Here is a 144,179-nt window from a genome sequence, read left to right as displayed (position 1 = left end):
CATATTACTGTTAATTCTGATAGTCTCCGGAGCAAAACCAACTCCACCATTTTGGGCCAAATTTGAAGCAAGTCTTATTAAATATTAAATACTGACCAAGAGATGGACTTTGATCAGGACCATTCTCTGGCATTTCCCAGCTGAATGGCCTGAGACAGTGTGCTACAAGGGTTTATAAAGACAAGCCTACAGGACACCCTACTTTCCCATGAGGCCTTGCTATTTTCCAATGACTACAACTCCCAGCATTCCAGGAAGTTACCTGGTCCTTGGGCAGATGGGGCTTACAGTTAATTTTGGGCGTTACATTACCACAAATGACTCTTCTCTAATTCTCCCATATGGTACAATTATAGTATTACAGATGCACCTTGACTTAAAAATATCATGCCCTATGATTTTGTTGTTAGTTTTGAGACAAGGTCTTACGGTGTAATACAGTTTGGTCTAGAACTTAGTGTGTAGTTTAATTGACCTCCGATTCACTATGTAACCCACGGCGTCTTCAAACTCTTGGCTCAGTCTCCTTGGTGCTAGGATGTGTACCACCACTCCTGGTAAGACGGGATTTTTTTGACAATGGTATAAAAGCCACACCTTTTCAATAGAAACAGTGCTGCAGATTTTGCATTCTGGGTTCTTTCCATGGCTAGGCAGTGAGAGCTGTGATAGTGTGCTGTGGCAGAGCTGTAAGAGGCAGGGAGCCAAGCCCGCAGCCAGCCACGCATCATGAGAGTAAACTGCTCTGCCACTCATGTGCTGGGGGTGGGATGGGGGGCGTTGATGTCCTCAACACTGGGTGTGTTAAGTGCATTCCACTTATGGAATATTGGTGGGTTTATCAGAATATAACCCCATTTTAAGTCGAGGGGCATCTGCATGTGGATTTGAGTATACTGTGCATAATTTTATTCCAAAATGATTAAAGAGAACCCTACAAAATATTTTTCATGAAAAGCGAGGTTTTATCAGGAAGGGTAAAAATCTGGGAGGGTCTAGATTCTCTACTGCTCCTGGTGGTTTGTTTTGTTTTTTTTTGTTTTTTTTTGTTTGTTTGTTTGTTTGTTTTCCTTTTCTGCCTCCACTCCCACTCCAGACAGCCTTCCCAGGCTGGGCTCAAAGTCTCTACGTAGCCCAGGATGACCTTGAACTTCTGAACTTCCTCCATCCACCTCCGAAGCTCTTGGATTACAGCTTGCATCACTATGCCTGCTTTGCAGTGGCGTTGGGGTCAAACTAGAGCTTCGTGCAAGCTAGGAAGCAATCTGGCTGCCTAGAAGTGTCTCCAGCCCGGCTTCTGATGCTTATCTCCCTCCAGCGAAGTACCCTAATAAGTGGTTTAAACAAGCCGGAGTTCTGTTTCTCTTTCTCATAAGTGAAATCCAAGGAAAAGTGATTGCAGCTGGCACGGCAGTTCCGGCAGTCACTGGGGACCCAGGCTCCTTCTATGCCTCTGTTCCCTTATCTTTAATGTCAAGCTTTCATTTTCAAGGCTGGGTCCAAGATGACACTGGCCCGCAGGTCGTCGCCATCACAGGCTGTGCAGGAAGCTAGGAATGGCAGGAGGGCAACGGGGTACCTTGCAGCTGTCTGTCCCTGGCTAAGGAGCTTACCCAGAAGCCCCAGCCAGCAGCTGCTGTTCATCCATTTGCCCCGCCTCCTGTTAAAAGAGGCTGGGAAAAGCCATCTTGCAGCTGAAGTGCATTGTTCTATGGGATGAAATCAGGAGTGATTAAAAGAGGAAGGAAGGACATTGGCATGGCATTTAGTGATCTCAATGACCTGCTCAGAGTGTCGATAATGGAGAAATGCCTTCCTCCCAGGACGGAGAGCTGATGACCTTTCAAAGAACAAAGCCTGTGCCATTCAAGAGACATCCCATCTAATTGTGGCCCCTCCACCCACTGTGTGCTGACCCGAGCCAAGTGACAGCCTCTGAGCTATCCTTTTCTTATCTGTACACGAAAGACAGAAATAGAACCTACTCTCTGGAGTCACCATGAACTTTAAAGAAGAGCCCTGCCAAAGCCCTGACTAGATTCACCTCCTCCTGCCCCATTACACACTTAACAATAAGCAGTGCTGGGCCCTCCCGTCAGGAAGCCCGGCGCACTGTTCCACACACAGTTCAGTGAGCAGAGGAAGCTAGTCTCAAGGAAAACACCCGCCTCACACCTGTCAGCTCTTGGCCCCCAACTCTGCGGGAAGGATGCGGAGACAGCTGGGTTTGGTTTTTCTGGGCTCTTTCTGCGATCCTTTCCGGCAGGGGCAGCCAGCGGCCAAACTCTTGAGCATAGTCTAGTCCCTTGCAGCATCTGCCTCCTGTAGATGAGTAAAGCTCTAAGGGAGGAATCTGTGAGCTTCTCATGCCCTTCCCGTCCGCACCACGTGCTTTTTAAGGGACATCTCTCCCTCAAGCACCATTTACATCCAGAGAAACCAGGGTTCCTGGGAAACATGGCTGTCGGGATCCCGGGCCAGGGCAGGACTGTCTATATACAAGATGAGTTTGAGATAGCTCACATCCAGAGAGCACAGAAAACCAGAGCTGATAAACGGGACATACTGGAAGCCCAGCTAGAAGGCCAACACTTCTGATGGCCAAAGACAAAGTGGCTTCTGCATCAAAAACAATAATGACCAGAATATATGGGAACATATGGTTTTCAGACACTTTGTTTTTAGCTTGCCTTGTGTGTAGTGTATGTATATCACTGTGTATACGGGGGTATACATGTAGCCAGAGGCCAGTGTCAGGTGTCTTCCTCCATTGCTTTCCACCTTATTATTTCTCTTTTTGTATTTATTATTTGTCTCTTACTTATTCACTTTACATTCCTCTCACAGCCCACCTCTCAGTTACTCCCTCTCACAAGCCTCCCCACCCCACCCCACCGCCTTCCCGTCCTTCTCCAAGCTGGGTATCACCTTACCCTGGCACATCAAGTCTCTATGAGACTAGGCACATCCTTTCCCACTGAGGCCAGACAAGGCAGCCCAGCTAGAAGAACATATCCCACGTACAGGCAGCAGCTTTTAGGGTATTCCCCACTCCAGTTGTTCAGGACCCACATGAAGACCAAGCTGTACATCTGCTACATATGTGCAGAGACTTAGGTCCAGCCATGTATGTTCTCTAGTTAGAGGTCCAGCCTCTGAGAGCCCCAAGACTGGGAAAGGATCTTCACCAGCCCTGCATCTGGCAGAGGACTAATACCCAAAATTTATAAAGAACTCCACCTTATTTTTTGAGGTAGGGTCTTTCACTAAACTCCCGGGGTTCACTGATTCGGCAGGATTGTCTGGCCAAAAGCCCAGGGGCCCCTGTCTGCCTCCCTCGCACAGAGATTACAGGTGCACAGAGATTACAGGTGCACAGAGATTACAGGTGCACAGAGATTACAGGTGCACAGAGATTACAGGTGCACAGAGATTACAGGTGCACAGAGATTACAGGTGCACAGAGATTACAGGTGCACAGAGATTACAGGTGCACAGAGATTACAGGTGCACAGAGATTACAGGTGCACAGAGATTACAGGTGCACAAGGATGAATCTGATTCTTTATGTGGGTGCTGAAGACTTGAACTTAGGTCCTCACGGTTGTTCAGGAAGCATTTTACTTACTGAGCTGTCTCCTCTGGCCTCCAGTGTTAACACACTGTAAAATGACAGTGAACACTTACTCTGGTTTTCTCATTTACTGTTGAAAAGGTAAACGAAAGAATCAAGTAGAAATATGTATTCTGACTTCACTGGGTAGACTATATCCCAAAGTAATCAAATAATTGATGGTTATTTTACCTTTATAGGATAATCATAGCTAATAAATGGTTGAATCAGAACTCCCTGGATCCCCACGTTTTGCAAGTCCCAAGGCCACCATGGATCTGAGCCACAGCCATTCATGATCTGAAGCAAGCTGAGGTCATGCAGTGATGGATAAATACAGATGATTGAAACCTTGAGCTTTAACAAGCCTTAACACTACCCTGGCGTCATGTGCTTCTAGGTGAGAGGTCACAGAAACTACCCAGCCACCTGGCAAACAGTACTTTAACCTGATGGAAACCAAGCCTTCCTGTCATCCCTCCACTTTTAGGTGTAAAAGAGCATATTAGGAAACGGTGTGGGGACACAGTCCTTCAGGTCCTGGGGGCTGGGGCATCTGCAGGTGAAATGGATTGGTTTCTTCAGTCTATAGATGGGGTGGGGCGAGATGTAGAACTGGGTGTGGATGCAGATTCAGATGATGTGGGAGGCACCAAAGACAGCTAAGAGCATGAGACCAAGGATTCTCATTTAGAAAAGCCAACAGCAGAAAGACACTTAAGAAGACAAAGCGGGAATTATGAACCTGGAAAAGACAGGTTTTAATAGCCATCACTGGGAGTACAATTGTGACATTTTCTAATGTTCTTAACTTTTAAATATTGAGTTAGCTAAGTTCTATTTTATTGAGACCCTCACATGAGTGGCACATCTGTACCACCATCCCCCACCCTGAAATCCTTTGTGTACCCTTTCCCTTCAAACTCCAAATTCCTGTTATCTTCTTTATTATGATGATATACAACCTACTGCATACATTTAGTGTTGCTCATATTCATGTGTCCAGGGCTGGCAGCTCGGGATTGGACAACACCTGCATGTGAGACACTCCTAGAGGGAACGGCTTCTGGCTCTACCAGCAGGCACCGGCCAACCCTCAGCCCTTTACCTAGAGGTGGGACCATGGAGAAGTTCCCCTGTTCACACTGGCAGGTCACCTGATGTTATTAAGCCAATCTCGATGTTTTTTTGTTTATTTTTTCTTAAGTTTTTGTTGGAAGTGCAGTGATATGATATATCTAGGTTCACTTTAAAATGCTCCAGCAGAAACAGCCCGTGAGAGGAGGCTGGAGGAAAAATGGAAGAGCATCCGGAAGTTAGGGGCACACCCTCCTGCCAGGGCTGTGGGAAGCTGCCTGTGTGTATGCCCTGTGCTCAGCCCCTCCAAGGCCTTCCTGGGCCTGACGGTCAAGGGTCATGGCCTGTCTGAGGAATACATTAGCCCTCCCACCTGACTAGAGGTTACAAAGCATAGAAGGAGGCTCAGGAAAATAATGGAAAAATGCTAGAAAAAGAGAGCTGATGAGTTAACCCCAAACTGGATTGCTGTAAAGCTCCACACCCAACTGACACATTGATCTCTCGGCCCCTGGTCTCTGAGGTTATTCATCAGGAAGCCCGACCTCTGGAAGTCCACTACCTCTCTGTCTTTTTTTTTTTTTTTTTCCCCGGTTCCAGCCAGGAGGGTCTTCCCTCTCCCAATATGATCAGTCCCAGAATCCCCTTTTCCTTGGCTGACTTGCATCAAACCGTACCTCTATGATCCAGGAATTGAAAGCTGTGAGGGGGCAGCTTGGTCAGTCCTCCATCCCTAGAGCTACACAGCTTCCCTTAAACCACAGCAGCTGAGTGGGGCAGGCAACAGCTCACTGTTGCTACCAAAGGGGAGGGACTTGATCCCTCTATCCCTTCACCATGACCTGTCCTCCACTTCCTCATCTGTAAATGAAGATGCCTACCTGAGGTCTCAGTGCGTTCTATCAAGTTCCTGTCACTCAAACCTGGGGTGAAGGAAGCTGATCCTGCATTCTCTCTGGTGAATTGCATCCCTTCCTTTTGTGTGGACACGGACCTCAGACTTCAGAGTCCCCTAGAGCCTGCATATGTGTGCGTTGTAATAGTATGGTACATCACCATCTTCTCCCCATCCTGGCCTCAGGTAGCCTTAGAACTGCCAATAATAATTGTAACAATAAAACTAGGAGGCTGATGTATTCTGCTACATGGAAACTGGGTAGGTCACCAAAAGGTGTTTATCGAATTCATCCAGTGGGCCTGGCAGTCCAAGTGTGCTCAGTCAAAACTCTTTAAAAAAAAAATTTTTTTTAAGCATGTAAAAAATACTTCAGTGCTGGAGAGATGGCTCAGCGGTTAAGAGCACTGACTGCTCTTTCAAAGGTCCTGAGTTCAATTCCCAGCAACCACAAGGTGACTCACAATCATCTGTAATCAGATATGATGCCCTCTTCTGGTGTGTCTGAAGCCAGTGACAGTGTACTCACATAACATAAGAGAAACAGAGCTTTACATTTTTTTCTATTACAATGGGACTGAGTTGAGTCAAGTAGTCTGGCATCTGGCTTCAGTTGTCTCCACTTTTGATATCACAGGGTACTTTTTGCATTATGCCTTTCTTTGAATCTACAGTGTCTACAAGAAGCCGTAAGTTTACCATTCGCCATCTAGAAATAATCTGGTGAATTAGATGGAGCATGGTAGGGTTTGGGAAGCAGACTTCCTGGTTTCAATCCTGAGTGGGTTAAGCATTCCTGTAAGCCAGTTTCTACATCTATGACCAGGTGGGGGTGGGAGAAGATTTGGCTATGGCATTTAAATGAAGAAATTGGATTTTTCCACAAATGGCCATTTCCCCTCCCTTTAGTATTCCATTGCTTCCAGGATACCATGTGCCTCCGAGGGCAGCAAGGCAGGGCTCCCTGTGGGAATTGAGCTATGTGACTCGCCCCCTTTGTACGTTTTGTTCACCATCTGTCCAGCGAGCCAAGGCCAGCTGCCACATGAGTTTAGCCTGCTCCACCTCTGCCAGCCTGGGGGCTGTGCAGGGAGGGCCTCCTTCAAAAACAATGTCCAGGATGCTCGGGCTTTGTATGTGCCTGTGGCCTTTCTCATTCAGAGCCAAGCCCAGATGGGCTCACATGGAAAAGGATGTAGGAGACAGAAGGACAGGGGTTGCCGCAGTGGCCTGGGCTTGCCCTCCCTTGCTGTTGAGCTCTGGTTGGCAATAGTTGCTCACAGGGTGGTTCTGACCATGTATGGGGACTGACCTGACAGAGTCGTGTGTGTGTGTGTGTGTGTGTGTGTATCCATGCTTCACATACATCTCATTCTGTCTCTTTCCAGCTTGTCTGTGTGTTCCCTGCTGGGCATCAATTATACATTATGATTAGGGGTATTCATTAAGGAAGTTCCTTGACTCTTACAGTAACAGGATTAGGCTTTCTATAGAGGGAGAACCTGTGGAATGGTGTGTGGTTATGTGCAGGGACAAGGAGGATGAGGGGAGGAAAAGAAATGGAAACAAATGAGGGAAAAGGCTGGTTTGAAATACTGCAAGCGGTGGTTTTCCATGTGTATTTATACGCATATATGACTTTGAACACTCAGGCTTTACTGTTTCAAGGCCAAATGAGTGATGAAAGACACAAAAATCATTAAGCAAATTTGCCTTCACCAAGAAAGAAATCAAATGAGCTCTTTGTAGAAGATTGCTGCAGACTTCATACATCTGATTGCCATTGACAGCCCTGTGAGGCAGACAACTTCATTCACAGCAAAACACAGGAAACAGGAACTCAGAGAAGGCCTGAGAATTGTCCACAGTCACACAGGTGGCAGGTGGCCGAGGATGACGCAGGCCCAGCTTTGTCTGGTTCCAGAGCCTCTGTTCCCCTCAGCAGGTACCAGACTCCTGACAGACGTGAAGCTGATGCTGGCATTGCTTGCTTGTGGATGGGCTGTGTGACCTAGTGTGGCAGGCATGGGCTTCAGTCTTCTTCCCTGGAAAGTGGGCCTTCCACTCATTCTTACAGTCAAGGTGATCTGAAGCCATAAGTGAGAGGTTTAGATATGGACAGTCACTGGTATCCCAATGTAAATGCTGGGGTGGCTGAGGGATCTCCTGGGTGGAGAAGGAAGGTGTGGGACAGCTCTGGCCGTGATGGCCTCAAGAAAAGAAAAACAGAACACAGTGAAGAGAGGAGGAAATTTAGGGTGAAGAGGTGAGAGAGGAATGTCTGGAACCCTGGAGACAGAGGTACACACACACACACACACACACACCCACAGACATGCACACAAACATATACACACACACATATACTTACACAAACATATACATGCACATACATATACACACAAACACACACATATACTTACACAAACATATACATGCACATACATATACACACAAACACACAGACACACATATACATATACATACACACAAACATATACATATATATATACACAAATATACATGCATACACATATATATGCACATACATATACACACAAACACATAGACACACACATATACATACACACAAACATATACATATGTATATATACACAAATAAAATAGACACATACACACATATACATGCATATACATATACACACAAACACATATACGTACACACACATATATACACACAAACATATATATATATACAAATATAATACACACATACACACAAACATATACATGCACATACATATACACACATATACATACATACACACAGACACAAACATATGCACATACACACAAATACATACACACATATGCACATATACACACATACATATACACAAACATACATACATACACACATACACATAAATATATACACATACACACAAATACATTCACACAAATATACACACACATGCGCACACACGCAGTCTGACTGTACTTACGAGTATCTCTAGTATAGTACTGAATAGGTATGCCAAGACTGAACTCTGCTCTTCCCATTCACTGGAGGGATCCTTCAGTCTCTCATCCGCGTTGTGAGTGGATTTAAAATATCTTAGAAGGTGTCACTTATCAGGTGGGGAATTTTGCTTTTGTTTACTTTTATTCTTGTTTATTTTTTGTGAGAAGTTTTAAAAAAATCATTAAGAGGGAAATAAATTTTATTAAATGTTTTTCCTTGATAATCAAGAGTTCTTTTTTAGTGTGTTGCTATTCTGAATTACATTGCTTGATTTCTGAACCTTGATGTTGACTCAATTTGCATTTCTGGCATAAATCATTTCTTGTTAGTTTTTCCCGAGACAGTGTCTCCCTATGTAGGCCAGGCTAGCTTCTAACTTAGCGATCCTCCTGCCTCTGCCTCCCAGGTGCAGAGATTAAAGGCATGAGCCGCTACGCCCAGCTCTTTGGCATAAATCTTACTTGGTCTTATTGTATTACCATTTTTTAAAATACACTTTAAAATTAAGTTTGCTAATTTAAAAGATTGTATTAATTTTAAATACACGAATGCTTTGCCTGCATGTGTGTGTGTGTGTGTGTGTGTGTGTGTGTGTGCCACGTGAGTGCTTGGTGCCCACAGAGGCTGGAAGAGGGTGTCCGGCCCCGGGAGCTGGAGTTACAGGTGTTTGGGTCCTCTTGTGGGTGCTGGGAACAAAACCCACATCCTCTGCAAGAGCAACAGGTGCGCACAACTGCTGAGCCATCCCTGTAGCCCCTAATTTGCTAATTTTAAAAAGGATATTTGCGTCTGTGTTCACAACAGTCAGTTTTTCTTTTCTTACGGCGTCTCCGGCTTTCCGAGTGAATTGGGAGGCCTGCCTGCCTGCCTTTTCTATTTTCCGGAGGAGTCTATGTAGACCAGGCGTTATTTTCTCCATAAAGGCTTAGTAGAAAACACAAGTGCAGCCATCTGGGACTGGAAAGTTTTTGTGGAAATATTTTTAACTCAGAATTTAAATTTTTTTCCAGACAGTTTCTCGGGATGTCTGCTTCCTACGGATGGAGTTGTGCACATTGGTATCTTTCAAGGCATTTTCCCATTTCTTCTGTATTATCAAATACACAAAGCTCTTCCTAAAGCTGTGCACAGGGTCGTGTGTTAACTTTCACCACTGCGACGATTACCTGAGAAGAACACTTGAGAGGAGGGAAGATTTATTTTGGCTCACAGTTTCAAAGCTTTCAGCCCCAGTTTCTGTCTCCATTATTTTTGGTCTGTGGGGATTGTGGGATCTTTCATCTCGGTAGAAGGCTAGGGTGGAGCAGAGTCTCATAGCAGCCAAACACAGACAGACAGATGGGCATGGGCAGGCGAGCAGTTGGGCAGGCAGGCAGGCCCAGAGCAAGATATGACCCCCAAGGCGGTGCCTCCAAAGCTGTTTCCTCCAGCTAGGCTCCACCTCCTCAAAGTTCCAGCACCTTCCTTAACAGCTCTACAAGTGGGGGCCAAGCTCTCAACATTGGAGTCTGTAGAAGTGTTGTGTAACTGTTTTCCCCAAAGTAAACATTCTCTCCCAGAGGGAGACTCCGGAGGTTCAGCCAGGTAACAAAACTTACAAGCCCCAGAAGCTAACGGAAGTTACAAGCTTCACAAGTTGCACGTTACAATTGCTGCAGAGGGAAGCTGGGTTCAGTTGTTCAGGGAGCACGAAGGATGCATCCTCTGACGGTCATCAGCCATGCTGGGTGGACCTTTCCGCATGCAGCTACCATTGACGTCACATCCTGTAAACAGCCCCTCACTGTTGTCCTGTATGGAAGCCAAGAAGCTCACGGGGTCACTATGCAAGATTGGACTGTTGCATGTTTCTGTCGTGGGTGCCTTATCGGGTTGATAGCCCTCCGTTCTTTCAGGAAAAAAAAAAAAATCACACACATTTCTTGTTCAGAACATAACAGTGAGATAAAAGGTTTTCTGTTATCATCCTGATAATGCTTATAAGTCTCGCTAATTAACATTTATTCTTTTGTTAATGAGAGTGAATTTTTCTTGATTAGTTTGGCCAGAATTTAAACAATCTTATTTTTCTTAAAAAAAAAAAAAAAGCTAGCATTTAATTAATTTACATTTTTTGTTGTTTCCATGTCCACTAATTTGTAGTATTCTATTTCTTATTTTTATTTTTGGCTTGCAGTTGAGTTGCCCTGGTATTTTAACCACTGAGTTATCTCTCCACCCACTATGTTACTTTTCTTATCATTCCATTTTAATTTTTTAAGAGACTGTCTCTTTAATTTGTTATTAAGAGCTTTGTTGCATAATTTCCAAATAGTACATGCCTGAGGCATCCTTCAGTTCGTGATTTCTAGTTTAATTCTCTCTCTCTCTCTCTCTCTCTCTCTCTCTCTCTCTCTCTCTCTCTCTCTCTCTCGATTTGACTTTGTCTCCTGTAGCTTCTTTTAAACAAGATTAGATTAGTCTCCTGACTCAGTGTATGACCTACTTTCACTTTCCATGTCCATTTAGGAAGAGTGTATATTCTGCTCTTCGAAGGTAGAGTTAAATGTCAATAGGTTGACCTGTGTGATTTTGATGTATTTAAATTTACTGTATTCTGTGTATATACTGTATTGTGTATTCTGTCTCGGTGAACATATTCCGTAGACTTGTAAAGGCGTGCGTTGGACCAGTGACATTGCTCTGTGGATAAAGACAGCTGCTGCTAAGCCCATGACCTAAATCCAATCCCCAGAGGGCACACGTGCACGTGTGCATCACAATAAATAAATAAATGTAAAAACATTAAAAAGAAAAAAAAAAAAACATGCATTCTGCAGGCTGTGCTATAGCTATCGCCAGATCAACATTGCTAATAGTGTGGATGAGATCTTGCTGTTTTTTTTTTTTCCTCAGAAGTTAAATTCCAGACTTGATGACATCATTTTTGTCCCAATCATTTTATAAGCTTCCTGGTTCTGACCCAGATCACCAATCCTCCTGGTTCTGCTCCCCCAGGACCATACATCATCAGGAACTCTTTCATAACATGCATTTTGATTTAAAAAAAAAATAAGAGGTGGTGCTGAAATCTTGGGGTGTGTCCTTAAAAATGTTGATACTTTCTCTTCATTTTGCTCCATAATTTTTAAATTCATGACACGAAGCACAGGCATATCGACTACTGAAATGCCTAACTGGTTACTTCCCCCTCTATAATCATTGTCACCCTTTTTATCTCTGCACTGTCTTTCATGTAGACACGCTGGTTTTGTGATACTTGTTTTTTGCCTGTTGTATTTTTAAAGTTTGTTTTTATTTTTATTTATATCTCTATGAAGGGCTTGCTCTTGAAAGCTAGGGAAGGATGTCAGATCTCCTGGATCTAGTGTCATGAGACAGCTGACATGGGTGCTGGGAACCAAACTTGGGCCCTGTGCAAGAACAGCCATTGCTCCTAACTGTCAAGCCGTCTTCTCCAGCCCCTTCCACTACTGCATCCTCCTTTGTCTCATGATTCTTGGTTAAATTATTGTGAGAATAATTCATAGATTTAATTCAAAGAGTGCTCATTGGCCTCTCCTCCATGGTCTCTGTTTCACCCCACAGAGACAACTGCTATTAAGGGTTTTCTGTGTATAATTGTAGAACTATTTCACAAACACTAGCACATAGAAAAAAAAGTGTATAGCTGCTTTTTTAAATAAAACAAAACTGTCCTGTGCAGGAAAAGGGATTGGGATTCCACATACAGTGTTTACTTTCATTTCTCGAATTTGATATATGTGCTGACTTCTACATCACCATGGTTAGAGAGACACCATGTTTCCTATGTGACACATAGCACTCCAATACAGGGATTGCCACGATCACCTTATCCCATTGATAACTAAGGGGTTATCAATGTATCTTTTATGTTTTGTTGTTGCAATCCACAGTGGGATGATGAACTCTCTCATAAAGATGTGTTTGAGCACATGTGTGAGTACACACATAGAATAAATTCATTTCAGTGGAGTTTGCTGGTGAGAAATGCCAACATTCACAACTTTGATGGGCATTGTCCAGTTATCCTCCAAGACATGCTTATGCATGCGTGGCCTTTTCACCAGTGACTCTTCAGGGGCAGTTTGTTATCAGGAGTCTGTGAGCATGCTCAGTCACTGAATAGTATTAGCTTTCCACTCAAACCCAGCATTTGAGATCAATAAATGTTTAATTAAGTGTCCCTACACTTTAATGTTATTAGTCATAGAAAAATTATTATATTAGGAAACAACTTGTGGGTTATATTTTGTTCATTGTGTAAGAATTCACAAGTATATATGACTGCTCAGCAGTAGTCCATCATAAATCAAGTAGACTATTATAAATTAAATAGCTTATAATAAATTAAATAGTCTATCATGAGAATTACTGATAGCCATTTCTAAGAGCGAAACTGGAAAAACTCCTTCAATATTTCAATATCAGCAAAAATTATACTTAATGCGAATGAATATATATTTTATATCATATAGAAACTCATTTCCAAAAGTAAGGAAGCCTGGGTCTCAGAAGGGCCTTAGGATAGCCTTAGGATACCAACCATGTAGGAAATGGTTGGAGTCCTTAGAGCATCATCATGGTATGTAGTCTCGAAAGTTTTAACCTATGCCCATTTTGTAGACTGTTGTGGGAAATATTTTTTTTAAAAAATGAACCCACCAACTCTCTGTGGGTCCAGACCATGCTTCCTCAAGGATCACAGGGCTCCCACTGGGCCATTTCCCCATGCACCCCTGGTTAGCTATCTCAATACTTAATTACCCAATAGAATCATTATATATGAGTACACTGTAAGCTGTCTTCAGACACATCAGAAGAGGGTGTCAGATCTCATTATGGATGGTTGAGTCACCATGTGGTTGCTGGGATTTGAACTCAGGACCTTTGGAAAAGCAGTCAGTGCTCTTAACCGCTGAGCCATCTCTCCAGCCCTGAATCAAGACTCTTAATGCTTAATTAGCCGATCAGATTTGTGTATCAATAATAACACAATTTAAAAGATACCAATACAATTATTTCAGAGCCAAATGATAATGATAAAACTTTAACACAATTATTCCAACCTTTTGATAACACCACATCAATCTCCGTTCTGGTTCTACCTCCTCCTGAGACTTCTTTCTCTGTCTTCTTAACTCCTCACTCCACCTCCTTTCTCCTGTCCAATCACAAGCCTCCCACTGCCCTAATGTGATGGACAGGGAAAATCCTGCAACAGTAGGCAAATGTTTTGCTTGCACTTCCGTGTTGCTGCCCGTGTTTCTCTATTGTGGGTGGTATTTGCTACTAGATGTTGATCATTTTATTGACTGATGAGATATTTTGATGTGATAAAGAGAACAGCCCTCCAGCATGTGAAGTTACAAGTCCAGTTTCTTTGTTTTCAGCCTCATAGAATTTCCCACACTTGCTGAGTTTAAATTAAAATTTCCTTCCTGGCATCCTAGAAGAAGTCAAGAACAAAACAGAAGTTTTTGGATGGTTCTAGCAAGGATGTGATGTAGTCTGATGTAAGCTTTAAATGTGGAGCCCACATCTAAGGAGGCAAGACGTGATTGTGGAGAGCATCACCGTGCCTGGTTCCCTTGGCCATACTTATCTGGATCTGCAATGGAGATGATAACAAAATGTCGCTTCACTAAAACATGCACGTATTAACTGCTGCTCTACAGTAAGAAAGGGCTGGCCTCTGTGTGTGTGTTTGTGTAGGTATAAAGTCTATTAGCGATCTATTTTATTACTTCTAAATTATACATATGTGGAGTGGAGGTTATGTGCACATGAGTGCAGTGGCTGCAGAGGTCAGAGACGTTGGATTCCCTGGAGCAGATGTTACAGGCATTTGTGAGCTACCTGACGTGGGTCTTGGGTACCAAAGTTGGTTCCTCTGTAAGAGCAGTACACTCCCTTAATCATTGAGCCATATCTCCACCCCCTACATATGAAGTCTTAATGAGCCCAGTTGGCTTCGATCCATCATTTCATATATTTCAGTGCTCTGTGTCTTCAGGGGTCCCCTTTGGCATATGCCATGCATGTTGCTAATATTTCGTGACAGCATTGATGCTCAGTGCTTATCTTGCATCTCCCTTGTCTCCATCCTCAGCCACTTCTGAAATCCCTGGTTCCTCAGAGTAGAGAAGAATGGCTTTTAGAAACCAGGGATTTTGCATTAGTGTGTTCTCATTACCACCAGGGCATCAATTGTTTGCAGCTGTTCTGCCAGACAAATCCAGAAATGCTGCTATCCATACTTCTACACCGCACTGTTGGGTTTGGCTGTGTTGTCTATTCACAGTTAGGTCTCTTTTGAACCTCAATGATAGCCACAATAGCCTTGTACTATTCCTTAAGTTGGTGTGGAAAGACCATGAAATGGATAGAAAAAAAGGTTTTAATGAGTGGGTCACGGATCTTCTAGGAACCACCCTTAAAGACTTCTTAGATGTTTTTATTCAGAAAGATTCACAATGGAAACTGGAATTAGGTTCGCTGATCAGTAGAAATGAATATATGAATACAAAGAACTTGATGCCCAGAGATAGCAAACCTGACAGCACTGGGAATCTCTGTAGTAAGCTATTCCTTATAGACTTTGCTTTGGCCAACGAGTACATAGACAACAAGACTAGACCATGTGTATGGTACAGAGAAGACGAATATCTCATGGCCACTGCTGGATATGCCAAAATCAGTGCACAGCCTGGTCCTGGGCAGAGTGGCTGAGACGACATAAAATCACTAGCCTGTGCTTTATTCAAACCAGCCTGTCTTGCTAAGAGCACGGTCAGGATGCAATGAAAGAGACAAACGGAGCAAAGAGTAGTGGAAAGATCCCTGATCCCGTTGAAGTTTTGTATAAAGGATTTCCCACAGAGGTCTCCATGTTTCAAACTATTATTTAGGATGGGCTGTGGTTCAAGGCAGCCTGGTTCTATGTATGTGATGCCGTTATTCCGCAGGCTTTACAGGATCCTGAGCCACTAAGGTGATCACACATTTGGTTAGAAAGAAAGGGAAAAAAAAAAGAAAGTACTGCAGGCAGCCTCTTCCCCCACCCACCCAACAGGGTCAGCAGGTGCAGATGCCCACAGGCAAGCAAAGTAACAAAACCAAGAGGACCACGCGTGCTTCCGAGCATGAATAGAGGAACCGAAGAAGCAGCGCAGAGGATCAGAGTGGCGTTTGTGGCCATCCAGATCTAGATATTTTAGTTCACATGTACACGTGCCTGTGGGTGCCAACAGCATTTAGGCGATGTGTGGAGTTTCTTTTTTTTTTTTTTTGCTTTTCGAGACAGGGTTTCTCTGTGTAGCCCTGGCTGTCCTGGAGCTCACTTTGTAGACCAGGCTGGCCTCGAACTCAGAAATCCGCCTGCCTCTCCCTCCCGAGTGCTGGGATTAAAGGCATGTGCCACCACGCCCGGCTATGGAGTTTCTTTTTAGTCTCAACTGCTCCGGGCAGCTCAGAGTCATAGATGCTAATTGTGAATACTAAGAGGGTGAAATACATCAGGGTTTTTACTGTAGTGTTTTCAAGTAGAAAAGTTCCTCTCCCTCTCCCTCTCCCTCTCCCTCTCCCTCTCCCTCTCCCTCTCCCTCTCCCTCTCCCTCTCCCTCTCCCTCTCCCTCTCCCTCTCCCTCTCCCTCTCCCTCTCCCTCTCCCTCTCCCTCTCTCCCTCCCTCTCCCTCCCTCTCCCTCTCCCTCTCCCTCTCCCTCTCCCTCTCCCTCTCCCTCTCCCTCTCCCTCTCTCTCTCTCCCTCCCTCTCTTCCACACACACACACACACACACACATATGTGAAGAAGCACACAGCATAGCTCTCCATTAAAAACAGTTCATAATGACTTGAGTTCTCATTTCAGAAGAGCGGAATGATCAGTCTTCAGCCACAGTGTTTGGTTGTGAGCACGATGTGCCTTCTTACCGTTTCTTTTCCTCCCTGGAGTTTGCAATTTGTTCGTGTAAAACATTCTTTAAATATTTGAGTTCTTGTCTGTAAGCCAGCAAGGTATGGAGGCTGCCAGTGGTCCCAGTATTCAAGAATATGACAGGCTCTGCTACTTCCCTGCAAGCAGATGTCCAAGATAGAGGCCCAAGAAAAGCAGAGTGGGAATTGGATATCCTGAGGATTCTGTGTTGACACTCTAGAATGTTCCTGGTATTTTTTAAAAGAGCATATTTGAAGCTGGGTATTGTAGGACACCTCTGTAATGCCAGCATTGGGGAGGCTGGGGTAAAAGGCTCACTACAAGTTTGAGGCTAGCCTGGGTTACATAGTGAGTTCCATGGCTGACTATGGCTATACACTGAAACCCTGTATCAAAAATATATGGGTATTTGGCCCAGAAGGTTATTTAATATCTTATAATTTAACATGTATTATGGATGGGTGGATGGATGGATGGATGGATGGATGGATGGATGGATGGATGGATGTTATTTACATAGATGCTATCACTATAAACATGTTTGAGGGTCCTATTAAAAATAAACATGCCAAGCTTTCTGAATAGCCAAATTCTGTTAGTATATGGGCAGGACATTCTCTCTACTTGGGACTTGAGAGAACTGAGAAGGCATTAAGTCAGGCTGGGATTCATCCATTCATGAAGGATCTTTATGTTGAGTCAGGAGGTTCGTATTTTATTCAATGGGAAGCCAATTAAGGAGGGTTTTTTTGCTTGTTTGGTTTTTGATCATGGCCATGATTAGGAACATTTTGACAGCACACAGCAGACTAGTCTCCTGTTAACGGCTGAGGCAGAAAAGCTGTGGAATTGCTTCTTGTGTTAGAAGAACTCCCAATAACAGAAATATCAACTGCAGCAGCAGCAGTAGGGCTCTGCTTCAGCCTTGCTGGGTGGTTCAGCGTTTCAGTGGAAGGGTCAGCCATGCTGGTCTCAGCACAATCAAACACACTGCAACTCCCAAAGCAGGGCCTCCCCCTAGCTACCAGGAACCCCACCCCATGCTCCAGCTGCATACTTCTGCAGGATGCTCCAGTATTTGCAGTCTCCCTTACTTTCCTTTGTCCTTATAATGCCTGTCACCCTCTCATTATTTCCTCTTACACTGTGGTGAGTGTCTAACTCTCCCTCCCACTGTCTAAAGTCTATAAAGATGAAAGCCATTGATGTCCCCTGGCATTGTCCTTAGTGCCATGAGAAGTTCTGAGCATGTGTGGAGGCAGCACAGCCATGGTTGACTTTGGCCAACACGATGAGGTTGCTAAATTAGCATCTCCACGTCTCCCGGGCTCATCTTCACAGCTGAGAAAGGTCTGTGACTTCAATCATACTGCGGCAAGGAAAAGTCTCACCCTGGAAGGAAACAGAATGAATACGGGGAGTTTTCCTCTCTCCAGTCTATCATGAGAGAAAAATCTTCCTTGGGAGGCCCCAGGAGAAACATTCTTCAACTGCATTGACCAATTTCACTAGTCATTTGTCTGCTCCTACATCCATCACTGGTGAAGGGAGATGTGGTCAGGGATGGCTGACACCATCTCCTGAGATTTAGGATATCACGACTGAACATTGTTCTACTAATATAAGAGATGAGGGAGGCTTTTTGATGGCTAGCCAGGAGTACTTGCCATGCTACACGAGACAGTTTTGGAGAACACTTGAGGAAGGAGGGGCAAAACAGGGAAAAGAGCCTTCCAAGGTGTAGGGACAATATATGGTCCAGGAGAGCCAACTTCAGAAAGGAAACTAGTGGGCTGGAGAGGTGGCTCAGTGGTTAAGAGCACCAACTGCTCTTCCAGAGGTCCTGAGTTCAATTCCCAGCAACCACATGGTGGCTCACAACCATCTGTAATGGGGTCTGGTGCCCTCTTCTGGTGTGTCTGATAGTAGCTACAGTGTATTCATATACATAAAATAAATAAATCTTTAAAAAATTTTTAAAAATGAAACTAGCTAAGTCCTTTCTGAATCTTGTAAACTCACAGGTTCCAGCGTCATAGATAATGTGTTTCATTTATTTATTTATTTTATGTATATGAGTACACTGTAGCTGTCTTCAGACACACCAGAAGAGGGCATCGGATCCCATTATAGATGGTTGTGAGCCACCATGTGGTTGCTGGGAATTGAACTCAGGACCTTTGGAAGAGCAGTCAGTGATCTTAACAGCTGAGCCAACTCTCCAGCCCAGATAATGTGTTTCAAATGTGTATCTTTGAGTTCTTGGAAGCACTAGATGTGTGGGCATAGATGGATTTTTCACTTCTCAGGGTCTCACATAAGCCACTGTGACTCCAGGAAAGACCATATGAACCTGTCTATGCTGTTGCTCAAACGATTAATACAAATTTATCAGTAACGAGTGGTTTTGACCAATACAGCATGTGTTTCTTTAACTGATACACATTCGCAGATCCCTTTAAGAGATGGCATTGTAACTACGTTTTGTTGTTGTTGTTGTTTTACCTTAGACCACCTTGTTTTGAGTTTTCTGCAAGAAAGAATGATAATGTGAAGGGCATAATTCAATGAAATAGACAAAATGTTTGAGTGCCTTACCAGTAATAGTGAGCAAAAAGAGATCACAAAGAGCAATAGATCAGGTAGAGTGATGTGGGTGACTCCTGGTATGCGGGTGGAACACATTCCCTGTTATTAATTCCTTGTGTTCTCAACGCAGGCCTTCCTCACTGATGGCATGACCTAACTTCTCGTCAAGGCAACGCTATCCAGGGTCTATCGGCTGCAGTCAAGCCTTTTAGAGTCAGCTATATCAGAACTGAAATCCAAATTCAGTTCCTTATTCTTCATGATGCACTTAAATGTAAGTAAGACACTCTGCCTCCCAAAGATAAAGCAAGCCTTCAAGGGCACTGTGGATGGTGAAAGCCAAGTCCACAGGCGCCATGACTGTGACTCCCTTCTCCCCGGGTGACTTGATGGATTTCCCAACCAAACCCTGTCTGCCCATGGTTTCTTCACCCCACGGTGACCTCAGTCTAATACCACATCAGCCAGCTGAGGATGACATCAGCAGAGAACAGGAGCCAAGAAGAGCTATACTTTTTTTTTTCCCCAATTTCATGCTCAGCATACTTTTTAGGACTTAAGGAACGTTGAACCACCTGCTTCTCTCGTCGTAAAGAAAAATTAATAAGTGTGTTTTAGATACCCACCCAGTTCGAAGTCTCCTTATTGGGTTCTGTTGAGTGATATTTTTTTAAAAAAAAAGGATAAGAATCTTTGGTTCTTGCTTTCCAAGAACTAAAAATGCCCTCGATCACAATGCCAAACCGACAGAACTGTGTTAAATTCCAGCTCTGCCATTTACTCTCCTGCGGCCTTAAACAACCACTTAGCATCTCTCTCCAAGCCTAGGCAGAAATAGGGCCACTGGTACCCCTGCCATCATGAATTTTAAATTGCTACTCATGTTAGAGACCTGGCACAGAGCAAGCACTTTGGAAAATCTGAGTCTCTTCATCATCAAGCCACACGGCAGTTAAATAATTTAACAGGAGACCTATTACAAGACAGCCTATAATTCGCTGCCAAATGAAACGCCATCCAAAACAAGGTTCTTAGAATTTAGTGTAGGGCAGAGCCATTCACGATGGAGGAAGTGGAGGGATTACGGTGTGACAAAGGATGTGCCTGACACTCTCCTGGGATGGGCTGATTTTCTCAGGTGCAGCACAAGAATGTTAGCCCCAAGCCCTTTCCGTATGCCCACGATACGGAGTAAGGCCTCAGGCACTCAGGTTGAAAATGTCACAGTGCATACTGAATAACATAGCTCTGTCTTCTCGCCATGCTCAGACCACAGACGCTGTCCTCCTCAAGCTGTGTTTCTATCAGGGTGGCCTTTTTAGCCCAACGCACAAGGGTATGTTTGCCCTGATACTCATAACGAAGAGCCACTATCTCCAAGAATGTGGAGGTAAGCTTACTTGTAGAGGCATCTGTCAACGGTGATCATTAGCTGTGGTAGATGATACTACTCGCCCAAGTCTCATCTCTGTTGTATGTACATTCCTTTTCTGCCAAGACTCTCTCTGGGTGGAGTACAGCAGATTCTCACAGATTTGCCTGACGACATGTAACCTACTCTGGGCAGTGACATATGAAAAGATGCAACAAATGCTACACCGGGGCAAAAACAGTAAGTGAGTGTTAAGGGCTTATTTGGCTTCACACCCTGTCTCGTACCATGGGAACAGTGTGTCTTGGACAATGCTTCAATCAGCTTGAATCCTAGAATGAGAAATCTTGGCACTCGGGGCAAACGATGTCGAGGTTTGCAGAGTTCGGCAGGCCACTTGGCTGGCAGATGCAGCAACTAGGACTGTTTGTTATGTAAGCCCTGTGTGGAAAGCCTTTTGGGGTACCGCTTAGCAGGAGTCTGACATTGGCCAAGGACAAGGAAATGGGCTTCAGGAAGGAATCTGACATTGGAAGTAAACTCAAGCAGGAATCTGACATTAGGGCATAATAAGGAAGTAAGTTTTGGCCAGAATCTAACTTTAGGCTCTAATAGAGAAGTAAGGTAAGGCAGGAATTTTAGTCTTAGGGTGGAACAGAAGAACTAGGCTTCAGGCAAGATTTTGGGCTTGGAAGAGGAAGTGGGCTCAAGTATTTCGGTCATTATGACAAGCCCTCTTAAACAACTGTCATGGAAGTAATCGCTTGCTGCTTTGTTAGTTCCTTATTGTACTGCTTGCCCAAAAATATTTACATGTAATTAAAATGGTATAAAAAGTGGATTGGAGGGTGGGTAGGGGAGCAGGGGGGAGTATAGGGAACTTTCAGGATAGCATTTGAAATGTAAATAACGAAAATATCTAATAAAAAAAAGACAAAAAAAGTGGATTGGAAAATAAAAATTTGCCTTCAGTCTCAGAATTGACTGGGGTCACACTACAATGTTGTCTAATTGTCTTTTTTCTTTTTAATCCTCACTCCTGCTCGGGAGAACCTGTTGACTGAGCAGGCTTGGTCAGCCCTGAGATGTGGAGGTTGTCTGTTACCACAGCAAATGTGGTCTAATAAATACATTGTCAACATTCAGCAAATGTTTGCCTGGTGTTGGGACTGTCCCAAGCTTTCCACGGATGTTCTGTTATTTGCTCTCTTTTCATTAGTCACGGGATCTGTGTTTTAGCTAGTCTTCTCCATGGTAATCAACTGAAAGTTACTCAGGCTATGTGGTGCAAAAGGAAGTCCAAAACAAAGGCTTTTGCCTCCAACCAAAATGGAATAGTAGAATCTGGATGTGTCCCCACTATGGGGGAAAAAAATTGGAAAGCCAGTAAAATACATGAAGCCATGGTCCTTGAACTATTAGACAGTTCGCTGTGAGACAGATCTCTGAGATGCAAGACAACCATGGTGACTCCTACGCTGACACAAGCTGCCGTGCAGAGAGCATCTTCCAGTCATGGAGGAAGCCAGATGAAGCTCAGCTATGTTCTTGACTTGAGAAGACAGAACAGAGAGCAAGAACCGCCAAAGCGGTTTTATTTGCAAAGGAGAATGCCGGGAAGGAAAAAGCCATTCAGATGCTCCTGGGGATTTACACGGGACTTTCAGGAGGATTCAGCCCAGTATAGACCAGCAGTACCAAAGGCCTGGAGAGTAACGACCAAAAACCTCAGAAGATCATTCTGGAATTCAAATAGGACTAAATACAGAAAATTTCTTACCATTGAGATGGGTCTCAAGTGAAAGGAATTATCAAGAAATCTTTTCAGCTGGGCGCGGTGGCGCACGCCTTTAATCCCAGCACTCAGGAGGCAGAGGCAGGTGGATTTCTGAGTTTGAGGCCAGCCAGGTTTACAAAGTGAGTTCCAGGACAGCCAGGGCTATACAGAGAAACCCTGTCTCAGGAAAAAAAAAAAAAAAAAAAAGAAAGAAAGAAAGAAAGAAATCTTTTCAGTGGAAAAAAGATTACTAAGTATGCAAAGAAGTGAGTATACACAGCCCCAAATGGAGAGAAAATAAAATCACTTGAGCTGATTCCCAAATGACATGGAGAGGAGAATTAGCAGACAATGAAACAAAACAAAGCAAAACAAAACCTACCGTGACTATATACCAGACATTCAAGAAACTATAGGGGAAACTGAATACATGGTAAGGAAAGACATAATGGATGTAATGATGACCTAAGCTGTTTTGAACCAAGACCTTGAAGTGGAAAATACAGTAGGCAGAATTAATGACAGATTAGACTTGCAGAAGGAAGACATGAACTCGAAGACACAAACAGAAACAACAGAAAATGAAATAAACACAGAAAAGGATGAAAAGGGACAGATTAACAACTATGGGCAACTTTGGGCAGCCTATGAGGATAAACAGAGTTCTTTGAAGTTAATAGAGTAGGCAGAGAATTTCAGAAAACAACAACAACACACACACAAACAAAAACAAAAACAGAAAACAATGTCCTCCACAAAAATTCCCGTGAAAGCCAGGCATGGTGGCATACACTTTTATTCCCGCAGAGAGAGGCAGAGGCAGAGGCAGGGCAGAGGGGCAGAGGAACAGAGGGGCAGAGGGGCAGAGGGGCAGAGGGGCAGAGGCAGAGAGGCAGAGGGGCAGAGGGGCAGAGGCAGAGGCAAAGGCAGGCAGAGGCAGGCAGATCTTTGTGAGTTGGAGGCCAGCCAGAGCTACAGTAGAACCCTTTCTAAAAAAGGAGGAAGAGGAAGAAAAGGAGGAGGAGGAAATTTTCTATTAAAATAAAAACTGTTTTCCCAGAGAGCCAAAATGCTCAATGAAACCCAAGAATACAAAACATATACATGAGACACATTGCACATACACAAGACACATTGTACATACATTAGACACATTAAAATCACTGTAAGTAGAAACAATGCTGAAGAAAATATTAAAGCCAGCTGGGCTCAGGGCCAGGAGAGGTGGGTCTGTCGTTAAGAACATTTGTTGCAGCTGGGCGTGGTGTCGCACGCCTTTAATCCCAGCACTCGGGAGGCAGAGGCAGGCGGATTTCTTTTTTTTTTTTTTTTTTTTTTTTTGGTTTTTCGAGACAGGGTTTCTCTGTGTAGTCGTGGCTGTCCTGGAACTCACTCTGTAGCCCAGGCTGGCCTCGAACTCAGAAATCCGCCTGCCTCTGCCTCCCAAGTGCTGGGATTAAAGGCGTGTGCCACCACGCCCGGCCGGGCAGGCGGATTTCTGAGTTCGAGGCCAGCCTGGTCTACAAAGTGAGTTCCAGGACAGCCAGGGCTATACAGAGAAACCCTGTCTCGAAAAACCAAAAAAAGAAAAAAAAAAAAAAAAAAAAGAACATTTGTTGCTAAGACCAGGGTTTATTTCCTAGCATCCTCACGGCAGCTCATAACTGACTAACTCCAGTTCCAGGGGATCCAATGGCCTCTTCTGGACTTGGGAACCAGGCACAAATATAGTGACATACATTCAGGCAAAAACACTCATAAAATTAATAGAATATTTAAAAACTTAAATGCCAATCATGGTGATGCATGCTGGTATCAGTACTCAGAATGAGCTGGAAGCAGGAGACTGGCCATCCTCGGCTAAGTAGCAAGTTTAAGGTCATCCTGAACTACATGAAATTGTCTCAAAAATGATAAAGGAAGCCAAGAGAGGTAAAATTACAAAGAACTAATGTATAGACACTAAATGGATAGCAAGATGGGACATTAAACCCCGTAACTGATCATCTCATTAACTGTAATCATCTAAATACCCTTGACAAAACAGATATGCAACAGCAAAAACAAGTCATATCTATAAGCTATTAAAGCATATTTATTTTAAACATAAGAACCCATTTAAATTCATAGTCAACATATTGGAAAAGATATGCCATGTTAATCTAATTTCAAAAATAACCTAGAGTGGATATATTAACATTAAAGAGTAGACTTCAGAGTGATGGATAATATCTGGCAGAAGAGGGCCATATTTTAAAGGAACATGTGGGACTTGAATAAAATGGCCCCCAAAGGCACATAGGGAGTAGCACTATTAGGAGGTGTGGCCTTGCTGAAGTAGGTATAACATTGTTGGAGGAAGTGTGAGCTTTTTTTTTTCCACTGGGGTGAGCTTTGAGATCTCAGAAATTCTTCCTGTTGCCTGTGGATCCAGAGGTAGAACTCTTAGTTCCCTCTCCAGCACCAAGTCTTCCTGTATGTAGATGCTTCCTAGTATAATGATAATGGACTAAGCCTCTTGTAGTGGTTTGTATATGCTTGGCCCAGGGAGTGGCACTGTTAGAGAGTGTGGCCTGTTGGAGTAGGGGTGGCCTTGTTGGAGTAGGTGTTTGGGCTTTAAGACCCTCATCTTAGCTGCCTGGAAGCCAAGTCTTCTACTAGCAGCCTTCAGAGGAAGACATAGAACTCTCAGTTCCTCCTGCACCATGCCTACCTGGATGCTGCCATGCTCCCACCTTGATGATAATGGATTGAACCTCTGAACCTGTAAGCCAGCCCTAATTAAAAATTGTCCTTTCTAGCCGGGCGTGGTGGCACACGCCTTTAATCCCAGCACTTGGGAGGCAGAGGCAGGCGGATTTCTGAGTTCGAGGCCAGCCTGGTCTACAAAGTGAGTGCCAGGACAGCCAGGGCTACACAGAGAAACCCTGTCTCGAAAAACCAAAAAAAAAAAAAAAAAAATTGTCCTTTCTAAGACATGTTCATGGTGTCTGTTCACAGCAGTAAAACCCTAAGACACCTCTGAAACTGTAAGCCAGTCCCAATGAAATGTTCTTCTTTATAAAGAGTTGCCATGGTCCTGGTGTCTGTTCACAGCAATAAAATCCTAAAACTAAACATAACAAACCAAGAGTGTACGCCCCGAAGACTGCTGCCAGGAGACAGGGACAAATTTATAGGCTAAAACTTCAGCATCTCTCAGTAACAGAAGAGCAGCTTGACAGTGGGGCTCTGAAGGGCTGGACCATAACTCACTGCCAAAGCAAACAGCAGAGGACACTGTCTTTTCAGGTGCACATGAACATTCACAAGGGACAACTACATTCTGAGCCAAAAAGTAAATTCAGAACAATTTTTGTCACATGAAGAAAGCCTTCTAAACAAAGCTAAATTAGAAAAGATGTTGCAGTGATCTCTGGAAAATCTCCCAAAACAACCCAACGCTAAGTAACCAGAAGTCAAAGGATACATTTGTTACAGATCAGAATATTTTCAGGGTAAGAAAAATGAAAACACAACATAAAATTTGTGGGATGCAGCTAATATCACACTTAAAGGGGAATCTGTCTAGCTAAGTGCCTACATTAGACAAGAAAAATAGTCTCAAGTCAGTGATCTCTGCTTCAAAGTTAATGAAATACAAACCAGGAAAATAGAAAGCACATTGTAGCAAAAACTCATTCTTTGAAAAGGTCAATAAAACCGATGAGCTTTTAATGAGACTGGAGGTTGGGGGAGAAGAAGGGAAAGGACAGAGGTGGTGGGGGGGGATGAGGAGGAGGGCTGAGGAAGAGGAAGAGGGATGGGTAGAGAAGGAAAAGGGGTGAGAAGAAGGAGGGATGGGGAGGAGGAGGAGAAGGGATGAGGAGGGGGAGAAAGAGAAGACAGTACCAGCTTTGAGGAGGGGGCCAAATTACCAAAACCAGAAATGAAAGAAATGGCATTGCTAATGATAGTACACGGATATTATAAGATAATAAAGGAATCATAAGCCTGGCTTGATGTTTCTATTTTATTTTTTTTACAATTCCATGAAATGGGACAATTTCTTGAAAAGTTTAAACGACCACAGTGAGCCCCTAAACAAATGGATAACTGGAATAGCTATATATCTTTTTAAAATAATTACTTTCTATTTTAAAAGAAAGAAGATCCTGTAGTGCCAGGGAAGAGAAGTGATCCCCCCTCAAAAAAAAAAAAAAAAAAACAGACAGGAACTGATCTGATGCAATTCACAACAGTGTCTTTATTCGATTCAAGCTAGCTCAGGACCCTTCCAACGCATCGCCATCACACAGGATGGTTTTGGAGGTGGGGGAGCTCTGAATATCTATGGAGCAAGGCTTTATAGCAAGCAGCAAGCAGGGGTAAGTGTGCAAGCATCTGATTGGAAAGCTCCTGTGGCCTTAACACAATTGGCTGGTGCTGGGAGACCAATCATAAACTTTTTTTTTTTTTTTTTTTTGGTTTTTTTGAGACAGGGTTTCTCTGTGTAGCCCTGGCTTGTCCTGGAACTCACTTTGTAGACCAGGCTGGCCTCGAACTCAGAAATCCACCTGCCTCTGCCTCCCAAGTGCTGGGATTAAAGGCGTGCGCCACCACGCCCGGCGACCAATCATAAACTTAACTTCTGCTCCTCTCTGCATTGGTGGTCGTTAGGCAGGGGATGGCCTTGTAACCTGAGGGTGTAGGTTTGTTGGGGGAATAACCTGGAGATGCTGGTCTTGCTGGGGATTAGCCTAGGGACTGGAGCTAGGCTCAGGTTTTGTTGAGGGGCAACTTAGAAACTAGCAGCCGGTTAGTTACCTGGGTTCAAACTTAGATCAGGTTCTTTAACATGGAGTCTGAACTTAAAAGATTTAGCCTCTCAGTCCCAAGGTCAAATGATTTCACTAGTAAATTCTATGAAACCTTTTCTTTTTTTGGGCCATAGTCTCACTATGTAGCCATGGTGACCTAGACCTGGATGGCCAGACAGACCAGGCTAGCCTCTTGAACTCATAGAGATGTGCAGGCCTTGACCTCCTGAGTGCCAGAGTTCAAGGAGTGCGCCACCATGTTCAGCCTATGGGACATTTAAGGAGCCAATGACACCGATTCTATGCAGACTTTCCCAGAAAAATAAAGGAAAAAAAAAAAAAAAGAAAGAACTATTCATTCTTTAAAATCAGATTGGGCTGCTGCTGTCTCTGGACAAGATGTTACCAGAAAAGCACAGTTTAAACCAACAAATAAAACCTCATGGGCACAAAGACTGAACCCAAGAGCACAGAAAATGGACTCCATAATTGTATGTATGTACATATAAATGAACAATCATAACACAGGAGACATCACGAATTTGAGAGGGAGTATAGGGAGCAGAGGCGAAGTTGGAGGGGATGCTGAGAGGGGGAGACAAAAATGATGTCAATACAGTGCTCTTGCATAGAAATTCTCCAGAAAAGAAAAAAAAGGAAAAAGAGGATGAATACATCGTGACTACGAGGGATTTACAGCAAGAATCGAAGTCTCCTTCCACATTCAAAACTCAATCAGTGTGATTCACTTTGCGGTGAGCAGACTCAGAAAGAAAGGAAATTGGGAAAATCATGGACTGTTGGAGGGACAAATGAGGGAGGGAGAGACAGGAACGGCAACTCAGAGCACAGAACTACAGCTAACAGCACACATCAGACTAACCTGTTAAAGAGCCCTGGCCCCTGGTCACAGAAGGCAGACATCGCAGCTAATGGAAGTGGCCATTGGCAAGACTGCCAATCCATCAGAATGGGCTCTTTCAAATCCTGGGTTTTTAGAATAGCTCGTTCCAGCTTGAGAGATCTAAGAAGGCTGAATAGTGTGATAGCAGCAAGGAATTCTACAGGTCCAGGAAGGTAGCCGCCATAGCTAGGGTTTCTGTTCTGTGAAGAGGCAACATGACTGTGTCAACTTGTATAAAGGACAACATTTAATCAGCTCGGATGTTTATTCCATTATCATCATGGTGCAAACATGGCGGCATGCAGGCAGACATGGTGCTGGAGAGGTAGCTGAGAATTCTATCTACATCTGGATCTGCAGGCAACAGAAGGAGACAGTGTGCTATACTGGGCATAACTTGAGCATGTAAGACCTCAAAACCCACATCCACAGTGGCACATTTCCTCCAACGAGGCCATATCTATTCCAACAAAACCACACCTCCTCAGAGTACCATTCTCTATGACCCAAGCCTTCAAACATACGAGTCTATAGGGGAGTCACTCCTATTCAAACCACCCCAGTAGCTCAACTGCTTTATGGGCAAAAGTGACAAATGTCACAGAGAAGGAACATCTATTACTTCTATTTTATGGACTTGGAATCTCAACTTCCTGTCTTTTGATAACATGCAAGATTCCACCTGTCTGTCTTACAGTAGACCAACTTAGGTATTTCCAAAGTCCTCCTTAGATGCTGAGACCTCTGGCCCCCCTGAACTCTTCTTTGGATTGCTTCAAGGCAATCTCTTCTTACCTGGGAGATTTTGTAATGCAATAGACCAGAATCAACATTCCCATTTTGGCATGGAGGAATGGGGGCATAGCAAGGGAAGATTCAACAAGAAGACTGAAACTAAGAAGGGAAAACGCCAACTCTCTTAGCTCTATGTCCAGTGTCTATGGCTCCTGATACAATCATTTGGGCTTAACAGGCATGGGTGGTTCTAATCTTCCAGCTCAGCTGCCTACCGTACACATAGACTCTCTCTTGGCTGGGTTTCTTAGGGGTGATCTCACAGTCCTGGCATCAATATCTTGGGGGTGTCTACTGTTAATTTAGGCTTTACCTTAACTGCTTCACAGAGGGCATCCCAGGGCCTCATCATAAGGACTGCAACCCCGCCACACATTGCCTAGTTTGAAGACAGCTTCCATGATCTTTTCCATCTTTCATCCTTCTAAAGCCAGTACCACTTGAACAACACTGAAGCGCTTCCGGTAGCTTGAAATGTGGACCACAGGTGCAGCAGCCTGAGGTTTTCCCCTGGGGATTACTTTCTAGTAAGGAACCATCTAAGGCATTCTCAGCTTCTTTTCAAATGATCTTGCATTTTCCCAAGTCTGACCCTTCAGTGGGTGGGATCTTGCCCTCAGCACATTTTCGGCTGTTCCTAAAACAAGACAGTCACAGTTTTCAACTTTCTGCCCTTTCTCTAAATAAGAGTGGCGAGCACTTGCCAGTCTGAAAGCCTGCCATCCTCCTTTGCAGTTTTCTCTGCCAAACACAGCAGATCTTCACTTTTAGGTTCACTCTTGGTCATATCTCAGGACATTGGCAAGAATGAAACCAGAATCTTCGTAAAATAGAACTTGAATAGCTTCTAGACCAGTTCTGGATAGAGACCTCATGTTCAGTTTTTTTCTCTTCACTCTAGTCTTCCAGACTCCCACCTAAATGACACAGTGAGTGTTGTTTACAGCATTGTTACACCAATACTTTCCTCTGAGATCTAAATATGCCATCCTGCGGGCATGCCCCGTAAATTGGAAGGTAAGGAATACCTTCAGGAAATCCCTCAAACTGACCACATTCACTAAGCCCCTTTCCCAACAGAGTGAGTGAAACGATCTGAGCTTCCTTTTCAGATGAACGAATCCCAGCTGCAAGGAAGAATCACAGAAGAGCAAACGGGGCGAAGACGACTCTGAGATAAGACCAGCTGCCTGAAAGAAGCAGAAACCAGCCAAGCAACCGAGTCACTTGGCAAGCACACTCTCCAGCCTCTCGAGCTACCTGCGTGCAGGCTCTGCTGTGACCCCCAGATTTTCAGGCTTTTGAGCTGTCACCCACGCTGGGGTGGACTTTGGTGATGCGGCTGTCTTTAAGTCATTTCTGCTTCTGTAACTCCTCACCTATATCCCTCTAAGTAACTCTAACAAAACTCACTATTTCCCAAGTTGGATTTGTACTTTATTGTACCTTGTTGTGTTGTGGGATTCCTCTCTGGGGTAAGTAGTGTGTTGTATCTCTCCAGGAAAAAAAAAAACTGTCACACAACAAGCATCCTTGATTTTTTTTGTTGTTGTTGTTGTTGTTGCTTTTTTTGTTTTTTTTTGTTTTTTTTGTTTTTGAGACAGGGTTTCCCTGTATAGTCCTGGCTGTCCTGGAACTCACTCTGTAGACCAGGCTGGCCTCGGACTCAGAAATCCGCCTGCCTCTGCCTCCCAGGTGCTGGGATTAAAGGCATGCGCCACCACCGCCCGGCGCATCCTTGATTTTTGTAAACCAAAGTTCCAAACTCTTTCACATTCCTCCTAAAAACAAGTTCCCAAGGCTTAAGAAACATGTGATTGGGCTGGAGAGCTGCCTCTGGGGTTAAGAGCACTGACTGCTCTTCCAGAGGTTCTGAGTTCAATTCCCAGCAACCACATGGTGGCTCACAACTACCTGTAATGGAATCTGATGTCCTCTTCTGCTGTGCCTGAAGACAGCAACAGTGTACTCACCTACATAAAAATAAATTCAAAAAAAGAAGAACATGTGATCACTTTTTTTTTTTTTTTTTTTTTTGGTTTTTTGAGATAGGGTTTCTCTGTATAGCCCTGGCTGTCCTGGAGCTCACTTTGTAGACCAGGCTGGCCTCGAACTCAGAAATCCGCCTGCCTCTGCCTCCTGAGTGCTGGGATTAAAGGCGTGCGCCACCACGCCTGGCTCGCATGTGATCACTTTTATCACAGCCCCACTTCCTAGAGCCAGCTTTCTGCCTGAGTTGCTCTTCTCGCTTCTGTGTGTCGACACATCACACAAAGAAGGAAGGAAGGGCTTGCTTGGCTCACAGTTTAAAGATGTCTATCCCCACAGAGCATCAGGTATTTCAATCAGGAAGCAGAGAACAATACAGCTGATGCTCAGCTTGAGTTCTCCTTTTTATTCAGCTCAGGACCACAGTCATTGTCAGGGAAGATGGGAGATGGTTCATTCCTAAGTAGGTAGATTGTTAAGGAATGCAGTGGGGGAGGGGGAGGTTGAGGGGTAGTTTAACTTCTGTTTGTTTGCTTGATTGTTTGATTGATTATCTAAAAGAAATTCTGTTTTGGAAAACTCCTTCTTTTCCTTCCCCCAGGGTAACTTCTTGTTAATTCCAAAAGTCCTCGCCCTTATCTTGTTGGTCTGATTTCTGTTATTTAAAGTGACTCCACCCACAAGTGCATCCTGACCCAATTCAAGGAGGACAAAAGAGAGCCAGTTCAGAAATGCTCAGTATAAAAAAATCCAAAGGGTCAAACATGGAAGGGAGACAACAAAAGGTGCTTTAGCCCTAGATCGCCATCCTGTGCTCAGTGTATGTGTGTGTGTATGTACGCGCGCGCGCGCGCACACACACACACACACACACACTGTTTTCTTTGTGATGAATTTTGGCCGTCTACTCTGTATTGTGCAACCTTCTTGTTTTACCTGATAGAGAGTGGCCTCAAGAAAGGAGAGCTATCGGACACCATATGAAATGGTACTTCCTGTATTTATAGCGGGTCTCCCTCCTTGTTCAGTCCAATCTTAAGACTCTCTCACAGGCATGCCTACAGATTTGTCTTCTAGGTAAATTTAGAGCCTTCTAATTGGCAATCGGCAATATGCAATCAAAATTGCAAAAGGATAAATGATAAGAAGGAGCACACCCTGACAGGAAATCTCCAGATCTTGTGCTGTGTATTGAGTTCATGAATGTTTAAAAGACAAATAATAAATAAATAAATAAATAAATAAATAAATAAATAAATAAATAAATTGGTAGCCTGAATGAGAATAACCCTCACAGGCTTGTATATTAGATTGTTTGTCCCTAGTTGGTAAAATTTGTTTGAAAGAAAAATTAGTGAAAAAGCAAAATAAATTTCATTTGTCCTCATTTTGAGGACCAGGCCTGATTTCAAAACAGGCCAGAAGGCACCAGCTTCAGGAGTGGACTACCAGTCCCAGACCAGTCCCAGAAACAGTTATAAAGCACCAGCTCTAGGAACAGACCATAAAATCCAGAACAAGATCATAAAACCCCTCCCAAAGAACAGCCCGGGAGAACCACAAAAATGGGGAAATATCTTATCTCAGTATGGGACATTTGTGCTGGGCAGCCCTATGTTATCACATGGTTGAACACTCATGACATAGGAATATAGACCGCTGATCACCTGTGACCCCCTAGGATCTACCAATAAAATTTGAGATTACCTAATCCTTCTATAGAGTTCCCCGTTCCCTACAAGAAGGCCTGCGTGCCTTTGTCTGGGGTTTCCATTTCAAAGAATGGTTGATTCCCGCATGCTGGTTGATCCTGCAAAATAAATGCTCTTTGTTTTTGCATACTGAGTCTGGGGTCTTCCTTCAACGATTTTCAGACCCTTACATTAGGAGGTGTGGCCTTGTTGAGGGAGTTGTGGTCACTGGGGCTAGGGGCTGAGGTTTTCAAAGCCCACACCATTCCCAGTTTCCTCTTCCTCCCTGTCACCTCATGCTTACAGATGAAGCTCTCTAGGGCCAGACCTGACTGCCTGCTGCCTTATTCCCAACCATGACAGTCGGTCATGGACTCATTCTCTGAAAGCCCCCACAAACTCTTTTTTTCTATAAGTTCCCTTAGAAATTGTAGAATAAAAGGTCCAAGCCTCCTTTGAGATTTGAAGACTTTCTAAAACCCCACCAATCCCTGAGCCCGAAAATCCCGGAACACAAAAATCTCCCAATCCCTGAGCTCTAAACTCCACCAATTCCTGTGTTGTGTTTGGCCTGAAATCTCACCAATCCCCACCCAAGAAATCTCTACCCTTGGAAAACTCCTCCCCCAACAAACCCTAAGCAAGTCTCCTGCTCAGATCCCTGCTGCCTCTCACCTGAGCAGAGGCTGTCTCCCGCCGTGGCTCTCCCAATAAATCTTGTGTGTGAGGTTCGTTGTGTGGTGTGACTCTGTGGTGCTCCTTGGCTCCCAACCAACAGAATATCGTCCTCTTGGGAGTTGTTAACACTTCCACTGGGAAAACCTTCCCCTCAGAACGATAACACCTCCTTTGGAGAAGTCTTCCCCCACAGAACTGTAACACTTTTATTGGGAAAGTCCCCCCCCCCCCTCAGAACTGTTCTGTCATGGCAGAGGCAAAGTACTTAACACTAAGGGCATTGTATAAGCTGATGGTGGTGATATGTCAAGAGCTAAAGATAATGGTTAATCCAGTTGTGATTATCCAGTATCTTACATATGAAAGAAACAAGGAAAAAGCAGAGCTGGACAAGGCTGCTTGCCTTTTTTCTTTTAGCCACTGTTTTTAAGCTCCCTCTGTTTGTCTAATCACTCATCCTTAAAACCTCCTTGGTTATCTACTTCGCACCAGGCTTTAAGCGGAATGTCGGAAGCACTGGGGTGAATAAGATGGCCCGAAAGCTTCACTGTCCTAACTGTACCACATAAATATTCACAAGCATTTCGGTTGATCTGGTTTTGCTTTGTTTTGTTCTGTTTTAAAGAAGGGAGCCAGTGCCAGGTGCAAGAATGTGATCTGACAAACCCCAGAGGGCTTACAAGATGTCAGAACCAAGTGCTGTGGGATTTTGAAAGAAAAGCCAGGACAAATATATATATATATCATTGTACCTTGCAAAATGAACAAGGAAAATGTAGGCTTGTTACAAAAGCTATAAAGATGAAAAAGACAACTTTGCCCTTGAAGCGCTCCTATCTTGGAGCTGGGGACAGGAGAAGCAGCATCCAGGGTAGGACAGACAGAAGACACACCGCAGAGCATCTGTCAAGCCTGGAGTAAAGAAAGCTTCCTGGCAATGTGGTACTTGGAGGCTGAAATGCATGGGTTCCTGGGGCAAGCCAGCATCAGGGAAGAGAGTCTGCAGGCGGTGAACCCAGTGCTGGGGAGAAGAAGCTGGGCTCAGTTCAGGGGTTCTGTGGCTGATTATGTCCTGTCCCAGGGCCAGATGGGAAGAGGTGAAATGAGGTGAATGAGGCAGACCATACAGTGAGTCAGGGCAGTAGCCTTGATGATGTGTCAGGGTATTTTTTTTTTTCTGAAGACCACCCAGACACATGGTAGAGATGATGGCACCAAGCTGAAGAGAACAAGATCCAAATGCTGAGGCCCCTGCCCTGAGCCATCCTATGCTGTAGGTCAAGCTGGGCAGTCTATTCCTGTTGAAGACAGGTCGCCCTACATGCCCTGTCTCCTACCCTGCCACAAACTTCCTTCCAGCAAGCTCTGCACTCCAAAATGCCACAGAACTCACAGCTTTTCCTCAGCTGCCATAAAACCACACCGAGTGCTTCTGCAAGACCAAGAAAGAGTCCAAGGTTTGACAGCCGGCACCTGGGCAGTAGACAGCAAACCAAGACCTGGAGAAGAGGCTGGAAAAGGCCAGTTCATGGTTCTCATATGTCCACTTGTTACATTGTGCTACGTAAATCTGTATGGATGAAAAACCTAAAAGAGATTTTAGACACAATCTTATAGACCTTCTACCTCAGGCATGATTCTTCCTCATTCCAAACTTCTAATATTACAGATTTTGGTCTCTTGGTAAACAGCTTAAGGAAAAGACTTACTGAATATTCACTTTGTAACATGCTACAACATGAAACCACACTCAGAAGAATATCTTCTTTCTCACTGTGGTGGTTTGATTGGAAATGGCCCCAATAGACTCACAGGGAGTGGCACTACTAGGAGATGTGGCCTTGTTGGAGTAGGTGTGGCTTTGTTGGAGGAAGTGCATCACTAAGGGGTCTCAAATGCTCAAGCCGGGTCTAGTGTGCCATTCACTACCCACTGCCTGCTGATCCGGGTGCAGAGCTCTCAGCTGTCTCTCCAAACATTTCTGCCCGCATGTTGCCATGTTTCCTGCCATGACAATAATGGACTGAACTGTAAGCAAGCTCTAGTTAAGTGTTGTCCTTTATAAGAGTTGCTCTAGTCATGGTGTCTCTTCATAGCAATAGAAACCCAAATTAAGACAAAGAAGGCAAAGCTGGAGAGATGGCTCAGTGGGCAAGAGCACTGACTGCTCTCCCAAAGGTCCTGAGTTCAATTCCCAGCAACCACATGGTGGCTCACAACCATCTGTAATGAGATCTGATGCCCTCTTCTGGTGTGTCTGAAGACAGCTACAGTGTACTTACATATAATAATAAAAAATAAATAAATCTTAAATAAAAAGAAGTGTTTACTCCAAGAATAAACTAACACATTGAAAAAAAAAAAAAAAAAAAAAGACCGGGAAGGCTAAAAAAAAAACCATGAGATTAAAACTGAGATTTAAACCAAGCAACAGCTATATGTCCATGAAATGTTGTGTGTTCTTTGGAATAAGACTATACTGAGTTAGTTCATCAGGGATTCATTTTAGATCCACTCCTTGGCAGTTAAGAATTTCTTGTATATATGATGCCGATTAGCAAAATCCCAAAATTCAGAAGCTTAAAAATCACAATCATTTTCTTAGCATTTCCACAGTCCAGAGAATCAGTGTGGCTTAGTTTATGCCTCTGATTCAGGTGTCTTGAATGTATTCAAGACATCAAAAGGACCGAAGCCTGATAGGAAGTCTCAGCCAAGGAAGGGGATGTGCTACCTAGCTCAGTTCCATGGCGGCAGGCCTCAGTCCCTCACCAAGTTTCCCCACACAATACCTGACTTCCTTTGTGGGGGGCAAAAGGCAAAAGAGCAAGAGAGATGATGTGTGCCCAGAGACTTGGGCCTTTTCCTTATCCAGTCCCAGGAGGGAAAGACAGCATGTCTGTCTTACTGTATTCTATTTGTGAAAAGCAAGACAGTCTAGCCTGCATTTCAGAGGAAGGGAGACAGAATGTGGCAACCCAGGGTCAAAGATTATCAGAGGTTAGTTTATAGGCTTCAAACTTCAGTTTAAAGAACATTTGGTCAGGTGATCCAGGCCATTCCTCAAACGGCAATTGTTCCTTCTTCTTGTGCCGGGTTGTTTCCTCTGAATTGAAACATTCTCTCAGAGAGGGAGGAGAGAGGTTTACTAAGACTTTGACTTTTTCTTTTTTTTTAAAACTAAAACTCAGGAAGCTAATAAAACTTAGAAGGCTCGGAAAGCTCATGAAAGTTACAAGATTCACAAGGCTCCTTCTCAAGCTTGTAAAAGCTGGAGCATGCAGGCTCTTCTGATCACTAGCTATGCACAGAGCTCCACTTGCTCTCCATCCTGGGATGGGCTTTTTAGTGATATCTCTGTGCCTCCCGTGCTTCTATAAGTAACACTAATGGATCACCAAAATAGGCTTGGGTGGAATTCTGCCATGGAAATGAACAGATACTTGTTCACATTTCAAACTTGGGGACACACCATACCTATGCTATTCAAGGGGTGGAAGATTTGGGGGAATTTTAGTGATATTTGGGGGTGCCATTGTGCCCATTTCTTGATACCCAAGGCAAGTCACATTTGTAAAGGCCTGTGTAGAGAACTTATCTGGCACACAGGTATGTGTTTGGGGGAGCAGTTTCTCAAACTGTGACCCTTGACCCTTCCTCACCTTGTTCTAGAGCTATTGTGTTGTCTTCCAGAAAGAAGGAAGAAATGAGTGTTGGCAGTTGTATTGGGGTCCAAGTAGAAAAACCATCAGCAGGAGAGTCTTGGGTATTTTTTTTTCAGGTTTTTTTTTTTTTTTTTTTTTTTTTTGGTTTTTCGAGACAGGGTTTCTCTTTATAGCTCTGGCTGTCCTGGAGCTCACTTTGTAGACCAGGCTGGCCTCGAACTCAGAAATCCGCCTGCCTCTGCCTCCCGAGTGCTGGGATTAAAGGCGTGCGCCACCACGCCCGGCTTCAGGTTTATTTTAAGTGTATGAGTACTTTGCCTGTGTGAATGTATATGTGTTATATACATGCCTGGTGCTGATGGAAGTCAGAGGAAGGCATCTGATGCCCTGGAGCTGATATTCTGGACAGCTGTGAACCACCAAGTGAGTGCTGGGAACTGAACCCTGGCCCTCTGCAAGAGCAGCACGTACTTTGTTTGTTTGTTTGTTTGTTTGACACAGGGTTTCTCTGGGTAGCCATAGCTGTCCTGGAACTCATTCTGTAGATTAGGCTGGCCTTGAACTAAAAGATCTGGCTGCCTCTGCCTCGTGAATGCTGGGGTTAAAGGCATGCACCACCACTGCCTGGCTTAACCGTCGGAGTCATCTCTCCAGTCCTTGAAAAGTCTTGCTTAAGTTCCCCTTTGCTGAATTTTCCTCGGTTCTCATTTCACGCTATCCAGCTCTGTTAGCACCACAGCCGTGGTCAGAGCACGTACTCCAGAAATGTCCTGGGGAGGGAGGGGACTCGAGGGGAACAAGGAAATGTGTGCATGGGTCACATTCCCTTCAGCAGCTCTTCTGTGCAGTCCCAAGAGCAGAGACACACAGGTACGGAGAGACAGATATGCAGACATAGATGAAGCAGCCCAAATAAAATCAAGAGCACCATAAATACTTGCTCAGGATACCCCTCTGCCACACCACTGAGCTGTCCTAATCAGCAAAGCATCATTTACTGCCTGGATCTCTGAAGCAGCTTCCAAGCTGGCCAGTACTATTCATCCATCTATCCACTCTGCCACTGGATTATCTTTCTGGACAGCAAATCTGTGAAGGTCAAGAGGCCTGCCAAACTGATCTTGGGGAAAAGCCAAGCCCTTTGGATGCTCTCCAAGACCCTAAGTACCTACTCCCGTTTCATCTTACCTCCTGTTTTGGCTCCAGTCATACCACAGGCTGTTACAGGTACCTACCATGAGACTATGATGTCTCTGCATCTAGCAGCTCATTCATGCAGACACTTCCACAAGGAAACATTCTCAAATTGCCCTCCCCAGTCTAGGAGAGAAACCCCGGAGCCTGGGTCAACACATTTCCCTCACAGGGTTGAATTACAGGTGCTTGTCTTCTGTGTACATGGGGGAAAAAAGGACACTTTCTGAGGGGTGAGGTCAGTTAAGACTATGGAATGGACCTAATGTCAACTCTGGCGTGGAAAGCAGGATGCCCTGGCCTAGAAGGAAGCCAACTTGGAGAGGTACAGAGCATCCCTCGCTCTGGCCACGCCCTCTTATCTCTGCGCTCTGGTTAACGAGGGAGCCGCCCACCTTTAGCGCCCTCCGTAGCCCTCTGATCAATGATCCTTCTCTCGGGCCTCAGGTGGGCGGGGAAAAGCACCATGGAGCAGGTGCTGCGTGAAATTGGATTCTGAAAGATGAGTTGGAGTCTGGCTTCAGAAATAAAGTGTGGACATGTGTGTGCCTAAGGCAAGGGGGTATTTTAAAGCATCCTCTTTCCCAGTCGTTGTTTCCTGCAGGCCTTCAATACAGGCTCCAAAGCTATCTGGCAACGGTGGTGTCTCCTCTCTTCATCCCCGCCCCTAGGGACACCCACCGTGGCTCTCTAGGCACGCTTGAATGAATGGGGGAGGACTCATGCGCATGAATGAGCGCGTGTGTGAGCGAGTGTCTAGGCCAGCCAGTCCGCAGATGAGTGAATGGCGTCCGCGCCACTTCGGCTCAGGGGCGCGGGCGAGGGTTCCACTTCCCTTTCCCGCCAGCTGGTGGCCTCCAGAAGGTGGCAGAGCCGGCAGCGGCCCGAGCTGGGACGGCCGGGGCGCGGGATGGTGGGGGAAGGGGCGTTCCCGCCGGCCGCGCCTTCCGCGGCTATTGGATTAGTGGCCTTCAGGGATGAGCTCAGCCGGATCGGCTTTCAGCTGCAGCCTCCGGGCCGGCCGGGAAGGCGGGGAGCGAGCGGCCGTGGAGGAGGAGGGGGAGGCGGCGGCTGCAGCATCCAGAGCCGGCCCTGGCGGTCGGTGCGCCCGGCGCACAAAGGCACTCAGCCCCTGGGGAAGGCAATGAGCGCACAGCTGCCCGGGCCCTGGCCACCACTGCAGCCCTCGCGGCGTGTGCTCGGTGCTCTAGGGAAGAAACCCGGTGCTCCGGGGACGGGCGGCCGAGGTGCGGCCCGTGTGCCCTGAGCGCGGGACTCGTCGCTCTCCAGGTCAGCCGCCAAGCTTTAGGGCCATCAGGGCAAGGGCTTCCGCATCCCACTGAGATCAGTGCAGTGGGGCACTTCACTACTCGGGACCGGACCTAGGCGACCTCTCCTGAGCGTCAACTTCTCCAAGAACGTCCCTAACTCCAGGGCACCCTACGGAGCGAGAGGGCGCTGCCGCCGGGTACAAGTCGAGAGGACGCGCCGCTGGTTGAGAAGCAGCAGCCAGCATCCGCGGGGTCGCTCGGGCGCCCCTGCGTGGGCGGCAGTGGCAGCAGACCTCTCTCCCGGGAGTCCCGGACCTGCCAGCGCTGGGGATTCCTCCCAGGCAGGCGCTCGCCCTCTCTTTTATGGTAAGTGTTCTCCAGCTCCTGCTAAGGGGTGATCATCCACCAGTACCGGTCACACCCGGTGCTCTTGGGCACTCTCTGGTCCCGATCCGTGGGAATGTCTCTGTGAATTATGGCATTCCGAACTGGTTGGTTTGCGCCCAGCCTCGGGCGTTGCGTTGAGGTCAGCCTCTGGTACTGTAGGTTTGAAACCGCTGCTCTCCCTGTAGTGGAGACAACACATAAAAAAAAATTGAACCCAGACTCAACTGACTATGTTCCGGTCGTATATCCGTCACTCTCTGGGGTGACCTTGGGCCAGGTGCCACAACCTCGGTTTCCTCATCCATAAGATGGGGGTGATATTGTGCCCTTTTTACTAGAGAGTTGGAGGAACTGCTGGGATGGTGCGGAGACCCGCGTCTGGTATTCAGAAAGCACTTAGATACTAACTAGCGTTATTAGCCTTGTGAGTCCAATCACATCATCCAGCTTCCCAGAGCTGCCTCATCTGTGTGGCGAGGACTAATTTCTGGGGGTCTGCTCGTCTGTGGCTTTTGGAGCTGTGGGAGTAAAGCGTCTAGCACTCAGCAGCCGCTGGTGGTGATTGTTCATCTCCGACGCTGGGGCAGGGAAGACTGATTGCCCGGTCCGGGAGTCGCTCGCGGACGGTCCCCAGCCTGGCTGCGAGACAAACTTGGAGAGAATAGGTGGCTCTGGATTCTGCTCTGGGAAGCAGGGAGGAGGAAGCTAAAGCCCGGAGTGTGGCAAATAAGTCCAGGAAAAACAAGGGACCCCAAACCCCCGGCTAGAGAAGCCCAGGAAGTGTGATTCCCACCGCCCCGTGGCCAAGCGAGAGCTGCTGAGTCAAGAAGAGAGAAGAGAGCACGTTTGTGTGCCTCTATCTAGAACTTTCAGTCCTGCAGTCCCGGGCTTGGATTCGAATTCGGCTTTCAACTCCATCCCGTGGTGTGACCTTGAGCGGTTCTTCGAAGGTCTGCTACTCGTCTGTGCTTCCCCTTCTCCCCTCCCCCTTTCTTCCCCTTCTTCTGGTTCCTCTCTCTCCCTACTCCAGGAATTGGGTGTGAACATCTCTTAGCCTTCCATTCATCTGCCCCTAACAGTTGTTGAGCCTATCTAGATCTAGAAGAGATAAGGGGAAAGTCCACTTCCCACTGTGCCCCGTGGAAAGCGACTAACCCCGGAGGCTTCCTGTCTGTTTCCTCACTTTGGCACCTCTGTCTTTCAACTAAAGCCTGCAGTTTCTATTGCTCAGGGTGATGGAGGATCTTTCAACCTCTCTGCTCCACTCGCTCTTGCAAACCATACAATCCATTGGTTTTGGGCTGCCCGATAAATCCTCTTGGCAGAACAACAACATGTCAAAAGTGTGGTATAGACATCCTTTACAGACGGCCACAGTTTTTGAGACACACATCCTGAATCCATGTTTCAGATTTCCACAGCAAGGGCGGTAAAAAGAATTTAAGCCACTTTTGGCAAGCTGCAAACAAAATTAGATTCACCAGCTATGCCATGCAAATATCTCTTCAGTTTTCATTTCTCTTTGACTTTAAGGAACTATTCATTTCAGTGACATAGAAATAAAATCTGCAAGGAAAAAACTTGCCAGAAGAAGTCAAAAGGCACAGCAGACCTGGGAAAGAAATGCTACTTACTGCAGTGGCTTCGTAGCTTCCAATTTGGAACAGATTTGGGGTGTCTGTGTGCTGGGAGTGGAAGCCAGGGCTCTGCATACAAGATAAGCACTCCACCCCTAAGCTCTAGCCTCAGCTTAAAATGTGTAAAGAATCAAGACAAGGAAGAGTCCCAAAGGACAAAGACTACAGACAATTCACCCAGAGAGAGTGAAACAGAAATAACACGAAGACCTATGTGCCTTACCTCAATAAGAAAAACGTGTGCTAAAGCCAGAAGGTTCAGTTTTTCAGATATCAGATTGGCAAATAGTAATGGCCATTCACTAGCAAGAAGGATTTATCCTCAAAAATGTAAATAGTCCAAATTCCTTTCTAAAGCTAGAACTTTCTCAAGTCTACTGGGAGTAAAGACTGGGCCTGCCCTCTAGGCCTGGCTTTCACTGACCCCACCTTCTTTACTGTCACTTCTCCCTTCCCCACCCCTGAAACCCTGGCCTGAGATCTTGGTTTTGCTCCAACACTCCAGGGCTTATTCCTTTCCTGACTTCCATTCCTACCCCAAGTTGGTCACAGTATCAGAACCTTGTCATGGAAGCATGTCCCGGGATGTGGCTAAGGCTCAGGCCTGAGGCAAGGTCTTTGCCCTTTGAGAGAAAGGCCCAGTCAACATCCCCATGCTCCAGTTAATTTTTTTCTAAGCCGGCTGGCTCGCCTGGCTCACCGCCACACATCGGTGCTCCTGAAAGGGCCCTCCTCTGTTGGCACGGTAACAAAAGATCTCCAGGAGCTCCCTAGATAGAACAAGAAACTGGATGTGGAAAATCAGGAGGTTAGAGGGACCTAGCTAGGTCCATTAGAAGTCTTTCCTGGTAATCATTTTTTTTTTTTCAAAAAAAAAAAAAGTACTTAATGTCTGCACTTAACTTGTGTGAACATGATCACTCATACTTGGCAAAAAGATCAATAATAAAAAATTAAAAATCTAGCAGCACATTTAAATAAAACATGGTCCCTCCATGAGGGGGCTGGCTTTCTTTCCTGCTGCTGCTCAGAAACAGGCATCTGTTCTGAAGTTACAGAAAGCATCAGTTAGGCCCATCCTTTGGGAAAGCCCCCAGCTGAGCTGTCATAAACTTGGTGGAGTGTTGATTGCATGGGATTCTTGCTTTGCACATTGAATTTGGAACTTAATCCACGTTTCAAATATATACTTCAATTGTGAAAAAAAAACTTGATGGTAAAAACACAAATTATTCAGTCCAACAGCCATTTTTTTTTTTTTTGAGATGGCTCTCACCTTGCAGCCCATGCAGGACTAGACCTCACAGGGTAGCTCAGGCTGGCCCCAAACTCTTAATCTTTCAGACCCTCCTCCCAAGTATTAGGACTGCCAGTACCTGGCTCTGGCAAGTATGTCGCTGCAGATGACATACTTGTGTGAAGGACTGATTTAGAAGACGGGTGGCAATTAGTAGGGCATTGGCTTCTAGGAATAGCACGTGATGCAGGAGGCGTTAGTGGGACTAAAACTTTTAGGATGACATCGTGGGGCAGAAAGATGGAGGGAGGATGCCGAGGTGGGCACACAAGAGTGAGAAATGTAGGCAGTGAAGGTGAACAGGTCCCAGACAGAAGCTTGGGATAGAAGAAGGTGAGCTGACTTGAGAGTCTGGCGTCACTGGTTGGAGAAAGACTACAAGAAGAGGTTGACTGCGACACTTGGGTGTCAGCTCAAAGGATGCTTGTTTGAGTAAGCAGGCAGCAAAGTGGGTGGGTTAGGAAATCACAGGCCCTCACTAGGAGACTGCTTCAGTAATCCTGCTAAAGTGGTTCTCAACCTTCCTCCTGCTGCTTCAGGGACTTCAATACAGTGGTATGGTGACTTCCAACCGTAAAATTATTTGAGTTGCTACTTCCTAACTGTAATTTTGCTACTGTTATGAATCAAAATGTCAATATCTGATATGCAGGACTGCTGCCATGAGACCCCTGTGAAAGGGTCATGAGACCCCCACCAAAGAGGTCATGACCCACAGGTTGAGAACCACTGTGCTAAGGGGTAAAGTAAGGGGAAGCAGAGATTACTAAGTAGGAGCCATAGATAGAGTGGGACCTGGATCATGGAGATGGCAGAGGCTGAGCTCAGCCCAGGACACATGATTTTCACGTTCTAGTGGACCCCAGATGTGCCACAGCGTTGAGAAGGTAGACAGGTGCTCAGTGGGAAGCTTAGGATGGAAAGAAAACACTACAAAGTCATTTAAAGAGCATCTAGAGTGGCCAGAGGCTAAGTGAGGGCGGGCGGGCGGGCAGGAGACATCCGCAGAAGGCTAGTAGGGCAAGTTTTAAGAAAGAACACAGCCGGGCGTGGTGGCGCACGCCTTTAATCCCAGCACTCGGGAGGCAGAGGCAGGCGGATTTCTGAGTTCGAGGCCAGCCTGGTCTACAAAGTGAGTTCCAGGACAGCCAGAGCTATACAGAGAAACCCTGTCTCGAAAAACCAAAAAAAAAAAAAAAAAAAAAACACAGAAATGAAGGAAGAGGCAGAGCCCAAGATGTAGCCTTGTGGTGGTGTACTAATGGTACGGGCAGGAAAGTTGGTGTAGACTTTCCTAAGGGCAGGGCAGCAGCAGCGGCGTCTATCTGGGTTGTGATCCGGCGAACTGTGTTTATGGTGAACCGCAATCTCTGCCTTTTCCAAGAATGAGTGAGCTTGGCCCAGTTCGCTGGCCCATAAAGACATCCCACCTGTGATCCAAGGTCTGTAAGTGAGGGAGTGATTGAGTCCTAAGGATGGAGCACTTCCCCCTCGCATGCGGGCCCCTCCCACCTCGCATGGGGCCCCTCCCCCTTCCTGCATCTTCCTTTCTCCTCCCCCCTTTCCAAGTCTAGTATTCAACACACACCTACAAAGATACCTCAAGTTTACCAGTGATATTCATGAGTCCGCATTGCAGTCCTCTGGATTTAACCATGATGCCTGAATGGTCCTGCTTTTCCAGAAAACCTGTTTTCAAGCAAGCCATTACAACCATCTTGGGAGATAAAAGACAGGTTGGACCTGCAGACTAGTGGGTTCTTTTAGTAGACATTTTCTTAGAGGGTCCCACTGGCAGTACACTTCTCAGATTGTGTTGCTTTGCCTCAGCTTGAACCAATGCTGGGCCTCACAGATGACAGCTGTCCTGCAAGGAAAGGAGCCACAGGCACCTGGGGCAGCCACACCATTGACCAGGACTGCTCACTGCCCCACTGGATTTGTCCTAGGTCTCTTTCAAATGACCTTGGTGAGCAGGCGGGCCTGGTTACCACCCAGCAAGCCTCCTCTCTTTCAGCTCCTGCTCTTGCTGGCTGACAGCTGAGCTTTTATCCCTGGAGCCTTGGACTCTGTGTGGGAGGAGGATTCCCATGGAAACCCCAGGAGGAGGCGAGGCTGGGGAAGCCTCATTGATTGAGCCCTAGGAAGATGGGACCCGGCAGGAGGCAGGAGTCGGCCCCACCTGGGCTGGACAGATGGCTGCTTTTAAGAGTGCTGGGAGAGAGAGAGGCGGACCTAGCTAGCCAGTTGTAGCATGAGCTCCTTGTGTGCATTATGGGAAAATCTAATGGACATCTGTGATTAAAGCCCTGGGGGTTCCAGAGTTTATTCTCTGTTGGTGGGTTCATTCTGAGCAATCGTCATTTAGTAAATACCCATCCAATTTAGTGTTTGTAGCAAGAAAAGCTTATGAATGGTCCATCGGCTTTCTGACAAGGTGGACCTCCTTAGCCCTGAGGTGGCTATCTGGAAGAGCAAGGGATAGCATGGTACTTTACTCATGAGTCCACACTGCAGTTCCCAAGATATTCACCCACCATTTTCTCTATGCCAGACCCTGTGGGTGAGGTCCTGGGAACTCAAGCAGGGAAGCTCAGCTCCTGTTCGGAAGAGTCCCAGTCCAGCTCTTCAGGACAGGTGCTGCAGGGAGGACAAGCACGGGCCTCTGAGAGATTGGAGCCAGGCAGGGGAGGTGCCTGATGGCCAAACCGAGTTACACAGATAGCACATGTGGGAAGGTGTGCAAGGATGGAGGTGGGGGACTGGGAGAGACAGAGAAGGGCTTCACAGAAGGTAGTGGGCTGGGGAATCAAGGTTGAACATCCTGAGAGGGTTCAAGTTTAACTTAGAAGTGAACCTGGCACATGCCTTCAATCCCAGCACTTGGAAGGCAGAAGCAAGCAGAACTCCGATTTCCAGGGCAGCCAGGGCTATACCAAAAGACCCTGTCTTCAAAAACCAAAACCAACAACAACAACAACAACAAAACCAACAAGGTGCAAGCAGAGAGCATGGTCTGGCCAGGTGTGTGTTCTTATTAAAGTAACTTACCGTCCCCTAAAGGAAGTTCACTGGTGTCAAACCCCTTGCTGTTGGCAGTCCCTGTCATCATTCACAGCTATCACCAGTTCTGACCCCTCTGCAGTGCATGTCCCTAGAGGGAAGTAATTGGATTTCATACTTTTCCTGTAGCTGTGGATCCCCAGGGGGGACATCATTACCGAGAGTTTAAAAAAGGTATGAAACTTGCCCTGGTCCCTGACCCCAGCAAGGCTAAACCCTGAGGCCACACTGAAAGGAAGGCACATCACTCAGCCATCACCAAATGCCTATAGTCATCAGGCCCCTTGCAGACAGACCCCCTCCCCTGTTGAGCCCAGCCAGCCAGACCTCTGAGTACGTTTGACTGTGGACTGTGTGTTCAAATGTGCAAAGAAAACCCTGTGGCTTTTTAAACTGTGGCAAGGCTGTTTTGTGCTGTCTCCTTGCCCTGCTGAGTGGTCCCGGGGAGGGCCATCAACAATTTGAGTTTTCTGTCTTCCTATTCGGTCATGATTGGAGCCTCAGAATGAGGCAGATGCGGCAGGATAATGTCATTAAGCGTTGCCATCGGAGCGTGGCATAAACATTCTCGGTTCAGTTTGGGGAGTAGATTCGGAACTCTTTGGCATGCTCCAGGATGACTGCTGCTTCTTGGGTTTATTCCCATCTGGAAGTTAGATTCTATTGTGCGTCCTTGTGTGCCTGGCCAGGTGCCACATGCTGCAGTAGAAACCGGAGAAGAAATGTGGCTAGTTAGAGGAAGGAGGTAGGGACTAAGGCTGGTAGTGTCATTGCTGTGTCCTTAGCTCTCGCCTACGTATTGCTTGGCATATACACTGGATATTTCCTAAGTGTTTGTTGAATGAATAAATGAAGTGGAGGAGGTGCAGAGCAGTTTGTGTGGAAGAGACCAGCAGGTTACGGTCAGCTGCTGAGAGAGTATGATACGGCCAGTGCTCTGTGTCCTCCCTTCCTCACAAAAGGCCTAGTTCTTTCCTTGCTCCGTTCTCTGGACGAGCCCACAGAGAGCCTCCCTGAGATGGGTGCCTCCTTTCAACCGCCTACCTGTGTGCTTGCCTTGTGTGCAGTCCCTGTGGCCCTTCCTGAAGACAGGAAGCATTTCCTGGGAGACACAGAAGTGTAAGTGGTGGCGCACGCCTTTAATCCCAGCACTTGGGAGGCAGAGGTGGGCGGATTTCTGAGTTCAAGGCCATTCTGGTCTACAAAGTGAGTTCCAGGATAGCCAATGCTATACAGAAAAACCCTGTCTCGAAATACAAACAAAACAAAACAAAACAAAACAAAACAACAAAAAAAGAAGTGTAAGAGTTTTTGTTTCTGGGTAGGTGGCCTCAGCAAAGAACTGGTGACAAGGTCTAGAAAGATGACCCTCCTGACTACTCTGGGATGTCCTGAAGTTGGGAGTAGGTCTCTAGAGACTAAGGGGAAGAACCAGGGCGGGTTTCCTGAAAGAGGTGAAAGAAGTCACCACCCAGAGACCCTGCCTTCGAACACCTCCACACAGTGAGCTCTGGGCATTTTGCACAGATATTCACTTCATAGCAGAATGCTACCATAATGGCAGGAGACACACGTACCTCACACAGATGTCCTTCCCTGGATTCCTGATTGGGATGCTGCTGATAACCGCTCCACCCATTGTGAAGGCAGGAAAGACAAGCAAGGAACCAGCAGTGCCTTAGTGCTGAGTCTCAGGAGTTAAGTCCTCGCCCAGCAGACCAACCTAGGTCCCCTGGCTCGTGTTCCGTAGTACGGATGCTGTTTTTCTTTAGAGGCTCAGCACTAACACACATACAGACCCTGCACTGGGGAACAGCAAAAGGACAGTCTATTTATATGCCCACCTTGTCATATGCTGAACATCCTGAACACCCTTCAGGAGCCTTGCCTGCCCCTTTGAGGAATAAAGACGCGGTGGGAGACTGCCACGATGACCCAGCGAGGGACAGTCAAGAGCTGGTCAGGAGCTGCCCCAGGGAATCCCCAAACCACAGCACCTGCAAAGTTGTCATGCTGTGGAAATGGATCAAGTAGGTAGTGTGGGGGAGGGGAGTCACGCAGAGTGGTGACAGTGCCCTGGTGGGACCTGTGCTAAACGGTGTATGGAGGAAGATATAAGAGTCCAGGATTGCCCACCCAGCTACTCGAGGTCTGCTGTTTAACTAGTTAGGTGACTTTGGGTCACGTTATTCTGTGTCTCTGAAGCTATGTCCTTTGAATGAAGGAGCATACGGTCTGCCTCACGGTGCCTGTGGGAAAGCTGCCAGGCTGACTGGCATCTCTAATATCCTGGTTTTTGTTTTGTTTTGTTTTTTTCATTCATAGTCTTTACCTTCATGGCTTCTTTCAGTGGCTTCTCAGGGCTTCATTGTGGGAACTCTGACCCTGCTGCACACTGCCTGGTGCCTCCCAGTTTACACGCTTGGGCAGTCTATAGAGACTCACAGGTGGGTCCTGGACCAGTGCTGGGTTTAGCGATTGCTTCCTGTATTCAGGTGCTGTGCTTCACACACAGAAATCTGTGCATCTTTTCCAACATGGTTGAGGCTCTGGGGTTGGATAAAATCAATAGGAAGAGCAGGAGGACAAAACCAAGTTGTCTTCTAAAACTGTACCAGGACATCAACTTTTGCTACTTCGGGGGCCCAGCTTTTATCCCATCCTCCCTCCCTGAACTCTTCCCTCCACAATAATAACAGCATAACACACGTCACTCTGATCCTTGTTTGTTAGATTTTGTCAGCCTCTAAAGTCTTCCATCATCAGTATATTCTCTTCCTCATAGTATTCTGTAAAATATATATTAGGTACTTTTTTTTTCAGTGCTCTGACAGAATACTTGACAAGAAGAAACTTGAGGAAGAGTGTATGTGAAGTTATAGTTCAAGAGGACACAGTGTGTCCTAGTAGGAAAGAGTAAGCTGTAGGAATGCAAAGGGGGCTGGTTACTTTGTATCCTCAGGTAGGAAGTAGACACAACAGAGAGAATTATCAAGGCAAGAGCAAGGAAAACATCAGAGCCTGGATCTCCATATCCAGCACCTGGGACTCTTGTTAAAATCATCTGGGCTCCAAAGAGCTTAGGTAGCCCAGCCCACCAGAACTTCTACCTTCAAGACATATAGCCTCTCTCTTAGGCTAGATCTATTGTATATATATATCTTTCCTCAGTACATGTCCCATACTTTTGACATCTCTAGCATCCTGGTTTCTCCATTGCAGCATAAACTTTTTTACCTTCAAAGCCTCATAGCAGTGGCTTCTCTGGGAACTCTGACCTTGCCATGCGTTACCTGGTTTCAGTGGCTCTCTAGAACCATGGAGGAAGCCTCTACCATTTTTTTTTTTTTTTTGGTTTTTCGAGACAGGGTTTCTCTTTATAGCTCTGGCTGTCCTGTCCTGGAGCTCACTTTGTAGACCAGGCTGGCCTCGAACGCAGAAATCCGCCTGCCTCTGCCTCCCGAGTGCTGGGATTAAAGGCATGCGCCACCACACCCGGCTGCCTCTACCATTTTTAATGCCTATAAAACTAGTACCTTATAAACAAAATAATACTTTCAACTCGAGATATAGCCTGCTTACATTAGTCACAGCTGTAGTGGTCTCTGTAATGTTTTGTTGTTAGTTCTGAAATTTCTTTTCTAGGAAGTTGTTTTGGATCAGGGAATCACTTTAAAGGCTTTCTCGGTTCAGGTTCTCTCCTTTCAATTAAAGTTGGGGTGTATGGACCTGTCCTATTGTCCTAGTATAGAGCAAGAGATTTCTCCCTAGTGGGGAGTCATAAACATTAGAGACCCTCCTTCTGTACCTGCAACTTTAAATTTACTCATTGTCTTTGTTTCTTTTCTATTGCAGTGACCAAACACCATGACCAAAGCAACTTATAAAAGAAAATATTCAATTTGGGGGCGGGGGGTTATGGTTACAGATTAGAGTCCATGTTAATTATGTCAGGGAACATAGCAACAGGCTGACAGACTTGGCACTGGAGCAGTAGATGAATGCTTACACCTCATCCATACGTAGCAGAAGTTGGGGGAAGACTAGGAATAGCATGGGCGTTTGAAACCTCAGAGCCTTCCCCCAGTGACACACTTCCTTCTATAGGTAGCACCTCCTAATCCTCCCTAAACAGTTCCACCAACTGGGGGCAACGCGTGCCAAGGGGCCTATGGGGGCTGTTCTCATTCAAACCAGCATACTCATTTGCTTTCTTGCCAAATTACATATTTAAAAAGTATCCTTCTGCCCCATTGTTGCTCATTTTCACTGTAGACCTGGGTAAGACTGGTTGGTAGTGATGGTTCCACCACCCCGATGTTACCTTTCTTCAAAATTTCCTCTGTTAAACACATTAGTTTGTTACTTTTCAATTCAGCCTCACTCAAGTTCTCAAGACAGGGGCGGGGTGAAACCATATTCTTTGCTAGAGTAGCACACATGTGGCCTCTAGCTCAGATCCTATAGGGTTCTGCCCTGCAACCTTGTGAGCTGAGGCCTTCACTACCCACATTTCTCTCAGGATCTGGACTTCCAGACCCTCACCAGAGATAAGTTCTTTGTTAGTTTTTTGTAATCCAGTGCTGTTGGCATACTGTTTGGGCTGCTTTATTGGGTTCTATTGTCATCCAACCCATATTCCACCCCAACCCCACCCAATACTAGATAGAAAAGAAAGATTATAAGGGAAAGGTGGGTGTAGACCTTTTTAGACTGCTGATTAGGGGAGTCAGTTTACTTGGGGCAAATTCAATCTGCCTGCTGTCAGAGTATCTCCAACCAGCAATCCAGCAATCCAGCAATCACAAAGGCAGCAGCAGGAGAGCAGCCACCGCCATTGGCCCTCTCAGGGTTCTCACATTTATACCCTCTCAGGAGTTCCCAGAATTCCAAGCATAAACTATCTGGAGTTGGTGAAGACCACACCCCTCCTAGAATACAAGACAATCAGACTCAGCTTCCGTGGACAATCTGAAGCAGCCCCACATCTCACACCTGGGATTAAAAACATATTCACATAACATAACTGGGTTTTTTGTTTGTTTGTTTGTTTGTTTGTATTTTGAGACAGGGTTTCTCTGTGTAGCCCTGGCTGTCCTGGAACTCACTCTGTAGACCAGGCTGACCTCGAACTCAGAAATCCGCCTGCCTCTGCCTCCCGAGTGCTGGGATTAAAGGCGTGCGCCACCACGCCTGGCTCATAACTGGGTTTTTTAAGGAGCCAAAATACTTGCTACATACTGTTCCAAACTCTTCCACATTTCTCCTTTGGAAAAATTCCAAAAGCCTAAGGACCACATGGCCAGATTTATCAATGGCCTCACTTCTCATTACTAGCGTTCTATATTAGTTATTCATTGTTGTTGCTGTGGCGACTAAAGGGAGGAAGAGTTCATTTTGGCTCAGACTAAAAGGATACAGTCCATCACTCTGGAGATGGCATGGTGGAAGGAACAGGAAGCCAGCAGGTCACATTGCATCTGCAGTCAGGAAGGAGAGTGAATAGGAAGTGGAGCTGGGCTGTAAAACTTCAAGACCTTCCCCACCCCCCCACCTACACACTCCCAGACCCATTTCCTCCAAAGGATTCTTCTTCCTAAAGATTCCACAGCCTTACCAAACAGTGATACCACCTGGGGAACAAGCATTCACACACACACACACACACACACACCATGGAAGACACACACACACACCATGGAAGACACACACACACACACCATGGAAGACACAGCAGGTAAGTTGATTGTTATCTTAATCTGTCTCCTATTTGCTTTTCCTCAATATTTTACTACCGAAACAGTGCTGAGTGTGCACAGGATGTAAAATGCTGTGCACAACCGGGGATGTAGGTAATAAATGGGGAAAGTGGAATTGCTAGATGAAGTACATTTGTCATTTTGAAAGATGGAGTTACTTTACCATCCACTGAGTTGACCAGAATGCATTCGGTTCCATTCAGTTCCATGGTGCACAAGACTGGCAGCTTTTCTATACCTCCTGAAAAACAAAACAAAACATTTGACTTTTGGATCTTTACTAATCTGAAAGACAAAAAGAAGGAAAGAAAGAGAGAGAGAGAGAAAAAAAGAAAGAAAAGAAAGAAAATACATTCTACTGCAGTAACAAGTTGTTGTCACAATGTCTTTCACAGAGAGCATTTCTTTCTATTTGCTTATTTATTTTTGGTTAGGATTCAAAATAGTATGTTTCATAAACATCTCCATACATATGTATCATTCTATGTTTCTCCTTGACCCCTCCCTCCTACCCTCTCCCATTCTTTCTACCCACCGGGTTTCAAATCACTTTGAGTGCATGAACATGTGTGTGTGTGTGTGTGTGCACGCAGCAACATATATAGTTTGTTATTTCACATTCTGATTTTGAGGTGGTCTTTTCAAATTCATTTGTTGGAGTTTATCATTAATTCATTAATAACTTTTATGGCAGTTATTTCCCCATATTAAAACAACAATGTCTAACTTCTTCATGAGTGAGTGTTTTTTGCAAGACCAATTTGTTAACTGCCCCACCCTTTTTTACTGAAACAGGATCTCTCTCTGTAGCCCTGCCTTTCCTCAGATCTCTGATCCTGTTACCTCAGCCTACTGAGTTCTCAGTCAACAAACCTTCACCCCCATTCCTAGCTGTCATTGTCACTTCTGCCCCCCCCCTCTTTCTCTCTTGAGATGGATCTCTCTACATAGCCCTGGCTGTCATGGAACTCCAGGCTGGCCTCCATCACAGAGATTCACCTGCCTCCGCCTTCTCAATGCTGAGACTAAAGACGTGCGCCACCACACCCAGCTTCCCACCTTTGGTTCTTGTTTTCTATTTCTTGAATTTAAAATTAGGTTGAATGGTTTATGTTTTATTTTTCATTTTAAAAGTTGGTCATTGAAGATGTTAATTAGTGTTAGGTAAAAGGATCTGAATAAAGGTCCGGGAAGGTTTTAAAAAGAAATCTTACAGTCTATATTTCAATATTTTACAGACAATAACAAAAAAAGAAATGCATTTAAATCTATTAGATTAGGAATTCCTTTCTCTTTTCCTTTTTTTTTTTGGGGGGGGGGGGTTCGAGGCAGGGTTTCTCTGTGTAGCCCTGGCTGTCCTGGAACTCACTCTGTAGATCAGGCTGGCCTCAGAAATCCGCCTGCCTCTGCCTCCCAAGTGCTGGGATTAAAGGCGTGCGCCACCTGTGCATGGTGACGTTCGGTGAGTATACACTTTTTGGTATTTTCTCAAACTGAGAAACTGATTTAAGATTTAATTGCAAGTTTTACGTTTTGAATACTTTTAGACTTAGAGAAAAACTCAGCACTTACATTGCCTCCATGAGGCCCTGGGTTCAATCTCCAGAATGGGAGGAAAAGAAAGAGAAAGTGGGAGGGTGGGGGAGAGGACCAAACCAACATATAGAGAGATCTCATTTATTGACCCCCCCATACATACCCTTCCTCTACAGTTAACTCTTACACTAATATTACATATTTGGTACAATTAACCATCCAATATTGCTACATTATTGTTCAAGTGTTTTTGCCTACAGTTCTTTTTTTTTTGTTCCAGTATCCTGGCTAGGGAACCCATGCTCTATTCGGTCCTTATGTCTCCTTGGGCTCCTTTGAACTGTCACAGTCTCTTGACCTTTTCTTGTTGTTAGTGACCTTGACATCTGGAAGGAGTGCTGGCTGGGTGTTTCTGGTCCCCCAACCTCCCAACTGGAATTTGCTCTGTTATCCTTACAATTAGAGTGTGCTTCTTTCTGTGTCTGGGAAAGAAGGAACCACAGAGCCAGTGCCACTCCATTGTGCATATGGAGGCCACGGTGATAGGCTTGCATAGTAGGCAGCAATAGCTACAAGAAAGCATAGTATGACTGATTAAGTTGTGTTAGTGATATGTGTTATTGGCTTACTTTTAGTTTCGTGACAGCTAGTCACCCTCTTCCCAAAAAAGAATCAGTGCTTGGATTTTCTCTTATATAGGCTGGCTTTCTACCTAATTATGCTTAGTTTATGTATTTTCATTTTAAGAACGTCACCAGTATGGGGGTCTAGTGAGATGGGTCACCCAGGACGGAGAGGTACATGCCACAATGCCTGACGACCTGAGTTCAATCCCAGGCCGCCTGTGGTAGAAGGAGAGAATTGATCCCCCTAAGTTGCCCTCTGATCTCTACCTGCTCACCTTGGTGCATGCCCCTCACCCCCCCCCCCCGAATAAATCAGCAAATGTTTAAAACATTGTCCGTGTAAGCACATTACCTATGGTTTCCTCTTAGCCCACAGATTTTTTTTTTTATTATATTTTTACTTTTTGGGTTTTTCGAGACAGGGTTTCTCTGTGTAGCCCTGGCTGTCCTGGAACTCACTTTGAAGACCAGGCTGGCCTCGAACTCAGAAATCCGCCTGCCTCTGCCTCCCGAGTGCTGGAATTAAAGGCGTGTGCCACCACGCCCGGCAGCCCACAGATTTAATAGATGGACTTTTGTTACTTTCTAGATATCAGGCATCTCTGCCTACGGACATTTAAAATCTGAGAAAATGTAAAAACTGCTCAGGGATCAGATGTTGTGATGTCTACTTGAGTGATTTGCCCCTCCTCCTCATTCCCAGATCCTGTGTCATAGTCACTCCGAGCCTTTATTTGTAGCCTGGGATGCAGGAAAGGTTCTTGGTGGCCCCCAGAAGACCAGGAAGAACAACAGCATTTTCACCGTTGGGGCACAGACCCCAGTGCACACATCACTTAGATCTGGCATGTTAAGTATGTACGCTGTGTCTTTTCATTGGCTGTATTCTACTTGGTCAGCTGATCCTTTGTGAGCTGGAAGCTGAGAATCACAGTCACCTGTCCTGCAGCCCCTCCCCCCCCCCACACCCCCAAGGTTTTTCTGCTCTCAATTATGGGCTCCATCTGATGCGTTTGATCTTCAGCTATGGATCATGTTTTTTATTACTGCAAAGTAGACTCCTTTGCTTCATGTAACACTTCTGCCTTGAACTCCACTTTACTCTCCTCATGCAAAGATTGTTAGGTGTGAATTTACATAGGGCTTTGGCTGTGTGTCTGTCCCTCATTGTTCCCGGCTCTGGCTCATTTTGCTATGGGATGGTTCTCATGTGTTGTATGTGGTTGGGGATTTTTGACTTGTTCCTTGTTTTTCTTAGTCTTTGCTTATGAGCAAGCACATTGTTATGGCTACTACTTTGGTCTTGGTTTTACTATCCCGCCTTAGGTCTTGATGTCTTCTTGCTTCAATCGCTTCTTAAAACAAAGCCCTCAGGGACGGGGTCTGTTTTACTTTGGGCTGCCTTCCTTCTGACAGTTTAGAAGGTTTGTATTTTATTGTTGGTTGTGGAAGTTATCTTTAGAATAACTATGTAGAATGAATTTAATCTTTTGTTTAGACTGTCTGCCTTCTAAAATGAGTAACTGCAAAGATTGTTTACCAATTCCATCACGGGTTCTAGCTGCTTTATAGCAGCTGTTTTAAATGGCAGCTTTTCTTGATTTGCCTTTTTTTTCTCTTTTTTTCCCCCCTCCTTTGTTTCTCTGATAGCATCTTAAAAATTTTAAATGACATTTACTTATTTTGTGTTTGTGGGGTGGGGAGAGAGTGTGAGTATGCTGTGGTGTGTGTGTGTGTGTGTGTGTGTGTGTGTGTGTGTGTAGGTCAGAGAACAACTTGGAAATTGGTTCCCTCCTTCCACCTTCTTCGTCCTGAGCTCAAACTCAGGTCTGCAGACTTGGCGCAAAGCACCTGACTAGCTCAGCCACTCCCGCCGGCAGCTCCTTATCTAGACCTAGGAATGGCTCCTTTCGTATCACAGTGCGCAGCCTTGGATCAGGATTTTGCATACAGTATGTGCAAGGAGTGCTGGAAATTACACAAGAGGCACGGGATTGCTCTGTGGCTCACAAGAAACGAGGTTCTGGGACTCGAGCAGTAATTTCTTTTAGCAGTCGCTTCTTTTCAGTCAACAGAGAGCTGTAGCTGTAGTTTCTCTCTGTGTCTCTGTCTCTCTGTGTCTCTGTCTCTCTCTCTGCTCCATGCCCTCCTCCTTCCTGGCCTCCTGGACACTGCTGACTGTGAAGAAGGCTAGTTTTGCTTTCCTGTTGTCCTGCTTTCCCATTCCCTGAGAAGCCAAAGGCAGACACCAGACTGCAGTCGTCTGCCCAGTGCTGTTGATTAGACCGTTGGATTCTTCCTTCAAGAATCCCAGCTGCTGGCCCACTCTGCAGGCTTTCCCCAAAGCCCTGACCTGCTAGGTGCCTTCTCGAGGTGTTTTTGGACTGGCTTTGATCTTTGCTGCTCTGGGCTCCCTCTGGCTGTGTTTGGCAGATTTCCCTTGTAAGCTGTGGTTTGGGTTACAAATGTGTCCAGTTTTGCTGAAGAGGGCGTTCGCATTTCTCGTTCTCTTTCTCCTTGATTTTGGATGATTTTCAAATAAGAACTCGAAGTAACTTTTATTCTGCCACCTTTTAAACTGTCTAGTGTGGGGGATTTTTGTGATCTAATATTCTCTCAGATCAAACATCACCCAGAACTTTCCGGCTGAAGCAGACAGAGTCTTGACTACAGAAAGCGGAGAACGCCAGAGCTGAGGACCGGAGGGCACAAAAGAATGTATCCACGCTGCGCAGCAGCGGGGGGTCCTTCCTTGAGTTCTGGACTTTGGTTGGGGTGTGCTACTGTCAGGGTGGTGCACTGTCAGACTTTCCTGTCTGATAAAACACCTGAGAAAACAACCTAAGAGAGAAGGGTTTGTTTTGGCTCACAGTCCCAGAGTTTCAGTTCATTGTGGCAGAGAAGTGCCAGAGATCGGATCTCATCTCTGGAGGCCAGAGGCACCATGGGAACGCCCACGGTAGCACCGGATGTGCACCTGACCATCCTCCCAGGCATTTCTGAGTCTAATTAGGTTGACGTTCAAGATTATCATGGGGCTGGGGAGATGGTTCAGGTGGCAACGTGTTTGCTGGACCTGAGCTTGATTCCCTTAAGGTATGTGGAAAAGCCAGGCACAGTGGTTTACCCTGGGGAAGTAAGAACAGATGATGGATGCCTGGGGTTTGCTGGTCAGCTGGTTTAGCCTGGTCAGTGCGTTCCAGGTCAGTGAGAGACCCTTAACAACAACAACAACAACAAAATCAGACAGCATCTGTCTGTCAGGGTTGACCTCTGGCTTACTTACCTACACACAGACCTGAAAAAGAAATTAATTATCAAAAGTTCACCTCATATCAATTAATATGGCAAGCTACAACATTTCATCTCTGGTGCCCAAAAGGCTCAGTTCTTTCTTATAATGTCTTAAAATGCGTTCAGTCCATCTTGTGTATCCCCAAAGTCTCAACAGCGGCAGAACCATTTAAATCCAAATTATCCTCTGAACCTCCATTCCCACATTCAGCCATGAGCCCCGGCAAAATCAAAAACAAGTCACATGCCTCGAAGATAAGACAACACAGACTAAACATCCCCCACTTCAACAGATGGCGTGGGTGGGGGGATAGAAAAAACGGAACCAAATGAAGACTGGAACCTCTTAGGGGAAAACACGGGGCACAAGACGTCAGCTCTGAACAGCCCCTATGACCTTGTTGTTTGCAGATCACCTCACCTCTGGGATGCCTGTTTGTGCTCACACTCCTGCCTTCTTCAGCAGACATCCTACCTTCCCGCCATCTTTGATTTCACCTTCACAGTTTCATGCATTACCCAATGGGAGGAGTCCCTTGGCTTCTCCTAGGAACCCCTTGCCTGCAGGGAAACCACATCTGTCACAGGCTGTCTAGCCACCTAGGCCTTCCTTTGTAATCTAGATTTAAGCCTCCACGATCCAATAGTTCTTGCATTCTGCATGCCAGTAAAACCAGCATAATGCTAGTATTTGCTACCTCCTTAAGCAACAGCTAGAGCATCTTGGACCATGGATGAAATGGTCTCTGAATGCCTTGATGGTCGAAAGCAGGGAATATTTCCTAGGTACCTGATGCAGGCAGGGTATCCTGGAGTTAATCCTATTAGGACAGAGTCTTTCAAATAAGTGAAAACCTCCACACTCTTGAGTCAGTTCCCAAAATGCTTTTGAGACATCTCTCCCGTTCTGCTAATGTCCTTCTATGATGGCTCTAATCCAGTGGTTCTCACCTTGTGGGTTGTGACCCCTGTGGTGGTCGAATGACCTTTTCACAGAGGTTGAGTTTCTGATATCCTGCATATCAGATATTTACCCTATGATTCATAACAGTAGCAAAATTATAGCTATGAAGTAGCAATGAGAATCATTTTATGGTTGGGCATCACCACAACATGAGGAACTGTATGAAAGGTCTCAGTGTCAGGAAGGTTGAGAGACATTGCTCTAGTCTCTTTGGAGGCCATCCTTCCATGGTGTTGTATTTGTTACTTTTCTTGTTGCTGTGGCAACCCTGACAAAAGCAACCTAAGGAAGGTGAGGCTTTGCTTTAGCTCTTCGGAGACAGCCCAAGGCAGGACTGTGGGGCAAGGTGGCCACTGTGCAGCCATGGTGAGAGAGAGATGAGTGAGGGGTGAAAGATGAGTGAGTGAGGGGTGAGAGATGAGTGAGAGGTGAGAGATGAGTGAGTGAGAGGTGAGAGATGAGTGAGGAGTGAGAGATGAGTGAGTGAGGGGTGAGAGATGAGTGAGTGAGAGATGAGTGAGTGAGAGGTGAGAGATGAGTGAGGGGTGAGAGATGAGTGAGGTGAGAGATGAGTGAGGGGTGAGAGATGAGTGAGTGAGGGGTGAGAGATGAGTGAGTGAGGGGTGAGAGATGAGTGAGTGGGGGTGAGAGATGAGTGAGTGGGGGGTGAGTGCCGCCCCAGCTCACCTTCTCTGTAGACAGTGCAGGACCTCAGCTCATGAAACAGTGCTGCCCACATTCTAGAGTGAGTCTTCCTACCTCAGGCCAGCCCAGAAACTGTCCCCTCCAGTATAAACAGGTTGGTCTCCTAGGCAATTCTAAATCTTGCCAAGGTGACAATCAGTATTAACTATTGAAGCTTCTTTTTTAATATATATACATATACATATTAATAATTAATTTACATCTCAAAAATTGCTCCAGGTTCCCCCACAGAGTCCCTCCCCCATGCTCCCTCCCCTTGGACTTTGAGAGATTGGTGCCCCCAGGTGTCCTCCAACCCTGGCACATTAGGTCTCTACTACTGAGGCAAGGCAAGGCAGTCCTCTGTTACATATGTGCTGGGGGTCTTGGTTCAACCCATGTTTGCCCTTTGGTTGGTGGCTCAGTCTCTCGGAGCTACCAGGGGTCCAGGTTAGTTGACACTGTTGGTCTTCTTGTGGGGTTCTATCTTCAGGGCCCTCAATCTTTCTCCCCAACTCTTCCATAAGGGTCCCCCAATTCCGTCCAATGTTTGTTTGTAAGTATCTACATTGTTTCAGTCAGCTGCTGGACGGAGTCTCTCAGAGAACAGTTATGCTAGGCTTCTGTCTGCAAGCATAACAGAGCATCATTAACAGTGTCAGGGATTGGTGCTTGCCCATGGGATGCGTCTCAAGCTGGGCTGGTTATTGGTTGGCCATCCCCTCAGTCTCTGCTCCATCTTTGTCCCTGCATTTCTTTTAGCACAAATTTTTGGTCAAAAGTTTTGTAGGTTGGTTGATATCCTTATCCTTCCACTGGGGAGTCCTGCCTGGCTACAGGAGGTGGCCTCTGGGAGTTTCTTTTATGGACAAACTGGAAGTGTTTGAATCATCCCATTGTGTATTTTGACCCCAAAACTAACTGTAAATATGGCTGAAAAATCCAAACTTAGCTGCAGCCTCAACACTGGGCTGCCCTGAGAAACCCTCCCTCAAATTAATTCTTTCTTCAGCTTTAAATTCAGCTTTAATTCTCAGTGAAGTCTCAGGACACGGACAAAAATGTGTACAGCTTCTTTTCCAGAGATGAACACAAATGGCCTTGGTTGAGTTCCCATGAGACATTGCTCTGCCTGAACTGTTTGGTGGCCTTCCTATGAGTGTCCTAGTCTCCTACGGTCTCCTCAGAATCACCCATTAAGCTGTGCTTACAGCATTCTAGAATTTCTCTCGCTGGCTTCTCCAAGCCTTCCTGAATTCTTCCTACAAACTAGTGCCACGGGCTTCTGTACCATGTGCTCAGGTATAGTCATGGCACCAGCTGCATCCCAGTATCAGTCGCTGTGCTTGTGCCTTTTGTGCTGTGACAAAATGCCTGGCAAAATGACCTGAAGAAAAAGATTTATTTTCCTTGCAGAGATTTCTGATCATCATGCCTAAGAGAGCATGACCTAGCATGGCAGCTCACATCATGGTGATGGTAACCAGGAAGGTCTGGGGGAAGATAACATGCCTACATATCTTAGTTAGGGTTTTACTGCTGTGAACAGACACAGTGACCATCAACTCTTATAAGAACATTTAATTGGGGCTGGCTTACAGGTTCAGAGGTTCAGTCCATTATCATCAAGGCAGGAACATGGCAGCATCCAGGCAGTCATGGTGCAGGAGGAGCTGAGAGTGCTACATCTTCATCTGAAGGCTGCTGGCAGAATACTGGCTTCCAGGCAGCTAAGATGAGGATCTTAAAGCCCACGCCCACAGTGACAAACCTACTCCAACAGGGCCACACTTTCTAAAAGTGCCACTCCCTGGGCCGAGCATATACAAACCATTACACTACAGTAGGGAGCTTTCTCCCTATCTGTCCTGGCAGATATACCTAGAGGTAAGTCGTATTGGTCTCATAGGGGCTTCTTAAATTGACGAGATTAGCCATCACCAACAGGAAGTCATGGATTGGCAGGACAGAGCATGTCAGTTGTCTTGGGGAAGTTGTTCGGAGCTGAGCCACTCTCAGGGTAGGGAGGAGGAAGGCACACACTTGGGAGGAAGAAGGCACATGCTTGTTCTCTGCCAATCAGTGGGAGTCCAGGCAAAGCCAACCTTTCTTTTCTCCCCATACTGAGGGCCATCTGAGCACCCCAAGCTCCCTGGAGTCTGCCTGACCTTCCTCAACCTCCTGGGAAACTGTCATCGTGCATTAAAGGATGCCCACTGGAATAAATGTTATCAATGATGTTTATATACCTAGGGGAAACACTGATGTAGTCAAGGGAAATAATTCCCTGTGGGATGTCTGGAGAACAAAGCCAAGAGGACGCCTGCCTCCAGCGTCCTAGATCTGAGTTTTAATCATACCATCTTTCAGATTCTCATACCACCTGGAGGGAGCGGATTTATCCCATCTTACAGAGGAGGAAAGTGGAGTCCAAGGGAGGCTTAAAGTAATGAGGGTTTTGCAACAGTGCTGTCTGGCTCCACAGTTTGGAATGGCCCATTCTTGTTCCCTCTTTCTCTGCCATTCATTTTCCTGTGGCAGCAACATGGGAAAGGATGCTGGCATCTTTGTACCCGGGTGACCCTGCTAGATACTTGCTCTATGTCTTGTTTCCCAAATCTGGTTACATTTTAAGACTTTTTTTTTTTAAGCTCAAGACAACTGGAGCTCCAAACCCATGAGTCACACCTTAAATTGTATGGCATCATGCCTCAGCCCTGCCATTGCTTGGGGGTCAGTTCCTTTGGAACAGTGATTTCCAGTGGTTGCCCTGGTGCCAAGAACAGACTGAGAATCGAGGACCTTGGTTTGACTGTAGCTCAGTCATTTATTACCTGTAAGACTAGCTAATCACCGGCCCCCGTAAGATGTAGATAAACGGGGAAACCTTAATCACTGAAGACAGTGTCTGCCATATCTCATATACTTGGAAAGTGTGAGATCCAGAGTATTGTTACTTATTATGCACATTAATTATCATACTTGCAAAAGGGCCCTACCAAGGCCTGGGCATAAATGAAGGGATGAGTAGCTGGCTGTTGATCCTTCTAGCATAACCCATGCCCTTTGCTTCCTTCTAGGAGCTTGGGCCCCTGCCACAGCCCAGCAGAGGCTGTGGAGGTCATCTATCAAGAAGCCTGGTTCCCAGCCTCAGGATCCATTTTTGGATACCAGGATTGGAGGCATCTGCGAGGTAGCAGTGGCCAGCAGCGGTCCCTTCCCCATAGTGAACCATGGGTCAGAAGCTCTCTGGGAGCCTCAAGTCTGTGGAGGTGCGAGAGCCAGCGCTTCGGCCAGCCAAGCGGGAGCTCCGAGGCTTAGAGCCTGGGCGACCGGCACGTCTAGATCAGCTGCTGGACATGCCTGCGGCAGGGTTGGCTGTACAGCTGAGACACGCGTGGAACCCCGAGGACCGCTCCCTCAATGTCTTCGTCAAGGATGACGACCGCCTCACCTTCCACCGCCACCCCGTAGCCCAGAGCACAGATGGCATCCGTGGCAAGGTGGGCCATGCCCGGGGTCTGCACGCATGGCAGATCCATTGGCCGGCTAGGCAGCGGGGCACCCACGCTGTGGTGGGCGTGGCCACGGCCCGTGCCCCTTTGCACTCTGTGGGTTACACCGCACTGGTGGGCAGTGACTCCGAGTCGTGGGGCTGGGACCTGGGTCGCAGCCGCCTCTACCACGATGGCAAGAACAGACCTGGGGTGGCATACCCAGCCTTCCTGGGGCCAGATGAAGCCTTTGCTCTGCCAGATTCCTTATTGGTCGTACTGGACATGGACGAGGGCACGCTCAGCTTCATCGTGGATGGCCAGTACCTGGGCGTGGCCTTCCGTGGCCTCAAGGGCAAGAAACTATACCCGGTGGTGAGTGCCGTGTGGGGTCACTGCGAAGTCACCATGCGCTACATCAATGGCCTTGACCGTAAGTGTCCTAGCCTAGGTGGCCAGGGGTGCCAAGACATCCTGCCCGGGGAGAGTTGGGGAGAGGAGAAGCGGAGCAAGTAAAACAAGTAACAATTGGGGAATCCTAAAGTTTGCAGCAGGGGTCAGGGCGTGGTTTTGAATTCTGACTTCTTTGAAGGTTTGACGTTTGGGGACTGTGCCTCAGTTATCCTATCTACAAGTGGCATGATGGTCATAACCTAACTCAGGGCACTTAGGGGGGTCATGTAGGATAATATGTGTGCTTAGAACAGTAAGGGCACTTGATAACGGCTCTGAGTGCTGAAGTGATTTATGAAACGACCCAACCTGGTCACAGCTGGAGAGTGTCCCCCTTGCCCAGACCCTAGGTGGGAGACCAGCTATCAAAAAAGATGTAGTGTTAGCAATTGTCATTTATTGCCACCTACTGCATGCAGGTCTGAACACCCAAATTCCAGCTCCTTCGGGTAGCTGTCAAAAGAGGTAAACCACTTCTTACCTCTAGCTGACTGGAACCGCGGGAAAATGAAGCCCTGGCTATTTTCCCTATATTGGGGGATTTTGCCACCCCCCCCCACCCCCCGCAGACAACCAGAAATCTAGATTGTGTGAACTGTCCCAGCAGTTGCTAAAGACTGTGTGGTTAAGTCAAACTCCTCAGTGGGCTGTTGGGTTTCCTCAACAACATGAAGTCCTTCTTTATTCAAAATGCATAAGCTCTGAGGCAATTTAAAAGTCACAGTAACAAACAATTGCCAGAGGAGGCCCGGTAGCCTCCAGGAAAGGCACGCATGGCCCCATGGCTGAACTTGAATCCCAACCCTATGTCCGGTTTGTTCGCTCACACATACTGGCTATTGGGGTTTGCACAGGAAATATCCTCCACAGGCTCATATGTTCAAACGCGTGGTCCACAGCTGATGGTGCTGATGTGGGAGGTTACAGAATCTTCAGGAAGCGGGGCCTTGGAGAGGGAAGTGGATTTACTGGCTGTCTGGATCCTGAGTTTTGATAGCCTGGCTTCACTTTAGGTCAGCATTTCTCTGCTTTCTGATTGTAGATATCATGTGACCACCCGCTTCCCACTTCTGCTGCTAATTTTACATTCCTTGTCATGGGGACAATATCCCTTCTCTCCCTTCTCAAATCTAAGCCAAGGTGAGCCCACCATTAATGTTCCTTTTGACCGACCAGGTGTTTGGTCACAGCAGTGCGAAAAGTCACTAGTGTCCCCGTCCACCAGCCCCCACCTGCAGACTCCCTCCCACACACACCTTCCCAAACCTACAGAGAGTTTGCAGCCCCAATTCCAGGGTTCACTTTAACTGAGAGATGTACTTGCCAGCCAGTGTGGCTGATTACAGATCCCTTTTTTCTTTTGAGAGAGAGAAAACAGAAACAATAAACAAAAACCTGAAGCATAGCGCTCCAGAACCATAAGCAGCCCCACCCCCACCCTCGCCCATGTCTGCTTGCCTCTGAGACCAGGCATTTTCCCATGTTCCCCTCTTCAGTTGAGAGCCCAAGAGTAACACTCCAGAAAAAAAAAAAGGAAACTGCAGTCAACGTTTGACTTGTGTAAAAATTTGTGTTTGACTGAGCAAAATGTGGGCTGATGGTTTTTTTCAAAGGTGCCAAGCAAACACAAAAATGGCTAGAGCTCCCGACAGGGGTATAATTGGTGGCATTTTTCCTGGTATTTGTTTCTGTGGTTGTTTGACTCAGATGAATGGTGGGACGGTGCTCCATTTTCTGTTTAACTGTAAAACCTTGGCGCAGAGGAGTCTGCCCTGAGCAGGGTGAGTCTATCATCACGGTGCCTTGTGGGAGATGTCTGGAATCCTCTTAGATAGACATGGTGAGGCAAACAAGGGCATCAGTGAGCACTCCGGTCCAGCCGGGAAATCTACTGCTGGAATTAATTTGGGCTTGCACCAAGCTCAGGAAGGTGTGTCCCGTCCCTCTGTACATCACCAGCACAGCAGGTCTGTGTCTCCAGAGAGTCACTCTAATTCCCTAAGATCCACACTGAATCTATAAAGTGGGACATCAGCTCCCTTTCTTAGTTTGAATGTTAACATCAACGTGGCAACGTGGTAGCCAGGACTAAATGTCTGACATTGACCACCAGGGAAGATGCAGATGTGAAAGACTAAAGAAAGAACACTTCCTTTAGGTTATTGATCTGCTCCAATCTAACTGCTTGGTCTTCCACAACAAGGCTCTATCATGCTGTCCCTGTGGCTGTTAGTCGGGGATCTCCTGCACTGCTGAAGGAGGCTGGGTGGGAAAGGTAGTTGCTTGCTGGGTCCTTGGGGTGGTTTTATCTTCCTCCTCATTGGAATGGCTGGGGTTGGCAGAATCTGAAGCAGGATTCAAGAGGTGGAGGACAGTGGGAGGAGTGACTGCCATGGTGGAAGTAGGACGTCATGATGCAACCCATGGCATCTCCTCTTTGATGACAGGGTCAGTTTGTCTGATCCAGTGCTTGGAACCAGCTCTGACTGTGGTAGGACACAGCCATACAGGACATAGAGGTAGGACAAAGCGGTAGGACATAGCTCCATCTGGTAGAGCCTCGGAGCTGGGTGGTGATAGGAAAAGGGCTATGTGGTATGTAGAAGGTGACCTGAGACAAATTCCACTGTGGATCCCCGGGAGGGAAATAGTTTGGCCCTAGAGAGTCCCTAGGTAGGATAGGTGGCCCAAGGTTGAAAGAATTCAGATATTTGTTGATTGTGGACATGGTAACCTGACTGGGGTTGGGGGTTGGACTAAAAGCATCATTGGGAATAAAGAAACCTGCCTCTTAGGGTTACCTCCCTGAAAGACCTCCTTTCTCAAAGCCTCAGTGTCCCCTCTTGTGCTTGGGGTAATCAGGCACACCAGCATTGAGCAGACATCCAGGAGTTAAAGCCCATTGCTGTAATTAAGCAATTGAGCTGAGGGAGGGTCGGGGTGGGGGTGGGGGTCATGGATAGAACAAAGAGTGGCCTTTGTAAAGCATTTTCCTCTCTTGCAATGGAAGTTGTTAATAGATAACTGTTTTTCAATGTATGATTCTTTATGACTATAAAAGCAAGCCTTAAAAAGTCTTACCACACTGGACCCTGAAGCACATATTTGATATGTGTCCTGATAGGAAGAGGATCCTGACCGTGCAATTTCCTCTTGCAAATGCTTGATGCCCTGGTACCCCTGATGAATAGAATTGTACATGGTGTAGAATAGCTACACCATGGAATATACAGCCTAGTGTGTGGGAGTTTCCTGCAAAGACCTGCAGGATGCCTAAGGGTTGTAGCTGATGAGATAAATACAGCCAAAGCCAGGCACATGCCCAGGCTGTCTGTCTCAGTTGTCTAGAGCCAGCCTAATAACAGCAATAATAATACTAGCTATTATATATATTTAAACATTTATTTAATTTAAATATATATATATATTTGTATTTAAATGTAGTTATATTTATAACAATAATAATACTAGCTAGAAATACCTCATTCTTCTGGGTTCTTTTCTAAGCCCTTTATAAAATTAATCACCAAAATTCTCTTTAAGCAGAGAGCTTAAGCAGGTTGCTCAAAAATCACACAGTTCATAGCTGAGGAACCTGGAGGTAGGCTGAAGCAAATTGTGTGAGATGCTTGTGGGGACTCTTAGCAGACAGGCAGGGGGAGAGTCGGCTCCACCTGACTGGGTGGCCCTCTGGTGAACTTAGATGAGATCCTCCATCCTGTCTGGTGCTCTTTCTCTTTGAATGGCTTCCTTCCCACCTTCCCAGCCCTCAAAGAACTCTGCAGAGTATGCTGAACAGCTAGGCTGGATGCAGAGGATGCCTCTGCTGCCCCTGGAGTCAGGTGCCCCACCCCTGAGCAGGCAGTGTCATGGAAGGCGCCCCAGCTATTCTGATGTTCACCTTTCCGGTAGACTAGCCTTGTGATGTGCTCTGGCTACTGTCTGGAATTGCCCCCTAGTCTGAAGGCTCCTCTTTCCATGTGCCAGAACAGAAGTACGTTTTACTCGGGTGTTTAGTTGGTGCTGGTTCGGGGGCGTTCTGCCCAGAGGGCCCCCTGGTGCTCAGGACTGACTTGTGGCTGGAGCGTAGGAGCTCAGGTGTGGCATCCAGGGACTAAACTGGCCGTGAGGCGTCCTCCACCCGTGCCAAGCAGAAGGAGCTATGTTTCCAGACGCCATTCCTAGATGGTTTAATCGATCTGCCAACAAGTATTTATTGGTGCAACAGTGCGGCAGAGGAGGCTGGCAGCTGGCCAGAGCTTCTGGTATTGATGGGGACCAGAGAGGTTTTCCACAGAATGACTGACTGCAAGGACATCCTCCCCTTGTCAGATTGTGCTCCAGCTCCGTGCCGAGCCTACCGCCTCCCTGTTCGACACTCACGAGTCTTGGGTGGGCACTGAGGTCCTCCCAACTTCCCTAATGACCGAATGTGGCTCCAACAAGGTCCGTGTCGGACCTCCCCATCCTCTATCAGCTGGTCACCCCAGCTCATTACTAACCAGAGAGATCCTGTCTCTGCACCATCAGCGAGGACCCCAGACATCCACTCAGTGTCAGAGGGATTTGCTGTCTTGGCTTACTCAAGTGATGGAGAAGTATTCAGGCAGGGATGATGACCAGGGAGACCTTTGCGACAAGTGGAAAAAGCCAGGAGTTGATGCATGCATGGATCCTTTTAGTAGGTAAAGATGTAAGTTGGTTAACCGCTGTTAACAGTACACACAGCCGTGTATTAAAGCACCGCCACCATCTTCTCCAGTCCCCAGCCCCCTCTCATCCCTGCCACCAGCCATCATCAGCAGTTTCTGGCGTATCCTTCCAGAAATATTTATGACAGGGAATTTTTAGACCACACTGTAAGCAGGGCTCTGTTTCATGGCTCCCTCCCCCACCTTAATGGATCTTGGCAATTGTTTAAGTATCAGTTACAGTAGAGCGGGCTCATTTCTTATTAACAGTTGCATGTATTTTCAAAGTATGGTTGTCTCATAATTTAATTATTCAGATCCCTATTTTTGTACAGCCAGGCCGTTTCCTGTAAGAATAAACCTTTTAATCTTCATTCGAATTTCACTTATTTCCTCCCTTCCCACTGTTTAAGGTTCTCAAAGCCTCAGTTTTGCCATCTACGCAGTGGGATGGTTAGAAGACCATGCAAAGGGCTGTAAAAATGATGCAAATATGAAGCCTGGCCCGGCACATGGGTGGCCCACTGCAGGTGTCCCCATGGGAGCTGCTACCACACTTTCTCATTTCCCAACATCCCACTGAGCTCCTCTCAGGCACCCAGTGAGCACTGTGGGTGACTTGGTTTCGAGTTGACAGGACAGTAGGGTTACATGGCTGTGATTTTGAGAAGGCTGTGGACATCTTATTGCACTGAGATAACCACAGCTGTCCAGTCCAGCCAATCCGGATGTAGGATGGACATTGACACCATAAGAACCTGGCATCCTTGCCTGCTCCAAATAGGCCATGGTTTGTGTGTTTTGTGGTAACGCTGCAGCCGAACCAGCTGATTCTGAAATGGAGACTAATCTAATCTAGCCTTCCTGTCTACCCCTCCTTATAGCACCCCATGGAAAAGCACACAATAGGTGCTCCGTAGTGGTAACTGCATTTTAGTCTTCTCATAGTTGCCTCTCTCATAGCACCCATGCCCAGGCTACTTAGGAGGTGCACATAAACACACATGAAGGCTTTGGCCTCTCACAGCCTGAATAGTTTTCCTTTTTTCTTTCGCAGCAGGCAACTGTGAAAGTCACAGTTGGCCAGAATCGAAGGAGCTGCCTGTGATCACTGCCCGCCCTCTTGCAGTGTGACCCGTGTGTGACCCGTCCCGGCTTCTCATTGTGTGTTTTGCCTAGCACATCTGTCCCCACATTCAGGCCAGCTGGAGGCGGTGTGATAGGCCATGCATTTCCATTCAGGACATTGCCATTCAGAAACTGGACCCCTACCTTTTATTCTGCATAAAAGGAACAGATTTTCGACTGAGAAAGAGCCTTACTCAGCTGCCACAGTCCTGCTTTGAGGGAATTTCCATGTTTAATCATCATGAGCCATCCCACACAGCCCTGCCGCCACCAAGGGCTTTGACATGTAGAGGCCAGCATCTGAAATCAGGTGTGGGAGGGACTATTGCTATGCTAAATGTCAGTCTGGGCTAGTATGGTCTGGAGGTATCTACTGGCATCCTGGGGTCCAGGACTCTCTACCTAGCTGTCACCTGAGGAAGTCATTTTAACTCTGAGCTCAATTTGTTCATCTGAGAAAGAGAAATTTATTTTGCCGTGAGGTGTTGGAGCCATCAGTGATGTATCAAAAGTGACCCATCTATTTCCGGGCACACAGTAGGGACTCATAAAGTAGTAAACCCAAAACTACTAATTTGGCCTTTTAGTGTTCCATGGCTTGAAGGATCACTGTGGACAATTGCTGTTAGTAAAGTTTGGCCCACACTGAAATCAGAGGGATTTCACACTAGGGACTATACTGGCGTTTGGAGGTTTTGGGATATATGGTGGAAACTGCACCAGCAGTTCAGAGGCGCCATTGTGTGCGATTTCATCCCAGATGAGTTGGACGTGTTCGACCTTCTCCAGGGAGGTCTCCCTCTGAGTGTCTTGCTCGAGTGTTTCTCTGTCAGGTTATAGCTCCTAGTGGTGACTTGCCTGGTGAACATGTACCAAGGACACGCAGACAAATGGCATCACCACTCCTGCTGTGGCCCATGTGTGTACCTATTGGGAGGAGGTGTTAGGTGGACTGCCCAGCTACTGTTGGACATTGGTAGGGGAAAAGGGAGGAGGCATAGTGTGTCCAAGCAGTAGGATGCGAAGACGTGGGATCCTGTAGCCAATCGGTAGCCACATTGGACAGGCGGTTATGGAATGATCCAGGGACTAGGAGGACTTGTCAAGGTCGCTTACCACTGAGCAGCAGAACCACAGTCAAAGCCCAGGCTCCAAAGCCTTTCAAGATGTTCCTGGCAAGAAATGAGAGAGAGAGAGAGAGAGACAGAGAGAGACAGAGACAGAGACAGAGACAGAGACAGAGAAAGACAGACAGACTCACCATTGTGGTTCATGGCTCTGTAGTGGAAAGCTGGTGTACCCTGCTGGGTATGGATATGGGAGGTTGGATTGCTAAGGTCAGCAAGGACTAGAAGGACCAGGAAGGCTTTTGGGGGAAGGCCTTTAGCATAGGGATTCGACCCGCATCTCTCCTTTCATGCTCTTCTGACCACGAATACACACAGGGAGAGATCCAAGCTGGATTCCCGGTGACCCTTCCAGTCAGAGACACTGCCCAGAGCCTCTGTAGACGCTGGAACCAGATACTTGGACACTGGAACCAATGTCTAAGCAGTAGTGGAAAGAACCCTACTGTGTCTTGTGTGGGCCACATGGGTATAGCTTTTCTGATTGATGTGTTTCTCAGAATCCTCACCAGGGTGTGACCGTAGGGTGTGACGTAGGATGGCATTTGTCCTGGGGATCATTCCATGGTGCAGATTATGTGTGACCCCATAGGTCTGTGGAAGCCCAAGATTCTGTATTTCTAACAAACTCTGGACTGATGCCAATGGTTGAAGGTGTGGAAAAGAAAGAGCAGGGGTCCTCACCATCACATCGTGGCCTGGAAACCCTCACCTCCCATCTGCCCCTTCCCTCCCAGGTGACCCTGCAGCTAGGCTGGTCTACAGAAATGGCATGCTTGCCCATGACAGCAAAGCCTGTTGCTGCCTAGTCTGCTTCTACCCACTGTCTCACCTGCCAGCTGACACCAGGGCAGGTCCTTGACCTTGCACCTTGTCCCTGGAGGCCCTTGGCATCTCCTCCTCTCTGATCCAGCTCACTACCATCTTGTGTTCCCTTCCCCATCCACCACATGGAAAAATCCACGTGATCGTGGCAGAGTTTTACTGTTAGATGACTGGGAAAGGGTTACAAATGAAGCTGCTCTACTCCCCGACACATCCATGGCTGCTCAAGGCCTTCTGCCAGGAAGGAATGTATTTTGCGCATGGGATGTTGGGGACTTAGGAGGATGAAAAGCCAGCTCATGGCGGCTGTCTAGTATTTACCTGGTAATTCACAAACTAGATCACTGAGGGTCACGTCCAGTTTTGTGTGGCGACAGCAAGCCCGTTGCTATACTATACTTTAGGATGCTGCTGAAGTTGGCATTAGTAACCTGCACTGCTACCACTCCTGTGTACTCTCCATCCCAGGCCAGCCCGCTGCACCCATTCTTACCCCACGCCCCTGGTGACCAATCTGAGTAGGAGGTGCCCAGAAAGCAATGAATGAGCATGCTTACAGGAGCTGTTTCAGTAAGTGGGGAGAGCTGTAGCCTGCAAGGCTGGCTGGCGGCAGCATTTATCTGCCTTCCATCAAGGAGCCAGCTGATTCGTCCTGTCTTGTCCTTTGGTTAAGGCAAGGGGGTGGTTAGCGTGAGTTACAGTCTGGCCCAGACACTAATAAGGCTGCTGTCTGAGGCCTTCCATAATTCAAGGGAAGGCTGTGCCGTGTAATGGCCTTCTTCGTCAGATCTTCCGGGACTCGGGGCCTCCTTAATGATTTATTTGCCTAGGATGAAATTAAGCCGAGGTAGTGTGAGCTTGGAAAATACTGCCTCTCTGGCTTTCCCAGTCCATCCTGTTCAGAGAGGCCATCTTCTATAAATAGAACTGTGAGACCTGCTTCATGACCTGCCTGCCAGGAGCCCTGATAGGCAAGGGCTGCCCTACCATGGGCCCCTGAGACCACACCTGGCCAGCACGTGGTCCCTGTCTTCCACTAACCCAGCCTAGAACTCCACTGGGTTACAGTGGGGGACAGAGGTACTAGCAAAGACTTAGCTCTGTCCCAATTTCAAAGTCCTTTTAGGACATGCTTTAAAAAAAAAAAAGATTATTTGTATGTGCGTGTGTTGCCTGCACATATGCGTATGCATCATTTGAGTGTCTACTGCCTACAGCGTTCAGAAGAGTGCATCTGACCCCCTGGAACTGGAGTTAAAGAGGGTTGTAAGCTGCCACGGGGTGCTGGGACCTCTGCAAAAGTAACAAATGCCCCTAACCTCCGAGTCATCTTTCCAGCACCCAGCGCGTGCTTTTGAGTATCTTCATGTGGACCCAGACTGAGTTTCAGTGCTTGCCCTCTGTTTGATGTCCCACCCTCATTATTTCAGTGGGGTGCCCCAGGGCAGAAACACATTTGTCTATGGTGTTTAGTGAGGTAGATAGCAGTCCTCTGCCTGAGGCTGGGGCCTTGCTAGCAGTGCTGTGTGGGTGGCTGTCTCAAGAAGTGAAAGGCTAGAATTGAAACTTAGGCCATTGGCTACGAAAGAGATGGGATGTTTATGTTAAGGCTTCTTTGGAAATCTAGAACCCAGAAGAGCTCGGATACCTTAGGAGGGATATGAGCATAAGATCACATTAGAATTGCAGGTGGTGGTGGTGGGCACAGGATCAGAAGGGGCTCTGACATCCTATCTGTGCCTTGGCTATACACTGGCCCCAGACTATCCCCCCAAACCCCTGCCCAGCTTGCCAGTCTCTTTTCTTATCATTTTTGGCGCTACATGGCTGCTCTTTGCCCTGCCCCTTCCTTTGTGTACTGAATGTGTCCTAAGTGACATTCTGTTTCTCAGGTCTTGATCTTAAGTTCTTGGTCCTGGCTCTGTAGCCCTCTGATCGTCTCCCTCTGGGAGGGTCTCTTGGCTGGCCTGTTACCTGTGGAAGTATGTGGACATCCTCAGTTTGCTCTCTTGGTACCCACCTCTCTTGGGGCATCTGAAATTCTGTACCACGTATCACCTGCTAAATGGAGAATCCCCAGTGGTGACCCTGAAACATGTGTTTCAAGCTTTCCAGTTTGGGTCAGGAACCCGGCACTGACTTGAAGCATGCCATCTGGGATGCCCTGCTGGGGAGAGTGTGGACAGAGCAGAGCCAGGAGTGGTATCCTGAGTTTCTAGAAACTGGTTGGGGAACACTGTCCAAGGCGAAGGTGAAGATCGAGCTTCCAAAGCTTTCTCCTTGTCTCTGAGGCCAACGATGCTTAGCAGAAATTCAACTGCTTTCCTTTCTACAGGGAGAACATGTCTATAGTGCCTAGGTGATGGGTACCACTGTTTGGAAAGGTGTCCATACTCTATGAATATCTCCTCAGGATAGCCTCAAGGCCTCTAGGTTGATGGGCAGTGTGTGGACGCCCTGCCCAAAGCCAGGTCCCCAGAGCCAGTCCCAGTCTTGTGTGTCCTTCTGTACCCTCTAGGTCAGTGGGGGATATTCTCAGGCTCTCAGGTCTCTGCATCTCCTTGCCATCCATTGCCCTGTGTCCCAGCTTCTGGGCCTTGGTGGGGTCTTAGTTAGTGTTAATTGCATGAATGGCTACCCAACTGAGAGTTAGGACAGTGGTGTGAATAGCAACCATGACCACGTGGTCGTGGGAAACTGCTTCCTTTCTCCAGCACCTGCGGGAAGCAGGAAGCAGGAGCGCACACACTCCTCACTGATGCTTCTGGGGAGGAAGCTGGAGAGGTTGCCAGTTAATGAAGAATTCTAAATGTACAGTAATTGTGCCCCTTGCCCCCTGGCTGCTTACTTGCTGTGTGTGCAAAGACATGATCTGGGCAGTCATTGCGACCCAGTAGTCAGTGCCGGTGTTTGTCCTGACACAAGCCAGAGCCAGGCTGCTGTAGTGAGCTCTGGAGACCTGGTTTCCACTGCTGTCCAGCCTGCCCTCGAGATTAGGACGGGTTTCGTTCCTGTTATTTTTATCAGCGGACTACTCCATAACTCTCTTCTCCACTATCTGTTGTATGTTCGTCATCGGGACCACTCGATGACAGTTTGAGCAAGAAACGGAACAGCGCTTAAATAAATGCCTGTTTATGATCAATGTGGATATTGATATGTGTGATTAAGAGAATAGATCGAGAAGGGGCGACTGGCAACCGTTCTCTGGGAACTCCTTTGGGAGAGGGACCCAGAGGAACCTAGACGATGACACCCGTGGGCCAATGAAGGTTGTAGGGAGAGTAGCTTGGTAGGGATGAGCCTCTTGCCAACAGCATTGGACACACTGGGAAGAGGGCACCATGAGACTCAGAGTCAGCATTGCCTGTCTGGCTCCTACCAGTCCACTGTTGGAAGAAAAGGTATTCCAAACCTTATTTGAAAGCAGGGCCACCCTTCTCTCTTCCGCCAGCACTTGCCTCCTGATTCTACAGAATGGCTTGTGGTAAAGCTGTTGAAGAGGCACCTTGGTTAAAGTCCTTATTATTTTCTCTTCTACCCACAGTTGGATAAGAAATCAGTGGCTGAGAGACCTGTCAGGGTTATAGTGAGCCGCAGAGTGGAGCTGAAACCCTGCTGATTGGTCTCTCATCTTGCTTCTGCTCCGAGCCAGATTCAGGGTTCGCTTTGGTCTGAACAGAGTTCATTAGGTTTGCTCGGAACCATCTAGGAGGTCCGGCCCATGGATGCCATTGTGCAATGAGGATGCCCAGGATGAGCCTTGGCCAGCTGATCCCTGGCTAGGTGTTTGCATTTCAGTTCCTCCTGTCTGGAGCAGCCGGCAGGTGATGCAGGGCATATGCCAACTAGGTCTACAGTGCTTCTAATCCTTTCTATCCTTGAAGAGTTCCGGGGGAGGCGGTGCCAGTTCAAGGCTCCATCAGGTATGTTCTATCCATACTTGTGTGTCTCCCAAGATGAAAGAGCCCCACGGACAGTCTGAGTCTCTTTCACCTCAGACTACCCAGAGTGATATGGTGGATTGAGAGCCTCTATTTCCTGTTTGGCTGACACAGGCAACCCTCCTTGACTGCTGAATACTGAGCCAAGATGGATTGTTCAGATGTGTGAAAGGAAGTTAAAATGCACTCTTGAGTTGAAGTAACTTGACATCCCCGAGTCTGTGCTAGATGTGAAGAGGAGAAGTGAGAGAGGCCCTGGGGAACCATCCAGGATTTGGATCCAGGAGACTGGACAGCTGGTTTCAGATAGGGCAAATGGTCTCTGTGTGTGCATTGGTTTCCCCATCACGGGAAAGAAGTTTGGACAAGAAAATCTCAAGGGTCTCTACCATTCTGTTATCTCTGCTGTTGATTGTCTGCACCATCTGACTTGCTTAATAAGTAGTTTTCACGCCCATGCTGTGACAAGGTGGCTACAGGTGCCTTCTACAGTGAAATAAAGCAGGTCTTCCATTCCTGGCCCGTCCTGCCCACATTCAGATGCCCTCTAGCATGCATAGATAGTAGCTACCATATTAGAGAGTGGAGAACAGGGCTATTCCCACCACCCAGGAATTGAGACTTTCAAGACTCTGGGGACAACTATGGGGGCTCATGGACAGAGCAAGGATATGGTTTTCCTTGGGACTGCTAGGCACAGTGTGGACTTCAGGTGTACTCGTGAGTTCTTTCAGGCCCTGGGAGCCAGTCAGGGAGGGTGGGAGTAAGAAGCTTGTTCAGTCAGGACAGGAAACCTTAGAGAGCATACTACATGGGGAGGAGGAATGCCAGGAATTCCAAGGCGGCCCCAGGCAGTGAGGCCCCAGCTGTAATGTCTGCCACTACCCAGAAGCCAGGCCTTTTGTCAGCACCTCACTCTGTAATTTCCTCAAATCCATAAGCCCACTGAGCCTCTTGGTAGGTGAGATGTGGAGAGGAGGCACGATGGGTGCTGCAGATAAAGTAAAATAAGACCCAAGAGTCCTTCGTACATGGGTAGGCCACCCACACAGCATCATACTTCATTCTGTGATCATACATTCATGCGTATGAGTGCGCACACACGTGCACATGCAGATTCACACTCCTCTGTGACTTTAGGGTGTCTATCCTGACTTCTCAATAGGGCCAAAGAGTATTTGGAGAAGGAGACAGTACATTCCTCCTTTGTCCCCCACAGCCCTGAACACCCAGCAGCCTCTCACAGTCCATGCAGTCCCTCTATGACAGATGGCACTGCTGGCTGCCACTCAGGGAGGTGAATATCGCCTTTCTTCTTTCCCTCTGACCCTGTGGCCTTTCAGCCTCGGATTCATGCTTGAGACTTGCTGAACACTTGCCTTGTCTGCAACACATCTGAGCATCTGGTTGGGTCTGGATGTCATTCTCTGAACCCCTGGCTCACCTCAGCTCTGATCCCCCACCAACCCTTCCATGTATAAACAAATCCAGGTCAGAGGGCAGAGGCCAGAGCTGGGCCTTGACAGCGTTTCCCCCTGGGATGTCTTGGTGAAAAGCAGTCTGGAGTCAGGTTTCACTGTTGCCCTCCCAAGGCTGAGACAGGCCTTGCTGAAGGCAGCCTTTCTTCTTGATTTGTTGAAGTGCTGGGCTACATCTCAACCCTGGTCTGAGTTTATTGCTCAGGTCTAAAGCTGGTTTTCTTGAAGTCCCTGCCATAGACAGGCAAAACAGAGAGAGTTTAACTCTTGCCAGGGAAACTTACGGTATAGGTAAATTGGAGTCACCAGTCAGTCACACAGGCTGTGAGATGCTAGTTCGTATTTGATCAGAACTGACATTTGGGTTCTGGCCTATCTGACCCTACCTTTGGGACATGAGTCTTCCTCACCCAGTGTCTTCCACAGTATCCGTCCCTGCTTTGGCCTCAGAACAGTAGTTGGGGCTTTTCCAGATTTGGCTTTTAAGCTGGGTTTAGCAACCTGTGTGTACAGAGCTGGGCTTGGGACTCTGAACCTTTCTGGACAATGAATTGTTTGGATTATTTTGCATCTCCAGAGTGCTTGAAAGGCACATGACCTCCCGAGGCTGGCTTAGAGGTCCATGAAGACCTCTGCTATTTCCATGCTTCCTACTCTACCATCCCAGAAGCCTAGGGACAGTCCTCATGGTTCCTGGACATGTCCAGCAGGGTACATGCTAAAGGCTAGAGCCTTTAGCTCCTCTTGCCCAGAGAAGGCTGTAGCTAGGGGCCGAGGCCATTGCTTAACCTCTGCCTCTTCCTCCAAGAAGACCTGGGAGATGGGTGCGCTGAGTGGTCTGCCTCACCAGAACAACTTCGCTAGCTCTTTCTTCCATCATGAGAGCTTGACCTCCCAGACCTGACCTCCCCACGCTTGCTGTTTCTCTACTCCCTGCCTGGATGTCACCCCTTTTCTCCATCTGTTCAAAACCATCCTCCCTCAAGGCTCTGAGATGATACCGTAATGTTTAAAATTCCCTTTCAGGACCCAATCCATACTGTCTGGCTGCTGGAACACATTTGCAGTTGACAGAAGGGGGCTGACAGTCTCCTTGTGGGACTAGGCTGTAGCCTGTGTCCCTTTCTGACGAGTGCCAGGGCTTAGGGAAGGTCTACAGCTGGCTAGGAAGTCTGGGCCAGGCATACAGCTCTGCTAGCGTAAGCTGTAGAACTCAGCCACAGGATATCATCTGTCAAGTATAATAATCATGGCGGAGAAGCTGAGCCATTCTGAGGCAAAGACCAAGTGTCACCACCTAGAAACCCACATAGCTTGCTTCTCTCCCGTGGGAACACCAGTACCCACCCAGGTAGACAGCAGATACATAGTCAAGGCCTCTCTGCATTTTCAATCCCACGCTTTCTTTTACAGCGTTCTGTATTGGGAACATCTAAAAGCTGGGCTCAGATGCAGGTGGTTGCTCAGCCCCAAGCTTATGCCTCCCACCCTACCCCCTCAGTCCCTTCTCTCCCCCTCCCCTTTACAGGCTCTCTCCACATGCCCCTCATGCCGCCTAGGTGGCTGCCCCAGCCTATAAATCAAAACAGTCCCTGGAGACCTTTGACCTAACCCAGATGGCAATCCTTTAAGCTGTGTTCAGCAGCCCCCCAGTGCTCGCCATCATCCCTGCCCCCTCCTTGCCCTGGGCTTGGGGCTTTTGCAGGCAGCTGCCCTGTCAATCACTGATTGTAGCTGGGGGCTGTGACCACTCTTAGGTTCTCCAAGGCATTGTGGCTATGCTTCATTAAGTCACACAAAGATCTCCTGAGGGTCTGCAATGTGTGCTTTCGAGGCCATAGTTAGCAGCCTGGCTCATTGCCCAAATGGGCATGGTCCATGTTCAGGCCACCCTCCTCTTTCTGGAAGCCCTCCTTGGCCACACACTCTCCTGGTCCCTTTGTGTGTCTTCATTTATGCTTCATTCTTTCTATAAACATTTACTTTCTACTTTCTGCCAGGGTTCAGGAGAGGGCAGGGCAGTGTGCTTGTTACTAGGACTCCCATAGAAAGCTCCACATTGGATAACCACAGGAACAGGGCTGGGGTACCTGAAGACCCAGAGCATATGGGAACTCTGAAGATGTACCATAGCTTTTATCTCCAGGGCAGCTTTCCCCAGACTGGCTGGATCTTATTTTATTTTGTGACAGGATCGAAACCTATATCCCAGGCTGTCCAGGCGACTGTAGAACTCTGAGCAGTCCTCTTACCTCATCCCCCCCCTAGTGTGGGCATAACAGGGCTGACCACGTAACTGCAGGAGCTGGCCTGGGTGGACAAGCTGGCATTTGCTAAGGAGATGCGGCATTCTGACAGTGGGAACAGCTCAGGGGGTGAGGGTAGGGGTGGCGTAGGCACAGGGGAGGCAGCTTGGTGGGGGTTTAGGATCAGCTAGTCAGGAAACACGTCCTACAGTGGGAGTTTTGAAGGGTGCCGGTGGGTATTGAGTCTGGTTGCTGGTGATCCAAACCACTAATACATAGGTTTAAACAAAAACAGGATGTCTGCATTTCTTTCATGTAAGAGAAGTCTGGAGGTAAGGCAGTCTCTAGCACCTGCTTAGACTGACTGGGGCGATGGTTCTGGCCGTGTCGGTGGCTGGCGTGGGACAGGACACTTTTGTACTTACAACCCTGAATGATGGGTTTTTCTTTAGAAGCAAAAGTTTGCTTCTGCCCAGTGAGCAGGAAAATGGAAGTGACCCCAGAGCTGAGATTTAAAGCTGTGCTGTCTGCTGACAAAGAGCCAGAGCCATAGCAGAGGGTGGGGCGGGGTGCTGAATCTGCTTTCTGCTGTGCGGCGGGAGTGGCCAGTGGTGCCCCACCTCGCAGGCCCTCTGGACCCAGAACCCTCCCCGAGGCCTCTCTTGGAAATGGATGAAGGTCAGCGGGGCTTTCACACTGATATGACCTGTTATTAGCACTGGCTTCCAAGAAAGCTGTCACCCGGTCATTAGGGGACACAAAAGAGCCCAGAGTGACAGGCACCACAAAAGCATACATCATGGAAAATCCTGCCCACCGGTGCTGCACCCCCAGATTGATGAATCCGTACATTTGCAGACCACACCAGGCTCTGGGTGTTCTGTGTTCCTTCCCAGGCCGACAAGCTCATGACAGAATTTAATTTATAACATAGTCACCATAAGAAATTAGCAACACAACAGACCCAGGTGTGGCGGTCCACACCTGTTAATTCCAACACTTGGGAGATTACCACAAAGTTCCAGTCTGGCTTGGGCTATAGTTAAGTCTAAAGATGACAAGAACAATGAGATGTCAACCAAGATGAGTGGTGACGTAGAGAGGCTCCATAGTAAATGTTGAAAATGTCTCTGAGTTTGTGAGAGTGTATGAACGGCTTACTGCTGGGATTTTCCATGGAATATTTTCACCCAAAGAGGACAGGGCACTGAAGAAGCCGAAACCCTGAGTAAGGGGGTCTGTCTGACTTCAACCAGTTTAGCCAAGGTTGTCTCTGGCAGCAAGAAGAAAGTTGACTTTTCCTGCTTTTCCCTGCCTTTACTTTGTGTGTGTGTGTGTGTGTGTGTGTGTGTGTGTGTGTGTGTGTACACATGCACATGTTTACATACATATGGAAGCTGAATAACCGACCATCTTCCCAGGCCCTCTTAATGCTTTCCGAATCCATGCGTACAAAGGAATATAAAGACAAGAAGTCTAATGCCCCCAGCGTTTTCTGTGTGCCCTCACCCCTGTGGCCGCAGCCTGCTGTGCCCTCCTTCTTCAGACAGTGCCTAGCCAACAAGATGACGCCGAGATTTATAGAAGTTAACACACTGTGCTCCCCCAACCCAGGACACAAGGGACCTTGTACGGCAGCTCTGAGAGGCATTCTATATCAGGGCTCAAAGGGCCTCTAAGGGAGGGCCATTGTGGGCTGCTCTCTTGCTTGCCTGCCTACCTTCCTGATCTCCCCAACCCAGTTTTATTTCCAAAGGTTCTCTCCCAAAGCTACTTTTTCCTAGATCGTCGTTGATGTAATCCAAGCTAAGACTGGCCTCCTGGAGCAGTTTCCCATGGAGCTGCACAGAGGCAGTCCCCATACACATGCTTGGTATTCAGGGCACATATAGTGCTGGACTCCCCCATAGACAGCTTGCTTCCCTGGTGACTGAATGAGACTCTGTAGGAGGAGTTTGGGAGGCTGGTGCCCAGGCCTTTCTGACAGCCTCAGCTTCCCACACCATGGTTGAGACTCGTCCAGCTAGATGGTGACCCTCAAGGGGGGGAAATCTGAGGAATCCTTGACCCTTCTGACAGGTCAGTATCTGACCCCAGCATTGATCAAGTTTCCCCCACCTTTATGAAGAAGAACAGAGTGCACCACCCCCAACCCCCAGACCTGGTCCAACCCACATACCCAGCAAAACAGTCCAGAGGGATCCCAGGTGTCACTGACCTTAGAAACGGGAAGAGGCCTGGGTGGGCAGAGGTGGTGATGCTGTCCATCCTGCCAAGTGGGGCAGAGTCGGGAGGAGCCTGGGCTGGCAGGAGGATGAGGCTGCCCCAGAAATCAGAGTCTAGGGTGGGGCGTGAGTGAGTCTGAACAGGTCTTGAGGCTCCTTTGCCTGGACCACAGCCATATCACCTTCCCTTTCGCAATGCTAGGGATGGAGGGATTGATGGAACTCACATGCTAGCCAGGCAATCTGCCAGTGGCCCAGGCCATGACCTTCCCAACACCCTGGCCCTATAGTAAAGATTCATAGTCAGTGGATATCTTGGCTGCAGGCTGATGGCTGCCAGTAGCCTCAGGGTCAGCCGCCCAATGAGGGATGGATGCGTTTGGACCAAGCATTCCCTTATTTTCAGGGGAATTTGTCAAAAGCTTGTTATCTTTGAAAAACCAATTTTCAGGGATTTCACGGGAATCAGTCCAAAATCTGTGGGTGTTGACAGCTCTGCTGTTAATCAGCTCTGTGACCTTGGGAGAGTCCCTTCAAGGCCTGTGGCGGGATCACTCTTCTCGCTTCTTACAAAGCCACAGGCTGGTCAGAGCATGCGCCCTGCCTGTGGGGGTGAGTGATACTGGCCACTGGACCTGTCCCTCTGCCAAGTGCTTCTAATTGAAGAAGCTGAGCAGGAATTCCCATCTTACCTCACTGCCCTGCCTCTCACAGGTGAGTGTGTGTGTATGTGTGTGTGTGTGTGTGTGTGTGTGTGTATGTGTATGTGTGTGTCTTCCCAAATTAACCCCTCCCCAGCTCTCTCCACCATCTAGTTCCTGTGTGGTTGGGTTTTTCCTGTTTTTGTTTTTTTAATTTTACAAACTTTCTTATGTATTGAAAAAAATTGCAAATAAAACCATGTATCAAAACAATTCACTTCATATCCCTTTTCACACTGGTTTTCAGTGCCTGCCCTCAGTCTTTGCTCATCCTTTACAGGTAGCCTTTATTGTTCTCTTTACACACGTGCTGTGCTCAAGTCTCTAGAGGCAATGTTGGCTACATCCCCTTAATGAGGGAGAACACGAGGGCTTTTTTCTTTCTGAGATTGTGTGACCTCTCTCAATACTATACATTAAGAAGCCTGTCAGTGTTTCTGAAACTTCTGCAATTTTGTTATTTATTTATTTATTTATTTTAGCCCTAACTAGTATTCCACTTACATATGGGCTAAATTTTCATTAGTCACCCATCTATTGGTGGACAACTAAGTGGATCAGTTCTTTGCTTTAGTAAATAAAGCAGCAATAAGCGTGGGAGGCAAATAGCTCCGTGGTAGCTATAGTGTTCTTGGGGTAGATGCCCAGGAGTCAAATAGCTGGGACATATCGTAATTCTATTTTGATTTTTTTAATCTCCAAACTGATTTCCACAGTGGTTATATTAATTTTTAATCCCCACTAACAGTGGACCCCTTTCTCTCCACATCCTCTCCAACATTTATTGTCAGCTTTGTTGATGAAAGCCATCTGACTGAAGCATCTCCACCATTTAGTTTTAATTGGTGTGTCCCTGATGGCTAGGGATATTGAGTACTTGTAAAAGCAGTTATTGGCCATTTGTGTTTCTTTGTTTTGGAAAACTGTCTGTTTACTTCATTTGCCCATTTGTTGATTGGCAGTTTTATTTCTTTGCTGTTTAATGTCTGAGTTCTTTGTAAATTCTGGATATTTACCCCTTGTCTGATGTGTCGCTGATGGAGATTTTCTCCCGTCCTGTGAGCTACCTGAATGCTGAGCATTTCCTTTGCTTTGCAGAAACATTTTATCTTTGAGTGCTCCATCTGTTGATTGTTCGGGGCTAGTCGCCGGACTGCTGGTGTTCTTGCCTACCCCAGTATCTTGGGAGGGTACCCCCTATGTTTTCTATGTTTCTGTATTTACAGTTTCAAATTAAAGTCTTTTCCATTTTGAATGGACATTTGCACCAGGTGAAAGATATAGATCTAATGTCATTCTTCTGCAGGTAGAAATGCCATTGGCCAGCAGCATTCTTTTTGTTGTTGTTGTTGTTGTTTTTCATTTCTGGGTCCTGTAGTGTGTCCCATTGGTCTGCTTGTCTGCCAGTACCAGGGTGCCTTTATCACTATAGCTCTGAAATGTAATTTGATGTTGGGCCTTGTAATACCTACAGCAGGGTTCTTACTCCTTAGGACTGTTCTGGCTACCCCTGGTCTCTTGTGGTTCCATGTGAATTCATGTGAATGTTGAATGCAACATTGCAATTTTGATAGGTATCGCCATTAACTCTGTAAATTAAGACAGAATTAATGCCTGCTTGTTCTGCAGCTATTTTCTGGGTACTTTCTGTATAGGACGGGCACTGTGGATGTGGACCAGCTGGGACAAACAAACCAGCCACAGCTTCCTGCCCTGGGGAAGCTTCTGTGTCCGTGGTAGAGATGGGCAGTCGGTGTAAATACACAGCAAAACTTCAGCTAATGATAATCATTCTAGACAAAAGGTCAGAGAACGGAGTATAGGGGCTGCTGGAACTGACGGTGTAAGTAAATAGTTACAGACAGCCTCATTGAGAAGGTAACATTGAGCAAAGAACCCAAGTCGAAGAGAGGAAACGAGTCATATGGTTCTCTCAGAAAAAGGCTGTCATGGCATAAGAACCTGGAGGAGATGAGGTATGGGGCCAGAGAAGAGACAGGAAGGTCAAGTGTAGTGTCCGTGAGTGGGACTCGAGGTCTCCACAAACTCTAGGGATAAGAAATGACATAATAAGCTTTCAGTTTCCAGGGGTAGAGGGCAGGAAATCACTTTAACACTCTTAGATGGTGCTGGGATCATTGTAGAAGCAGGGAGGCCAGCTCAGAGGCTACACTCATACAGTGAGAATCATGGCGGCTAGTCAAGAGACCCAGGGAAACGGCCAGATGTGGATGCTGGATTTGATATGAAACTGGGAGAAGAATCAAGGCTGACCACAAGACCTTGTATCCAAGCAACCCACACGATGGAGTTGCATTGGAGGACTGCAGGTGGGGGTGGCTGTCAGAGCTGGGCATCCACACAAGAGGGTCAGGCCATCAGGCATCCCAAACGAAGCTGTGTAGGTAGAGAGTCAGTGTAAGATGCTTCATAGCTCTGCTGAAAGTCCTAGGTAGGAGTGAAGCTGCTATAATGCTTAAAACCCAAGCCTCGGTTTCTCCTTCTGCAAAACAGGGTCAGGCCCCAGCACCACCCCTCAGTGTCACTGTAGCCATGTGCAATTGTACACGTGCACTTGTTGCCAATTAGGAGAGGAATAATCATCTCAAAAGCACAATGCTGCCTCCTTTGAGTTCTCCATCTTTGAGATCCACTTGCCACACTGGACTTGCCACACAGGTAACCATCGAAACTGCTGGAGCAATAGGACTTAAAGGTCTCCCACATCAAATCAGTGAGAAGCTTAGGATCAAAGACAGAGGGAGGTGCTGAGTGTCCACTCCGTAATAGTATCAGCAAGCACTTCTATTTCTCTGGTCCCTGCACTACCTGTTAACACTGACCAGTGACTTCATTAAAGAATAACAAGTGCCACTTAGCAGCAAAAAAGGTGGATTTAAGCTTTGCTTACAGTTATGCCCAACAGCAACACTGTAGGTGGCACAGGAGCCGGGGTCATTCTCTGTGGCTGAGGGACCCAGTCTGAGACTCATGGAGAAGGTGACAGTGCAACGTTTGTAGCTTCTGCATCACTTTCCTCTTCCAACGCAGACCTGCAGACTGCTCCACCCACATGGCTACTCAGTCCATGGAGAGCCAAACATTAAGGACCATGACTCCGGAATTCTTGAGGGAGCCAGAACCAGCAGGATGGGGTTAGGTGAAGCCTGGGATTGCAGGAAGCCGGAACATTAGTTTTGAACTAGATGGAGTTGTGTTCAAACCTAAGTGTCCCTTCTCACCAGGTCAGAGACCCAGTACAAGTTATTATATCCCTATGCACTTTGACATCCTCTATGCATGTGCCAGGGTGACACTGGGTTCTTTTGCACAGCTTGAGACCTGGAAAGTGACAGAACCTGATAAATAGTGGCTATCACCAGTGCCATCAGTATTAACATCATTAGGGTGGGGAAGAGATTCTTCCAGGGAAAAATCAGTCTGAGTTCTGTCGTCTTTTCCTCCACTCACCTGCCTGTTATTCTCTACCAGCGACAGGTGACCTGTCCAGAAGGACTGATCAGAACATGCTATGTGGAAACCTTCACTAGTGACAGAGCCAGTGTCTCCTCAGACCTGACTGTAGCTTTACAAGAAGAGGCGCAAACCAGAAGCCAGGATGCCCTTGTCAATTGACACAGAGTATATACCCATTTCCCCTGCCACCCAGAGCCCAAGCCATGCCTTGCTGAACTTGGGCCAAATGATTGTCTCCTGACAGCTCCTCTTTCTGATCACGGCCCTGTTCTGTACCTTGGTTTCTTCTCTAGGCAGTAGAGATGAGCAGGACTCTACTCTGGGATGTCAGTAAAAGATACAGGCAGAACTTAGCAGGCAGTTGAAAGTGACCCGTGTCATCCTGGCTTAACCAGGTCTTGGCTGGAAGCTGGATGTGTTCTCTGTACTTCATGGTAACGTCTGCCACAGTCTCACCATCTGGGAGCAGTTGGCATGGTCACCCTTGGAGGCTGGCACCGCCAGTGTCCTCTTCCTCCTTGCCTGCCATGGGCCACTGCTATTCTGTTACTCCCGTGCATTGACGGTGATTCTTGCTAAGCTGCCTCTGTGAGCTCCAGCACTAGGTAAGCAGAGTGAGCATGTGGGAAGCTGGGAATGAATACATCGTTGACGGTGAACTTGGCTGTGTCGGTCTCTGTGCAGGCTCCCACAATCTCCTTGAGAGAGCCATCCCCATTCAGAGGGCAGCTGGTGAGTGGAAGGCTGCTGGAAGACAATCCTTGAGAGGGCCTTGATGAGGGCAGGTTTTAGCTTGTGCTTGCTTCAAGGCCTTTTTGATTTTTAATTACCCTCAAAGGGCTATAAGGAAAGGCTTTTAGTAGCAACCATTTGATTGTATTCCAGGAGGAAGCTAGTTACCTGCCAAGCTGGGATACAGGCTAGTTGAGGCCCTTTTATCCTTGGGGCCCCTGATGCTGACTTGGCTGTCCCCTTCTTGGCCAGTGGCCAGACTCTAGACTCCAGTGGCCATACTTCTCAGACTAGGGTTGTCCAGGTTTTCCCCTATCCCTGAGAGCAGCCCTTGTTCACTGTCATGACTAAACACCCCCCAGCTCCTATTCTCCCGGGCATTACCCTAAGTTGTTTCTAGCCCAGACCTTGTACTCTTTGCATGAGCTAGCCTGAGAGTGCCACTGCCTGGGCTTGTCTGTCTTTCTGCCTTCATACGAAGCACTGTTGTCCTATAGGAAATATGGGGCTTTTGAAGGGTCTCGCCTTGGCCTGGGAAGACAAGGAAGTGTTTAGTCACAGGGAAGGGATGATATGGAGTCCAGGCCTGGCCAGCTAGGATGGGATTCTATCCCCTGGTAGGTTGAACTCTACATGGTTTCTATTTGATTTTGCAGCAGGGAAAGAGGTTAAAGTTAAGATGGAGGACAGGGTGTGGAATTAGGCAGGTTGGGCCAGGGCCAGGGCCAGGGCCAGGGCCGAGGTGCAAGACAGTGGAGTGAGGCCTGTTGAAGGATGAAGCAGAGACCCTCCCAGGGCCACTGCACGGCACATGCCTGACACTAGTCACGAGGATGCCATCAGACCTGCACTGCACCCTGGGAGGGAATCTTCACACTGGCATGTTCAGGAAGGGATTTCCGGGCTGCTCTGAGGGGAAAATGTGAGGCTCTAAGCGCCTCTGCAGCTGTGTCCTCTGTATTGTTTGGACCCCTGCCTGGAGTGCCATGGCTACGGTGAATACAAACGCATAAAGTCTGAGCCTGGCGGGAGCTCCAGTGAACTCACACAGGCCTGCCTGCCCACCTGCTCCCTGCCCCTCTCCCCCCCAGCTCCACTAGAGTGTGCACCATCAACCCCTGTGTTGCTCCCGTGTCTGATGGCTCTGTTGCCAGTTGGAACAGACCCTGGGCGGGTAGGCTGCTTGTTGATGGTTGTTAACTAGTGCCAGGGGGGCTTCCCCTAGTTGCCTGAGAGCATCTAGGACCTGGAATGCAAAGCTCTCTAGGAGGTCCAAGGAGCATGGAGGCTAGACAGTCCTAAGGGCAGAGAGCCACTCTTCTACCCCGAGAAAGGGACCAGGATGTGGCCCTAGTGTAAATCTGGGGTCTACTTGGTTGGAAGCCAGGAGACTGCTCCAACCTGCTCTCAGAGTCAAGGCCTGGAAATCCCTAATAGATTGTATCCAGGGTCAGTTCAGAGACCACTGGGGTTCTGACTCTCTGTTCCTGTGTTCTCTGTCTATTCTAGCTTGCACTGAATTCATATGTGGACGCCCTAATATCCAGTATGTCAAAAAGTGACCTTACTTAAAAATGAAGTCATTGTAGTTATATGGTGAGTTAAGATGAGGTCACTTGGGTGGGCCTTAATCTCTCTGACTGATGTCATTAGGAGATGGGGAGACTTGGACAAATATGTAGACTACATGTGATCATGAAGGTGGAGGCCAGAGACCGACACTTCGTCACATGTCACACATTTGGGGACAGCATCGTAAGTGTGTTACAATATATAAATCTAGCCACAGTGGGTGTGAGCTCAGTGGATCCAGTCATGTGGAGTTGTGCGGAAGTGCTCAACAGATAATTCCATTAAATGTATATTTATTTTAACTTTGCAACTTTCTATCTTTGGACCCACCAGTTCTCCCCAGGTTTCACTGTGTTTTAAGGTCCTGGGAAAGCGACACTTAGGGCTTGTGTCTACATGGACTGGCTTGTAGCTAAGGTGGGCAGCACTTTCCCCTGACTCCTGGTCAGCTGAATGTACCCCACTGATCTTTCTGTGACTACTTCTCCCATGCTTACTTAGCCTTTTGTGGTCTGTAAGTGGCTTCCCAATTTGTCACCCTGAAATACCATTTCTCTTTGTTCCCGCCTCCCTTGATGTCTGTGGTAGTGACAGGAGCCAGGCTACCTGCAGGGCTCGTTCTATGCGAGCTCTCAGCTCCTGTGTGAGCCACTGTCTTTTTGTTCTTACAGAGGCCATCACTGCAGTCAGCCTTGGCCTCTGTTGACCCGGGACCTGTCATTCGAGGGTTTCCGTTCTCACAGTTGTTCTAGTCTTTAACAAGCCTGGGGTAGAAGGAACTGAACTGTAGACTAGACTAGACTCCCACCAATGGCCTGAAATCTCAGGAAGGATGTGTATGGAGATGATGTTTCTCACCAAAGGCTCTGGTTCTCTTCTGACTTTGGGCATAGAAAACAGTTTGACTTCCTCCTGTTACATGAGGGACAGTGGATTCTGCTGTTTGTCCATAGGAGACAGATTGACCTCCCCATGACACAGGACAGGATCTGCAGGTTCCCTGCACCTGAGAGGAAGAACCAGACAAGCAGGCGGCACATGACTAGTACCATAGAACAGGTCAGTAAGCTTCTAACCATGTAGCAAAATGATCATCTTCCGTAGAGAGAATATCTTGTGTATTGTATGGATGCATCACCTGTCAATCAAAAAGCCTATGGCCCATGCTGGCAGGAAATGGAAGATGGGACATCCAAGAGGTGAAAGAATTCTGGGATAGAGCCAGGCACAGGAAGATCCGCCCAGAAGATGTAAGGAGACAAGACAGATGTATGGTACTTGAGCACAGGTAGCCAGCCAAGTGGCAAAATGGGTTATCTTAAGTTATGATCTAGTCAGAGAAGACCCTAGCTATGTGGCCAAGGTGTTCTGAGTCTGAGTCTCACTTCTGAGAGCACGGGGGTGGGAGGGAGAACCAGGCCCCTGACTTCTACAATGTTCAATGAGAAAACAAAAACAAAAACAACCCATGGTACCTAAGTGTTTAATGCAAAATTCAAGAAATATATTATTCATAAGCTTTAAATTGCATGCCATTCTGAGTAGCATGATGAAATCTCTCACAGTCCACTCTAGCCTACCCAGGACCCGAGGTAGCCCCTTGTCTGGTATCTCTATGCTATGTACCTCCCTGCCTGCTAGTCTCTCAGGAACTGTCAAATCATGGGATCAGCTCTTAGGTACCTACCCTAGTGCCTGTTCAAGGAATGCTCACTTTCCAGAAGAGTGGCTTCAAAGTGGCGGGAAAATGATGCTAGCAATCTGGACTTCCTACAGAGAATGTGTTAAGTCGTTCTTTTGAGCAAACAGGCTCAACTTACTAAGGGAAGGAAAACAAAGGATGCAGTGAGATTGCTAAGGGGTATGAATGACTCTGTAGGATTGTGAAAGAGAAGAAAGCAGTTGCTGTGAGCCTGGCTGTTCCACCTCAGACCCCAAAAGTTAGAACCACAGTGTCTGGGACAGTTGAGGTGGAAAAGGTATTGAATCACTGGGTTCTGTGATAGCTGATCTCAATTACCAGCTCAACAAGATTTAGAATCACCTAGGAACAAAACGTTGGTCTGGTCTAGAGCAAGATTGTTCCCAGAGAGGTTCATCTGAGGAAGAGATATGGGTCACATCATCCCATGGGCTGGGATCCTGTACTGAATGAAAAGGTTTAAAAAGCAAATGGAACATTCCCCTCTCTGTGTCTTTCTCTCTCTCTGTGTGTCTCTGTCTCTCTCTTTCCGTCTCTCCCTCCTGTCTCCTTTCGCCCCTACTTCTTCCTTTGTCTCTATGACTACAAACACAACGTGACCAACTGCCTCTCACCACAACCAGAGCCCCACCATGCTGGACTGCAAGACAGAAACAAACCTTTTTTCCTCGACAGAAACAAGAAAAGTGACTAATATGGTTTCTGTCCTACTGTGGCTTCAGGCATGCACTGGGGTTCTCAGTGTTCACACTGATGCTAACAGTGACTGTCGGCAAATGTTCACTCCTGAGCACGTCACATACATGACCCTTATGAAATCGTCATAATACATAAAACAAAAACAGACGCAGGGCAGGTACCAGAGATGTCAGGTCATGGGAGCTGGCCTCAGGTCCATCCTTCCTCCTTAGACTATTTTCTTACCAGCCGCCTTAGTTACTATTGCTAGGAAGAGTCACTGTGACCAAGGCAATGTCTAAAAAGATGCATTTAACCGGAGACTTGCTTATAGTTTCAGAGGGCTCATCTCTGATCATTGTGGCAGGAAGCATGACAGCTGGCAGGCATGGCACTGGGGAGGTAGCTGAGAGCTTATATCTCATTCATAAACAGCAGACTGGGTCTGGACTGGGCTTTTGAAACCTCAGGCCCCACCCACAATGACACACCTCCTCTAACAAGGCTGACATCCTAAGTCTTCCTGAACAGTCTGCCAACTGGGAACCAAACATTCAAATATATGAGCCCATGGGGGCCATTTTCATGCCAACTACCACATCAGCCAATAGATATTTACTAATTTGTGTTGAAAGGCCAAGTTCCATTGGTGGGTCTGTCCAGTCCTGTCCCGAGCTCGGTACTAAATGGCTTTAATGACTATAATGCCATGATTATATGTGTCAAGAGCCGGCAGGGCCACACCCACCTCATTTCTCAGAGCATTGTTTTCCGTTCCTTCTTTTGTGTTTACTTTTCCAGATAAATTTTAATCAGTTATGGTTAAGGTCTCCAAAAGTCCTGTTGGTATTCTGAGCTCACACTGTGTTTAGACATTATCCTTGGGTGGGGTGGAGGGGGGTAGTTGACGTATCCCGTCATTGAACATGCCCATCCAAACATAAAACACACCACCTCTTTCAAGCTCTCAGTTTTGGCCTTCAGTGTGTTTACATTGTTACTCTTATGAGTCTTGGTCAATTCTTGTCCTTATAATAAATAGTCTTCTTATAGTCAGTTCGTGTCCTGCTTATCCTAGGTGGTTCATCTTTGTGTTTTGATTGAGAAGAGATTCCTACTTTCTGTTATACTTCCTAAACTGTTGTTTATATCGGAAGGAAGCAGATCCTACCAGTCAGTAATGAACTGCCTCTCTGAGTTCTCATTCCCTTAGTTAAGCTCTCTTGGCGTTCTCTAGGGTGGTCCAGGCATACTGTTGTATCGCCTATAGATAATGGCAGTTTGTCTCCCTCCTCTTACCTAACTGCTTGGATACCAGAACCAGATAATGGTAGTGTTTGTAGACATCATATTGGGTTTTGATGACTAACTAATAGGTCACTATTTGGTTGTACTGTAACTTCAGTGTCCTGTACTTTGTACACTGAGGTCATTGCTGACTTGCCTTTTTAGAAATAACATTGCACAGAGTGCTTTTCTTGCACTCGTTCCAACCACTGAATTCATGTCTGCATGGTAAGTTCCCTAGAAGTAAAAGATACTAAGCCAAATACAGTGAACTGTCTTGAGATCGTCAGTACTGAATGCTACCTGATATTCCAGAAAAGATGTTTCTGTCCTCTAAAGTATGCACTTCCGAACATCTGATGGAAGTTCATCTCCTGCAGAGTCTCAGGACTGGGGACCATTTCCTTAGAGGAGAATTTACAACCCATGAAGTCCACTCACTTGTATTGTTGGAACAGGGTTTTATCGGGAACTTAGATTTAGCAAAGAACAAGACTTGGCATCAGAGCCGGCTCAAGCTAGCTGCCTGATTTCACCTGAGCTGAGGTCTAAAACACATTGTCCTAGTCAGCCTTCTTCCAAGAGTCTCCTTCTGTCAGGGACAGGTGTGAGCTACAGGTGATCAGACATGTACCCAGCATTGTCTTAGATAGTCCAGGCTCAAGAAGCTACCATCTGTGGCAGCAGCTATGCTGACCACATGCAGTGGCTCCTGTGGCCACCTCTGAGCTGTCTGTAGTCATATCTCCCTCTTTCCTTCGTGATTTGCCAGGACGTACCTATCTCATGAACCTAGCCCATGCTTCCTGGATGACTTCTCCCTCATAACCCTCATCAGCTCTTGCTTCACATAGGCAGAGGGGCTGTGAACTGAAGTCCTTCAAGACCTTACTCAGATTGTAGTTGTAGTGAATCAAGATGAGATCACTTGGGAGGCTTTTAATTTCTGTGACTGGTATTCTCAGGAGACAGGGAAATGCACATGGGCAATCATAGGAATATGAAGGCATAGGCCAGAGGCCAGCAGGTTGCATACACCAGCCACACTAAACATATACAATTGGTGAGCCGCTGGAAGCTAGGGACTAGGCATAGCAGAGTCTCCCTCACAGCTTCAGAAGATGGTGACCCTGGCCATGCCTTGACTTTAACCTTTGGGCCTCCAGAGCTGTGACAACACATCTCCATTGTTTAATGTTTCTGTGCACCGAACTGTGACATTCTTTTGACACCATCAGGAAACCAGCCCATGGGGTTTATGTGTAACCTCTCTAAGCAAAGGGGTCAGGTGAATGAGCGAGATGGCCGGAGTAGTAGGTGAGACTCGGGGTGGGGTGGAGATGAAAAGGGAAGGGAGTCTGTGGACTGAGTCCCTCAAGTTCTGGGGCCTGGTAGCCCTGGGTGTGGCTAGTGCCTAGGAGATGAGGGGAAAGAACCCTGGGCACTCATGGCACTTGGAGAGCAACCACATAGCGGCCTGCTACTGAATACATGGTGTAAACCCAACAGAGAGCCCCAATGAAGTGGTCAGGACCCCACAAAGGAGCTGCTGCTCTGCTAAGCTAAACAAGGAGTAGAGAGTACCTTCCTCTAAGGCCTGTAGCTATAATGGCTTGCTGTAAGTCAAGGGCACTGACTCAGAGAAACACTACCCGGAAGTATATGAAAGGGCATTGAAACCCAATAGGCCAGACCTTGGGAGATGGCTACATCCCCTACTGGCTGTTCTATAATTTCCAGAGCCAAGCAACCCAAGGGATCATCCTTCCTTGGTTCTTCTCAGCATTCTAGACCCTTAGTCTGGGGAGATTGGGGAAAATTTTAACCAAAAATAATCCAAGGAACTTGTCCTCCTAAAACATGTGCACTTTTAGATTTGGGGATACCAGCCTGACCTCATTCATTCTGTAGCTGTGACAAAGGCTTGAGAGTCCAACTGTCTATCTGGGCCACGTTAATTCTGGAACCCCAGACAAATTTCTCAGCCATCCCAGACCCCTGTCTCAGTTCTAAAGTGGAAATAACAACCCACACTTACTATAGTTATCTGAGGTGCAAATAGCATAACAGGTATAGGACTGCCAGCACAGGGCTATCAACCTCAGGAGGTGATCCCTGCTAAGGACTCTTGGAGAAACTCACTTGCTATTTCTCCTAAGTGATGGACACATCAGCTCTTCCTACCATATGAATATTCCTTACCTTTCTAAAAAAGCTAGACAGCTAGCCTCTTGCTAAACACACACAAACTATGTCAATAGTGCATTGTGGGCCTTAAATCAGTCCTCATGGCCCTCCACTATTCATTCCCACTACCTGCTGTGGCTCACTGGAGACACTTCAGGGTCTCCCTCATGCTTAGAAGGATGCTTGCCAATTCACCCCTGAGCCCTGGGATCCATGGATAATCCTCCAGACATGTCAGCCAGGCAGCGGAGCGCCTGGGGCTCTCGTGTGGCTTATCTGGCATTCCAGCTCCTCCTCCTCCCACGTGACTCATTCATTCCTCATCAAACAGCAAGCGGTGGGCAAGGAATGTATAATAGTTTGAATGAGATGTCTTCGCCCACCCCCCCCCCACACACACACACACCAAGTCTCAGGCATTTGAATACTTGGTCTTCAGTTAGTGGCTATGTTTGGGAAGGCTTAGGAGGCATGGCCTTGTTGGAGGAAGTATGCCACTGGAGGTAGGCTTTGCCCAGTGTTTCTGCTTCCTGCTTGCAGTTCAAGCTGTGAGCTCTGGTGGTTAAGGGCACTGGCTGCTCTTCCAGAGGTCCTGATCCAATTCCTAGCACCCACATGGTGGCTCATGACCACCTATCTATAAAGAGATCTGATGCCCTCTTTTGGCATGCCGGTACATATGCAGCAGAGCTCTCATATACATTAAATAAATTAAATTTTTAAAAAATTTGTGAGCTCTAAGCTTACTGTTCTAATTGCCATTGCTTCCTGCCATGCTTTTCCACCATGATGGTGATGGGCTCCTGTCCTATCCCTCAAGGACTGTAAGCCCCAAATAAACCCTCCCTTCCTTAAGTTGCCTTGGTCATGGTGTTTTATCACAGAAATAGGAAAGTGGCTAATGCAAAAGGTATGTCTGGGTAGAAAGACCAAGGGATCAGGGTTCAGGCAGGACTTGAGAACAGGTAGCAGGTTGGAGTGGCCCAGACAAGGGAAAGGCACAGTCAGTCACTGCCTGCCAAAGTGCACTTCACTGAGTGTATGCTTCATGCTGGCACCTGTGATGATGCACGGGACAGAGAGAGGGGATGCCAGCCAAGGAAGACATCTAGCAGGGAGGACAAATAGCCCAAGCAATTGCAGAAAATATCATGTAGTTACTTCTATGGTGATAGCCTATAGGAGAAATCGTGGTCCAGAAGAAGAGTATAGCAGGAGCCTGGTCTGTCCTGGGGATCATGGAAGGCTAACAGAGGGAGATACAGAGGCAGATTTACCTAGTAAGAGTCTGTTAAATGGGAGGGGGAGAGACAAATTATTCACATTAGAAACATGAGCTTGGGCAAAGGCCCTGCGGTAAGATTACAGGGCTGAGGGGGTAGCGGTGGGTGGCATGCAGGGAGAATGGTGGGAAGCAAGGCCGTGGAGACAAGCATTGCTCCCCGAATGCCAACGCCAGCGGACAAGAAGTAAAGCCTTCAACTTGGAAGAGTTTTCAATGAGGATACTCTAGGGGAAGAGTGGGATTGTATTCATCATTACTGCCCAGGACCAGGCACGGCACCTCCGAATGCCTTGCAGTCAGAATGGCTGCCCAAGGACAGCGCCACCAAGGAGAGTTTAGATAGTCACAGCTCATCCTTGTCCCTGCTGGCTGGACTCCAGGGTTCCCCTAATCCTCCTACCCAAAGCCCCTGTATCCTATCAGTCTGTGCTCAATGCTAGCTCCTCAACTGTAACTGTGACATGGAAGGAGGATTCCATCTCAGCCTATATCAGATGTGGTCATGTACAAAACAAAACAAAACAAAACAAAACAAAACAAAACAAAACAAAACACCAAGACAGAAATATCCCCAAGTGGTTGTGTCTGTCCTATGTGTTACTTAAATCTCTTTGACATCTCTGTCTTTCCAAGATCAGGGATTACAACCACTCTTCGCTACAAGGCTATAGAGTCCCCGAAGGTGTCAAAGAGCATCCTCTAAAGACAGCAGTTGACAGATGGTGCCAGGTCATGCATGCTTTGAGCCCATCCGGTCTTAGTCTAGTCTGCCCTTCCAAAATGCAATTAATCCTAAGCAGGATGCCACAGTGGAGGGCTGGCGAGAAGCCACGCCCCCGGAGCAAGTCACTCAGGACAGATTCCTAAACTACTCAGGGCAGGCACGGGTGGCCACAGCGGGGGCCCTAACTAAGCAAGCATGGACACAGGAACAGATTTAGTTGCTCATGCCCGCTAGAGTGGCTGGGGAAGTTCCTCGGGGCCTTGGGAGGAGCTTGCAGTCTGTTTAAGTCTCCCCAGAAGCTCTCTGAAGTTCACAGACAAGCATCTCAAGTAGACACTTGTGGTTAGCTGCCTCCCGCTCCAGTCAGAGAAGCATCAAGAACACGAGACAGTGAAGCCAGAGGGGGGCCCAGCCCACTGCTGCCCCACAGTCTGACTACCTGCCTCCAGGAAGAGAGCAAGGGCCTTTTGGAATAGTCATGGAAGGCCCTCTGGAGAAGCAGCCCCAACCTCGGAGGCCACACAGAGCAAGGCGCGGTACCCAAAGTGACCTTTCCCCCTTCTGATGCTGAGCCGTCCAAAATGGATTCCGTTATTTAGAGGGGTTGTTTTCAAGACGAGAGCACGGGCGTTTTAGAAAAATCCCCACCCTAAGAGATCAAGCTAAAAACATACACTGGTCGCTTAAGATGAGAGCTGATCAGGAAAACCCACGGATGTTGAAAGGGCTCTTTCTCCAGCAGCTTTAAGTCAGGGAGGTGTCGGTGAAATAAATAATCCTGGCATTAGGTAATAAGCCTCACCCATAAGGGGATGATTAGCTGCTGAATGAGGGGTACAGGCCGCGAGGGCTGTCAGCTTGTGGATAGGACCAGTCTCTATGGGTGCAGCGTTACAGGGGCAGCCCTGGTGCAGGCAAAAATGGTCCCGGGTAAAGATGTTCCAGGCACCACCAGACAGGAGCAGTGGCTGGAAGGCCAGACAGCCCTCACTTCTTGGGGGAGGGGGAGGAAGACAAGAGTCTGGCAGGAGGGAACTTGTAGGTGGATTCCATGAGGGGAGCCTGCTGGAGCCAGCCAGTGACCCGGACACTGCCACTCTGTGGACAGCTCCTGGGTGGTTCCCTCTGGCTGGCCACAGAGGCTTCTTTGAGGCCTTCCAGGCCCAGCCCAAGGATCCCCTCGGCATGGCCCTGGTGGCTATTGCTTTTGGCAGCCGAGGATCTGCAGGTCCCTTAGAGGTGACGGCGGCGTGGCACGGTTGAAATGCTGCCAGGTCCCGTGGTCTGCACGCAGGTGGCCGGTGTCAAGCAGGCCATGCTGTCTGCGGACCTCACTGCCCAGACCTGGGCAGGCTTGTGAGGCATCTTTGGAGCCTACACAGGCTGCGTGGCTGGCCCAGCACAAGTGAGCCTTTGTAGCCCCGGTTTATGAAACCAGCCACATATTTCCCCGTCACTTTATGAGGTGCTAGCTCGGCCCATGCAAGCTGAGGAAAATAAATCGTCACATGATTTGTACCGCTACAGTTGAGGAGGTCTGAAGTGAACCAGTGCTCCCTTGCAGAAGTGCTGTGCTCCCAACCAAGGCCTTGTGGCTCTACTAGGGGGAGGGCAGACTCAGGATTTCACCCCTGGCGGGACACTCCTGTCCAAGCCACCTGATGGAGAACAGAGACAGAGGCAGTGAGACTGGAGGGTGGTGTTAGGTAAAGAACTTGAGACTTTAGCATCGTGTTCTCCAGGCTGGCTTTCCCACAGGTGAGGGAGGCCCTTTTACCTTTTAAGAGACCCACAGGGCACCTGGTGGGGATGCTCTTGCAAAGTTTGCCACAAGGTAAAGAGCATTCCAGAAGGGCTCTGGCATTAAAATACCTGGCAGGAAGGGCTTTGCCTTGCAATTGAAAAGGATTAGTTTCCTGAGGTGCGTCTATAGGTAGCCACCCATGCACTGTGATTTCTGGCCTCCCCTCATCTCCTGATCCTTTTGTCTTTACCTGTCATTTGTCAGGTACTTCACCAGGCATCCACTTGCATTAATCTGTCCTGTGTGCCTCAAGAAAGCCCTGTGCAGAGTGCGTGCACCCCCCCCCCACCTCCCCAGTCCACCCCCCACCATGCAGAGATATGCTTTGAGCTCAGAGATAAGTGACTTGCTCCAGACACACAGCTAGAATCTGGCAGAGCTTCGCCACTCAGGGTTAGAAAGATGGCCATAGGGTGGGGACCGACGATGCAGCCTGTTGGTAGAGCTCTTACCTAGCGTGTGCATCTCCCTGGGATGAATCCCTAGCATGCAAGTGGGAGAGGAGGGTTAGTGTAGAGGAGATGAGGGGACCGTGTATAAAAACCCCAATTATAATTCAGTGGCTCGCTACTAAAGCGATACTCAAATTGATCATAGTTATAGATTCTAACTACCCTTTGAGCTGAAATCAAGAAAAGCATTTGCATGGGAGCAAATCCAAAATGCCCACTTAGAATAACACGCCACTCAAGGTAACTCCTCATTGCCACCTGGTGGCATTGCTTTTGCATTGCAGAGGCGTAAATAAGAGCAAAGTACAGCTAGACCTCGGCCTGGAGCCAATGGAAGAGACCCCCGTTTGAAGGCCGGAGCCCAAAGTTCCCATCAGTGTTGTGCCCTGGCCACAGCAGCGGAGGCAGGCTACCCCTTCAGCTTCCTGGGTGGCTCATCTTTAGCTATGCAGCCCTCTGTCGACTGACCTTGCTGGAGTCTTCCTCCAAACCCAGAGCTTCCTTGACTCTTCATTTCCTTCCTATGTCACAGTGAACAGGAAGAGACACGTTCAGGCGACGGGCTTTGAGGCTCCGGTGGTGAAGGCCATGGAGGGTTTTCACAAGTTCTTAAACCCCTTTTCTAAAAGTCACACTAACTCTTCCAACAGTGCCCTTGGCCTGATCCTCTTCTGCTGTCCTCTGATCCCAGACCCCTTAGGTCACTTCGCATCCCATTCCCCTTGTGATGGTTAATCTAGATAGTCAACCTGACCAAGATGATGGCAAGATACCTAGAATTCACAGAGCTAACCCCTGAGAGGGCCTTTCCAAACAGGACTGGTAGAGCAAGTGGGAAGGAAGGCCCAGGTAGGTGTATCACTATTCACTAGCCCAGAGGCTAGGCTGGAACCGAAGGGGAAAGCTAAAGTCAGGTGACAGTCCCACTCTTCCTGAGCCAATGTGTCTGTTGCCCCTGGGCCTAGTCTTCCAACACAGACACAAAGGCAATGACTACATCTGCCTCTAGAGGGCAGAGCAGAGATGCTACCGTACTTCATCAGACTCACCTGTGATTCTGTAGTTCAAGGTCAGGGTCCAGAGCAACCTGGCACAGAGGGGGATATTTTTTTCTCTTATAAGGAACAGAACCCCTAACCCACAGAGCCACAGTTAGGAAAGGAAAAGGATGTGTTTTCTGGAAGACTAGTGCTAGGCTAAACCTTGTTCTGGCCTCTCTGCCTGACTTCAGTATCTCTGCTGATGTCTGATTTTCTCTCTACTATAGCTCCAAACAGTTCGGGTCTCCCCTCCCTTCTGGTTCATTGAGGTGGCTTACTGAACTTCAAGCTATCATGCTCTCAAACTACAATAAAATGACCCATGGAGAGGCTGGAAAGATGGCTCAGTGGTTAAGAGCACTGACTGTTCTTCCAGAGGTCCCAAGTTCAATTCCCAGCAACCACATGGTGGCTCATGACCACCTATCTAGCTTATCTATAAAGGGATCTGATGCCCTCTTCTGGTGTGTCTAAAGACAGCGATGTACTCACATAAAATAAATAAATAAATAAATCTTTAAAGAAAAAAAGACCCATGCAAATATAGTGCTCCATATTGACCTTAGATTGTCTGCCCCAGGAACCCATTCAGCATGATTGGAATTAGATCCCCAAACAACTCTGGGCCCTAAGGAACCTGAAGTTTGCATCAGCATTGCCCAGTGTAAGTCCTATAGGGCACACTGATTAGGTCCCTTCGGTCACATGGCCACCCTGAACCAATCCCCGTGGCCGCTGCATTGGAATGTGCTGGTTTGCTCAACTTCTTTCAGGGCTGAGAGGAAGTCCAACCCAAGTCACCCTTGAAGGCCCCTGCCTGCACGAGTGAGACTGTGAGGAAGCAGTGGGCAAAAATCAGAGAAAGCCATCAGTAACTGACATAAGGGTTAGCAGGATAGACGTTTATAAATGGTTTATATTGTATTTATTTACATTATAAACCATCTGGGCTGGCCTTGGCAATGCCATTTCATTCATCCAAAGGGTGGCTTTAGAGGTAGAGGAGATTGTGTTCTGTAGCCTGCCTCCTGCTCCCCTGGCTGTCAGTTTGAACAGTCTAGTTGAAGACACATCCCCCAGGTATCCTTACTTAGAGACCAAGGAGGGAGGGATTTCCTCAGGCTTGTGAGTCCCCCCCCCCCCCGCAGAAGTGCCTAACATCTGCACCCCATCCTAGGGCCTCATGGTCTTCTTCCATTCCCTCTTTTGGTCTCCTGATGGGAAGTGAAGATGCATGTTTGTTCATAGTGGCCTCTCACTGTTCTACCCCACTAAGATTAGTGTTAAGAGTTCAGATAGAGTGGGATCTGCTGGTTCAAGCCTGTAACCCTAGCTACTCAGGAGGCTGAGGCAAGAGGATCACGTGGATCAGGCCCATCAGAGACACAGAGAGAGTGCCAGCCTAGCCTGCATAACTTAATGAGACCACATCTCAAAACAAAAGCTAAGAAAGACGTCTAGGGGTGTAGCTCAGTGACAGAGCCCTTGCCGAGCACGGGAGGAGCCCTGAGTCTGATTTCCACTACTGGAAAAAGAAAAATCCCTACACAAGGTCGAGGTGATTAGGTTCTTAGAGACTCATGGTCCTGAGCCTTGTCCTAAAGATGGGGTCTACAAATGATCTGGGTCTTACTTGAGTCACATAATGGATTAAATTATAGAAACCAGGGACCTAGGCTTGGTAGTTCTTTCCCATGGATGGATGGCTACCACAGGCACCCAGCAGAGAGGCAGCTTAAGTGAAGACCCCCACCACCTTTCCATGGGCATTCTTCAGAATGAATTAGCACCAGGCCACAGACTCGTCGTGAAAAGCCCATAAGCTCACATCTACTGGGTTTAATTCCTGCTAAGGGGGGCTCGCTCTTCCCCATGCTTGGCTCCAGATGTTAATAATCTACTAGCCTGGCATGCTGATGAGGCCAGAGGTGGGATGAGAGCAGGAGCCCTAGGGTCTGGGTGGATGATCAACAAGAAAAGCAACTGAACAATGAGTGTACTATCCCTGCAGAGGATTGTAGCGATTGTAGGATTGCAGCTTTCTGTTCAAAGGCCACCAGTACTCATTCAGAAGCCCTGCCTCAAAGAGCCCCCAGCTCACTGGGGCAGCCACCAAGTTATGATTGGTCAGATGAGCATTAATAAAGGGTAGGCAGTGCAGTGGAGAGAGAATGACCATCTGCCCCCCCCCCCCAAGAGAATTGTGGAGGGACACACGGCAGGCAGGAATACTGGAGGGGACATTGAAGAGACTGCTTGGTGGAGAAAGCCATGAAAGGCTTGTCAGAGGAGGGGTCAGGTCAGGATGTGTGAAGGCACAAAGGCTTACAAAGGCATAGAGGCTTTAAAGAGACACTGCGGAGCGCCAGAGATCTAAGCAAGGGCTCTTCGTGGGAGGGAGAGTGCAGCAAGACCCCGAGAGTTCAGGGCAACGGAACTCCTAATGTAACTGGCGTGCTTTACCCATCAAAACCTGGGAATCTTGACTTGGGTGTGTGTTTTTTTTTAATTTCTTTTTTTTTTTCCTTATTTAAATGCATCCATAAGGTTTAATTTAAACATGACAATCATTAAGTCTGCCCACTCCTGTGTTCTGCCACCTCCCCAGAGGCCACTGGAGCAGTTGGATTTTTGTATATTCCTCTCAGGTACAGGCAGCAGTGTATAGCGCACACCCTGAGGGGCACACCTCAGAGGTGAGTCAGCAGATGGAGAATCTCTGTCTTCAGTTAGAGCCCCAGGCTATGCTCCAGGAACTCAGGAACATCCCTCAGTCTCTGTTTTGTGGCAGCTCTTACACAGTAGTAGGTGCAGAGCCAAGGTCACCTGGCTATTCGAGAACTGGGCTAGGTAGGACTCAAAACTCAGACCTCTGCCTCTTACATCTGCTCTAGGCCTGGCAGGTCTATTTCCTGTCTCTTTGATCACAGTGTGTCAAACCATGAGTGGGGAAAGGTGATGGGTAAGGCCACCATTTCTTGTAAGCATTGCAGGCACTAGGCTGATGTCATAACAACAACCTTCAGTGTAGAACTGTGATTTCAGGAGGCCTTGGTGGTTGTTTTGTTTTGTTAACAGCCTTCTCCTCCCTCCCCCTTTCTCTCCCCCCCCCTCCTCTTTTTCTTCCTCTTTTCCCCACCTCCCCAGCAGCCCTGCACCAAGCCTCAGCTCATCTTGGTCCTCATGTCTGGTCACTATGACAACAAGGACCTTCCATCAGAAAGAGGCCTTCCAGGTATTTTATTTTGGGCTTCAATTAAGCAGGCTGAAGGCTAGAAGCAATGCAGGAAAGAATGTTTTACGTATGGCCTTCGAGACAAGCTGGGTGCTATTTCTAGCTCCTTAATCGGTGTTGCTAAATGGGGTCTTAATGCTAGCTCCCATGGTATTCAGAGTTTTCATCACAGAGACTCCCTCCCCAACCTCACTCTCTCAACCTCCTCCTTAAGGGGAAACACCTCCTTTTTTTTTTTTTTTTTTTTTCTAGCAGCTGTCACTAGGCCCCCAGCCTTTCTAGCCTGACAGTCACTGGCCCTCTGTAGCCCAGCCTTTGGGAATATTTGTTCTGCTCTGTCACACATCTATCAGGAATTGAGTTCTCAGGCTGTCTACCCAAGGGTCACAATTAAATTTCCAGACTCCGCCAACCTCTCCAGATGCCCCATCAAAGCCAGTGTGGAATGAGGGATACATGATTGACGATATTGAAGAAACATTAGCGTTTTTGTGAGTGTTTAAAATCCTTCCCGCTAGTGCTTCCTAAGTCAAGACAGATCACTCATTAAATCTAGGCAGGTTGAGTGTTTTCCTATGCCTAGGGGAACTGAGCCTGGAACCAGGAAGTCAACAGACAACCATTGCTATGTGCCCTTTTGGAATTTTGTATGTGCTATTTAATTCAGTCTTTACCCAACTCCTCTTTAAAGGGAAGATTACGAAAGATGCTGTGTCAGAGTCCATTGCACAGTGAATGCTCAAGGCATGGTTCTCCTTGGGCCCTAGGCTGGGGTGATGAATCAGGAAGGGGAATGGACTATGGGAGCTGCAGCCAAAGCACAAAGGCGTGGAAATGTCTCAGTTTGCCGGTACAAAACCAAGTCAGCAGTTCTCCCCGTTTGCTGCACGTCCCGTCCTCCGGTAGAGGGGTTCTTTGGGGCCTCATTAGTCTTGTTCATTGGAGCAAATTTTTGGAATGATTCACACTCCTACAGTAAACGGGTATTTGTAAAGGTCCTTGGAAAAGACAGAGCGTTGTAAGGATGAGAATGGCTGTGTCCTCGTCCGGATTGAATCTAAAGAGTGGGTTCTTCCCATCTGCCAGTCTTCAGCTCTACCTTCCTTCACATCCCACATCGCGGAGCTGCCAAGACAGATCTAAAGTCCTGTTTCTTGGAAGGCCTTGGGGTCTTTCCTTACCGTGGGTACCTAGGAGTCTCCTGTCCAAAGCCGCTTCCCCCTTAGATGCTACACTGCTCTGGATTCTCTTAAAATGCCGTCTGCAAAAGGCTTTTGCCCACTTGGTGGAAGAGGTTCGCCAACCTATTCACTGGTGGAGAGCCATGGTTCAGGACATCACAGGCCATGGCCGCCGGGGCTAAGACTTTCTCCTGGGTGATCAACCTCAGGGACTCCTCCCCAGCCCAGAGGCTCCCTGGGTGTGGAGGCAGGACAGAGCCTTCCTTGCCTGTACTTGAAGCTGCTGAGGCGTGTGAAGAGTAGATGAGTAAGTTTCTAGCGGGTTAAAGTAGCACCTGCCGCAGTAGATGTGCTGTTGTAGCCCTCATTGTTGTAGTGATCCACTCCACTGTGATACAGCTGGTATCCCTGGCTGTCTCCAGGACTGTGCAGCTAAATTCACAGATGTGTCCTCTGCCCACTCTCCTGACCATCCTGTCAGTGAGCTTGCATGGGTTTGAGGGTGCCAGATTCTTTTCCCCCTCAGTCCTCTGGAGTGGTCAAGCAAGGCTGTGGTACTGGCATGGCAGTAGGACCCAGCAAGAAGCCAAGTTTGAACCAAGTCAGGCCAGGGGATATGCTGGCAGGGGTCATCAGGGCAGCTGCGACAGGTCCTGGGCAATGACCAACCAAGATCAACAGGATCCTCAGTCTGGGCCACTTTGGGAAACTGGTTTTGCCACCACCTAATTAGAACATATATAATTAATTTTCTTTGTCAATGTTTTTCCTGCCAATATATTTGGGCTCATAAACCCTTAATGTCTGCCATACCGTCTCTGTTGTAAAATAAGAAATAAGATGTTTGGGTCTGTGGGAAAACAGATGCTGTAGGCGTTTTATATCCAATATATCAGTTTTCTTGTCATTGAGTAGTGTCTTGTAGAGTTCAGGACTTAGATCCCCAAAGCTCTGTCTGCCCTTATGAAGTCTAGGTAAACTGCTGGCATTTCCTCAAGAGCCTGGTAACAGGGGCCCACAATCCTGCTTGGAGCCAGACACTGGTCTCTGGTATGTGCTTTTTGTTTTGCTGGGTGTTGTTGCCACTCTCCACACCCACTCTTTAGGATGTTCTTAGGAGATTCCTGGTCCTGCTAGGTTGAAACTTGCAGCTTCTGACCTATAACGTATGTGCCACACAAGCTGGTTTTCATTCATGCATTGGGCATTAACATTTTTGAAGTTTAGCTAACATAAGGCATCACCTGCCCGTGAAGCCAGAAGTGGAAACAATCAGCGCTTCTGAATTTGCCAATCCTTATTCTGCATGATGGTGCAGGCACACTGCTCATCCTGACGAACAGAGAGAGCTCCTTGCTCGCTCCCGAGCAGACACTACTTTCCTCTTCTGGAGCTATCTTGCCCAGAAAGACTGGTTCCTCCTGAGCATAATTGAATCCTTTGGCTGAGGTGGGGAGGGGCGAGAGAAGCAGCAGACTGGATCCAAGAATCCAATTTACTCATCACTTTTGCAGAACTTAAGAAAAGCAAGCTTCCTGGTTTCCTCTGGGCCCGTTTCTGAGTTCACACGTGGAAAGGTCAAATAAACACAATAAATCCATTAGAAGGCCTTCATATTAAGCCCCCGGGGCCTCTGCTGATTAGCCAGAGGCTAACATGGTAACATTGCCTAAGTGGAAGGAAGTTTGTCTGACCTTGGCTATTTGGAAACGGTGCCAGCTAGCCTAGCAGTTGTGAATAGCACAACCCAGGCTGCTTCAAGGACTAAAGATGTGTTCCTTGTCACTGGATCTCCAGGGAAAAACACCTCAGATGGGGGTCCAGACCCACGTGGACCTGTTTGTTAACTGTCTGATAGTGGGCAAAAATCCTTTCCTCTGGGTCAGAACATGGGCTCTCCTGCCAGCCTGTGGCTGGGCTTGCTGGGGTTAGGTCCACTTTCAGTGCTAATGCACAACACTCTCTAATGCACAACACACCAGATGACATCACCACATGAAGCTTGAAGAGAGACAAGGCAAAGGCGCCTCTTGAGACCAGCTAGCCACTCTCCTCAGAGCTGGAAGGAGATTGCTTTTACACACACACACACACACACACACACACACACACACTCCCAAATCAGACACTAAGTGCTACTCAACTGTGGCCTTGAGCTATTTACCCGACCCCTCTCTGCCTCAGTTTCTTCACATCTGTAAATGGGCCTACATAAACCACTGCTTCACTGGGCTGTTGTGAGAATTAACTAAGATGAGGGCTATAAACCACAAGAAAGTTCCGTGACGTGGGAAGTGCTGTGTGAACCTTTCCACCTAACTGCTCTCTATCTTATAACTGATGGCAGAAGTTGAGTTCAAGAGCCCAGCAAAGGGTCTTGAGTGTGTCAACAGTCATGAGCCCCTCTAGGTGTCCTCTGATGGAAGAACTGGAAACCTAAAACCACAGCGGGCTGGCGGAGGCTCCAGTCCCAGAGCTACTGAGCCCTGGTTCTCCCACATGGTAGCCATTCTGGCCTGCTCAGATGTGTTTTGACCCAGTATTTCTCAACCTGTGACTTGGGGGTAGACTGACCTTCTCACAGGGGTGGCATATTAGATATTTACATTACAGCTCATAGCGGTAACAAAATTACTGTTAGGAATTAGCAACAAAAATTATTTTATGGTTGGGGGTCACCACAACTGTATTAGAGGGTTGCAGCATCTGGAAGGGTGAGAACCGCTGGTTTAGATAGCCAATCTGTGGCTTTCAACATGGGCCTTACCCCACCAGGCAGACCCTACCTTCTACACCAACTGCCTCGTTTTTCTGTGTTGGTCCCCAAGGACACTGGCTGCTCTGAAATATTAATAGCTGTCATTGAGTGCTACAAAGGCCAGGACCTTTGGTAAGTCCCTGGCCTCTGCCCCTTACCTGATCTTCCCACTGCTCCTTGTGAAGCAGGGGATGACCTTATTTAACCAAAAGGAAAAAAAAAAAAAAGCAACCAGGTTTATCAAGCCTGAACTCAACTTAGGTTTCAACTGCAGGTCAGGGCTGTTTCTCCATTGTAGTAATGCCTCTCTCTCTTAAGCAGTGCCGAGTTCTGTTCCGGCAGGAGTGACTTCATTATTACTCATTAGCTAGAATTAGCTGCAATTCATCTTCTGGCCAAGCTCTTGTTTGATTTAGACCAGGACTCTAATTCTCTCATACGGTTTTGCTCTCTCCTCATTGCTATTTTTAACTGAACTTCTGATAGCGACAGAGTGCATCTTATACTACTGAGTCCCAGGGTCATTTCCGTCACTCAGCCCTGACCTTACACATAACTCACTGTCACCGCCAGTCCCCCGCCCTGCTCTCTTTTGTTGTAACTTCCTTATTTATTTGCTTATCAACTCATTTGAGATTTAGTGTGCATGCCCGAATCCACCACCCATATGGAAGATCAGAACGTTGACACCCGAGTGCCTCTGTGCCTATTTCTGTCCCTTCCTTCCCACACTCCCCTGCTGCGTGATGGTGGCTGAGTTTTCTGTTTACTCTTCCTTTGCTCTTTCCTTACTGATTTTCAGCATCCATGTGCATACCTACAAGATTCTTTGTTCAGTTTGTCTACTTACCTCTTCCTGCATCAGGACCACCCTGGATTCATGGCTATAGCATTGACTAACCTCCCATTTAGAGGACAGGTCTGGCTGCCCCACATGCCTCACTCTTCTAGCATGGGAACAGATGCACCCTGGGAATGGGAACCCCATTCCTGGGCCCCAACCCCACCCATAGCACCAGCTGTCTCAGAGAGCACAGCCCTGACCCCCACCGATGGTGGGCATATTTATCTTAGTATCTGCTGGACAGCAAGTAGCCCCAGGGATGTATCAGAAGAGAAAACATGGAGGGCAGTTTCTCTCTCTTTGTGTGACTAGGGATGTCCTTGCCCAAGGCCAGCACATCAAGCTATCCTGCATCGACGCCCTGGGACACACACACACACACACACACACACACACACACACACACACATCTTCCATCTTGTTTGCAACAGAATCTCTAACTAGCCTGTGAGTTTCCAGCAATCTTTGTTTCCACTTGCCAGTAGGAGTGTTGGGATTGCAGGTGCAAGCTACCACGTCCAGCCTCCCATAGGCTCTGAGCAGCCGGACTCAGGTCCTGACACTTGTACGGTGATCACAGAGCATCTCCCAGGAAAGGGCTACCTTCTATTATTAGTGCTCATTACCTGGCTCCATGCGCTTCAGTGCCTTTTATAGACAAGAAGGCTCACTTAAGCTGCTTCTGCCTCCCAGAGCCTGAGCTTCTCCATCTTAATGACCTTGCCGTTTTCAGTAAGACTAGGCAGCAGGGATGATACCTGGTCCTGCCTATGGGAGCCAGAGTTTATCGGGAAGGAGATAACAAAAAAAAAAAAAAAATGATTCCGTATGGACCCAAGAGCTCAGGGTTTGATGGGAGCTGGGGATGGGGAAAACAGATTCCCCCAAAGTCCTACTTAGGACAAGATCTGCAAGTTGGGCAGAGTATTTCAACTGCGGTTTGTCTCAGAATTCTTGGGCTTGGTCATCATAATGATGCTGGTCTTGCTGTGGAGTGAGATGGGAAGAGCAGAGGGGCAGGTTGGAGCTGTCTGAGAGGGTAGCGTGGACACCTAGGCTGCTTCATGGTGGCGTTGGGAAAGGACCAAAGGGCTCAGAGTACATATAGAAACTAGGAGAGAACATGGGTTGGGAAGGGGTTCGGGAGTGGGCCAGGGAACCTGGTATTTGAGCTCAAAGTATAGGGATCCAACCAGTTCTAAGGAGGGGACAGGGCACGGGAATTTGACTCCCTCAAAGAATGTGGTGATCTCTGCAGAACACCCTGGCCTGTAGAACAATGTGTAAGAGCTGTCTGGATGCAGCATGAACCCCCAGATCCCAAATCTTAGGGCCCTATGTGAAACCCATACAGATGACTCGGCAAAGCTAATGAGGGTCCCAGCCTAGAGCCAGGGTAGAGGTCCCGGGTAACAATGGCCCTAATGTTATCAGAGTAGCAGCAAAGCAAATATTAAGTTGAGGGGAATGTCAACATGAACAGCAGTTGGAGAGATTCAGATGAATTGAGAACAGCAGGGCATTCCGTGGGAAGGCTAAAGCCATGTAAAGTATGGGTGGCATAGCAATTTTCAGACAATCATCCTTGCCTAAGATGTCTCTGCAGAATTGGGGGCTGGGTAAAGTTGTGGTGGCCTTGGTATGAGGTGACACTTCTGGCGGGTCCTTTTGTGCACAGTTCTTGTGATCAGCCACACATACACAGAGCATCCTCCTTTACAACCAAGCGCTTTATTTATTGTTGTTAGGACTTGGCAATGGTGACCTCACTTAGATTCTGACAACCTTCACAGGCATGTCATTCCTCCCAAGACAGAAACATCACAAACGCACCAGAATACTGCCATTGATCGCTCTGATCAGAATTTAGGAATAGGAAAGTAGAAGAAAGAGAAATACACATGTTTAGAATTCCTTTCATTTCAAAGACTGGCTTTCTGGCACTTCGCAGCATATATATATATGACATCTTTTGTTAGTAGAGAGATTTCAGGTTTGTTGTTGAAAGCGCCTGGCTTTGGCCGTGAACCAAGGACAGGCTGAAGTGGAGTTTCCCTCTAGTACCGGTCTTTATATCCCAGCCCAGATCTCTGAAGCTAGACACGTAATAGCCATTCATCCCCCATCTCTCCCCACCCCACCCCAACCCCAAACCACGTTGGCTTAGAGATTGCAAAGGCCCATCAGAGCTGATCACAGCCAGCAGGGCATGGCTACACTTCCCAGAGCCCATTCCTCCTCACAGCTGGCAGAAGCACAGTAGCTAGCCAACGTCTGACTCCAACAGGGCTGGGTATGCAGCAAAGCCAGAAGTGAACACACACGCACCCAAGAGCCTGGCCAGGAGGCAGACAAGGCCTGGGAACAGAGACATGATGTGCAGGCTCAGGTCTGCAGATAGATAGATCCCTTGCTCCTCTGAGAATGCCCCTGTAGACCAGTGCCTAAAATTGGCCTTGGCGAGAGAGCTGAGTGTTTCCTCTGATCAGTCTTGCCTCTGCAGAGTGCCGCTGAGAGCCAGCTTCCCCCTGGGGCCTACCCTGTCTATGTAAATCCTGGATATCTGCCTCTTCTCAGAGGCTTGGCAACCACAGCCCTGGGCTCCAAGGCCCACCCCACGTTCATCTTCCAGATCCCTCCAAGCTCCCTTTGTCGTGTGCATTTGTTCCTATGAAACCTAAGTTGGTATGGTTCCCTAAGGCTTTCCACTGTCAGGGACGCAGTGCGAATCTGTCCTGCCAACCTGAACCCATGGAAAGGCACATAGGTTGTCACAGCAGGTCGTTTGCTGCTCTGGCAGTGACACTGGAGCTGGAGAAGAAAATCGAGGCAGCCCTGCCACTTGAGGGGCAGAGTTCAGGCCTTCCATTCTTACCTGTATAGAAATGGCCTTCCTTCCCACCAGTCATCCTTCCACCATCCACTCTGAAGTGTTTGCTCATGCTCCATTCTGCTGACCCTCCACACTGAGCAGGGCTTTCCCGCCAAAGGCCACTTCCCTTGAGACAGTCAGCAGACTCAGGCTTTTGCTAGGGCGGTGATGGGAATGCCATTGCCCCAAGAGTCTGACTATTCTTTGTAGATTCTCACAATGTGTGGTCTGTGGAGCTCGTGGCTTCTCTGAACCTTGGTTCACCCCAAGTGGCCAGTGCTGTCAGGTTCCCTGCTTCATGTCTCCACCACCCTGTCACATTTGCTTTATGTCTTCCTAGAGTCTGCCCAGCTGTCTAGCCTGCCACTGCCTTCCTTGGTTTCCATCTCTGTTGTGGCGTAACTTCATACACACACAGGAGAAGTGTGCATATCATTTCTGTCACTCAGCTGGGAAGGGCACCAGCATAGAGCCCAGGCTGTTCCATGGCGCTCACTACTGTCTACCCAACACCCTCACACTTGAACAATTCTAGTGGAAGGGGAGGAAGAGAGGGCTCAGTGAGTAAGAGCACTGCTGCTCTTCCAGCCGACTCCGTACTCACATGATGGCTCACAGCTGTCTGTAACCCTAGTTCCAGGGGCCCAGTGCCTTCTTTTGGCCTCCATGGGCACCAGGAGTGCACGTGGTGCACAGACATACATGCAGGCAAAACACCTGTGTATGCTGCGTATCTCATTTCCTTTATGAACTGCCAAACAGGTAGCGCCCAGGTCTTCTAAGATCAGCTTTTAAGGACTGTCACTCAAATGCTTTCCCATCTGCCTCCGATTGACTAACACCCACCTCATGACTTACACCGTGCACACAGGCATGATGGTAGGCTGGTGGCTCACATCTTGGCAGGTCCCAGGGCAGGTGAGGAGACATAAGAAGCCCGAAGGAGCAGCTGAAGCCATCGGTCTCTGTGCCAGACTCTCCACCAGTCTACATTCCTGACAGTGCACTCTTTGAGCTAACTCCATGAGCTAACTTACCGTTTTTGCAGATGGCAACAGAGTCTCTGGAAATCCTGTGGTCCTCTATAGGTCACACAGGGGTTAGTGACAGATGACTGAGAAAATTTTACCCCAGATTTTCAACAGGACTGGGATGTTTGTAGCATAGAACTGGGCACTCTGCAGCTGCCTGGGGAAGTCTTTGTCAAGAGCAGAAAGTGGTTGTCCATAAGCGTAGCAAACTGAAACAATGTGTAACAATGTTTTCCAAGATGCTTCTAGCGCTGGCCGCTTTAAAGCATTCTTTAGCAAGAACCTTGTTAAAGCAGAGGGCAGGCTATGCCATGCCATCGACACCCTATCCTCAAGTGATGCCATCCTGTCCCATTTTACAGATGACAGATGTGTGGCTGGGAGAAGAGGGGCCAGCTGCTTCTGGCTGGGAGGACTGAGTGTGAACTGGGCTTCTGAGCCAGCCTCTTCTTTTCACTTATTCTTGTCCGTCTGTGTGTTCACACCTGCTCCCTGTCCCAGGAGAGTAAGGCCCTAACTCAGGAAGTGAACTCCTTTCTTCAGATGTAACTTTTTTGAAGAATATTAGGTAAAGAAAGTGTCCAGGTCACAAGCTGCTGCCTGCCGGCATCAAGGCAAGCTGACTAGCAGAGCCAAACACAAATCTAAAAGGAACCCCTCTGCCTTTACCGCCACTCCAGTCACCAAATTCTGAATATGACCCGACACGCCCTGAGCATCACCAGCCATGCCCTGAATGTCATCAGCTACTTTTGATTACAGGGTTTTGGGGAGTCACACATGACACACTTTTCTTTCTCTTAAAATTATGCATGAGAGGCTCGCCCCTGGGCTCACGTGTACCTGGGGCCCCTTCGTGCCCAGAGCTGATTTGTTTTCTCCTCTGTGAACAGTGTTGATTTGGGCACCCAACTGGTAAGGAGCAACAACAGGGCTGCTTCCATTGCCTCTGTTACAGTATCATCAGGGAGGTGGGCAGCTGTGCCCTGGAAAGTAGCCATGGAGGGGGGGAGGGGAGAAGACAAGAGTCTCAGGCTGTGGCTCACGCAGTCTGCCAGGAGTCTGGAAGACAGGTGTCTCTACCTTTCCACCTTCACTCTGGCCTTGGGCCCACTTTTTTATTATTGTTCTTTGAGAGGGGCAGTATGACACTCTAAATGCAAGCGTTACAACTCTACACAAGTCTTTCTTCTCCAAGCCTCAGCTTCCTTCTCTCTCAGCCAGGAATGAGTAGCCACACTGACTTTAGACCTCAGTGAGATACATTCACCCTTGCAACAGGCCAAGCAGAAGCTCAGTAAACGTGGGTGAGGTAGAAGATAAATTCCCACTTCTGGTTCCCACTTCTGGGCTTGAGTCCTGGTTTCCCACTTACCAGCTGTGCACCCTTAGGTAGATGGCTTGTGTAGCCTCTTTCAGCCTTTTCCTCCTTAAAATAGAGATGATAATGATATTTATTGGCCCCAGGAGTTGTTATGAGTTTTTGATACATGCATTTGCATGAATTGAGCCCCCCAAAGAACGTGTGTGTGTGTGTGTGTCTGCATGTCTGTATAATAAACTTTAAGGAGAAAGCAACTACAAGAATATTTTATTCCTCACAATCCCGGCTTAGGGGGCAGCCAGGTGTTGTAGGCAGAGGGATTAGAGTAGGGTCTTGATTGACAGGGCAGGGCAGCATGTGGGAGGGCACTGTGAGGGACAAGGGGCAGGGAAGGAAGGATGGGGGTGTTGCTGTAATGGAGCTGGGAACAGTATGCCGGGCAGGGCAGGATGGCCGGGCAGGGCAGGTTGGGATACACGGCTGGCATCCCCTGGGTAGCCTCCTTTTGTATGAGAATCAAAAGATAAGAGGAGAAAGTGAAGCTACTAGCCTGGGGTCTGGCCTCAGCAAAGGACAGCAAGATGTGGCCTTGCTTGGATGCTTGGATGTATCATCTGGCCCTCATGCGAGTCCCACTTGGATTCCGGTGGTGGCCCATTAGAACTGCACCTCTCCCAGAAGCTCCCTCAAACCCCAGCTGCCATTGCCCCTCCCTCCTGATACCATTCCCACACAGCTGACCATTTGTGTTGGCTCCTTATGATTTGACCACAATTCTATGTACTCTGTTACCAAAAGAACGCTTAGAACCAGGCAGTGGTGGCGCACGCCTTTAATCCCAGCACTTGGGGAGGCAGAGGCAGGTGGATTTCTGAGTTCGAGGCCAGCCTGGTCTACAGAGTGAGTTCCAGGACATCCAGGATTATACAGAGAAACCCTGTCTCAAAAAATCAAAAAAAAAAAAAAAAAAAAAAGAAAAAGAAGAAAAAAAAAAAGGACGCTTAGCTGCAGCGCAAAACATTGAGGCCGTATGTCAGTCACAGGTGAATGGGACCACTGTCTTCTTCTTTCTCCACTGGTCTGTTTTAGCCACCAGCCCTGTCCCTGCCCTCAGCTTCCCTGTCTCCCTGATCCCTGTCTGTTTTCTCTACTTGTAACACTGCCCAGCCTCAGTGTGCCTATAACACTCCTACCCATACTTCAAAACCCTATTCAGGTTTCTCTCCTCAAAGCTTTCCGGCAGCTGCCTAGTTTCTGTCCCTTTGAGCTCAGAATTCTTTCCTATATTAACACTTTTAAAATAATTCACTTGCTGGGGCTAGAGAGATGGCTCAGAGGCTAAGAGGCTGCTCTTCCAAAGGACTAGGGGTTCAACTCCCAGAACCAGCACGGTGGCTCCTAACCACCTGTATGTAACTTCTGTTCCAGGGGATCCGACATCCTCTTTTGGCCTCTGTGGGCACAAGGCTAACAAATGATACACAGATATACATGCAAGCAGAGCACCATGAAAGCAAAATTAAAAACAAAAACAAAAACATTCATTCACTTAAAAATCTTAGGTCATAAGGAAATCCCAGACCACAAGCTCACCTCCAGGGCTGGCTCTGGCCCTGGCTGAGTTGTCTCTGTATCCCTAGGATTACCACAGGAAATGAAAGAGGAAAGAATTAATATGTGTATCTGCAGTGAGCTGGTGTAACTCAGTAAACTGTCCTGTATCGAGAGGTGCCAGTGCACCACAGTGGGCGTATGGAGGTCAGAGGGCCACTTTGGGAAGTGGGTTCCCTCCTACCATGTTGAGTCAGAGTCTCATCTGCTTTCCATCTCTACACTGGTGTGCTGGGCTTACAGATGCCTGCAGCTGCAGCTGGATTTTTTAAGTGGCTTCTGGTGCTCACTGTCAGGTTAGCAGGCTTGTGTGGGGAGCACTTCTATCCCTTGAGCCACCTTCCAGGTCCCTGGTGGATTTTAACTTACCTCCCTTCCCCCGCCCCCCAGAACTTGAGTGCTTCCATTGCCCATCATAAACACTGGAGGGAAAGCATGTGGGTTTGAATAGCCTGGTGGAATCTAACCTGTCTGTTTGCTTGTGTTGAGACAGGATCTGGCTGTGTTGCCCAGGCTGGTATTGAACTTCTGGGCTCAAATGATCCTTCCGCCTCAGCCTCCTAAGTAGTACCCTGAGATAAATCATCCTGTTTCTAAAAGGATTCCTCTTTCAAACGTTGTGAGCCACACATTCTATATCAGAACTTACCCTGGCAGTGGATAACTTTGTTTCCACTATTCATCTTTAAATACCACTATTTAGCGGTTGTTCTAAATCTTCTAGTCTGAGCAGCTGCAGCTGCCTTTCATAATCATTGCTGAGGGCCTCTTACTGCAAGCAGGGATGGCTCTTCAGTAGCAGGGAGCACTCAGCCAGCTCAGGGGCAAGGGTAGGCGGCAGGCAAGCTAGGCGGAGTGAGGAGGTGCGGGCACTCACATTTGCTTCACTGTCTTTGCAGCTGAGCCTCTGCCGCTGATGGACCTGTGCCGGCGATCCATCCGCTCAGCCCTGGGCCGACAGCGCCTACGTGACATCGGCTCCCTGCCCCTGCCTCAGTCTCTGAAAAACTACCTGCAGTACCAGTGAGCAGCGCTGAGGATTGGCTGTCATCTGTGGTCACACAGTTCCAGAGCGTCAGGACACATCACTGACTTGGAAAAGGAATGCCTGTTGCCATTGCTGCCACCGACCAGGACCAGGAGGCCACCTCGTGAACCAGAGCGTAGAGACCATTATCTTCCTCAAGAGAATCAATAAAACATTGGGCAGGAGATGGCATCCAGTTAGTTCCCCACTGCAGACAGGCCCAGGAAAATTGGCCAGTGGAGAGAAAATAGGTACTGAATAATGAATGACAGAAGCCAGCCCTTGATGGTCTCCTCCACGCCTGCCCCTGGCCAGGGCAGAGAGACTGTCCTCCATTTTAAGACTTGGTACCACTTTGAGAGATGAGTCCAGGGTCCCACAGCAGGGCAAAAGCACCTGGCCTTACCTCTCTGAACCTGTTTCCTCATCCCCTCCTGCCCTCTTCAGTCATGGATAAAGTTCTTTGGCCACCCCCCTCCCTACTCTATTCAGGAACATGAATCTGATGACTTGCCCTGGGGACAGAGTTTCTTCTTGGGTATGATCATTATAAGTAGTGTTTGCATTTTTTTTTTGAAAGAGGAGTGTGGTGAAGGTGGCTTTCTCCCAAAGGTGCTAAGGAAGATGGGGCCCTTGTGACACCAAGTCTGAGACACCCTGAGTACCCAGGGCTCTGGCAGCCATCATTCAGGGTGAAGCCTGGCTGTCACAAAGCTTTCTTTGAGCAAATTATTTTTTCACTGTAGGAGACTTCCAGTTTGTTTCTCGTTTCCGATATGTGTGTGATGCAGTGATGCACCATTTATTTATCAGCTGGGGCCCCACGGTGTGGCCTTGGGACTGCAAAGGTGGGTATAACAGTCTCTGCAGGACCTGAGACCTATCCTCTCACAGAATGTTGCTGTTGCTGCTGCTGCTGCTGCCAGCACCACCATTTGGCATCTTTCGTGTGTTCCAAGATACCCTTCACCCAGACTCGGTTTTAACTGGAAATCATCACAGAGTAGGATACAGAGCCAGACAGCGCAGCCTACACTGTAATGTGAATGTGACCTACAAGCAAGGAACATTTCTAATAAAGTTTGTCATTCTGTCCTTCAGCTGTGTGTAAAGTGCTCTATCCATCATCCTCCCTGGTTTGTCCCCAGATCCACAGACATCAAACCTGGGAGTGCCTCTCTGTACACACACATACACATGCGCACGCGTCCACATTCGAACCCCAACCACAGAGATGTTGTAGAGACCAGATCTGGAAGACACTCTGTCCCCAGGATCTTCAAAGACTCCCATAAGCCCTGATGCTGAAGCCTTAGATGTTCAAGGTGACCAGGGCCAGTCAGGGTAAACCCAAGACCTGGCGCTGGGGCTGAATGCAGTTGGCCACCAGGGAGCAGTGCTGGTTGTTGCAGAGCAAATGAGGCAGGGTTGAGCTGAGCTCTGCTGGGGCTGGTAGCAGGTTAGCAGTTAGGGACAGGAAGGGGATTGTGTCAGGACCAGTACAGGATTTACTTAGCAGCATCAGTCACCCATATACCACACCACACCAGACTCTAGGGCAGTGTCAGACTGATGTCTCTGTCCTGGGTGGGGACATTTACAGTTTGTTGTAAGACCTTGAGAAACTCAGCGGGAGGAGGAGGGGAACGGAAGAGACAATTTCTTGTGATCAGAAGAGCGAATATGAGACACACGTTGTCTGCCCACCCCGAGGCTGGAGACGGGATAGGAATGGCATCTCCTGGCTGCAGGCTCTAAGCCTGGGCTGGGGGTCAGGCTTCCTTGTTTATACACAGTCACCTTGGGTAAGTCACTTTCCCCTCTGGACACAAGGAGCTTGACCAGGAAGCCAGTGACTGACTAAGGACCGTCCCTCTCCCAGCCTCTAGGGTTCAAGTTTCAGCACCACTTTCCATTTTGGAAGAAGCTCTTTTGTCTCAGCTCCTAAGCTTCGTGGCTTCTCTCAGTCTAACAGTGCCTTCCCTTCCCTCACTTCACCCTCTCATGATTAATGAGATCAGCCTTCATCTAGACACCCGATAACCACCCACCAGTGTCTTCCTGCTCTGAGCTATCAGTTCTGAGCATGTATCTCCCGGCACCAAGGACTCTATTCTGAGCACTGGTATTGGGTCCTATCTGCCCTTAGCCTCATGGACCCATGGGTCTCTGGAGGGCTGGGCCTGTGCCTGTACCTACAACAGCCTCATAGGTCAGACACATCAGCTCTGCAAAGGCCTGTAGAGGGCCAGGATGGATAGGATGTCCTCTGCAAACTGGGACACCCAGAGGAAACTGCAAGGGAAGTGCTCAAGTAGGGATGAGGTCCTCCCAGAGCTGAGAACCGACCCCTAAGTTCTCCTATGCTCCCTGTCCTCTCGTGACCACGCCTACAGCACTATCCTGAAATGACTGAGTTCTGGCCCAGCTTTGCCAGACCTCACAGTCTAAGGGGGAGATAAAGATGGCCCCCAAGCAAAGAAGCAGCATGGTGTTCGAGGGGATGATGGGGTGAGGTGGGGTCTAGGAGTCAGGCTACAGAAAGCCACTGGGGAGTTAGGTACTGAGTCCTGACAAGGAGCTAGACAGGTGAGAGGAGGCAGAACATTCATACACATGCTTTAAAAAACAAACAAACAAACAAACAAACAAAAACATTGAAAAATGTTGGATACAGCAGCAATGGATAGGAGACATTGCTGGTGGGATTGCTAGCTGGTACAACCACTCTGGAAATCAGTCTGGTGGTTCCTCAGAAAATTAGACATAATCTTTGAGCTTTCAAAAGCCATTCCTCATTAGGTCTCTCTGCCTAGTGCTTGTGGATCAGATGTGAGCTCTCAGCTGCTGTTCCAACGCCATGCCTGTCTGTCTGCTGCTATGTTCCCCCCCACCCCCATTAAGTGTTCCCTTCCATAAATTGGCTTCATCATAGTGTTTTTGCTTTGGCAATAGAAAAATAACTAAGACAAGCTCGTCCTGAGGCTCCTGCTAAATCTACCTGTCTCTTAATTCCTGTGAGCACATACCTGTCAGCCCTAGTAATCTGGGCATCAAATATATCGCCTTTCACGCTCAGTCACCTCACAAATGCCTGCTATTCTTTTATTCTGTTCCAGTCCATGACATGCACAGTGACTGGCAATAACCAAGTGTTCTTAATGGCTTATATGAACCGGTCCATCAGGGGCTGATTTCACTTGTATTGCTGCAGACTGTGTTGCCTTAGGGAGTGGGGGATGGGAGGGGTAGCTTTATTAGTTTCTCTGCCTCCACAGCACTCAGACTGATATCATCTGCCCTCTCATCCCACCACTGCACAAGCCAGGCCATGAGGGAGCTTCTTTTATACCTTGTTTAAAAGCTTTCCCTGATTCAAGTCACTCAGATGTGGGGTAGCCCTTGATTACCACGGTTTCCGGTGCTTGGCCATTTATTAGGGCCTGCTCTGCATGCCAAGTCAAGGTTTTTCTCTTCCTCGGTATTAAAGGTTGAACCTCAGTGATATTTTATATTAACCCCCCTCTCTGCCCCACCCCATTATCTGAATCCTCGCACTGGTTTCAAGTTCTCAGGAAGAGCTCTTTAATACACATCTGATGTGTTCTCTCTTTCCTTTACATCCTGCCAACTGTATCAAAGAACAACCTGGACCCTCCATCCATCTCATCCTTGCCGTTCCCACCTTCCCTGCCAAATCAGAGGCTAAGGCAGAGGATCACATCTGCACATCATTTGCGCTGTGATATAGCCGAATCCTTTATGGGCAGGCGGCTGAGCCTCGACTGCGTGTCTTTGTGCACGTACCAGAAGCTTTCCCACAGTTAGTTACCATAGCCTGCTTAGTGATCCTGTCCTGTGTGCACTTTTTTAAGGGATTGCAAATTAGTATCTAGACCATTAACCTTTGAGAGTGTCTCCTTATTCATGAGGCAGACCTTAGTTCTCAGTGAGGCCTGCCACCCATTCCACATATAGGAAGGTGCGCACCCCAGACGCTGTACCCCAGGATGTGCCACTCTCACATGGCTTAGCCTCTGTGACCTGCTTTACTGTCCGCCACAACTGCAAGAACCTCACCATCCCATATCACGTGGAGATGCCCCTGTGCTAGTTTGCTTCACTGCTGCTGTGATGAAACACTCTGGCTAAAAGCAACTCAGGAGAGGAAACAGCTTACGTGCCTTACACTTCTCACAATCCAGTTTTGAGGGAGGTCAAGGCAGGAACTCAAGCAGGAACAGAAGCAGAACCTACGGTGGCATGATGATTCCTGACTGACTCACTGCCTTCCTCTCAGTTTATTTTCTCTTGCCATCCAGGCCCACCTCCTTGGGAATGATACCGCCCACAGTGGGCTAGGCCCTCATATCTCAATTAGCAATCAAGAGAGTGCCCCAGAGACATCCAGGCCCACCTCCTTGGGAATGATACCGCCCACAGTGGGCTAGGCCCTCATATCTCAATTAGCAATCAAGAGAGTGCCCCAGAGACACTACCACCGAGCAGTCTGATGAGGCCAATCTCATTCCCCTTTGAAGGATCATATAACTGCTCATCCTCACCCTATCTTTGGTTCTGCTGGTCTCTGTGCAGGTACCAATTATGTTGTGTGACTTTTCCTGGGGAGACATGAACAAGTATGTACTCATCCTAGAGCAGGACTGAACATAGACCAAATCATTCCACCCCGTCTAGCTTAATGACCCAGTGAGGGTTTTGGTATATTGAAGGTCAAGGCGAGGGGTTACGAACAAGAATATTGAGGACTTAAAGGCAATTTTATCATTGACAATCCCTCCCCATGTGAGCAACAACTCGGGAAAGCTGCATCCACAGAACTCCCTGAAAGAGCTGTGCTTAGCTCACCAATGGAGTGTTCCCTCTGCCCCCAGCAATTGTTTACTGCTTTTATGACCTTGCAAAGGGGCCATGGGACTCTCGGGACTCTCTTTGTATGTTCCATTAGCTTCTTGAGGCTTTTAAGTTTTATTAACTTCCTGAATCTTACTGGGCCTCCCTCTTCTCTCCAGAAAGAAACATTTCAATTCAGAGAAGGTAGATAAACAACAAGCCCAAGTGCAATTGGAGCCAGGGACTTTGTGCTGGTTAGCTTTTGTCAGTCTTGTGTGCATTTGGAAGGAAGACGTATTAGTTAAGAAGAAACCTCCATCAAAGTGGTTCCCAGGCAAGTCTTTGGGGCATTTTCTTGATTAATGTCTAGCTTTCTGTGTGGAGTCTCATTCCAGGGCAGGTGGTCCTGAGTTGTGTTAAGTCAGGCTGTAGGCATCATTTCTCTGCGTCTTCAACTTTGGCTCCTGCCTTGCATTCCTGCCCTCAATTCCCTCAGGGATGAGCTGCTACCTCCAAGTGTCTGATGAAATAAACCCTTTTCATCCCCAGATCATAGCTTTGGTCATAGTGTTTATTATAACAATTGAGATCAAACTTGGAAAGACTTCAATACCTCAACACCATCCAAGCAAAACATCAGTTAACAAACATGGGTGTTGGGCTAGAGAGATGATGGCTCGGTGGTGAAGAACACTTGTTTCAAATCATGAGGACTGGAGTTATGAACCCAGCACCTATGTGACAATTTGACTGTCCCCACAGATGTCTCTAACCCTAGCTCTGGGGGGAGTTGGAGTCAGCAGTTAGCAGCTCATGTTCTTCTTGCACAAGACCTGAGTTTGGTTTCCAGCAATCACATCAGGCAGCTTACAATTGGAACCCTGGAGGATCTGACAACCTGTTCTGGTTATTGCACACACACACACACACACACACACACACACACACACACAAGAACAATTTCCTTGATAAGTGCAGAGGTGATGATTTTTAATAATCTTCCTGCAAGCTGAATCTACCAGCTCATTACAAAGGTCATACACCATGTGCTCACCTTGGTTTCATTCCAGAGATCCAAGGATGATCAAGATTCACCAATCAGCAAACCTAACGTGGCACTCAAATAGAATCAAAGACAAAGATCACATGACTGTAGGAGGCTCATACATCAACGCAGGAAAAGCTGTATGCAACGAACCCACAGCTAACATCAGACTAAATTGGGGGAAAACTGAAACAATTTCTCTGAAAATCAGAAGTGGGACAAAGAGGATTGCCTTTCGTCATAGCTGATTGGATTAGAGTGGTACGGTAAGAGAGACACATGAGAGGGTTATAAAGGTCAACCCTAGACTCCTCTGGACCTGTGAAAACAAACAAACAAAGACAACTCTGAGAGGATCAAAGACCTCAATGAAAGACGTGAAACTAACGGACAGGAAAACATAGAGGAAACCCTTCAGGACCTGGGCAGAAACAACGACTTCCTGAATACAACCCCCATAGCTCAAGAAACAATAGCGACGGCTGGCAAACCGGATGTCATCAGCCATATCCTTGCTTGTTGCAGTACTGTTCACAAGGTCACCTAATGAAATCATCCATGGATGAGTGTGTGCGTGTGTGTGTGTGTGTGTGTAAATGTATACTATTCATTCACAAAAATGGAAAAATAATGTTAATGCAGGAAATGTTTTGCTGTGAAAATTGCTTATCCGTTCATTTGGAAATGCAAAAGACCTAAAACAGCTCTGGCCATCTTAGAAAATAAGAACAAAATAAAGGCCCACATTACCAGACACCGTGAGCTAATAAAGACATGATAATTGAGAGAGTTCAATATTGGTTTAAGCAAAAATTAACAGACCAGAGACGAGAACAGAGGCCAAAAGCAGACCTAGGCTTGTGCCACTGCAGTTCGGTTGGGGAAAGATGTTCTCAGAAAATGTTGCTTAGATTTGTTGAATATCCATACGGGGAAGAAACGAACCTTCACTTTTGTATCACAGACAAAAGTTAAACTGAAATTGTCTATAAACCTAAACACAAAAGATAAGCAGAAACAACCAGGGTCCCAAATTGTGCAGAGGGGGGAAAAAAAGACCTTCAGTTTGAGATGAGCAAGACCTTCCAACCCAGAGTGCTACTGTGGTAGTCATCTCTCAGGGGTCCTAGTTCTCCCCTCCTCCTTCCCCTCCTTCCCATTGCCCTCCGCCTCCCTGTCCTCTACAGTCACAATGAGAGCATCTCTGCTGTTTCTACACTGCTCACTATGATGGGATAAAACCTCTGAAATCATAAAGCCATAATAAGCCCTAATGGTTAACCTCCTCATTGCTTATTTTGTTGTGTATGCACACATGCTGTGCTGTGAATGTGGAAGTCAAAGGACGATTTTGTGGGGGTCAGTTCACTCCTGTCTTTACAACAACAGGAGAACCCTCATCAACCCAGTGACAGGGACTTTAGTTTTCAGTCCCTGGGGATTGTACATTAAACTGTTGTGTGGAAGGGAAAATCTGAATGCTTACAAGGGCCTGTCAGTGTTGGGAGGATGTGGAACAATTGAAATTCTTGAGCTGTAGAAATATACAATCCAGTTATCTAACTTTGGGATCATTACTCTTAATTGTCAACTTGACTAGATGTGAAGTTGGGAGAAAGATAAGTCCTCTGAGTAGATCTGTGGGGGCCTTTCCAGAAAGGATTAGCCAAGAGAGTTGGGGCCTCCTCAGCCAGGGTAGGTGTCAGTGTTCAGCCGTGGAGAAGCTGTAACAAGAGCTAAGGAGGAAACAGGTTTGCTTTGCCAGCCTGCTTCACTCCTTGCTGGTACGCTCATCTGCTCTGCAGCATCTGCTGCTGCTGCTGCGTCTGCTGCTGCCATCCTTCACTGACATCAGAACCCATCTCTTCAGCTTCCAACATGGACTGAAGACCACTGGGACATTCCAGGCCACCACTGCCAGCCTGGGGCAGGGGGCATGAAGCCTCATGAGTGGGTTCCCAGTGTCTCCAGTGTGAAGACAACCATTGTTGGAACTCTCAAGCCCCCATTGTGTAAGCCAGTCTAATAAAGTCTCTTTCATATGGCATATTCATTTGGCCAATTCTGTTCAGAGAGAATACTGACTAATACAAACTTCCAGATATTTTCCCAAGGGAAGTGGAGAGAGGAAAAAAAATGCTCACAGAAAGATGTTACAGATATAGAAGTTTTAATTTAAATTTGTCTCAAATGGAAATAACCCAAAAGCTAATCAGTTAATGAATACATAAAATATAAATTCCATACAATGGGTTTCTACTCAGCAATAAAAATGAATGAACACACAGCAACATTGATGAACCTCAAAATTATTATATAAAGAGAATTATACTTTAGAAAGTCATTCTGGAGACGGGGAATTGACTCAGTAAGCACAGCATTTCCTGCCCAAGTGTGATGGTCTGAGCTTGAATCCCCAGAACCCACACAGAGCTGGGTGCGACAGTGACTGTGTCTGTAATCCCAACCCTCTGCTTGAAATGGGATAGGAAGACAGCATCCCGTGTGGAAGCTTTTGAGCCAGTTAGCCTGACATACCCAGCTATGAATAACAAAGAGGCTGTCTCAAGGCAGAAACCAAGGACCAACACCCAAGATGTCCTCTGAACTCTGCACATGTGCTGTGGCATGTGTATAATCATACACACGGGCATAAATGCACACATACACATACCACACAAATCCACACACATATGTATGGATCGTGCACATAAACACTCATAAAGGAAGGTCATATCTATTGTTCCAGCAATATGAGGTTAACAGAAAATATGAACCCACAAGGAAAACAGCAGTGTTGTCATTGCCTGGGACTGGCGGGCACATTTCCAGAAAGTGCATGGGCTGGGGGTGGGGGTTGTGCACACTCTGAGTCTTGATTCAGGTGCTGGCTTAATCCATGTGCGTCCTTCAAATGGATCTACCTGATTGTGTATACGCTAGACCCAAATAGAGCCAATTAAGGAAACTCTAATCTTCCTGGGATCTCTATTTTCATCTGTGACACAGAAAAAGCACAAGACCCAAATCCACTAATTAAAAAGTAAGATCTAGGACTCTGGGAAACCCTGAAATACACTCTCCAGAACAAATCAGATAAGGAATGGAACCAAACAGTATATAAAGTTTTATATATAAATAACAAAAACCTCGCCAAGATGAAAAGGGTCTGCCAGAAGGGAACATATGGAGTAAAGGGAACAGGACTAAAGTAATGTAACTGGGCTTTCAAAGGAAAGAGAGACGGGAGAGGAGGCTTTAGCAATTTAATGATTTTCTAGAACCAAATCCACACTTTAAAGAAACAGATTGAAAGTAAGAATAGAACACACACGACGTACACAGAAAACCTGAGATTTGAAAGTGGTGAGAGAGCTCTGTGGGTACTTGCTGTAAGCCTGAAAACCTGAATTTGGTCCCCAGAGTCCACACATGGTGGATGAAGAGAATCGACTCCTGCAAGTCGTCTTCTGACCCACTCACCTGCGTTACACATGCACACCTCTTCCTAAATAAATAAATGTAAATTAAAAAAAAACTAGTACATTACTGTTATGTGAAATAAATCTCTGATCAAAGCGCGTGACCAGAGGTAAACATGAACACTTCACAGAGTAAAATAACCAATTATAAGGAAGCCATGTACTCCTGAGAGATGTCAACCATCTCCTCTGAGTCACAGGAAGAGAAGCCAGTTGGAAGGAATGTGGACCGTGTCTTTTTTTTTTTTATTCCAATGCCATGTTGTTTTATTACTATAGCTCTGTAGTACAATTTGAGGTTGGTGATACCTCCAACCATTCTTTTTATTATTCAGAAGTGTTATCAGGGAGTCCTGCAGAAGAGGAGGCCGAAATAGTGTAAGAGCCAGTAGGGATGGAGATCACAAAGAAAATAAGGCCTGCTGAACATAGCAGGAGCAGTGCACATATGAACGCACAGAGACTGTGGCAGCACACACAGGGCCTGCACAGTCTGGGCCTGATGTGGTCCTAGTGTTGACAGTGGAAGTGAACATCTCTCACCCGGAAGCTATCTCCAACTGATAACCTCTCTCAGATAAAAGTTTAGTTTTTCTCCCATGGAGGCTGACCAGGTATACAACTACTCTTAAGGGCAGGCTCCGTGCCCAGCAGTAGATGGCCAAGACAAAGTAAACTTATGGTATTTTGGGGGGAAGGGTTCTTGGTTTGGTTTGATTTGGGTTTTGGGTGTTGTTTTGTTTTGTTTTCTGTTTTTCCCTTCCCTATTAGGAAGTCTTGTGGGCTGGAGAGAAGGCTCAGCAGTTAAGAACCATTGCTTGCTCTCGCAAGTTCCCGGCATTCACATTGGACCACTCACAGCTGCCTGTAACTCTAGATCCAGGAGATCTGACGCCCTCTTCTGGTTTCTGCTGGAATCTGCACACACATGCACATACACAGCAGCTGACACTAAATAACTACCAACTTCACGTCTGTTTCAAGTGTACAAAGATGAAAGTTGACCGAATGCTGGACTACCAAAGGGCATAGATCTCAATATTTAATAAGTAACCCCGGGAGCTGTAGCTCCTTGAGTAGGAACACCTCTCTCCCTTTGTTTCTACAGAAATCTCCCTGTTTCTTCCCATTACCGCACACCCCAGCACAAGCCAGTAAGGGCAGATCCTGGGTATGTAATCGCATCTTGATTTACCCTCAAGTGCAATTTGTCCCCATTTTTCCTATTTGTTGTCAGGGTGTCTTAGTTGGCTCCAGGGGAAGCAAACAATCTTAATGCAGAAGAAGCTGGGTTTGTAGAAGGGACATTGACAAAGTCCACAGCAGCAGCATTTAAAACTTCTACTCCAGTAAAGACCCTGTTTCAAGGATCAAAGGACAAACGACAGAGTGAGAACATTGTAAGATTACACGGAGGATTCGTGTTTGGAAAAGAATAAAAAGTTCTAAAAATTCAATAGTAACAAAAATTAAGAAATGAACACACAGCAGGGGGATTTTACTGAAGCTAGTAGAATACACAGGAAGAGCTGCTCACACCACCAGCCAGGAGGGACATGGAAATTAAAATCACAGTGAGATGTCTCCACACAGACACCAAGATGGCTAAAACTTTTCTTTAAAAAATGGCAACAGTATAAATGCTGATAAGACTGCAGAGGAATGGGGGCTGGTGGCATGCTCAGGAAGATCACTGACTGTCCTTGTAGAGTGTCTTAGTCAGGGTTTCTATTCCTGCACAAACATCATGACCAAGAAGCAAGTTGGGGAGGAAAGGGTTTATTCAGCTTACACTTCCATACTGCCGTTCATCACCAAGGAAGTCAGGACTGGAACTCCAGCAGGTCAGAAAGCAGGAGCTGATGCAGAGGCCATGGAGGGATATTCTTACTGGCTTGCTTCCCCTGGTTTGCTCAGCTTGCTCTCTTATAGAACCAAGACTACCAGCCCAGGGATGGTCTCACCCACAAGGGTCCTTTCCCCCTTGATCACTAATTGAGAAAATGCCTTACAGCTGGATCTCATGTAGGTATTTCCTCAACTGAAGCTCCTTTCTCTGTGATAACTCCAGCTGTGTCAAGTTGTCACAAAACTAGCCAGTACATAGTGCATCTTGGGTCCAGTTCTCAGCAGGGGATCTAACGCCCTGTTCTGGCCTTTGTGGCACCAAGCACACATGTAATGCACACACATACATGTAGGCAAGAACTCAGGCACATAAAATAAATCTTCTTTAAAAAAAAAAAAAGAATGCAGAGGAACTGGAATAGAAAGTGACAGAGCTCTTTGCAGTTTGGCAATTTCTCAAAAACCGCATATCGTGCTCCCACAACGCATTGCAGTTGCACTCCGGAAAATCCTGTACATTAACATTTAGACAAGCTTTCCTTGGGAAGGTAAGCCGGGGTCCTATGGCGGTGGAAGTTTTAACAAACTGTGTCAATTCCCTAGAATACGGCCTAGCAATAAAAAAGGAATGAGCAACGCTACATGCAGCCACCTGAATGGCTCCCCAGAGAATTTCCTCTGCGGGAACGGCAGTCCTAAATGCCAGGCAACACATAGTTTCACTTATACAACATTGTTACATGACAAAAATCATAAAAATAGAGAGTGGTTTGGCATGGTGGCAAACATCTGTGACCCCAGCAGAAAGGAGGCAGAAGCAAGAGGCTCCTAAGTTCTAGACATGCCTGAGTCACATAGCAAAGCTCCGTCTCAAAAAAAGCTACAGCCAGGAGGTAGTTCAGCACTTTCTTAGGTGGTGAAGGCCCTCGGTTGATCTCCAGCACTGTGAGTAAGAAGTAAAAGAAGCACAGGAGAGGTTGAAGGTGGAGGTGGAGGTGAAGGTAGGTGGTGGGGGTGTGGATGTGGATGCAGAAGGGGCCATCCAGGATCCTGTGTGATGGACTTCTCTGTCTCTTGACTGTATTGTGGTATATTATGGATGAAAGAAGGCTACACCTTCACAAGCAGATTCCAGGAAGCACGGGCTCCCTCTCTTATTTCTTACAACTGCACACGAATCTGCAGTTATCTCAAAACGAACAGTTTAACTGATAAATTATGCATCAGCCTGCTTGTAAGGCCCACTAAGACTCGACCTTGCTTGTATGCCGGTGCCACCACCCAAATCTTGGAACTCATGCCTCCAGGTGACCAGAAGTGCTTGTGCCCCTACTTCCTGCCCAGCCCTGCATTGCTTCTCTGCTCGCCATCCTGTGCGTTTCCCTGCCCTCATTTCTACAGCTCTGTCAAAACCGAACACAGTGTTGAATCTGGCACTCCCTGCCTGCCCAGCTCTCTCCTTAGCGCAAAGAGCTCTATCCCCGACTGACTCCCCAGTTACTTCAGGGAAGACCTTTATTGAGGCTGAGCTCAGCTAACACTAACACAGTCACCGCTGATATCAATGTCACTTGGATGCCTAACTCATTCTAGTATCTTGTCCTTACTTCCTGAAGAGTCAAAACTCTTTGTAGGGATATCTACATGACATGGCTTTGTTCAGGGTTCCTGGCCCAGGGAGCCATGGGGGCAGACAGGAGGATCTAGTCCTTGCAAGATTCTGGAGCTGAAGGGGGTTCTTCCCACCAAGCATCACTGGTAGAGGATTCTCTCTAGACAGGAAGAGGGTTCTGATGATGGGTAGCCAAAATTACAAATGTCTAACCAATACCTCAAACTATCTGCAGAATGAAAATGTAGAAGGTTCCCTAATTCACCTCTCCCTAAAAGGGTTCCATTTCCTTTCTCTTTCATTAGGAATTTCTTGGCATCCCTCAGCTAAAACAGAGATACAAGAGGCCCATGTCTACAAAGATGCTGAAGAGCAAATGGATGAATGATAGAACTGTCCTACCTCTGTCAATCAGGGCCAACAGACATTGGTGGCATAGTGTTTCCATGGCATCAGAACCCATGGACCTTCTCAACCTTCTTTGGAGCTACTCTGGGATCACTTTCAGTTAGTCACTTAACTGTGCTGTCAGGATGAGAGGTTCAGGGGAAGGTGCTGGTGTTGGTGCTGGTAATGCAGGTGGCAGAAGCAGCATTGATAGTGATGGTGGTGGTGGTGGCAGTGATAGCTGATATTGGATGAGCACTTGCTATAACCCCAGCGTGATTCTAAATGCCTCTCATTTCTTTTTTGACTCACAAAAACTTCCATGGCACAGATACCGTTTCCACCCTCGCTTTGACGATGGGGAAGTAGAAGTCTTGAGCGGTTAGAGAGCTTGCCCGAGGTCAGTGAGTGAGGAGCTGAGATTTATCCTTGGCCAGCATGTCACCTTGCCCTTTGAGAGCAGTTGCAATATGAATCAAAGGCTGGAGCATGCAGGGACTGGGCCTGAGCCAGGTTTCTGTAGGATAGCCAAGTGCTTCTCGAGTTTGCATTTTAGGGAGACTCTACTCTCGCTAAGATGGGTCCGGCCTCCTCATCATGGAAGGGGATGAGTACTCCACCTTTTGTGTAGACAGCTGCTCCAGTTGTTTCTTGATCCTACACGCTCAGGCTTCTTAACTCTCTTTTACCATAGGTTAGAAGCCAGTTTCCTTGAATACAGGTGAATAGACAGGAGCAAACTGATAGTAGGTCTTCTTAAAATGTAGCAATCTCATTTGTTTCTAAGAATTCCTGCTCACCGGGAGCCCTGTGGATTGTTGTAGCCTTTGAAGAAAGTGGTAGGAGCCAGCCAGTACTGCATGTTTTAATAATGAACCAAGAGCCACTGCAACCCGAGCTTCTGAAATACCCTCACTGCTTGCAGGCATCTGGATCAAGGTGTCCACAAACCCTCCTCAGCTGTGGAAACCAAGGAGAAATGGGCAGGAGGGAGCCTCCAGATGGTGTGCCCTATTGACATCAAGGGATACCCTCAGGAAGGAGGCTTAGGCCTATTGCCTCCCCCTCCCCTACCACCCCATAAACCTAATCTTCTCCCGCTGCTCCTGTGGGAGCTGCTTCCATGTGCTGGGTATCTAACAGGAGTCGTGCACTAAATACAGCTGCCTCGTCTATTCCTCACGACCTCTAAAGTCAGATGTTTTGAGTCTTATCACGTAGTGAGATAGAGGCTTGGAAGCTTGCTGAAGCTCAGAGCCATCTAGAAGTAGGAGCTGAGCACACAGGGTTAACTCTGTGCAGGGATTGGGAGTGGGAGGTGTCTGGCCTTCATTGCTTCCTCTATAAGAAATGAATTACCCAGTATTGGTTGCTTTTTTTCACACTGTGGCAAAAATACACAGCAGATGCGACTTAGGAAAGATTTCGTTTGGCTCCCAGTTCAGAGGATCACAGTCCATCAGGGCCGGGAAGGCAAAGTGGAATGGCTCCATCCATGGTGGTAGGAGCTGAAGGTTTCTGCTCTTACCTTATGGCTGACCAGGATGGAGCACAGACAAGTATCACCTTCCAGGTTCTCCCCCAGTGACCCACTTCTTGTAGTTAGGCCCCACATTCCCATGGTTCCATGGTCTTCCCAAAAGCACGACCAGCTGGGGACCAAGGGTTCAAATACAGGAGCTTGTGAGGGACATTTCACATGGAAATCATAACACACACACACACACACACACACACACACACATACACACACTTGCCACCCATGGTGTATAGGTGAAATAAAGAGAGCCAGACAACAGGACAATGTGCCCCAGCGAGCGAATGGTCCTCCATCTTAGTCTGTCTTTGGTGGAGGATTGTACATCCTCTTTATTCTCACTAAGAATCTTCTGTAAAGATGCATCGGACCACCTCTGCCTTCCAAGAGTTAACGTGGTAGCTCAGGATTGGCTGAGACACACACAGGTGTCTGAGAAGTTAATTAAATCTGAGCCCTCGATAGCCTGACAAATTTGTTTTTTACCAGCTAGTATCTTACCTGGTAAAATGCCTGGTAACATCTTACCTGGAAAATGACCTGATAAATGAATAACTTCACTTATCCCAGTGGGCTGTGTATCTCATCAAAAAGGGCTTCAGACATGTCACCAGTGTGAGGCACAGGGCAGATTAACAGGGCCTGAGTTAACAGATGGTATTTTTTTTTCCCATAGCTCCTCCTGCCCATTCAGTGGTACTTAGATCTGGACACCCAGGACCCAGTGGTCTTCCCTTTCATAGGGTCCCACTGACTGTGGTGCTTCTGTGAAGGCATGGATGGTCCTCAATCAAAGGTGGACTCCTCAAACCTCTGGCTCCTGGAGTAACAGCTGCCCTTGCTAACTATGAAGGCTCCTTAAGTGGCTGGTGCTTGTCCCTGTTCCCAGCCTGTGTTCTCTAAGTTACAGGTGCCCTGGAGGGAAGGAGATCTCTGGCTCTGTGTTTGAAAGTCGCTGTGTTTGTCTTGACCCTGTCACAAGATCCCAATCTGGCTTTCCCTCTTCTCCACAATTTCACACACTCCGTGTCTTTAAGCGGGAAAGAGACACCTTTCACTTTCTTTCTGTTAATATGACTTTTAAAGCCTCCCTGTAGCCAGGTGGTAGTAGCACACACCTTTAATCTCAGCACTCGGGAGGAAGAAGCATTTGGATCTCTGAGTACAAGGCCAACCTGGTCTACAGAGAAAGTTCCAGGACAGCCAGAGAGACACAGAGAAATCCTGACTTGAAAAGCCAAAATAGGGGCTGGTGAGATGGCTCAGTGGGTAAGAGCACCCGACTGCTCTTCCGAAGGTCCAGAGTTCAAATCCCAGCAACCACATGGTGGCTCACAACCATCCGGAACGAGATCTGGTGCCCTCTTCTGGAGTGTCTGAGGACAGCGTACTTACATATAATAAATAAATAAATCTTAAAAAAAAAAAAAAAGAAAAGAAAGGAAACTTTAAAAAAAAAAAAAAAAGAAAAGAAAAGCCAAAATAAACCAAAACCAAATTAAAACAAAACCAAAAGATACCCTCTGATGTACCCCCTTCCTTTTCCCCCGCTTCCCCTTGCTGCAGAGATGACTCTTATTTTTCCAATTCCTGGACTGGCCCCTCAGGACTTCCAGAGGGCAACTCACTTTCAGGGTTGTGCCCGTACTTCAGGCTCCCCTTGCGCATGGCTCAGACTATTCTGTGATCCCCACCTACAGAAATGGGTGAGCATTTGCTCCACACCACTGAAGCACAAGAAACGTGCCCTGCTTTCTCCCCAAGGCCAGTTCAGTCTGACTTACCAAGGCAATGCTCAGTTTAACTCAGTGTTAAAGATGCTCTCGTTTCCCTAGAGTCTTCCCGGCCGGTGGTCCTGCAGTTTCAAGAACTCGGGAGAGCATCGCTGGTCTTCAGTTCATCACTGAGACTTTTCATTGTCCATATTATGCATTTGAAATTCCTTTCTCCTGACCACACATCTCTCTCCTACCTGAGTCTGTGACATCTCAGCGGATCCAAATGCTTAGAACCTGCTCTGCGGTGCTTCTATAAAGGCAAGGATGTTCCTCAATCAATCCTGACTATGAAGCAGGATTCAATCCTAGAGGCATCCTTTCCCCAATGCTGAGACTCCCCAAACGATCAATATCTCCAGAGGCCAAGGAATCCAGACCCAGAAAAAAAATGACTTTTTCTTCTTCCCAGAGCCTCCTCACAAGGAGAAGAAAAATAAGCAACATGAGACATCTTTGCATTCGCACTTTTCTAAGTCCAGCCTGAACCCAACCTTTGAAGGGAGGAAGCAGGGGATGGGGCAGGGTGGGGCTGCTGTTGATCCAGGTCCCAGGAGATGAAGTCAGCATCCAGGGTGTAAGAACGAGTCCCTGGGGAACCTGGTTGGGGTCACACATCTCATTCACAGTCTCAGGTACTTGGCGGGGAAATAGGAATACCGCAACTTGCTCCAGGTTAAGGTCCTACAGTCCAACGTCCATGTGGCCAATCACCAGCCAGCAAGGTCTACTGCCCTACTGTGAAAGCTGGGGATCAGAGAGGCTACTTGGCTATAGCATGCCCACATCGGAGAGGACCGATGTGTTTAAGGATTTCACCCAAGTTATTGATGCAGAGGGAGGCAGGCTGTGGAGCTCTTAGGAGGCGGGGACTGGCTTGTGGAAGTAGGCGTGGCTTGTGGAAGTAGGCGTTAGGCTCGGGACTTGGAAGATTAGACCCCTCTTGATTCCAGCTGGGGCTCTCTGACCCCTGGCCCTCCATGATGGAGGTGCCTCCTCAACACGTTCCTGCTGTCTTCTGAGTCTCCATCTTTCACTTGGCTTCGGACACTCTTAGTCTTTAATGGTGGAAGGGTGACACCGCCCCCTTCCCCCCCTCCCCCCATGACGGACTGTAGTTTCTGAAACCCTAAACTAAAAGAAGCCTTTTCTCCCCTCGCATTGTTCCTGTTAGTATTTCTGTCAATAGGATGAGAACAGCAACTAATACAGGAATCCACATGGGGTTCTAGAGAGCAGAGGGAACACGCTATCCCTGTGTTCGGGAGTCTCATTAGTGGGCTGAGGGACCTGCAAGCCTTCTCTTTATACTTTAACAAATAGAATGGGTCAAGTCACTACTAAGGCCCAGAGAAAGGATGTTTGATATTTTCCCCCACCCACCTCGCTTCTTCAAGACATTGTCTGTTTGGAGCTACGCGGCCCTGGCTTTCCCTTCCAAAGGCCAAGAGCTTGCAAACACTGCAATGTGACCTCTGTATTAAACTTTTATATACTAATATATATTTTACTGAACTTTTTAATAAGCCTGGGAGAGATGGCTTTAAATAATTCAATATGGTGTTGGCCTCGAGCTGAACTATGCTACAAGTAAGCACGTATAAAATATGACACTAATATTGCATACCTTAATATCATAAATGTTTATCTTGATAATAAGCCATTTGAATTCAAGCAATGTGTGAGTTACGGTTGCCATGGCATGGCCTTGTTAAGGTTTTAAATGAGACATCAACGGCAGCCGCCACATAAAGGCTGGCGTTCATCTACGTGCTGTTTATGAGGGAGCCGACTGGACGCTGAATAGCTTATTCATCAATAAAAGTTTGAAACGCCCTCATCGAATGGTGAGAGGAAGTTGCAGGAATGTGTGTTTTCCCTCAGAGCTGGCAGTTGGGACTTGACAGGAAGTCTGGCATGGGCCGGAGGTCACTCTCTCTACCTTACAAGGAGGTCTTTGTCAAAGGTGGCACTGACTCATAGTAGGTGTTCAGTAAATTCCTGTCATGACTCCTTGAGTGGCCGACGTAGGAAGGACAACTGAAGGATATACACACCCAACCCTGGCTGAAGATCAAAGTCATCAAGCTGCTGTGTTCAAAATGCAGATCCCCACACCTGCCCTGCAGGACTCTTCAGACCAGCAGCTCGGAATCTCGCTCTCCAATAACAGGAAACTTAACCTTCCTTACATCTCTATTAAAGCCCCAGGCGGAGAGTCTAAAGCTGAAAGAGACCCCGAAGATCACCTAGCCCAACCCCTAAAACCACACAGTGAGATGTGGAGCATCTAGTGGGGCAACCTAACACCCCACTCTAGCCTGGCGACTCCCAGAGCAAAACCCAAACCCCTCCCACTAAGTGTGTGCTCTAAGCTGGGGCCCATGTTCCCAGAGGTTTTGCCTCTTTCTATCTCCCAGCTCAGCTTTCTCTGGTCGGCTCATTATCAGGCAGCTTTTCCCTCCCAGAAGGCCTTGGAGTTCCCTGCGTCTGAGCTGAATAGGTCTTTCAGTTTCAGGAGCAACAGACATCCCAGCTGATGCTCATGGTCTCTGCCTGGACCATGAGCTCATTCCTGGAGGTGTCACTGTCCTTGGAGGAAAGGAACCTAAAGTGTCGGTGAGGATAGAGTGGAGAAAGCTGGTTCCCCCAGGGGAAACTGAGACCAAGAACCAGAAAAGATAAGGAGGGAGGGCAGGGAAAAAGAATAGAGTAGAATTCTCCTCCCCTGGCCCCCTCCAGCAGGATGCAGAAGCCAGGCAAACCCGGGTGTCTCAGCAGAAAGTAATTTAACACATCAATGCTACATTGAAATGAGTCCAGAAGTACAGTGCAGAGCCCTCATGAATTTTTAAGTTGAAGTAGGTAATTTCAAAGAGCCCTCAAGCTTGTAGCAGGCATCTGGGGTTCCTCGGGACTCCCGGGGCTCTCAGTAGAAGCTTGGTGGGCATAGTCATGGTGGGTCTGGGAAACCCAACTGTGGCCCTGAAGTTTTAATTATTCATTATTTATTCCCTTTGTAAGTCTAATCCCAGTTAACCGTGCGCGCGCATGCACACACACACACACACACACACACACACACACACACCTCGATCTTCCTTTGATTAGAAGGATCTGACAGCCCTACTCCCTCTATATCCTCAGACACTTGACCATGCTGGGTCTCACCTGAGAGTAGAGGTAGAGTGATCAGTGTGGCCCGAGCCAGTGTTGGGGAATCTGCAGGTCTGAACCAGCCTGAGTACCCAGCACTGTAGGCCAAGCCAAGTTTGTAGCTCCTGGGTCCTCTGTGTCGGTTGGAATGAGTGTCATGAGTGTGAAGCATCCATCCATCCCACTGAGAGCCCGATCCTGTTATGATGTGTATGGTGGCTTCCTTGCTCTGAGCAAATCATCAGGGCCACCATAACTGATTGTGCAGATTTTTTTTTTAATATTTATTATATGTAAGTAATTTATTATATGTAAGTACACTGTAGCTGTCTTCAGACGCTCCAAAAGAGGGTGCCAGATCTCGTTACGGATGGTTGTGAGCCACCATGTGGTTGCTGGGATTTGAACTCTGGACCTTCGGAAGAGCAGTCGGGTGCTCTTACCCACTGAGCCATCTCACCAGCCCGATTGTGCAGATTGAGAGCTGCCAAAGGCCACAACCCAGAAGACCAGCCAACACTTATTTATTTGAATGCCTGCAGATGCTGTCTGCCCAGAGAGAAAGCATGGAACCAGATCATGGGCTCAGATCCAATCCTGTTCCCAAGCTCAGAGTCAGATATGGGAAGAAAGCTAGGAAGTAGAACCATGGAGGTCTGACACATCAACATCCAAACTGGGTCTCTGAACCCAGCAGTGGGGGAGGGATGGGGTGTCTAAGAAGAACAGATGTCAGAATGCCCGAAAGCCCTGAGAGAGGAGAGATTCTGGGGGAGGGATGGGGTGTCTAAGAAGAACAGATGTCAGAATGCCCGAAAGCCCTGAGAGAGGAGAGATTCTGGGGCACAGTCAAGAGGAGGCTGACCAGTGGGAGCAGAAAAACTCCCCGTTTACCCTGCAGTCAATGCCCTGCCCTGCTCTGGCCACTCTGTGTTGCTGAAAACAGCCTCTCCTTGCTCCTGCAGCCTCTGTTTTTCATGATAGTGGTGTGCAAGCCTCCTTCCTTCTGTCCCTGCCTTTGCTCCACGCTGTTCACTTCGTTGTGGATAACCTTCCTTACCAGGACCTCTTCAGAACTCAGGTTAGGCAACACCTCTCTAGAGAAGCATTTCTCCCTCACAGACTAATCCATCCCTCCCCACCCTGGTCTTCTGGCCCTGTCCTGCAGAAGGACACTGTGGTTCATCTGCCTGCGTATCTGTCTCTGTCCCTGCCCTTTGGGTTCTGAGTGTCGAGAAAGCTGTGTTCGAGTCTTAAATCAGATTCTAGGAGCAGCCTGCAGGTGGAATGCTGTCCTAGCTCTCCACATACTTCACTGCAGTCACCAGTAGGCCATGTTTGCTTTGGGGGTTTTAGCACATGCCCTAGGCTGACTAGAAAGTTGGGGTGAAGAACTGCTGGTGGGAGAGAGGCCTGGCTACCCCCTCCCCACAGTAGAACCACCCTGGATCCATCCCCTCTGTTCCTTTGGCCATTGCTCCAAACAACAGGCATTTAACACATCTTAGACTTAATGATTTTTACCTGTCAGTTTCCTCCTAAGCCTGAAGTCAGACAATCATATATATTATGACAATGCATCTTCAGAGATAAAGATGGGACCTTTTTGCTTCTACTCCCTTCCATGGTGTCTCCCGACTCCTTAGTCAAAATATACTGTATCTCTCCCTTCCAAATGCTAGTAAGCTTTACTTGACATTTTCAAAAGAATAAATGAACCACAGCATCAGGTTCTGCTTCTTGTTTATAGGCTGGGTATAAAAATTAAGAGTCAGACTGGAGAGATGGCTCAGTGGTAAAGAGCACTGGCTGCTCTTCTAGAGGACCTGAGTTCAATTCCTAGGAACCACATGGTGGCTCATGACTCTCTATAACGAGATCTGGTGTCCTCTTCTAGTACGTAAGCATACATGAAGGCAGAGCACTGTATACATAATTAATTAATTAATATATAAACTGAATTTTAAAAACATAATAGTCAAGAAGCAGTGTGCAGTGGTTCTGGCTGGACAGATATTGATGACAGCTTAGCCAACTACTTTATTGTGTTGTGGGCACAATAAAGCTGCCTCTCTTGCAAGCTTCTTGTTTGTTCTGAAGTTTCTATTTGCCACCCCCACCACACACACACACACACACACACACACACACACACACCTTCTTTACTTATGTCATACCATCTTTTTGTTTTTTAACTCAGATATCAGATAGCAGAACCAAAGAGGTATTCCTTGCTTTGCCCACAAAGATGTGAACAGAAACATGTCAGATAGTGAACTGATGACAGCGGGCCAAAGGAATTATTCTACCCCATGTCTAGCCTGGTGACCAATGAGCTTATGTAGGTGACTCACAGGAGTGTAGATGATTTAGGCAGCATCAGTGAAAAGCCTGCCTTAGCATGGGTGACTGACTACTCATGAGTATTTGCACAACTTGCAGGCAGTTCCACCCAAGAGTCTCCTCCAGTGGTTGTTTGCTGATCATTTAACTCCAGGGAGGGACTCATAAGTCTTGCAAATTTTGTGAGCTTCCTGAGTCTTGTGAACATCACATCTTCCTACAGGAGGAAATGTTTCTATTTGGAAGAAAAAGCTACTCAACAACAGACAATAAGACTAAAAACACCAACCAAGCTAACTTGAGTCAGTATATGAAGCTGATTTACAGTAGTAGATGACATTTAGCTTCGGGTAAGCACTGTCATGCTCAAAGTCTCCTATTGCACCAGTCATTGACTTGTCAAAATCTGGGTCAGAGCAAGGTCCAAGAAAAGGGTGACCCATATTTGCTGCGATTTAACAGCTGTCTTAATTACTTCTCTCTAGCTGTGCCCAAGACACCATGACCAAGGCAAGTTATAGAAGAGTTACTGGGGGCTTACCATTTCAGAGTTCAGAAGTAAAAGGCAGAGAAAGAGAGCTAACTGGGAATGGCATAGGCTTTTGGAACCTCAAAGTCCTCCCTGGGACAGTAACACACTTCCTCCAATGAGGCCACACCTCCAGGTCCTTCCCAAACACACCAACTGGGGAAACAAGTATTCAAGCTATTGAATTCAGCTATTCAAGCAGTTTCAGGGAACTCTCTGAAACTGGCCAAATTCACTAGGCCCCTCCATGCCAGAGTAAGAAATAAAAGCTGAGAGTCCCCCTCAGACTGAAGGAAGCTGAGCTAAAAGAAGATTCACAGAGGAGAAAAGCTACAGAGAAGACTCAGGCCAGACCAGCTGCCTTGAGGTAGCAGAAATGTTGCACAGTTGCCCGGAAGAGGTTTAGACCAACGGAGTCTCTTGGAAAGGATACTCTCCCCAAGTGTTAATACCAAGGATTAAATAGCAGAACCTTTTGGGTCATTCTCATTCAGATCACCATACCAACCAATCCTGAGGTACTTTAATGTGTTCTGACTAATGTCAGGCCTGCTGACAAGTCATTCCTCACCCCTCCCCCAGCCCTCTCTCCATCAGCCATTCTGATGTTGCTGCCTCTGGACCTGATGCCCAGCAGCCTCCTGGCCTGCAGGACAGCCAGGTACCCCATATCTGAAGTTCCCTGCTTTCCTCTGTGTTTTGCCCCTCTTGTTTTTCTAAATAGCACACTCAGTTGTGCCATGTGATATTCATTTCAGAGGATGAAACATATATCACCATCGAGTGACAACTTTTATCACTGGGTATCTGATAACAAAGTTACACAAAGATCCTGATGTTTGAAAATCTTATTTTTGTAAAATTAACATCAGTGACATTCTGAAGTTGAAATTGGAAGACAACAGACAAGAACAGGGGCCAAATTAGTCCATCCGCAGCCTAGAGTTCCACCCTTTACTCAAGATCCCTTGGGGGCCAGGCTAATGCAGGATTTACAATAAGCTATCATTATCATTCTGGATATTAAATAGTAGGAAAGGATAATTATTTTCTTGTTATGTAATTAAAAATTAAGTGCAAGGAAAGCTCTAAAATTGTTCTCCAGCATCCTGGTGACTTGTTTTAGAGAATACTGAAGCACCCAGCATCCACTGTAAGAACTGATGCTTCATCTAGCAAGCACTTACTAAGTGTGTCCCATGCACTGGTCTCCCTCTCAGGGACCTGTTGTAACAGTTTCCTTAGAGAACTAAACACACCGACCTGCAGGGAAGCGCCTTAAAGCAAGACGTTAAACAACTTAAAAGAGCTTCAGGAAGTTCCTGAAACTGACCAGATTCACTAGGTCCTACCCTGCCAGAGAAAGGAATAAAATCTGAGAGTATCCCTCAGACTGAAGGAAGCTAAGCTGCAAAGAAGACTCACAGAGGAGAAAAGCTACAGAGAAGACTCAGACCAGACCAGCTGCCTTGAGGAACCTGGAACCAGAAACCAGTGCAGCTTCCTGGAAGAGGTTTAGACCAGCTGGGTCACTTGGAAAGGATAATCTCCCCAACCTGTTAGGCTGCCTTCAGGCTGGGCAGTGAACTCTCAAGTTTTCAAGTTTTGTGAATTGTCACCCATGTTGGGGTGGGCCTTGATGATAAAGCTGTCTTTGAATCATTTCTGCTCCTGTAAGCAACCCTTCACCCATATTCCTATAAGAAACCCCAATAAAACTACTTGGTTCATCAAGTTTAACTTTGATGGTATCAATACTTTGATCTATCATGGATTCCATGTCTGGGGTGAGTATTCATGTATGTTGCATCTCCCCAGGAAAAGTCTTATCACATGACAGGAGCTCTCTGTTGAGAGAGGGATATAGAAAACAGGACCGACCACTATGGCAAAAGTGATGAGCAATGTGACATAGCAATGTACAATGGCAGTGACAAGGGAAGCCCTAAGAAAGGCCCTCCTATAGAAAGAAGAGTCTAAGAAAGGACCTCCCTGCAGGAAGAAAAGCCTGAACAACTCATGGTAGATATGAAGGTGGATGGGTAGAAGATTGGATAGAGAGATAGATAGATAGATAGATAGATAGATAGATAGATAGATAGACAAATGTGGGTGGGTGGTTGGATGGATAGATGGATTCATGGGTGAGTTAATGAGTGGGTGGGATGGCACTGGTAAGTGAAGGCACCGGCCTTTGCCTAATTGGCACACACCCAAAGGTAGTGTCTAGCACAGGACTGATCCATGGTCACAGATTTTTGAGCTCAACACAACCTTTCTCCCTTTTCGGATCTTAATGTTTCCCTGTGGGAAATAGACCTGAAAACCCATGCCATCAGAACTGAGGATGCCGTCGGTGCTGCAGAAAGGACACTGCTCAGGGATCTGCATCACATTTCACTGTAACGGACCTCTGGGAGCTAGCATCCCTTCCTCCACCATGAGCACTCCACTCTCTAAGCCTTGTACATGATCCAACCTGGGACCATTTGCCTCGACTAAGCTCATAGAGGCTATTGAGGTGCAGAGAGTCTAAGTAAGTTTGAAGTCAGGCAGATTGGGCCAAATTCCTAGCTCTGCCCATAAATGTGCATGAGTTACTACTCTATCTGAGTCTCTTAAGAACCTAAAGGTGAAATCAGACAATGCCAAAAACACCCGGCCAATGGGAAGTGACTGATAATAGTGCTCTTTGTGGCCCAAGCTAGGAAGTTGCAGAAACTGAATTCTGTGTTTTCTACCAACCATGCTGGTATTTTTTAATTAAAGTCACAGGAAAGATCCAAAGTTATGGTTGGGATTCAATATATGCAGTGAAGAGTCCAGCAACCGTTCTGGAGTCTGTAGTGTTCAGAATTAGAGTGTCTACATTCTTCCTCAGCTCTAGCTGTGTGAGGCTCTTTCTCAGTCTTTGCTGGCACTGAGCCATTCGTTCTCCCCGCCTGCCCCCTGGTGATGAATGTGGAAATTGCAGCCTCGATATTCCACCTGCATCCCTTCGAGGAAGCCAGGCTCACGGTTACTTCACGATGCCATCTAGTGACGTCTGCTGGCATTTTTGCAGAACAGAAAAGGGAGTTCGTGCTTGGGAAAATGATTGAAGCTGCCATGGCTGGACCTCACTCCTCAGTCCAACATTCACTGGCTGCGTGACCGCGGGCATATTACTTCTTCAAATGCTAGTTTTCTCAAGGGCAAATGGGTATATATCTATCTCAAAGAAGTTTTATGATGGATACGATAACGGAGCTAAAAACACCTCAAAGGGTAGATGCTCTCTTTCTCGCAGGACAAAAATTAAACAGACCACGATTAAAGTTATCAAAACTGGATTTCTAAACTTCAGAGAAAATAAAAGGTCTTGGTAGACTAGAATAGGGCACAGGGCATGAAGAATAGTCGGCGGGATTGTTAAGCTATTCCCGGTGCAGTGAAGAAGAGTTAAGACAACATTCCACAACTGACCTTGACCTTCAAGAGTGACCTCTGCTTCTGTGGCTAGGACTCAGCAGACTGAAGATGGATATGCTGAAAAATGAGTGGATGAAGGATGGGTGTACTGCTGAGGCGGGGGAGGTATGAATGAACAGGAGAGTGGATGAGTGGACAGATGACCTAGTGGGTGGGTGAGGGGCTAAATGAGCAGGTGAATGGGTAGGTGGGTGGACTAATGAACAGGTGACTGAATGGTTGGGTAGATGGATGGGTAAATGAGTGGGTTGGTGAATGAAGAGGTAAATAGGTGGATGGTTGGATAGATGGATGAGCAGGTGGGTGAGTGGCTGGGTGGACAGGTAAATGGATAATGGTAGATGTTCTAGCAGGACCAGAAAGGACTGTGGGCTGGATGTTCTAATCAGAATGCTGTAGAAGAGGTATTAATTAAAGTGGGTTGGTGTTGTGTCCGGCCAGCAGATCACAGCCTGGGTTCTAGCCTGGAAAGGCATTTTGGAAACCTGGAAGAGAAGAGGGGCTAGGCGGCGAGAGAAAGAAATGCAGCTAAGACAGGCATTCTGATCAAAGCTCAATTTTACTGTTCCGCACGCAGTTATGAAGCAGGGGAAGGGGGCCCGATTCCTGCCAAATAATCTCGGGGTCCAGTAGCAGGGTGACCACGTGTATGGCTCCAAACAGCAAAGCGGCAGGTTCCAGCAGTGGGTGTGGCAGAAAGATTGAGCAGAAAGCTCCACCCCTGAGCAAGCAGGTTTCAGGCTGGGGGAGGGGAGACTACAGGTTGGGACCTGAAGGATGAAGAGGGACTTTGTTGAAGACCAGCTGGAGTCATGGTTCTCAACCTCCCTAAAGCTGTGACCCTTTAATACGGCTTCTCATGTTGTAGTGACCATAGCATTGTTTTTCTTGCTACTTCATAGCTATAATTTTGCTCCTGTTATGAGTCAGGATGTAACTAACTGATATGAAGGACATTTTATATGCATTTTATATTTCATTTTATATGAAAGGGTTGTTCAACATCCTCCCAGGGGTCACAATGCACAGGTTGGAAACTGCTGAACTTGAGCAAAGATGGGATCAGGGTCTTGGGCTACAAGGGAAGGAGCCCATGGGAGCACTTGAGCAGAGGCTGATGTGGAAAAAACACTGTGTGTGGAAGCTAGAATGGCTTCTGTGTACAGTCAGATGGGCCAGAAACCAGCTCAGGTTGGTCAGATGCACAAAGTTCAGGCCAGGGTCCGGGAAATCAGTACTGAGCAGACAAACGTAGCATCTCCTGGCATCCGTGCTTCTCAGCCGGCTCCACTGGGGAGTTCTCTTTCATATTCAGCCCATCTGTGTGAGACTGTATGAAAAATTAAATATGCTTGATCTCCTGAATTAGAGTCATTTCCTGGTCAGGGTTAGATGCATTTCTAAATTCTTTCCTAATTTAATTTTTTTTCAATGCTGCAAAGGTGTAACTTGCAGTAAATAACTTGTAAATAAGTAACTCACAACAAATAAAAGTGCATTAACGTTAAATGTGAACCTTTGGACAGAGGCTACTGCTCACAGATAGACGCTTTCCACCATATACAAGGTTCTGGATTCAGTCCCCAGCACGGGATAAACAAGCACCGGTCACATGACTGTCTTTATGCGTGGCTGCCCAGATTGTGGCACAAGCTGTCTGCAGCCTCAGGATGTTTCTTGAATGTCCCTTCCTAGTTCATACTCATTGTCAAGTCACATGCACTCTGGCCTTTGCCCCTGATATTTTTGCCTGTTCTTCATACAGGTGGGATGATTCATATATATGTGTGTGTTATGTTTACATATATGTACACATATTATGTAAATCATATGTATATGTCATATATACACATATAAACATCTCACACATGTTTACACACACACATACACACAAACACACACACACTTGGGTCTGACTTCTTTTGCTGATTATATATCTGTAAGATCAGTCCATGCTGGACATTGGGTTGCTGTCAGTTTGGGGCTACAGTGGAAAAGATTTTGATGAAATCACAAGCCAGTCTTTTACCAGATATATATACTTGTTTCTCTTGATTATATACCTAGAAGTGGAATCTCCAAATTACACAGTTGGACTTCCATAAGTACTCACCATTTTAAAAAAATTATACTCAATTTGTAAATAATACTTAATGACCTAAGAACCTTAGCTACCCTACAGGAGTGACATCTCTTAGAAGTGAACTTTCATGTATTGCTGAATATGTGAGGGAATGCCAGAACTCACACCCAGAAACTGCAGAGGGAAACTGATTTGGCCAACTTAGCGTTAATACAGACCAAGTGGATATGATTAAAGCTCCCTAAAATGGACAGCACCCAGGGGTTGGAGGGATGGCTTGGGGGGGGGGGCTTAGGAGCTCTTGCTGCCCCTGCAGAGGACCTGAGTTCAATTCCCAGCACCAATGTTGGGGATTTTATAGCAGCCTATAACTCCAGGGGATTCAGCTCCCTCTTCTGGTCTTCTAAAGCAACTGCACTCATGTGGTGCTTGCTCATACAGGCATACATACATATAAATAAAAGTGCATCATTTTTTAAGCAGACAATGCCTTTCAGAGTCACCAGTGTCTCAGCAGGGCCAGGCAGCTCTGCTCCCTCAAAATGATGCTTTTAGTAGTTGGCTCATGGTACCCCAGTCATAGGAGATCCATTCATATCAGTAGGGTCCCAGCTCACAACAGAAAGCCTTCATGGCCTTCTCAAACTTCCCTACTAGAGTGACAATACGCAAGCAAGGTGAAACATTCGTCATTCGTTCAGCCTCTCAGGAAGCCTGGCCTAGAACCAGAGAGTCCTAAGATGACTTCCCACCCATAGCAGAAACGCCTCTGTACTGGAAAGACCTCACTCGGACCAGGACCATTCTCCCTTGAACTATATAGCCTCTGTTGGATGTCCAAGTGTTCTCCACTGCTCACTTTTCTTCTTCTGTGTGTTTCTTGGTCTGGGTTCTTCATGTCCCTGAATTTGTACCATCTTTCCATAGCTCCAGTCACTAAGGAGTCATCCTTTGTGAGGCTTATCCACCAGAACATGGAGTTCTGGGGACCTTGCTCTTGCTGTAGCCATAAGAGTTTGACCTCAGGGCTGGAGAGATGGCTCAGTGGTTAAGAGCACCACCAACTGCTCTTCCAAAGGTCCTGAGTTCAAATCCCAGAAACCACATGGTGGCTCACAACCATCCGTAAGGAGATCTGACGCCCTCTTCTGAAGACAGCTACAGTGTACTTACATATACTAAATAAATAAATCTTTGACAAAATGAAAGAGTTTGACCTCAGATAAAACTGAGTTTCTTTTCATAATCTTAGTCCCCGAAGCTGCTATGGACACACTTCTGTATACTCTCTGGCTCACAGACAACAAAGACTAAGTCTGTTTCTCATAGCTCTGGAATTGGGAAGTCCAGAATCAAGGCGCATCAAGATATCTGATGTCTGGTGAAAGCCTGCTTCTTGGTCCAACCTTCTCTTGTGTCTTCGCTTGATCTTGTTAGCTCCAGTTAGGGCTGTAATCCGTTCACGGAAGCTCTATCCTCATTGGCTGTCAGTTCTCAAGGGCAGGCTTCCACATATATATTGGGGGGGGGTGCAGATGTTCAGTCCACACAAACCCCCTTTGGGACATTAAAGTTCATCAGGAAAACAAAAGCGAAGATGAAGCTCTGAGGAGATCTGGTTGGATCAGGATTCCAATTTGATGGCGGGATAGATGCACTCTGGGGGTAGAGAGTCATCCCTGGGCAATATCACAATTTGGGGGCAGAAATAGGGGAACAAGATATAGAAAGAATGTGCATGTGCATGTACTGTGCATGCATGAGCATGCAGGTGCATGTATGTGAATGTTCAGATAAAGCCCAGCAGACAATCTTGGGTGTTGGTCCTCAGGTTCCAGCTATATTTTTTTTCTTTTTAAAACTTGAACCATGGATTCTTACTGCCCTGGAGCTCATCAAGTAGTAGGTTAGATTAGCTGGCCGATGGGTTCCGGGGGTTTGCCTGCCTCTGCCTCCCCAGCGCTCCGAGTTCAAGCACATGCTGTCATACCCACCTTTTCACATGGGCTCTAGGGATCAAACTCAGTGCCTCATGTTAAGTACTTTACCAGCTGATCCATCTCCCCAGACCCAGCCACACAGTTCTGAGAATAACACACTCATGAATCCCTCTTGCCTGTATGTAGTCATTATTCAACACATTTGAGATCTGACCAGAAGCCCTTGGGTTATGATCACTGTACCTCAAAGAGTTTCCTGTGGTATATGTGGTAGAAAGACTTTGATCAGCTGTGGAGAGACTTTAGATCAGATATGGAGATTTCAGCTAATCAGCTCCAATTTGCTGTCCATCTCAGAGATGCAAAGGCCGGCCACGTAAAAGAGGGGAGCTTTGAGCTTTGAGGAAGCCTTTGGGATTCTACTTAAGAATACAGAGCAAGCATCCTGTATGTGTAGGGTGTGTGGAGTGCCTTAGCCAGGC

At 47.3% G+C, this 144,179-nt stretch overlaps 1 protein-coding gene across 1 annotated transcript; it reads left to right on the top strand.

Annotated features, from left to right (window-relative positions):
- The first annotated feature begins 39,018 nt into the window (after positions 1 to 39,018).
- Spsb4 (splA/ryanodine receptor domain and SOCS box containing 4) lies at positions 39,019 to 114,725 on the top strand. Its single transcript, XM_021172929.2, has 3 exons — positions 39,019 to 39,619; positions 61,581 to 62,427; positions 113,508 to 114,725. The coding sequence occupies exons 2-3, from the start codon at positions 61,734 to 61,736 to the stop codon at positions 113,633 to 113,635; spliced, it is 822 nt and encodes a 273-aa protein (XP_021028588.1). The 5' UTR covers positions 39,019 to 39,619; positions 61,581 to 61,733; the 3' UTR covers positions 113,636 to 114,725.
- Positions 114,726 to 144,179: the final 29,454 nt, after the last annotated feature.

Source organism: Mus caroli, unplaced genomic scaffold (genome assembly GCF_978045245.1).
Source record: "Mus caroli unplaced genomic scaffold, Mus_caroli_1 scaffold_11, whole genome shotgun sequence".
NCBI lineage: Eukaryota > Metazoa > Chordata > Mammalia > Rodentia > Muridae > Mus > Mus caroli.
Note: the sequence above shows the minus strand (reverse complement) of the source record. Positions and strands in the feature narration are given on the sequence as shown.

What these genes read in the sequence shown, in the direction of transcription:
- Spsb4 (XM_021172929.2), top strand. Translation starts at nt 61,734, where the DNA reads ATGGGTCAGAAGCTCTCTGGGAGCCTCAAGTCTGTGGAGGTGCGAGAG. An exon ending in CTACATCAATGGCCTTGACC is followed by an intron (nt 62,428 to 113,507) that starts GTAAGTGTCCTA and finishes CTGTCTTTGCAG; the next exon opens with CTGAGCCTCTGCCGCTGATG.